The sequence below is a fragment of the Acartia tonsa genome, chromosome 15 (genome assembly GCF_053477335.1).
Source record: "Acartia tonsa isolate MP-2025a chromosome 15, ASM5347733v1, whole genome shotgun sequence".
Classification (NCBI taxonomy): Eukaryota; Metazoa; Arthropoda; class Copepoda; order Calanoida; family Acartiidae; genus Acartia; species Acartia tonsa.
The window spans coordinates 11,903,548-12,011,266 of NC_137274.1; the positions used below are offsets into that span (position 1 = coordinate 11,903,548).

The 107,719-nt window shown below is 34.6% G+C and overlaps 2 protein-coding genes and 1 long non-coding RNA gene across 8 annotated transcripts; all 3 read left to right on the forward strand.

The window, feature by feature from the left end:
• The first annotated feature begins 41,095 nt into the window (after positions 1-41,095).
• On the forward strand, positions 41,096-41,476 carry LOC145306898 (uncharacterized). The gene has a single exon (XM_080149239.1). It carries the CDS (start codon positions 41,096-41,098, stop codon positions 41,474-41,476), a length of 381 nt encoding a protein of 126 aa, XP_080005365.1.
• Positions 41,477-41,654: 178 nt separating this feature from the next.
• On the forward strand, positions 41,655-76,828 carry LOC145307633 (uncharacterized). 6 transcript variants are annotated; one of them, XM_080150112.1, is made up of 22 exons: positions 41,655-41,793; positions 42,568-42,701; positions 43,449-43,563; positions 44,360-44,484; positions 48,096-48,232; positions 49,136-49,214; positions 49,873-49,915; positions 50,708-50,798; positions 51,571-51,692; positions 57,079-57,196; positions 58,619-58,680; positions 58,841-58,885; positions 59,045-59,130; positions 60,585-60,659; positions 60,963-61,057; positions 64,125-64,217; positions 69,772-69,830; positions 70,823-70,973; positions 71,924-72,065; positions 74,367-74,436; positions 74,997-75,055; positions 76,353-76,828. In XM_080150112.1, exons 2-22 carry the CDS (start codon positions 42,579-42,581, stop codon positions 76,461-76,463), a joined length of 2,001 nt encoding a protein of 666 aa, XP_080006238.1. In that variant the 5' UTR covers positions 41,655-41,793; positions 42,568-42,578; the 3' UTR covers positions 76,464-76,828. The 6 variants fall into 6 exon arrangements, with proteins under 6 accessions (XP_080006238.1, XP_080006236.1, XP_080006237.1 ...); XM_080150110.1 differs by having other exon boundaries at positions 41,656-41,793; positions 43,446-43,563; XM_080150111.1 differs by lacking the exon at positions 64,125-64,217 and adding an exon at positions 65,622-65,712 and having other exon boundaries at positions 41,656-41,793; positions 43,446-43,563; positions 69,770-69,830.
• Positions 76,829-77,409: 581 nt separating this feature from the next.
• Positions 77,410-80,648, forward strand: LOC145307635 (uncharacterized). The gene is made up of 2 exons (XR_013875537.1): positions 77,410-80,246; positions 80,592-80,648. It is a non-coding gene; the product is annotated as an uncharacterized LOC145307635 (long non-coding RNA).
• Positions 80,649-107,719: the final 27,071 nt, after the last annotated feature.

The window sequence follows — 107,719 nt, forward strand, 5'->3', positions numbered from 1 at the left end:
AAAAATTTTATATTCACTGTTAATGTCAAGCATCGAACTTAGCAGCAGTAAAAATTGTTTTGTTAATTATGAAGGAGGAATGATCAGAGAGAGAGGGGACAATGGGCTGTTTATTACACTAGTCCCCAAAGTTTTATAATAAAGTTTTCTTATTCGTTGGCTATATAACTTTGTGGACTTTAAACGGATTTTGATTGATTGGTTTATTATGTAGTGTGTTTATTCGTGTAAAACACTACAGAAGGGGTAATTTTGTGTTTTAACATTGAGGATGTACATTAATCTATCGGCCATTGTCTTAACCCTTTAAATCCCTGGGAATTATGATGAAGTTAAAGAGAAAAGGGATTTTTTGTGTTTTATTCGCAAAAATTGGAATTTTCCGAATTATGAATTATTAATGTTTCAATTTATGTTTTTTTCATAAAATAAATTTTTAACAGCAATATTCCTCACTAAGGTACAAGCCCCCTAGAAAAAAAATCTATTAAATTCTTTGTCAAATACGTAAGAAAACATGTATATTGAGATTATGTGTCAGCTGAGACCACTTTTAATTATTGCCTTACTAACGGCTACGCCACTAGAAGCCTTTAGGGGCACTCAAGGTTGTGAGGGGGGGGGGGTGTCTTCCCCTTCCAAATTTTCAGGTTGATTTTTAAAAATAAAAAGCCTTAAATGTGAAGTAGAACCAATTGGTTCACCCAAAAGACAAACAACCCTTTGATTGCACGACCATTCTTTATGAGAGTTCTAACTGTGTATGTTAATAAGTTACGCCTGTTTTGGGCCAAGACATTCCCCCTACTAATTATGTCAAGCATCTAACCTAGCAGCAGTAGGAACCATTTTTAATATCTTTAGTTATTTCGCAGTGCTGAACCAGACATTATCCTGACAACGAGCGGATGTGCTACATGTTGAGCTCAGGGATCTAAAGGGATAAGACAATAGCCAATAAATTGATCTACATCTCCAATGATGATGCACAAAATTACCCCTTCTGTAGATGAAACGTTTGAACACTCTACATAGTGAATCAACCAACTAAAATTCACCGAAGTCTCCAAAGTTGTTAAGGCAACGAATAAGAAAACGGTATTATAAAACTTTGAGGACTAGTGTAATAAACAGCCAATTGTCTCTTCCTTTCTGCAGACTAACCAACTGAAAGTGGGGGGGGGGGATGTATCTCCGTTTAAAGTTTGCAAGGAAAATGTCTGGTCTTTTAACTTTGGTCATATTTTCCATTTCACATTTTTTATTTGGTAGAATACCTAGCTGGGAGGGATATGACATTGGACTGTTTATTACACTGGTCCCCAAAGTTTCATCAATGGTTGGCGTAACAATTTTGGAGACTTTAATGGAATTTTGATTGGTTGATTAATTAAGGTGAGTGTCTTAACTTTTTAACCACTAATTGTTGTCTACAGAAGTCGTATTTTTGTGTATAATTATTGGGAATTTACATCAATTTATCGGCCAATATAGTCTTATCCCTCTAGATCCCTGGATAAAAATAGATCAATTATATCCATAAGTAGCGAAGCATATTGTTGGGATCTTAAGGGATAAGACAATGGCACAAAACTTAACCCAATGATGGTTGACAAAATTACCACATTAATAACTTTAAATTATTAGCGAAAGAGCTTGGATATTGTAGCATTTTTAAAAGCAAAGCTTTTCTGTAATTAGGGTTGGTCCGTCCAAACGTCTGCGTATGTCCGAAAAGATAGCTCTTATTGTTAGTTTAGTCCTGTTAGAATTGTCCTATTGTTTTTAAAAAATAGCCTAAAACTATATTGGGACCTATGTAAATCTAACAATAAAACCATCACGGGACCTAAATACAGCTTCCCTTAAAGGGAGAATTCAATTGGTTCATTACTTAAGGAAATATTAAGCTTCAGACCAAAACAAAACTTACTACTTTATGTACTAACTAGCGGCTTCGCCCCTAGCCTGTAGGGGCTTTGCCCCAAGAGGTTTGATTAAACCAATTTTTCGTATTTTAGATTTAAAAGAGAAATCTTTAAAAAATTCTTGAGGGGAGGGGGGGGAATTTTCATTTATTTTTATTTTTTTGGGGGAGGGGGTAGTCGATCCCACTATTTTAATATTAGTTTTAAAAGAATTTTTTTTTTTTTTGGGGGGGGGATATTTTTCAACTTTAGAGGGGGTTGGGGGTGTCCCACCCTCCAAGAAAATAGTTATAAACCTTCCCGGGACCTATGAGAAGCTGTAAAGGAGAACACGTTCGGTTCAGCGGTTAGCGAGATCCTTCGCTACAAACAAACAAGCAGACAAACAAACAGACAGACAGACATCATTCTACTTTGTATTATAGATACTAGGATCTAGGGCATTGTATTTATAGGGGTAAAAAGAGGGCAGAAAATAGCCTAAAACCTTTCTTGGACCTATGTGAAGCTTCCCTATAAAGAAGAGTTCAATCAGTTCAGTATCTATATAAATCTTAAGCGCTTCAGGCAACATATATTTATTACTTTATAATTCAGTCTTAGCTATACCGAAAAATCATGTATAGCATCGTATTACAGACTATTTTTCATGAATATTGAAATAAAAATTGTAAAATTAATACCTATCCTCGGGACTAACAAATTTTTAAAAAGCTTTTTGATTTCCGCGGAAAGCTGTCTATAATACGATACGTTAAATAACCATTCTAACCAGGAAAGGAGGGGACATTGGGCTGTTTATTACACTAGTCTCAAAAGTTTCTTAACAAATTTGGGGACTTTTATTGAAATTTGATTGGTTACTTAATCAAGTTGAGTGTTTAAATGTTTCAACCACTAATTAAAATCTACAGAAGGCATAATTTTGTTTATATTTATTGTACATCAATTTATCGACTATTGTCTTTCTCTTTAGATTCCTGATTTTTAAACCTTGTCTTAATAAAAATCTAAGAGAAAAGTCTTTTGTTTAAAAATTCTTTTATAACAGTAAAACAAAAATAATGATATCCATAGGAGTGCAGGGATCTTAAGGGATAAGACAATGGATGTTAAATTGATTACACATCCCCAATGATGATAAATAAAATTACCCTTTCTGTAGTTTGAACACTACTAATTTGTAACCAACCAATATAAATTCAATAAAAGTTTTGAGTAAATATGATAACGTCGTTTTAAAACTTTGGGTACCAGTGAAATTTACAGTCCAATTATCTTATCCGTTAGCTTTAAAACTTTGGGTACTTTGGTATTTTATTTTGATTGATTTCTAACGTTTAAGCTTTTCAACCAATACTTTTCATTTTACAGAAGGGGTGATTTTATTCATTATAACTGGGTATATATATTAATTTGTCATGAATTTTTTTTTTAAACCTTAAGACTGTTATAGTATGAACAAAAACCAGAAAGAGAGAGGGGACAATGGGCTGTTTATTACACTATAGTCCCCAAAGTTTTATACTAAGGTTTTCTTATGCGTTGGCTTAACAACTTTGGAGACTTTTGATATATTGGTTAATTAAATTAAGTGTTCAAACGTTTTAACCACTAAAATTACGCTACAGAAGGGGTATTTTTTGTGTATCATCATTGAGAATGTACATTAATTTATCGGCTATTGTCTTATCCCTTTAGATCCCTGACAAAAACAGTAATCAAAAATTGACGGAACAGACAGACGGACAGACATTTATTATAAAATATTTGAGCTTCAAAATATTCTATTGTTTAAAAATTTATAATATAACAATGAAAAAATATTATAAAATTTAATTAATGATTAATAAAATAATAGGGTATAGTCCCTTTCGTGGCAACGCACCTTAAGGGGCGATTCTTCGTATTTTTCACAGTAGGTATTCTCCTATTTCTAGACCCTGCGGGGGGCTCTAAACCTGCGAGGCCAATTGCCTAAACCTGTAGGGCAATCACCTAACCCAATATAACATAAATTAACCTAAAATAACCTATAAAAAGCCATTTTAAAAATACGACGAATCGCCCCTTAAGGGGCGTTGCCACGAAAGGGACAGTTCCCAAATAATGTTTAATTAAAAACAACATCCAACAGACAACCAACTCCTAGCTGTTAGGTGTAATAAGTTGCCCCTTTTTAAATAAAATGACTATACCTAAAAGTTACAGGAATCACCTTCAAAGATTGAAATCGATTTGAGGATACAAATTACCAGGGAGGGAGTTGACAATGGGCTGTTAATTACACTTGTTCCCAAAGTTTTATAATAACGTTTTCTTATTCGTTGGTTTAACAACTTTGGGGATTTCTTTACAATTTTGATTGGTTGGTTGATTAAGTTGAGTGTCCGAACGTTCCAACAATACACAGAAGAAGTAGTTTTGTGCATCATCATTGGGGATGTACATCAATTTAACGGCCATTGTCTTATCCCTTTAGATCCCTACAAATACCCCGATCAAAGCCTTAAATTACGGACGTCCAATTCGCTTCGCTTTTTGATAATTAAGTTAAAAGAAAATTATTTTTAATTTTTAAGAAAATCTAAAAATCCTAGTTATCTTATTTTTTATAAACTTTACAGAGAGAGAAAGATAAAAATAGGGCGAGTGTGTTCATAGAAGCGAAGTTTGGATTTAGAGAGAGAGAGAGAAAGAGATAGGGTTGATAAAGAGAGAAATAGATCGTAAAGGAGAGAGAGAGAGAGAGTGTGAGAGAGAGAGAGAGAGAGAGGGGGAGGGAGAGAGAGAGAGATAGAAAGAAAGAGAGAAAGAAAGAAAGAAAGAGAGAGAGAGAGAGAGAAAGAAAAAGAGAGAGAGAGAGAGAAAGAGAGAAAGAAAAAGAGAGAGAGAGAGAGAGAGAGAAAGAGAGAGAGAAAGAGAGAAAGAGAAAGAGAGAGAGAGAGAGAGAGAGAGAGAGAGAGTGTAAAGACAGAGAGAGAGAGAGAGAGAGAGAGAGAGAGAGAGAGAGAGAGCGTGAATGGGAGAGAGTGGGAGAAAAAGGAAGAAAGAGTAAAAAAGACAGAGAGAGAGAGAAATACAAAGGGGGAGAGAGAAAAGAAGAGAGAAAGAGAGAGAGAGAGAGATAGATAAAAAGAAAGAGTGAGAGAAAGAGAGAAAGAAACTTAATGAACCAACCAATCAAAATTAACTAAAAGTCCCCAAGGTTGTTAAGACAACGAATAAGAAAACGTTGTTATAATACTTTGTGGGCTTGTGTAATAAACAGCCCAATGTCCCCTCCCTTCCTGGAATATTATAATTGCCTGGATGGACAGACAGACATTATGTTTTTTATAGAGTAGACTTGCTATTAAAGAAATAGATTTAATAGGATGTTTTTTAAAATCGAAGCTTTTCTATAATTAGGGTGTGTCCATCCGTCTGTCCGTCCGTAACGGATAGCTTTTTCCCTTAATTTAGGTATGTTATAATTATCCTACCGATTGCAAACTTTGCATGATGATTTCTGTATTAGTTAGATACGAATTAGAAAGCGTAGCAACTCTTTAATCTTTACCAGAAAGTCCGTACGTCCAATGAAAACATGCTGATTTTTTTTTACTTTTTTGACAACAAATCTCTGAGTTTATCACTCCGTATCATAGACAGCTTTACGCGGATATTATGCGGATAGTATGGCTGAGAACCGGTTGTAATCCAGCGGATATTAATCGGTTTCATGTGAAGATTCCTCGTTAAGTAGATTAGCATCCAGGGATTTTATTACAATGGACGATAAATTGGTATTCATCTCCAATGAATAATATTAACAAAATTGCCTCTTTTGTAGATTAAGAGTATTATAGGAGAAGTTTATACAGCCTAATGAAAAGACGAAGAAAGTCCCTCAAAATATCAGCTTGTGACGTCATAAAAATGATTATCCATCTCTTTTTTAGGGGTATTCTTTCCCACTCCTCCTCTCCGTATCTCTCATTTTTATGACGTCATTATTTTTTTGAGTGACTTTCTTTGTCTTCCAAAATGGAATAAAAATCCTAAAGGTTTAAAAGCCAACGAATTTAATTTTTAATGTTTTTTTTAAATTGTTTGCAGTACAATATCCCTCCCTCTATGCCATAAACCCATTTTGTCAGTCCGTCTTTTATTGATGAATTATTTCATTTATGAGCTTCGCTACTTATTGATGTTGCCATCCTTGTTTTTTTACTTAGCTTATTAATTATATTTTTCTGGTAATTGATAATTTAATAAATTTAACGATAATAAATTATAATCCCTCTGTCTTAATGATAGAATAATAATTCTATAAACATTTACAACATATTAAACCTTACAGTAGGGGAGGGGAGGTCATATTGACCCCCCCCCCCCTCTGGTTTTTTTAATGTCATTTTTTTGTAGGTAAGATAAAGAGTTGTGACTTCATGACTTTTTGAGTTTAGTAATTATACGTCGGCATCTGATGATGTTGATCTTATAAGGATATCTGGTCTGTGTCGGTCGTGGCGTCCGGTCAAAGTCGGTAAGGTGGCAACAAATTTAGAAAAAATTATAAATAAATCTTAATTTCTTCATTATGACTTTTGTGTATAAGATAGAGACCTTAAATTTTTTTTGGTGAATACTGGGATATCAATGAACATCTGAGAATAGTGGTGTTATGACCGTTTGACCGTTTGACCGCTTCCTGACCGATTTTATGACCGATTTTATGTCCTGCTTTAATATGTACTTATATCATGTATATCGTGGCTTCTATTACAGCTAGAGACCTAAAAAATTTTGTGGTAAATCCTTGAGCAATAATAAACTTCCGTGAGTAGAAAGGTAATGACCGTTTGACCACTCCTTGACCGATTTTTGACCGATTTTCTATTTCCTACCTGTAATTTTGCCGTTTGTAAGCTGCCAGCCGCCGAATTTCAAAACAGCTGTAGACCAACCAAATATTTTTATGTAGTCTTTTATTGCGATCAGAAACAGATAAAAATTTTAATTGGCGCCGCCAACCGCCGTTTTACCGCCTTAACCGCCGAAAATGGCGGTTTCCGTTATTTGCCGTTTTTCGGCGATGGTCAGAAAAAGTAATTTTTTTGTTATAAAAAAAAGTTCCACCTACAATTTGGTGAACCTAGCTTTAAAATTGACCGCTCTACAGCTGTTTTAATATTTATCGGCTGGCCGCTAAAAAGCGGCTAAGGAGCGGTCTGACCGCTATGACTACAAAAAGTAATTTTCTCTAAATATGCACATGAACCACCAGAAAAAAAATTTATGTCTCTAACTGTCAAAGGAACCGAGATAGAGGGGGGTCAAATAAGCCCCCCCCCCTCCAATCTATTAAGATGGGAATTGGGGCCCAATCTGTAAGGGTTAAGATTAGAAAAGATGTCGAAAAGTTATGACAACCCAATGTTTAATTTTACTCTTTAAGGTTGAAAGCTAACGAATGCCAAATATTTATCGCATCGTATTATAAACAGCTTTCCGCGGATCTAAAATTAAATAAAAACAGTTTTGGTCAACAGAGGTACCCTGGGCTAACAAAACTGGTATTAATCTTATGATTTGTATTCTAATATTTGTGGAAAATTGTCTGTAATTTGATGTTATACATGATTTTTTAGCATGACTGAGAACTAGTTCTAATCCAGCGGATATTAAATAAGCGGAATTATAAAATATCATGGATCTAAAGGGATAAGACAATGAACGATAAATTGATGCACAGCCCTAATGATGACACACTAATCTACCCCTTCTGTAGATTAAAATTAGTGGTTTAAACGTTTGAACACTAAATACCCACCAAATAAAAAAAGTTATATAAAACTTTGGAGACTAGTGTAATAAATAAGTAATATACACCTTTCTCTCCAACCACTGAACCAATATGATTCTCCTTTACAGGGTAGTTTCTCACAGGTCCTGGGAAGTTTAATAACTTTTTTTAGGGAGGGTGTCACCACCCTCTCAAGAGAAATCGCCCCACTAAAAATTTGTTTAATTTTTCTTTTTAAAAATACAATTAAAAACTTTCTTCCCCCTCTTCAAATGTACCTAGAGGCCTCTAGAGGCGTAGCCGCCAGTTTATAATGATTACCCATATGAACTGTACAAGGCCAAAATTAAATATGCCTTAAATTAAATTACCCCAGTAGAAGCCCCCTTCCCTCTTTTTTTACACTTTTCTAGCAGGGAGGGAGAGAACATTTGGCTGTTTATTGTGTGGTATTCGGCAACCCTGGGCCATGCTGCATGGCAACCCTGACCTCGACTCGTAGGAGGGCTGAGAGCCCTCCCCCGAGTAACGGGGGAATGGGTACACCTGACCCCTCCCCCATGCTTTAAAATTGATTATAGTTTTGACAGCCGCATTATGGTTAATCTGAATTGTTTGGTTCCCCACCCCTTCCCAGGGATGGGGGATAATTGTTGTCCATTTTGTTTAGTGCATGTATATCTATATTGAACTTTTGATTTAGTATTAATTATTCCAATCTGTGTATTTATTATTTGTTGTATTATAAATCAGTAACCTTTAGACTCTGAATAAAGTAACATCTTAGTAAATTCTGTTTGTTATTTGGTGATATCTAGAGAAGCCCAGCTTCTCTATAATTATACGTGTCCACGTCTGTTCGCACTGCCGTAATCCTGAACTTGGGAAGCGGCCGCTAAACCGAGGCCGCTACTACAACTTGGTGACAGCTGTGTGAGATTACAGCAACCACAAGTGTAGAGCAGATGCGCAGCTGAGACTAAGGTACTCCCAGCAGTAAACTGGCAAAACTGACACAAGCAACCTAAATTACCCACCCTGGATAGCAAGGTCTAACTCTGTATCCGGCAGTTGTGGAAGCGAGAACCTTAGTAACTTGCCTGGGTAATAGTATCCAGCCAGCAGGAGACGAGCAGAAGGAGACCAAGTGGGCCTCCAGAGCTGCGGAGAGCAGCGAAAGCTAACGGAAGACCGCGGAGAGCGGCGGAATCAGAGCTGCGGAGAGCAGCGAAACCTGACGGAAAACCGCGGAGAGCGGCAAAATTGGACAAAGAACCGCTGAAACAGGCCAAGTAACTGTAGACGGCTGAAATAGGCCCATTACCACCTGCGACGGATAGCAGGATTTGAACCCACGGCGCTGCAGGACGGGACATTCCCTGCCGCCACCACTCTAGGCTCGGGCCCACGGCGCTGCAGGACGGGACATTCCCTGCCGCCGACTGGCGGAAACAAGCAAAATAGCCGCGAGCTGTGAATTAAGTTACAAGTGTAGTGTATAAGTAGGAGAAAAACTACGCTAACCCTAAGTATCCCGGGAGGCTACAGCGCAGCCGCCCACCGAGGAAAGCAGATATTGTATCAGATTTTATGTATTGTCACCCTGGTGTGAGGGACAAACAAAAGATTTATGGGCAGGGACTGGTAAACAATTGCCGGGACTTTTGATAAGCCAAAAATAGAACCCAGGTGCGAGATAACAATGCATTGTTAAACTTGGAGCCACAACCCTGCAGCACGGCAAATACACCGCCCCTACCCCAACAGAAGGGGAGGGTCCCTCATAAATTAAAGTGGATATAATCCAAGGTGACATTTTGATAAGCCAAGGATTAAGAAGAAGCCCACCTACTTTTCATAACTCAGTCACCTGAGGCCCGCGGCACCCCCCTCCCCCTCTGGGGAAGGGCGGCCTTACCCCTTCCCCTCACGCGGTCCCCCTTCTCCCCGCACTCAGATAAGTCCGTCTACCATGCAGAGACAGAGACCGGGAGAACGGAGCGCATCACACGGGTTGCGCAGAGAAGCTCGGAACACAACAAAATCCGTCGGACAAAAGGGAGAAAACGGACCAATGGGAGAGCAGATTGAGGGATAGGCGAGAGTTTTCACCTGTGTGCGCGCGCCCTGACAGTGCATAGGCGCGTTGTGAAGGGGTATTGCACACACACACACACACCAAGGAGGGGAGCTACTCTATAGCACACAAAGGATAGATCCCAAGGAATTGCAAAGCTCCACCTCCTGTCTACCGTGTGATAAGGAAAACTAAATCAGTTCCTGACAGCAGTTCAGACCCTCAACAACTTCCTAGATCTGCCAGCCTACCTCAAAGCTGAGTGACTAGCAATAAATTATCACAGTGTATACATATTTATATTCGTGTTCTCAACTATCAACCAAGTGAAAAAAGGTAGTGATTGTTGGTATAGTGACCGGGGCTGAAATTTTGACCATATGGAGCAACCACAAGTTCCGGGAGGCGATCAGCTCCAGGGATGGCTTCAGGATGACCCCCAGCCGGCCCCAGCTGAGTACCGCAAGCTGATGCTAAGTAACCTGCCGGAGTACAGGGGGCCGCCCAAGCAGTCCTGGAACTCCCATATAAGGCGTCTCGAGATGGCATGGGCGGCTTACAGAGTGCCCGCCCATGACACGCTGAATCACCACAACGCCCTCCTACTATCCCTGGCGGGACAGGCGGCGGAGATGGCCTCCCACCTGTTTGGGGAGGCAGGCCAGGCCTTGACCTACGACCAGGTCAAGGCCGAGTGCGAGATGTTGTTCCGGCCAGCCTATGAATCACAGACCTTGAAACAGGCCTACATCTCCACCAAGTGCGCCCTCTACAGGGAGGCATACAGCCATGAGGACCTTGAACTCCTCATAGATGAATTGAACCGAGGGATCCGCAACGCCAACGTGAAGCGCATTATGATGGGGCACGAGATCGCCTCGGTCCCCGAGTACACGCGCCGTGCCATGTTCACCATGACCATGATAACCAAGCAGCTGAAGGAGGGCGTGTGCCTGGTGGACGCAACCGACGGACTTACAGGCTTGGCTAGCATCCAGTTGCCCAACTATGACGACTCGGAGCCCATGGAGATTGGCGCCTTGGCTCCGGGTCTCCACCAGATGGGGAAGGTCGCACCGGATGACGCTTCCAAGATCCCTGGCCGCTGCTACCGGTGCCATGGGAAAGGCCACCAGGTCAGAGATTGTCCTACCCCCCAGGAGGTCAGCCAAGACGAGCGCCGCCCTCAGCCCCGCCGTGACCGGCCTACCCGGTGTGAACATTGCCACTACGCAGGCCATACGGCGGCCGATTGCAAGGCCGATTGGGACCAGGTGGCCGGGAGGAGGCGTCTAGCAGGCAAGGGCGCTAACTCGGGCAAGTCCAGCTCCCAGGTAGCCAACATGGAGGGAGGTGCACCACCCCAGCAAGCCGCCGCCCCCAGCGCTGCGGGCCACCAGGAAGGCATGCCGCAGTTTGGAACCATACCAGCGAGAATCAACGTGCTGGGAGGAGCGGCTGAACCCAACCAGGTCGGCCTGGGATTCAGCCTAAACCAAATGAGGCCAGAATATGTGCAGCCAACCAACATTGCAGAGCCAGAAGTCCTGCGGCCGCTGCCACTGGGCCTCAACATGATGGTACCTGCCAAGCCGAGCCCCCCGAAGGAGGAGGTGACCCCCGTCACCCCCAACGAGAGACGAGAGGCACTACCCAGCCGAGACAATGTACGGGGCGAAAACCGTCGCCGCCACCTGTGGAGGCCGAGAGGTGCTACCCAGCACCCCCAAGCCGATGTATGGGGCGACAACCGTCGCCGCCACCTGTGAGGAACGAGGGGTGCTGCCCAGCACCCCCACGCCGGTGCATGGGGCGACAACCGTCGCCGCCACCGAGAGACCTGACCCCCGGGACGAGTCCGCAGCCGCGGAGGAAGGGGTGACAACCGTCACCCCCAGTCAGCTCGAGCCCCCAGCCAGCCAAGAGTGTCTGCCCCTTGGCCGTCCAGCTGCCCCTCACCCTCAACTGAGTCAGGATAATTTAGAATTAGTAAATGCATCAAACATTTTGTGCCCCCTTAGCTTTGCCTGTGCCCCCTGCACCAGAAGCTGGGGAAATTGAGATTTGTGGGTATCAGGACTTGTCTGTGCCACATGCACCTGAGTTCCTAGGGCTGGGGAGGGATGTAAAACAGGGCGAGCCTGTGCCACACGCACTAGAGCCCCATGCCACTAGGCATGCACTTGAGGAGGGAATGGCCACTTTGAAGCTAGGGGAGCCAACGCCCCACCAGGCGCCGGTTGCCTGTCAGTCCATCATTGGGGAGGGTATAGGGAAGCCCCGGGCATCTAAGGATAACACTCAATGGAAATTTGTATCTAGCCAGGAACAGACAACCAGGCCCCCTTCCCAAGGCACTGCTGTGGCCAGAGACGAGAACCAGGCAGCCGAGAACCCGCAGATGCAAGCGATGGGATGGTGGCCGTCCGGCCGGTGCTCCCACTAGTGGATGGTCCTGTGGGGCCTGCTGCTAGCAGCCGTATGGCCCACCACCAGCTACGTCCTGATATGGTGGGACTGTGCCAACCCCACTCATGTTACAGCCTTCAATAAGGAGTGGATGTGTAGCCAGGAGCCGCTGCACCAGGAGGTGCCCCTAGGCCATGAAGTACACATCCTGCAACAAGTCAAGATCCGGGAGACTACTGGGTACAGCTGCCAGCTCACGGTGTCCCAGTGGACCTTCAGGTGTGGCGTCTGGGGCCACCTGAAGGTGACATCGGTCCCCACCCTCATGCGGCCAACCAAAATTGACCCAGAAACTTGCCGAGACCTGGCCCGGAACCGAGTCTACACCCTGCCAGGCAAGACAAAGCCATTGACGATCCAGCTAAACCACCCCCTGTTTTTCACCCTTGATATGGTGGGGGCGCTGGTAAACAGCCCTGAGGGGGTGGGTTGCAAAGGAGAGGACGTACACTTTGAAGGCCAGCTGTATCGCAATGAGCTGGTGCTCCAGGAGAGAAGACTGCTAGTCAAGGAGGAGACCTACGTAGTAGAAGACGGACGGGTGGAGTCCCAGTCCGACCACCTGACCCTGGCGTGCCCCCAGTCAGAGCTGTCCTGCCTCACCGGAGAGGCCACGTACGTGTGGGACCACCTGGGAAGGGATTGCCCCTTGAGAATGATCCGCAGCCTCCAGCCCAGCCTGGTGATGGATGCATTCTTGGTGGACCATCAGGCACAATTCTTCATTAACATGACTACCCCCACCTCTATAGTGAACTGCGACTTCGAGGCCCATGCCACCAACCACCCAGCATTGTTCGTGGCGGCTGATCCGGCCGCGGCAGAGCTGCCCAGAGTGTCGGCCAGGGACGTGGATGTCCCCCTCCAGGCCCAGATACACGCGGCCTACATTGGATTCACCCTTGAGACTCGGATGCTGAGCGCAGCCGCAGAAGAGGTGGCGGCAAATTGTTGGAAGCTCCAGCAGCTGGATCCGGCGCACCCGGTGCGTGTCCAGGGGAGCACGTTCTCCATCTTGAGGGGAGATGTGTTGCTCCAGCTTACCTGCCAACGGAATAAGTACGTGGTACGGGAGAGCAACCAGTGCTGGGACAAGGTGCCGGTGGAGCCCACCAGATTTGTAGATGCCGTGACAAAAGTGTACAGCAGCCACGCCACCAAGATTCCCTGTTCCTCCACCTACCCCTTAACTGTGCACGCCAAGGAGGGGTGGATAGAGCTAACTCCAGCCCCTAAGAAGAGGCCGCCCCCGCTGGAGACACCCAAGCAGCTGTTGACCGAGCCCCTGGATGACTTTAGCTCGGGAGGGTTGTATTCCCAGGCCGAACTGAATGATTGGCAGCAGCTACTGTCGTTCCCGGCGTACAAGGCCGCCATGCTGACCGGCCTATCGTACGGCTCCTGCGTCCAGCAGGGGAGCTGCTCAGCCACAGGAGACCATGGCATTGTATCCTATAACATTGACAGGCTGGCGGAGGAAGGAAAGGAAACACTGGACCTCTGGGCTGGCTTCAGACAGGCCATCCACGAATGGGGAGATGGCGCAGACATACTGTGTTTGTTGCTGTTGATCCTCAAGCTACTGGGGGACTTGACCATTATCTCCCTGGCGGCAGCACAAGGAGGTGTGCTTGCTGCCCTGAATGCAATGTCAAAAGTATTCCTGTACCATCCAACCCTGTACCGCAAGGCCTTGGCCAGGGCCAGGGCCAACCACACCAAATCTCGAGATTTCTCGGTGAATTGGGATGCCATTCCTATTGGCCGGGAAATGGCCGAGGAGATGGTGTCCATGAAATCCTCCGATAGCGGAAATGACCGCCCAGGCAAGCCTGGGCCTAACTCTGGAAATGTAAGTGGAAACCCCCATGGCCCCTCGGGAGGCCAGGCTGCCGCCCAGACGGTAAACCTTGTAGCCAGTGCCCCAGCCGCTGCCACAGCCAACCAGACTGCCCCATTGCTGACCGGCCCCGCAGCGGCCGCGCCCCATGGTGGCCTGGCAACTGCTGGCACCGAGCTACGGACCCAACAGAAGCCGGCCTCTACCTTCTACCCCACGTTGGGAGCTCATCAACTTTGAGAGCCTGCAGACCACTACTAGGATTCCATTGAATTGTTAACCCCTGTAAATAACAGTCCCTACACCCCTGAGGCTGATAAGGCCAACCGTCCATGAACACCTCCCCCCCCCCCCCTTTTACCGCTAGGGTGTGGGAACCGTTCCACAAGGAAAAAACTGAAGGCCTCAACCACTGTCGGAAGTCTGGCGGTGCAGACAAACCTCCCAGCCTTCCGAGGGGAGAGTTGTGGTATTCGGCAACCCTGGGCCATGCTGCATGGCAACCCTGACCTCGACTCGTAGGAGGGCTGAGAGCCCTCCCCCGAGTAACGTGGGAATGGGTACACCTGACCCCTCCCCCATGCTTTAAAATTGATTATAGTTTTGACAGCCGCATTATGGTTAATCTGAATTGTTTGGTTCCCCACCCCTTCCCAGGGATGGGAGATAATTGTTGTCCATTTTGTTTAGTGCATGTATATCTATATTGAACTTTTGATTTAGTATTAATTATTCCAATCTGTGTATTTATTATTTGTTGTATTATAAATCAGTAACCTTTAGACTCTGAATAAAGTAACATCTTAGTAAATTCTGTTTGTTATTTGGTGATATCTAGAGAAGCCCAGCTTCTCTATAATTATACGTGTCCACGTCTGTTCGCACTGCCGTAATCCAGAACTTGGGAAGCGGCCGCTAAACCGAGGCCGCTACTACAATTGCACTAGTCCCCAAAGTTGTGACATAATGTTTTCTTATTTGATGGCTCATCAACTTTGAGGACTTTCATTGAATTTTGATTGACTAATTCCTTGAGTTGAGTGTCAAAACTTTTCAACCACTAATTGTAATTTACAAAAGGGCTAATTTTGTTATTCTTCAATGGGGATGTATTGTACATCAAATTATTGGCCATTGTCTTATCCCTGAAGATTCCTGCACTTGTAAGCAATAACTTGTGGGCCAAGTTCAGTTTGGGGTTCAATCCAGAGATCTAGAGGGATAAGACAATGGCAGATAAATTTATGTTTATCGATGAAAGACCAAAGTACCCCTTCTTTAGATTATGGGTTGAAATAAGAAACACTATTCACAAAAATGAAAAATTGAAGAAGAAAAAATTCTAAAAGGATAACACTGAAGATCCAATATAAGGACAAGTAAATCATATGGCCATTTTAACCTGGATAATTTTAAGGTAAGGTTAGCAACTAGGTCATAACAGGGTGTAAGTTAATTGGATTATCCTTTCATTTAAATGGTCAAAAAACACTTTTCGCAAAATTAATATCTCAGCATACCTGAACCTTGATAAAGTATGGGGAGAAAGTCGCTCAAAAAATCAGCATGCGTTGTCATAAAAATGAGGGAGATGAGAGGAGAAGTGGGAAAGAAAACCCCTAAAAAAGATATGGATAATTCCTCAAATTTATGACATTAGATGCTGATTTTTTAGCGACTTTCTCCTTGTACCTTGATAACTAAAAGATGACAGGTACACATTAAGATACATTACAATATTTGGATCATGGAAAGAAAACAAAATAGCAACTTTGTTGTATTTCATAGTATCTGTTGATAGGTTGTTTTAGGTTAGATTAGGTAAATGTTAATAATTGTCCCTTAGGGTTAAGAAATAGGCCATGCATGGTTAAAACCTCCTACAGGGGCTAGAAACAGGAAAAAAGCTACTGTAAAAATACAACAAAACCTGCTTCTTCATTTTCTTTCCATGATACCAATATTTTTCTGAAACTGGATAATCTCTAAGGTATAGGCACGTACAACATTTTGCATAACAAAATAATTGAATAATTTCATGAAAGTTAAAAGTTATAATTAGATTTGGAATTAATTTAATATTTTCATTCGAAATCTTATAAATTTTTCAAAGGATTTTTTAAGGATTCATATAAAATATAATTCTTATTAAAAAAAGAAATATAAAAAATAAGGTTTAATTTGATAAAAAAATATAATTCTGGTTCTTTTAATCCATAATATATAAGTAAACAGCTCAAATGATATATGTAAAGAATGTATCTATTGTTTCCTGAATCTTAAAACAAGCGTAACTCACTACCATGCACAGTTAGGACTTCTCAGAAAAAGTACGTGTAATCAAAGGGTTGGTTGTCTGATGGATGTTACTTGAGTGTGAGAGTATCATATCCTATTACATGCAGATGATGCTCTGGATGATCACCTAAAAATCTAAGGAGAATCCCGCCCTAACGATTAGGTCCCTGGACTTTATAAAGCTACAACTGCACTTGATCCACTTTTTTGAATAATTGGTGGAAGTCTTAACAATAAATAGTGTGCTATGCGTTTCACCAAAATATTCAGGGATCTAAAGGGATAAGACAATGGCCGATAAATTGATGTACATCCCCAGTAACGATTCACAAAATTAATACTTCTGTAAATTACAATTAGTGGTTAAAAGTGGTTTGAACACTCATCTTAATGAATCAAACAATCTAAATTCGATGAAAGTCCCCAAATAATATATTTAATAAAACTTGGACGACAGTTATCGCCCACCAGCCTACAATGATACTACTTGGAGTTATTTCTAAGGTTGTTTCGTAGTATAGAATAACAGTTAGATATATCCTTTTAATAAAGTAACAAGATGTCTCTCTGTATGTCTGTACCGTAGGATCTCGCTAACTGAAATGGTTCTTCTTTACAGGGTAGCTTCTCATAGGTCCTGTAAAGGTTTATAACAATTTAGGGGAGGTTACCACCACCCTACCAAGAGAAGGACCTGTGAGAAGCTACTCTGTAAAGAAGAACCCGATCAGTTCAGCAAGATCCTTCAGTACAGACAGGCAAACAGATATCCTGTTACTTTATTATTTTTATTTTATTTTTAGCGATTTCTCTGGGGAGGGTGGTTGTACCCTCCCCCAAAATAGCTATAAACTTTTCCATGACCTATGAGAAGCTACCCTGTAAAGGAGAACCTGATCAGTTAAATGGTTACCGAGATCTTTTGGTACAGACAGACAAACAGATATCCTGTAACTGTATTATAAGGACTGGCGTCCCTAGCCTCTAATAGGTAATTTAAAAAGAAAAAAAGAAAAAATAGCCTAAAACCACCACAGGACCAGTAGGTATATTCCCTGAAGAGTAGAATCCGATCGGTTCAATGGTTACCGAGATCTTAAGAGACAGACGAACAGGCGGACAGACGGACGGACGGACAGACGGACAGACGGACAGACGGACGGACAGACAGACGGACATTCTACTTTGTATTATAGATTGACAGAATTCTGATGGTAATTATATAAAAATAATATCCAAGAAACCCACCAGACAGACCTGTAAAACTATATTAGGGGGAATATCGAGTTTGGGCCTTAAAAAGTAGGAATAATCCAGGGAACTAAAGGGATAAGACAATGGCCGATAAATTGATGTATATCCCAAATGATGATACAAAAAATTTCCTCTTCAGTAGATAAAAATTAGTGGTAAAAAATGTTTAAACACTCAACTTATTGAGTCAACCAATCAAATTCATCAAACCTTTTTAGTAGATAAAATTAGTGATTGAAACGTTTGAACACTGAACTTATTGAGTCAACCAACCAAAATCACTGAAGTCCTTATAGTTGTCAAGCCAACAAATAAGAAAACGCTATTTTAAGACTTTGGTAACTAATGTAATAAACAGCCAAATGTCCCTTCTCGCTCTGAAAATAACCGGTTTCAGCAACATTTTCTGGAGCAAAGCTACTTTATTATTATTTTTGTCCACCTGTCTGTCTGTTTGTTGTGCTTAGTTTGTTGGGAGAGGTGGGGAGAAAGTGGTAATTGCGCAACTTTAACCATTTACAATTAGGACTTCAGAACAAAGGTTGTGCACTAAAAAGATTGTTTTTCAGACGTTTCAACTAGTAGTCTTGCATTTTAATAAAAAAATATTTGACCTAGAGACATGTCACCTCAAAGCTATAAATAATTACATCACACAATACAAATGACAGGCCAATACACAGACTAAATGACCAATGATAGGCCAGTATGATATTATTTTTTAAAGGAACTATATAGTAACAGATTTCACCACATCTGGATGTTATCTAGGTTATCTTTTATTATTAAAAAAACAGCTAAACTTATATCAAAGTAAAAGGATCTGTGTGTATCGAAGGATCTCGCTAACCACCAAACTGATATGTTTCTCCTTTACAGTGAAGCTTCTTATATGTACTTGGATGAATCATACCAATTTTTGGAATGGGTACCAACCCTCTCCCCCTCTCATGAGAAATCCACCCAGAAAAAATAATGAATGGAACACCAATAATTTTTGTTTTACCTTTTTAAAAATCCTTTCTTTAGAGGCCTCTAGGGGCGAAGTCGATTGCAGAGAGAAAGGGGGCAATGATCTGTTTATGATGCTAATCCCCAAAGTTTTTAAATAATGTTTTCTTATTCGTTGGCTTAACAACTTTTGGGACTTTTATTGAAAATTAATTTGTTGGTTGATTATGTGTTAAAACGTTTCAACCGCTTATTGTAATTTCCAGAAGGGGTAATTTTGTGTATCACCATTGAAATATACATCAATTTATCAGCCATTGTCTTATCCCTTTAGATCCCTAAGACACTAGTCACAAAATATATTGATCTTTTTTAAGGTTTGAACTCCAAGTTTGAAAATAAATCACGGCATTTTTTTCATACTATCAATAGTTGAATAAGGATGACAAAATTTATTATAAATTTTTAAATTTTAAGTTTTATATTAATGTTTTCTTATTTGTAAGCTTATTAACTTTGGGGACTTTTAATGAATTTTAATTGGTTGGTTTATTAAGTTGAAAGTTTTAAATGTTTTAACCACTAATTGTAATCTACAGAAGGGGAAATTAGTGGATGTACATCATTTTATTGGCCATTGTCTTATCCTCCTGATTTTTAAACCTTGCAAAACTATTCTTGCGACAATAAGGTAGATAGCAAAGCAACTCTATAATCATTTCCGGGAAGTGTAAAGTCGATTGATTGGCTATTTTGACAACTATATACATTTATAAATTTGGTTTTTGGAAGGATAATTTCTAGGAAATTTAGGCATAAAATCTATAAACTTGCAACTCTTAAATGCTCGATTAGTAATTTTTTTTAGTTTTTTTGTTAGATTTTTGTTTATATTGATTGGTCTTTTTCTATAAGTGCTTAATCCTTCCGCCACCTCTCCCTTTATTTTTTAATTTGAAATTTTTAGGTACGACTAAGAAAGCGAAGCAACCTTATAATCGTAACCAGAATGTCCGTACGTCCATTTTAAATTTGTTGATTTTTTATTTTTTTTAACAACAATTTTTATCTAATATAATCATCCGATTAATATGATTTTTGAAGTACTGATTCCTATTACAATAAGGAACAATATTATAAGCGAAGTATCTCTATAATAAAATCCTAAAAAATGTCAGTATGTCTTTAAACAGTATTCTGTATTTAGGAAGTTTTGAAACAAATTTACATATAATTTTATCAAAACTTATATATTTATTATATTTTGTATATTCCGTTCTGACACTCTACAAAGTTTAATGATCGTCTGTCAGATCCGTTTAAGAGCTTCGCTTTTATGGATGTTGTCATCCTTGCTAAGTGCTCGACAAGACATTTTGAGGGAAATCGTCGCTATAATTCAGAGAGGGAGGGAGGGGACATTGGGACTGTAAATTACACTGGTACCCATGCTACTACATAAACATGCTCTCTTATTCGTTGGCCTAAAAACTTTGTGTACTTTGAATAAATCTAGATTGGATGGTTCATTAGACTAAAACATTAGAGGGAGAAAGGGTTAAACAACTGTATCTCCCAATCGCAACTGCCTTGTGCAACCTTTCTATTGGGTCATTGAAAATCAACCAATGTTGTCGCTTATATTAATTAACACAGCGAAGTAGCAGAAAATAATTTAGAAGCAGACGAAAGAGGTCTTTGAAAATGAAGGGAGGTAGTTGTCTGTATATACATCTATACTATAGATCTGTTGTTGGTTCAAACTATGAGTGTTAATTTTCTTTATGTTATTTATAATCTTTAGAAAAAGTGATTTTGATTGTCATCATTGGGGATATACATCGATTTATCGTCCATTGTCTTATCCCTGGGTTTTCAAAGACCATGTTAATTGTTTTGAGAAGGGCCAATACGATACATGATTTTTCAGTATGGCTCAGAACTGGTTTTAATTGGATGCAAAGCTATACTAGAAAATTGTTTATAGAGAAAGTATGTTTATAAAACTTTGGGTACCAGTATAATTTCCAGTCCAATGTCTCCTCCCTCCTTTGATTAAATGTGGTTTGGTTAATTATTTTGTTCACGGCTTGAGAGACTAATTTTAACTGAATCAGAATAACTGTTGATTTTTTTTCTCTCACTCTCTCTCTCTCTCTCTCTATTTCTCTCAATGCCCTCCCCTAACTCTCTCTCTGTCTCTCCCCACTCTCTCTGTCTCTCTCTCTGACTCTCTCTCTCTGTCTCTCTCTCTCTCTCTCTCTCTCTCTCTCTCTCTCTCTCTCTCTCTCCCCATCTCTTTATCTCTCTATCTCTCTCTCTCTCTCAATCTCTTTCTCTCTCTGCTACTCCTTCCCCCTTCCTTCTTTTTCTTCCTGGCACTTTTTTATCTCTCTTTCTCTTTCTCTCGCGCTCTCTCTCTCTCTCTCTCTCCTTCTCTCTCTCTCTCTCTCTATCTCTCTCTTTCTCTCTCTCTAGAAAATAAAGTCTACTTTGAAACCTTCTCTCTGTTTCTCCTTCCCCCCATCCCATTTTTTCTCTCTGTCTCCACCACTCTTTCTCTTTCTTTCTTCCCCCACTCTTTCTCTTTCTAGCTCTCTCTCTCTCTCTCTCTCTTTCTCTCTTTCTATCCCTCTCTCTCAATGTGCTCCCCACATTTTCTCTCCGTCTCTCCCCCCTTTCTTCTTTCTCTCTCGCTCTCTCTCTCTCTCTCTCTCTCTCTCTTTGTCTCCCCTCCCCCTTTTTCCTTCTCTCTCTCTCTCTCTCTTTGATATCAACCCTCGAATTTATCGGAGGAGAGCAAAAAAAAACTATTTTAACGGCAAATAGTAAATTAAACCGCGGGTAAAGTATTAAGTTTCAAAAACACAGACAGAGAGGGAGAGAGAGGGGACAATGGGCTGTTTATTACATTAGTCCCCAAAGTTTTATAATAATGTTTTCTTATTTGTTGGCTTACCAACTTTTGGGATTATTTAATTTATTCAGTTGAGTGTTAAAACGTTTCAACCACTAATTATAATCTACAAAAGGGGTAATATTATGTATCATCATTGTGGATGTACATCGATTTATCTGCCATTGTCTTATCCCTTTAGATCCCTGCAAATTAAACTTTATTAGCGCATCAATATATGTATAATTATTTCATAAAAATTTATCTGACTTTTGCTAACCACTGAACCTATAGGGTTCACCTTTACAATGTAACTTCCCATAGGTCCTGGGAAGGTTTATAACTATTTTTGGGGAAGGGTACCACCACCCTACCAAGAGAAATCGCCGCTGGTATACAATATGGAAATAATGTAAGAGGAGAAAGTCACTCAAGTGCAGTGGGAAAGAAAGCCCCTAAAAAGATATGGATAATCCCTCATTTTTATGACGTCACATGCTGATTTTTGAGCGATATTCTCCCTTCGCGAAATTATCTGCAAAAAAGAATCAAAACATCTAAAAGTAGCAAAGCACAAAAAATATATATTAGTCTTTTGTAGCATGACCGAAGAACTGACAGTTCAAATAAATTGTATACTAGATATTCATTGAATTGAAATGAAATATTCATTCCATTGCAAAAAACGCGATCTTTGGTTTAAATGTCCATTTATTTAGCATTTTTCAAGAATGTCACAAATTTTTATGACACAAAGTAAAAATAGACATACAAATATACATGACACATAAATAATCACAAACAAGCAGTAAAATTGATCATGATTAATTAATAACAAGGTTAATGATATCCACTTAAGACAAAAAATAAATATTATTGTCAAAGGAATAATTAATCTCTCTCGGGGTGACATTAAATAGCCTTTGTCAATAACATAGAAAAGTAAAATATTATTTATTAAGGAATCTTTAACAGCAGCCGAGATATTCACATTTGAAGACAGACGAACGGATATTTAGATTTATAAGGATGACAACATCCATAAAAGCAAAACTCTGAAACGGTAGGACAAACGAACATTAACACTTGTAAAGTGTCAGAACTTATAAACTAATTATAATATAAATGTATAAAAGTCGAAAAAATTGTAAGTAAATTTGTTAAAAAAAACTGCTTAAATAAAGGATAATAATTAAGGACATACTTACATTTAATTGATTACAGAGATGCTTTGCATATAACATTGTACTTTGTTGTCCTAGGAATCAATACTCCAAAAGAACCCAGTAAAAGTGTCGAACTATGACGTCAGAAAAAATTAACAATTAACCAATGAGAGACCGCTATATATTTTACCATTGGTCAATTACAGTGAATACTGGCTTCTCATTGGTTAATTGTTATTTTTTTCTGACGTCATAGTTCGACACTTTTACGAGGTTCCTCCAAAAATCAGATTGATCGGATTATTATATCACATAAAAATTTGTTGTTAAAATAGTTCAAAATCAACATATTTAGAATGGATGTACGGACATTCTGGTAACGATTATAGAATCGTCAAAACAATTCGGACGAACGGTCGTACGAAATGGTCGTAATAATAGATAGCTTCGCTTATTTCAAATGTGATAATTTATGTTAGTTTGACTTTACAAACGCGTTTGATATTTATTCAATTACTAAAAGAATGCAAGGGTCTAAAGGGATAAGACAATGGCCGTTCATTAATGTACATCCTCAAAATTACCCCTTCTGTAGAATACAATTAGTGGTCAAAACTCAACTTAATGAACTAACGAATCAAAATTCAATTAAAGTCCCCACAGTTGTTAAGACAATGAATAAGAAAACGTTATCATAAAACTTTGGGAACTGATGAAAAAAAAAATACCAATTGAAATATTCTAAAGATTATAAATATATTTATTAAAAAATTATAACTAGTTTAAGACAAACGTCGGAGTGGACGAACGCAGGAGTGGGACAAACTTCGTAGTGGAAAATCCTTTTAATAAAGTAACAGGATGTTTGTATGTTTGTACCGAAGGATCTCGCTAACCGCTGAACCGATCGGGTTCTCCTTCTCATAGCTTCTCGGGAAGGTCTATAACTATTTTGGAGGAGGACTTAGACAATAGACAATTATTTCTCAATTAGAAAAATGTTCCAAATATTTGATAAAAATCTTCAAAAATAAGAAGCCAGCCATGATGTATTAAAGTAGACTATTGTAGCATATTAAATTAGGGGACATTGGGCTTTTTATTACACTAGTCCCCAAAGTTTTATAATAATGTTTTCTTCGTTTTTGTTAGCTTACCATCTTTTGGGACTTTTATTGAATTTTAAACCAATAAGCAAGTCTTAATGAAACTTGATGTAATTATGTAGAGTGTTAACTTATTTGATCACTGAAAATTTCAGCTGTCTATCTTGAATAAGGGCCGAGAAAATCAAGTTTCGTTAAAGACTGACAGACGGACAGACAAAGTGAATTATGGAGTAGCGTCGCTAATTAACAGATTATCACACCAAACTATTAATCTATTTTTAGTAGCGTAGCTACTCTATAATTCACTTTTTTCTGGCCGTACGTCCATCATATATAAATTTCTTGGTCCGTCGGTCTGTAGGCCATGCTTCAAAAACATACATTAATTTATTTTTTTTAAAGTTTTAGGTAGGGGAGAAAGTCGCTCAAAAAATCAGCATGTGACGTCAAAAAATGAGAGTGATGATAGGAGAGAAGTGGGAAAGAAAACCCCTAAATAAGAGGTGGATGATTCCACATATTTATGACGTCACGTGGCTGATTTTTTTTCTCCCCGTACAAGTTTTTGTGGTTTTCTATTAATTATCTCTTTTTATGACAACTAGCGGCTACGCCCCTAGAGGCTTCTAGGGAAACATGAGGGGGGGGGCGCAGGTAAAAAAATAGTTAAAAACCTTCCCTGGACCAACATAAAGCTTCACTTTTAGGCATAACCATATCGGTTCAGTGGTTAACGAGATCCTTCGCTACAGACAAAAAAAGCTTACTACTTTATATATCAGGATTAAACACCTGCTTTATACCTCACTTTGTACGTTTGTCCATTTTTTCATTTTCTTTTAGCTACTTATGGATGTTGTCATCCTAGTTAAATCTTTTGTGTATATTCCCTTTTGTAACATCGCACCTTATGGGGCGATTCTTCGTATTTTTCACAGTAGCTTTTCTCCTATTTCAAGCCCCTGCGGGGCGCTCTTACCCTGCGGGGCCAATTACCTAACCCAATATAACCTAATATAACAGATCTATAGTATAGATGTATATACAGACAACTACCTCCCTTTCTTTTTCAAAGACCTCTTTCGTCTGCTTCTAAATTATATTCTGCTACTGAGCTGTGTTATATAACCATTGGTTGATTTTCAATGACCCAATTGAAGGGTTGCACAAGGTGGTTGCGATGGGGGGATACAATTATTTAACCCTTTCTCCCTCTAGTGTTTTACTCTAATCCTAAAATAACCAATAAAAAGCCGTTTTAAAAATACGACGAATCGCTTCTTACGGGGCGATGTTACGAAAGGGACTATCCCCGATCTTTATTGTGGCAGAGAGAGAGGGGACATTGGGTTGTATATGTATAGTACACTAGTCCCCAAAGTTTTAAATTAACGTTCTCTTATTCGTTTGCACGCCATTTTGGGGACTTTTATTGTATTTTTATTAGTTGTGTCCAAACATTTCAACTACTAATATTAATCTAAGAAGGGGAAATTTTGTGTATCATCAGTGGAGATGTACATCAATTTATCGGCCATTGTCTTATACCTTTAGATCCCTGGCATGTGGTCACTGTTTAGATGAGATTATAGTAATTGTTTTTTTAGTAGCGAAGCTACATCATAACTACTGGGGTATGTCCGTCTTTCTATATGCTGTCGTTATGGATCTAAAGGGATAAGACAATGGCCGATAAATTGATGTGCATCCCTAATGATGAAACTCAAAATTACCACTTAAGTAGATTAAAATTGTTGGTTGCAACGTTTAAACACTCAGCTTAATGAGCGAACAAATCAAAATTTACCAAAGTCCCCAAAGTTCTAAAGCCAACAAATAAGAAAACGCTATTTTATAACTTTGGGGACTAGTGTAATAAATAGCTCTATGATATGTCGTGCTGTCCGTTTGTAAGTACCTCTTTTAGCTGTTTGTTCATCTGTTTGTCTGTTTGTCAATCTGTCTTTCCGTTCTTATTTCAATCCATATGTTTGTCCATCCGTTCGTTTGTCCATCTGTCAGTTTTTTCGCTAGAAATCTTTTAAAAATAAGTATCATTTTCAAATAGTACTAAATTTAGTTACTCTAGGAACATCCCCCCTCCCAATTTTTTTTTTTTAGAGGGGGATAGTTTCTCTTGGGTGGGTGGTGGTACCCTCCCCTAAAAAGATTATAAATCTTCCCAGGACCTATAAGAATCTACCCTGTAAAAGTGAACCTTATTGGTTTAGCGGTTAGCGAGATCCTTTGATACAAACAAATAGACAGAAAGACATCCTGTTACTTTATTATGAGGATTCCAAACATGAGGGACAACCAGAAATTAAACTCTAAATTACGCTGGTACCCAAAGTTTTATAATCATTTTATCATATTTCTTGGGTCAGAAACTTTTTTTATTGAATTACTGTAAAAAAAATTCAACCAAACTTTTAATCTACTAAAGGGATAAATTATGTTTTGTTTATTGTTATTGGGGATGTAGAAACGAAAAATAAACAAACATCATGTTACTGATTTTATTGTGCTTTGCTCCTTTTGAATGTTGTCATTCTTGTTTATAGAATCAAAACCCAGAGATCTAAAGGGATAAGACAATGACTGATAAATTAATATACATTCTCAATGATGATATACAAAATTACTCCTTCTGTAGATTACAATTAGTGGTTGAAACGTTTGGACACTCAAAGTTCAATAAAAGTCCCCAAAGTTGTTAAGACAACGAATACGACAACGTTATTATAAAACTTTTGGGACTAGTGTAACAAATAAACAGGCCAATATCCCCTCCCTCCCGGATCAAAACCCAACATAATAGATAAAGCGGATTTGCTTTTTTATCGGAATAAGGTCATAATACCCTCCCCCCCCCCATCCCCTATTTTTTTAAAGATAAGTTCTATTCTCGTATTCATTCGGTATCCCTCGGCTAAAAAAACTTGATTTAATCTTATAATTGTACATTTTATATCCGAGAAAAGCTGTTTATAATACGATGCGAGAAATAACTATTATTACGTTCGATCTGTCCTTACGCTCGTCCGTCTGTCCGAAACAATAACAATAACGTATTTTAGTTATTTTAGCAATTTTGCAACAAATTTTTGTACAGTCTTGTTTAGACTTACAAATCAATGTACTGCTTATTAAATTCTGACACACTACAAGTGTAATTGTTCGTTTGGCCTCCCATGTGATTTTAGAGCTTTACTTTTATGGATGTTGTCATCCTTGTTAAATTGAAACATTAAAAGATTAAAACCAGTTTTGTTAAACCCGAATGGACGAAGGACCGGCCTAACAAAACTGGTATTAATTTGTATACTAATATTATTAAAAATTGTCAGTATTAAGATGCTATACATGATTTTTCAGTATGGCAGAGAACCGGTTATAATCCAGCGGATATTATTCGGTTTCCATACCATACTGGAAATAATCTTCCCATATCGCTTCGAAACTGATTAATATCCGGTGGATTAGAACCGATTCTCGGCCATACTGAAAAATTATGCCTAACATCGTATTATATCCAGTTTTCTATGAATATAATAATGTACAATCATAAGATTAAAACCAGGTTTTTAGCCCTTGCTGGTTTTAATCTTATAATTATCCATTTTATATCCGCGGAAAGCTGTTTATAAGACGCTGCGAGAAATAACTATTCCTCATCTCATTATACAAACAATATATAACTACTGTAATAAATCTAAAACGAGGAAAACACAGGGATCTAAAGGGATAAGACAATGACCGATAAATTAATGTACATTGTCAATGATTGTAGATTAAAGTGTATTCGTTGGAAAGTTTTGAACTAATTAATTAATGTTCAATAAAAGTACCCAAAGTTTTATAGCACATACGATTGAGATAATGGGTTATGAAACTTTCCCCTCCCTCCTGGACAATTTTACCACCATCCTTATACAATATCTGTCTGTTTGTACCGACTATTTTGTAGATGGTATTATTACACCCCACCCCCTCCCCAAGAGAAATCGCCCCTAGAAAAAAAGAAGATATTACATTTTTAATAGTAGCGAAGCTACTCTATAATTAGGGTCGATCCGTCCGTCTGGAACGGATAGCCCTTTTCGTTAATTTATACAGGTTAGAATTGTCCTATTGATTTCAAACTTTGCATGATGATTTCTATAACAGTTAGGTATGACTTAGAAAGAGTAGCAACTCTATAATCGTTAACAGAAAGTCCGTAAGTCCATTTGAAATATGATGATTTTTTACTTTTGTGACAACAAATTTTTGTATGTTAAAATTATCCGATTCCTCTGATTTTTTGAATACTGATTCCTATTACAACAAGGTACAATCTTATAAGCGAAGCATCTCTATAATCAAGTCTTAAATATATAAGAATGTCCTTAAACAGTATATATTATGTATTTAGCTACTTTTTCAACAAATTACTTACAATTTTGTCTTAAGCAATAATATTCTGCTTATTCAGTTCTGACACTCTACAAGTGTTAATGTTCGTTTGTCCTGCCGTTTCAAAGCTTCGATTTTATGGATGTTGTCATCTTTGTTCATCCTTGTCTAAACTAAAAATGAAAGTAAGGAAAGGGTCGAATTTCCGTAAATTTGTAAAATTATATTTTTATTTAGATTTTTCTGTTTTTGTTTAGACGGTTAAGTTGAAATGTTTGGCCGTAATTTGGAAGTCTTGTTTGGAAGTTTTCAAAAAAATATAACTTCTCTTTGAACAATTTCGTCGGAATAAACTATAAATTTATTTTATATACTCCAATGAAAATAAACAAAATTATTTATTTACATTCCAATGTGCTCCCCTGCCTTTCTAATATTTATAAAACTTTGGGTACTAGTGTAATTTGCAGTCTTATGTCCCTTCCCCTTCTAATATTTATAAAACTTTGGGTACCAGTTTAATTTACAGTTCTATGTCCCCTTCTTTCTAATATTTATAAAACGTTGGGTACCAGTGTAATTTACAGTCCAATATCCCCTCCCTTTCTAATATTATAAAACTTTGGGTACCAGCATAATTTACATTTCCATTCCCTTTACCTTCTAATATTTATAAAACTTTGGGTACCAGTGTAATTTACAGTCCAATGTCCCTTTCCTTCCTAATATTTATAAAACTTTGGGTACTAATGTAATTTACAGTTCCATGTTCTATACCTTCCTAATATTTATAAAATTTTGGGTACCAGTGTAATTTGCAGTCTTATGTCCCTTCCCCTTCTAATATTTATAAAACTTTGGGTACTAGTGTAATTCAGAGTCCAATGTCCCCTTCTTTTCTAATTATAAAACTTTGATTACCAGTGTAATTTACATTTCTATTCCCTTTATCTTCCAAATATTTATAAAACTTTGGGTACTAGTGTAATTAACATTCCAATGCCCCCCCCCCCCTTTATACTATTTATAAAACTTTGGGTACCATTATAATTTACAGTCCAATGTCCCCTCCCTTTCTACTATTTTTTTAAAACTTTGGGTACTAATGTATTTTACATTTCCATGTCCCCTCCCTTTCTACTATTTATAAAACTTTGGGTACTAATGTAATTTACATTTCAATGTCCCCTCCCTTTCTAACATTTATAAAACTTTGGGTACTAGTGTAATTCAGAGTCTTATGTCCCCCCCCCCTTCCTATATTTATAAAACTTTGGGTACCAGTGTAATTTACAGTTTAATATTCTTTCCCTTTCTAATGTTTATTAAACTTTGGGTACTAGTGTAATTTCAATGTCCCCTCCCTCCCTGGTAAAAAAAGTACTTGTTTCTGGGTAAAAAGGTTTCCAAACTTTAAATACTTCTTTAAAACTTCTCACAAACTGAAAAGCGTTTTTGCTTGCAATGTACCATCTCAGGGATCTTAAGGGATAAGACAATGGATAATAATATTATTTGTACACTAACGGCTTCGCCCCTAGCCTCTAGGGGCTTTGCTTTGCTTTACTTTAAAAAAAAGGACTTCTGGTTCTGCTCATAGTCTAATGTGTTCCCAAGAAATTTTTTTTTTGGGGGGGGGGTGTCCCACCCCCCAAGAAAATAGCTTAAAACCACCACAGGACCAATAGGTATATACCCTGAAGAATAGAATCCAATCGGTTCAATGGTTACCGAGATCTTAAGGGACGGACGGACAGACAGACGGACGGACGGACAGACAGACGGACGGACGGACAGACAGACAGACAGACAGACAGACGGACGGACAGACAGACAGACGGACGGACAGACAGACAGACAGACGGACGGACGGACAGACAGACAGACGGACGGACAGACAGACAGACAGACAGACAGACGGACATACATCATTCTACTTTGTATTATTGATATTAAAACTGAACAAAAGTACCCAAAGTTTTTTCAGTAAACAAACTAGATAAAAGTCTTTATAGAACTTTGGGTACCAGTTATCAGGGAGTAAGGGAGGGGACAATGGATCGAATATTCAATTTTTAGGAGTCTTAGACTTTGGGGACTGGCTTAAAGGGAATGTGCACGAATACAGCAGATTCTTACTGATTTTGGGGACTTGCGCATCAATGCCCCGCTAACTAGCTGAGCTAGTTTTGAATATGCAGACAGAAAAGTTTGTTATTTATCGCTGGTTTTAACAAATATTTTTTCCCAAGAAAATGTCTTTTCACGATAGAAACTCTACTGTGATATTTATGTATTAAATAATCTAAGAACCGCTTGAATTTTGGGGTCAGTTATAATATATCAGAAGGGTTGAGGTAGTTCTAAACAAGATTTTTCTAGTGATTAATTACAGAATGCTTACTACATTGTGATGTGTTGATAATTTAATTTTCAAGTAAATGATTTTTTTCTTAGAACTAATTTTGTTCTAAATTAGGTTACCATGATCCCTTTACAATTTTGGTAAAATTTTCTTGATAAATCTGGTTTTCATTGCTTTTCAGCGAACACTCTTAAATTGAATTAATTGCCCATTGTCCCCTCCCTTACTCCCTGACCAGTTATAAATTACAAACCTTCCCAGGACCTATGAGAAGCTTCATTGTAAAGGAGAACCATATCAGTTCAGCTTTTAGCGATTTGCTTTGGTACACACAAATAGAGATTTAATTAGAGATTTTTATGAATTATATCTAGAATTGAAAATATCCATAAAAGCTTAGCTCTGAAATCATATGGTAGATCAAACGAACATGAACACTTGTAAAGTTTTAAACTTAACAAGGATGACAACATCCATAAGAGTATAGCTCTAAAACGGCAGGACAAACGAACATTAACACTTGTAGAGTGTCAGATCTGAATAAGCAGGATATAAATGTATAAGTATAAACAAAATTTTAAATAAACTTGTTGCAAAATTGCGTAAATACAGGATTCTGTTTAAGGAAATACGTACATTTTTTAGGACTTGATTATATCGAGATACTTTACTTCAAATATTGTACCTTGTTGTCCTAGGAATCATTGTTCCAAAATTCAATTGAATAGGATAATTATATCATACACAAATTTCCAAATAAGTTAAAATTCATCAAATGTTTTTTAATGGACGTACGGACTTTCTGGTAACGATTATAGAGTTGCTACGCTTTCTAAATCGTACCTATATCTGTAACATAAATCATTATCCAAAGTTTTAAATCAATATGACAATTCATATGTATCAGTTAACGAAAACTGCCTAACGTTACATACGTACGGACCATAATTATAGAAAAGCTTCGCTTTAACATGGATGACAACATCCATAAGCAGCGTAATTCGAAGACGTTAACAAAATATAAAGTCAAATGTGACAAAAAAACGGGTATAGTCCCTTTCGTGGCAACGCCTCTTAAGGGGTGTTTCATTGTATTTTCACAGTAGCTTTTACTCTATTTCTAGCCCCTGCAGGGGGCTATAACCCTGCGGGGTAATTACCTAACCCAACTTAACCTAGCCTAAAATAAAATAACCTATGAAAACTAATGTGAAAATACGACGAAACGCCCCTTAAGAGGCGTTGCCACGAAAGGGACTATACCCCAAAAAACTTATACAAGTGAAGATTTCATGAATTTTTAAACATTTTTTCGTTCAGATAATCTGTTCAAAAAAAAATCTGTACGTTTTCCATTTTTTCTGCTTCAAACTAAATTACCCGGTTTTCTGTAGATTAAAATCATTGGTTGAAAAGTTTGGAACCAACCAATCAAAAGTGAACAAACGTACCCAAAGTTTTTTCAGTAATGTCTTTATGAAACTTTGGGTACCAGTATAATTTCTTGAATAAGATAATGTGTATGTTATAAATCTTTGGGTACCTATATAATTTACAGTCTAATATCCCCTCCCTCTCATATTATATTCTCTAAAATTGTCAATTAAAAAAACTAAATTTTTCTGGTTAAATATCCAGGGATCTAAAGGGATAAGACAAAGGCCGATAAATTGATGTACATGATGATACATAAAATTGCCTTTTCTGTAGATTACAATTAGTGGTTGAAACATTTGAACACTCAACTTGTTAAATCATTAATTAAATGATCAAAATTTACTAATGTTCCTAAAGTTGATAAGCCAACGAATAAGAAAACATCTCTCTCTCTCTCTCTCTATCTCTCTCTCTCTCTCTTTCTCTCTCTCTCTCTCTCTCTCTTCTCTCTCAGAGTGTTAATTATCCTATTAGATGACGTCTTTCAACCCAGTTAAAAAATGGCTTAAAGGGCGAATATAGGTTCGATATGATATGAGCTTATATGAAAGGTGCCATTTCATACTTTTAGAATATCTATGCCAAATTTAAAAATTCAAAAAAATCCTTAAGTAGATTTTGCAATTTTCTGTTTCAATTGAACATATGATAAATGAGATTGACGACAAACGGTTTATTTTAGCCCTTTACAAGACTTTTTTTTGACTATTTTGCTTAAGTTTGATTGACTATTACAATGGCACGCATCTTAAATGATAATTTAAATGTTTATTATTTTAGATTATATACTCTTTAATTCAATTTTTAAAAAGCGTAGAAATAATTTGCGTAAAAGTTTTGACTAGGGTAAATAATACGTCTTAAAGTTTATTTTCTGTACAAAGATCATTGGTTAATTCTGGAAAATATAAAAACCCTGATGTACGCAATTTTAACACACACACACACAAACCTTAAAAAAACAGGGATTTGAAATCATTCTTCCTCCAAGAAAATTTTATCAATTATTTTTTTTTTACTTTTTACATTATTTGATGTTTTTTTAACTTTTAAATATTTTACTTTATATAATTTGTATTAAGGTAGAAGATGGGTATATTTACCCCTGATTAATTGGTTTCCACATTATTACGACTATCCTTTAACGAAAGCTTTTTAATTCAACCTTGCTACGAAGCCTTGTGTGATGCTAGGGTAATTGAGTTCTTAGGGAACCACACTTATTACATAATATTATCTTGAGTTGGAAAGGTTTTAAGCTATAAACAGACTTATACAATTAGATATGTCAATATCCTTAAGTTATTTATAATCTATATAATGGCACCTTTGAAATAAGCTCATATTATATCAAACCTATATTCGCCCTTTAAAACCAAGTATTTTCCATGAAAATGAGTCCTCATTGATCCAGCGGTTAATATAGAAAGATACAGCATTCGATCAAGACAGATGAAAAGACATTATATATCCACAAATGTATATAGAATATATACGTGGATATTATGACAGGGTAAAAATTGTCGTCAATTTATAATGCTAACATAGAACTTATTATTTGGCCAGTTCGTTCATCCAGTAGAAAGGGATGGGGCATAGGTGGTTGATTAAGGGATATTTTAGCCCGCTGCGAGTATCACTCTTTTAAAAAACATGAAAATCGGATGTAACATCCAAGTAATAATAAATAATTATCCACAAAAATATATAAGTTTTTCCCATAATCGTTTTATGATATTTTATCTTTTGATACGAGTCTTGGGTTGGTTTTAGTCTATTTTTCTGTCCTATATCTGATCGAATAAAAAGCCCCTAGATACTAGAGGCACAGCCACTAGTTAAAAATAATTTGACTTTAATTTTGAAATAATATTTTTTAAATGACGACATTTAAAGTCAGGAAATTAATATTGAGCATGCGCAGTTGTGGTTTTATGGACAATTAATTCTCTTAGCATATTTTCCCTATCCAGGAAGGAACGTGTGCAAACTTTTCAACCAATTATTTTTATCTACAATAAGTGAATAAATCATCTATTTTAGTTAAACAGATGCATAAATATATCATTCATTATCCTATCCCTTAATATCCGTGTAATTTAATAGTAAAATGTCGTAAATTATTTGAGGGGAGAAATTAAAAAAAAGTTTTTGTCCAACATTTGTGTTTGGCCGGTGTAGTGAGGGGGAAATGGGGAAAGAAAGGGGTGGCTACCTGCCTTTTCATTTCATCGTACCATAGACAACTTTCCGCGGATATCATAATGGAAAATCATAAGATTTACACCAGTTTTGTTGGCCCCGAGGGGCCCACGGCCCGTGAGAATAAATATTATGTAAATTACATATTTTTTGATTCCATATTTATGGGAAATAACAAGCTGTAAGTGATTAGTAAGTACGGCTTAGAACCGGTTTTAATCCAGCGGATATTAACCGGTTTGAAAGCCAGATTGGAAATAAGGTTCACCTCCCATCTTCCCAAACTTTTACCAGTTTTTAGCATATATACATACACAACTATTTCATTTCGGATCAAAAGAAGGTTTTATGCTATTTTTATATATTTTTACAACAAATATTGAATTTTTATTTATTTTATTTTGTTTATATATTTTTTTAATTGTTATATAATGTAAACTTTTCCCATTTTTCGGTGGGTGAAAACCTGTTTAACAGCCGCTAAAATGGCTTAAAACCATGCCTATAGTTGGGATCTGGCCGTTTTTATTATTCTTTTAAAATCCTTAAACCCTGTTTTATATGTTTAATTAATTTTCTTGGTATTAATTTTTTTTGAAAATTGTTTATTTTTATAGTTTCCACCTTACTATATAAACACCAGTTGTTGTTTTGAAAATTATTTTTATTTATATTTGTTATTATACTCAAAAGCATTGTTGACATCTTTCCGCGGATATTAAAATGAAAAAAATATAATTAAAATCTGTTTTTTAGCCACGGGCGGCCAAAGGCTTTCAAAACTTGTTATTAATTTTATTTTAATATTCGTGGAAAGTTGCCTGTAATACGATGTGTTACATGGCAGCATCCATAAAGGCGAAGCTTAGAATTCTTAAAGATTGACTAATAAACATAAGGTAATAATTATGTTCATACAACCGTTTACGCCCCTAGAGGCTTTTTTCTTGGGAGGAGGGTGGTGGTATCCTTCCCCAAAATAGTTCCTGGGACCTGAGAAGATACCTTGTAAAGCCATACTGGAAAAAAAATTCTCTGATTTGGAAAGATTTATTCACGAAAAAATCCTCTAATTTTTAGAGGAGAAATCTTCGTTTTTTGAAAGAAAAAATCTTCCAACTAAAACTTTACTCTTTAAAATGAAATATCTTAATTGGGATAATACAAAGGACAATAAACTAAATGGTTACCTAACCGCAATTATAATAAGCAAAATAACCCTCCCTTTAAAATGATTGGATGGATTTTAATGGGCTGTTTATTACACTAGTCCCCAAAGTGTTATTATAACGTTTTCTTATCAATGGCTTAATTTTGGTGTCGATTATCTTTAGTGAACTTTGATTAGTTGACTCATATATTTGAGTGTCTAAACGTTTCAATCACTAGTTTTAATCTACTTAAGGGGTTATTTTGTGTGTAATTATTTGGGCAATGGGGAAGTGCATAAATTTATAGGCCATTGTCTTATCCCTTTAGATCCTTGGGATTTAAATCATTTGCGTTTTTTTCAGAGTTTTATTTATGCCAATTTATAATGATAAATGAATTTCCGTTTAAGATTATTAGGTGGAATTAAATGTTTTGGGTGAAACGTGATTTTCTCGGCTCCTTTTCAAGATACCTAGACAATTGTAATTTTTAGGGATTAAATAAGTTTACATGCTTAGCATTTTCACCAAGTTTCATTAAGATTTGTCAAGGGGGGGGGGGGAAGTTCTGACACTTTTGCGTAAACAGTGATTATAGGCCTTGTCTTTGGACTGAGAGGATAGGTTAATAGGGATAAAATCATTCTTATATGATGAATTTCCCCCAGATTTAGGATTTTTGGATAGGCCTCCAGGTTCCGGAGCTCCAGGCCTCCAGGTTGTCTCTCTACAGGTAAAAATGAAAAAAAAAAAAAAATTTCTTAAGAGTTAGATGTCAGCTTATGAGACAAAATTTGTATGTTTTTTCTTCAAATATGTGAATAACAATCAAAAAGAAGTGTATTATGTTTTATAAGTTAACTTCTAACTCTTCAAAAAAAAATCTTATTTTTAATTTTTACCTGTACAGAGACCACCTGGAGGCCTGGAGCTCCGGAACCTGGAGGCCTATCCAAAAAAATCTTAAATCTGGGGGAAATTCATCATATAAGAATGATTTTATCCCTAATAACCTATCCTCTCAGTCCAAAGACAAGGCCTATAATCACTGTTTACGCAAAAGTGTCAGAACTTCCCCCCCCCCTATTTCAAAAATCTTACAACACTGGAGAAACACCCTCTGATTGGAAGAATGCCAATGTTACTCCTATTTTTAAAAAAGGGAAAAAATGCAAAGCATCTAAGGGGGGGGGGAAGTTTTGCCACTTTCGCTTACTCCGTGATTATTGGGCTAGGTATTAAAGTTAGACTATAGGTTATTTGGGATAAAAGTTTACTTTTGGGTAGTAGCTCACGTATTTTTAATCATTTTTTGGATAACCCCACCCCCTAGCCCCCCGGGGCTCAAAAACCCCCTAAAAATGAACCTAACCTTAATTTTCTCAGGAACAATTTGACCAATTGAGATGATTTTTTAAACTTAAGCTTTTATGCTTATAAACTAACTTCTAGTTTAGAAGTCACCCCCCTGACGCCAACCCCTAGCCCTCCGGGGCTCCAAAAAACCCTAAAAATGAACCTAACCTTAATTTTCTCAGGAACCATTCGACCAATAGAGATGATTTTTTAAACTTAAGCTTTTATGCTTATAAACTAACTTCTAGTTTAGAAGTCACCCCCCTGCCGCCAACCCCCAGCCCTCCGGGGCTCCAAAAAACCCTAAAAATGAACCTAACCTTAATTTTCTCAGGAACCATTTGACCAATAGAGATGATTTTTTAAACTTAAGCTTTTATGCTTATAAACTAACTTCTAGTTTAGAAGTCACCCCCCTGCCGCCAACCCCCAGCCCTCCGGGGCCCCAAAAAACCCTAAAAATGAACCTAACCTTAATTTTCTCAGGAACCATTCGACCAATAGAGATGATTTTTTAAACTTAAGCTTTTATGCTTATACTAACTTCTAGTTTAGAAGTCACCCCCCTGCCGCCAACTCCTAGGACTCCGGGGCTCCAAAAAACCCTAAATATGAACCTAACCTTAATTTTCTCAGGAACCATTTGACCAATAGAGATGAATTTTAAAACTTAAGCCTTTATGCTTATAAACTAACTTCTAGTTTAGAAGTCATCCCCCTGCCGCCAACCCCTGGCCCTCCGGGGCTCCAAAAAACCCTAAAAATGAACCTAACCTTAATTTTCTCAGGAACCACTTGACTAATAGAGATGATTTCTTAAACTTAAGCTTTTATGGTTATAAACTAACCTTAAGTTAGAAGTCGCTGCCAACCTCTAGCCCCCCGGGGCTCAAAAAAACCCTAAAAATGAACCTAACCTTAATTAAAATTTCTTATTTGAAGAGTTAGAGGTACATTTATTAAACCAAATATGCTTATTTTTGGATGTTATAGACACATTTGCTGAAAAAATTAGAATCGGCCTCCAGGTTCAGGTGCTGCAGGCCTCCAGGTCCACTCTGGAGACAGGTAAAATTAAAATTTCTTATTTGAAGAGTTAGAGGTACACTTATTAAAACAAATATGCATCTTTTTGGATGTTATTGACATATCTGATGAAAAAATTAGAATCGGCCTTCAGGTTCAGGTGCTGCAGGCCTCCAGGTCCACTCTCGACCGGTGAAAATTAAAATTTCTTATTTGAAGAGTTAGAGGTACACTTATTTAACCAAACATGCTTCTTTTGGATGTTATTGACATTTCTGCTGAAAAAGTTTTAAATCGGCCTCCTGGTTCGGGTCCTACAGGCCTCCAGGTGGACACTGGATAGGTAAAAATAAATTTTCTTATTTGGAGAGTTAGAGGACAACTTATAAAACAGAATATGGATCTTTTGGCTGTTATTACTATTTCTGGAGAAAAATATTAATTTGGCTCCAAGTTCAGATATTCACCTGGCCAGCTGCAACCAGCGGTCACCAAGACGCAGGTAAAAGTGTCCATATTAAAAAGTATCAATGAATATGATACCTAACATGTTTTTAAAAACTGAGAAAAAAACAGCGAAAATATCTGAAAATACCCCCAAAAAGCCATCTAGAAGCCTGCAGTACCTGGAGACCGATTTTATTTTTTCTTTAAATATGGTAATATTATCCAACAAGATGCTTATTTTCTTGGGAATTGACCTCTAACTATTAAATTAATAATCTAAATTTTTTCATGTCTAGAGTTGAACTGGAGGCCTGCAGCACCTGAACTTGGAGGCCGATTTAAATTTTATCTTCAAGTATGTTATTAACATCAAAAACAATGCATAGTTTGTTTTATAAGTTAACCTCCAAATAAGAAAATTTATTTTTACCTATCCATTGTCCACCTGGAGGCCTGTAGGACACGAACCAGGAGGCCGATTTTAATTTTTTCAGCAGATATGTCAATAACATCCAAAAAGAAGAATATTTGGTTAAATAAGTGTACCTCTAACTCTTCAAATCAGAAATTTTAATTTTCACCTGTCGAGAGTGGACCTGGAGGCCTGCAGCACCTGAACCTGGAGGCCGATTCTAATTTTTTCATCAGATATGTCAATAAAATCCAAAAAGTAGCATATTTGTTTAAATAAGTGTACCTCTAACTCTTCAAATAAGAAATTTTAATTTTTACCTTTCTCCAGAGGGGACCTGGAGGCCTGCAGCACCTGAACCTGTAGGCCGATTCTAATTTTTTCAGCAGATATGTCAATAACATCCAAAAAGATGCATATTTGGTTTAATAAGTGTACCTCTAACTCTTCAAATAAGAAATTTTAATTTTACCTGTCTCCAGAGTGGACCTAGAGGCCTGCAGCACCTGAACCTGGAAGCCGATTCTAATTTTTTTCAGCAAACATGTCAACAACATCCAAAAATAAGCATATTTGGTTTAATAAATGTACCTCTAACTCTTCAAATAAGAAATTTCAATTAAGGTTAGGTTTATTTTTAGGTTTTTTTGAGCCCCGGAGGGCTAGATGTTGGTGGCAGGGGGCTTCTTCTAAACTTAAAGTTAGTTTATAACCATAAAAGCTTAAGTTTAAGAAATCATCTCTATTAGTCAAGTGGTTTCTGAGAAAATTAAGGTTAGGTTAATTTTTAGGGTTTTTTTGGAGCCCCAGAGGGCTAGGGGTTGGCGGCAGGGGGATGACTTCTAAACTAGAAGTTAGTTTATAAGCATAAAAGCTTAAGTTTTAAAAATCATCTCTATTGGTTAAATGGTTCCTGAGAAAATTAAGGTTAGGTTCATATTTAGGTTTTTTGGAGCCCCGGAGGACTAAGGGTTGGTGGCAGGGGGGTGACTTCTTAACTAGAAGTTAGTTTATAAGCATAAAAGCTTAAGTTTAAAAAATCATCTCTATTGGTCAAATTGTTCCTGAGAAAATTAAGGTTAGGTTCATTTTTAGGGTTTTTTGGAGCCCCGGAGGGCTGGGGGTTGGCGGCAGGGGGTTGACTTCTAAACTAGAAGTTAGTTTATAAGCATAAAAGCTTAAGTTTAAAAAATCATCTCTATTGGTCAAATGGTTCCTGAGAAAATTAGGGTTAGGTTCATTTTTAGGGTTTTTTGGAGCCCCGGAGGGCTAGGGGTTGGCGGCAGGGGGGTGACTTCTAAACTAGAAGGTAGTTTAAAAGCATAAAAGCTTAAGTTTAAAAAATCATCTCAATTGGTCAAATTGTTCCTGAGAAAATTAAGGTTAGGTTCATTTTAAGGGGGTTTTTGAGCCCCGGGGGGCTAGGGGGTGGGGTTATCCAAAAAATGATTAAAAATACGTGAGCTACTACCCAAAAGTAAACTTTTATCCCAAATAACCTATAGTCTAACTTTAATACCTAGCCCAATAATCACGGAGTAAGCGAAAGTGGCAAAACTTCCCCCCCCCCTTATCGTCCAGTTTCCCTAACTTCTATTGTATGCAAGCTGATGGAATCAATTATTAAAGATGACATGACAGAATATTTGGAAAGCAACAAAATAATAAAAAATTCTCAACATGGCTTCAGAAAGAAAAGATCCTGCTTGACAAATCTACTTGAATATCTCGAGAATCTAACAAAAGCTGTTGACTCTGGGCAAAATATAGATATGGTGTACCTTGACTTTTCTAAAGCGTTTGATAAGGTACCAATAAAACGACTTTTGTTGAAGATTAAAGCTGCAGGAATAAATGAAAAAACTGTTAACTGGATAAAAAATTTGCTGAATAAACGTATGCAAAGAGTTGTACTAAATGGTGAAATGTCAGAATGGATCCTGGTGATCTCTGGAGTTCCACAGGGCTCGGTACTTGGCCCTCTCCTATTCATTATTTTTATTAATGATCTTGATCAGTCATTAGATGAAACCAATTCCATTTTGTACAAGTTTGCAGATGATACAAAGTGTGGAAAAATAATTGTGAATGAAGAATCAACTGCTCAACTTCAAAAAGATCTAAACAATTTACTAATTTGGGCTGATACATGGCAAATGCAGTTTAATCCTGACAAGTGTAAAGTTCTTCATTTTGGTAGAAGTAACAATAAAACACATTATACCATGAATGGCTATGCACCCTCTGGTACTGTCCTTGAAAATGTCAACGAAGAAAAAGATGTTGGTGTTTGGATTTCAAACTCTCTGAAACCATCAGTTCAGTGTCAAAAAGCTGCCAACAAAGCCAGTTCAGTTTTAGGACAGATGTCTAGAGCAGTTTCATATAGAGACAGAGTTACCTGGATCAAGCTTTACAAGTAATATGTGCGTCCTCACCTTGAATACTGTGTTCAAGCATGGTCACCCTGGCTTGAACAAGACAAAAAAATACTAGAAAAAGTACAAGAAAAAGCCGTTAAAATGGTCTCTGGACTTCAAGGTAACTCTTATGAAGCTAGGCTTAAAGAACTAAAGTTACAGTCACTAGAAGACAGACGTGAGCGTGGAGACATGATCCAAGTGTGGAAAATATTATCAAACTATGACAATGTCAATGCAGAAATGTTTTTCCACAAGTTTCAACAACCTGCCCACCAAACAAGACTTGGAGCTGACAATTTGAATCTGAAGAAGCCCAGATTTAATTCAGATTTTCGCAAAAACTTTTTTTCAATTAGAGTTATTGACAAATGGAACTCTCTTCCCCACAATATAAAGTCTGCTAGTAACCTGAATCTGTTTAAAAATCTGTATGACCGTTGGATATGGCGAGAAATACAACCCGAACCAGAAAGAAGATGAAAATGCTGACATGTTCAAAATTCTACCACAGTGGAGCTGAACATTATCCTGATTAAATTAAATTAAATTAATTAGGCAGTGTGCTAGATTGATTCCTAGGTTTGAACTTATCACGTTATTAACTTTATAAGGTTTCTTGATATATTTATGTTTATCTTTAATGACACTACTCTATAGTTCATTTGTCCATTCATGATTTTTGAGCTTCACTACTTATGGATGTTGTCATCCTTGTTTTTTTTTCAGAGTTTTATTATGCTATAATCTTGGTGGAAGCGGACACAAGATACAGAAATTGTTCAACAGTATTATTTAAGGTAGGTAACATTTTACGTCATCTATCTACCTACCTACCCACCTATCTACCTATTTATCTATTATCTATCTTATCAGTATGACAGGGGTGTATTTTTTTCATGTTCTTAAAATTAAGAAAGTGCTGTATTTTCTATAGGTATACATTGGGGGGAAAGAAATTAAATTTGAATTTTGAAATGGTCTAAGTTTATGTTTCAATTAAAAGCGTGCTCAAAGATGCTACAAAGACATCCTATTTTTACACCCTATTTTTACCCCACCTGGACTTCACACCCTCCTGTTAAAACCCTGTTGACGCCACTGGTTTCAATCCACGAACTTTGGCTTGAGGCCTTAATTGGAAGTAATGTCATTTTCGAGGCCATTGCATGGCCCTAACCTTTAATTTAGACTAAAATAGTTATTTTTCGTATTATGTTATAGACAGCTTTCAGCAGAAAATAAATTAAAATATTACAAGATTAAAAACCAGTTTTGTTAGACCCAAGGGGCCGAAGGTGCGGATTAATAAAGCTGGTATTATTCTTATGATTTTTATTTTAATATTAGTGAAAAATTGTCTGTAATTCGATGATATACACGAGATTTTAGTATAGCTGAGAACCGAAGGATATAAGAAAATACATATGAAGAACCTATTAAATCCCTGAAAAATCAGTCGACTATCTATCTATCTAATCACCTATCTACCTATCTTTCTGTATCTATTTATCTATCTATCTATATTTATATTTATCTACCTACCTATCTATTTATATCTATCTATCTTGCAGATAGCCACAGGATGGATGGAATGGAGATGGAGGAGACTAAATACAACATCGAGCTGATGAAGAATGTTGATGTGGTGCAGCAACAACAACAACAACAACAACTTCATGACCAACAGCAACAGCAGATGCATCAGGCAAGCATGAATAAAAGATGAGGCCCCCCCTCCCCCTGTTGTATAAAACTTTGGGTACCAATGCAGCAGTTAACTACCTATCCAATGTCCCTTCCCTTCCATAAAAGTCCCCAAGGTTGTCAAGCCAACGAATAAGAAAACGTTATTATAAAACTTTAGGGACTAGTGTAATAAACAGCCCAATGTCCACTCCCTCCCTGAGAATAAATAAAGGTCAGCAGGAACTTTAATCTCAAATAATTCCCTGATATGGCAGGTGTCCTACATTAACCTATTTAAGTAAGGTTGTGGGATACAGTTTATTCGTTGGCTTGAAAACTTTTGATACCCTTATCAAATCATTATTGGTTTGTTTCAAACTTTGCAACCCAAATCTATAGAAATTTGATTAGTAGCGAAGCTACTTTATAATTCGCTTTGTCTGTCCGTCAATCTGTAATGCCATGGGGGAAATGGGATTTACCCAGTTCCTATAAACTGGGAACTAAAGGGATAAGACAATGGCCGATATATTGATGTACATCCCTAATTATGATACACAAAAACATTCCTTTTGTAGATTAAAATATGTGGATGAAAAGTTTGAACACTCAACTTAATGAATCAACCAAACAAAATTCTTAAAAGTCCCCAAAATTTTTTAAGAAAACGTTATTATAAAACTTTTGGGACTAGTGTAATAAACACTGGTTTTTGGCTATTTTATCTCTTAAACACCCTGATAATTTGTGGTCTTACCTACAGCAGGAGGAGGCCCATGAGATGATAGAACAGAAAAGTATCCCAGTGCTGGCTGAAGCCATGCAGACAGACAACCAGCTGTTGGGCGGCCATGGCATGCCAGATATGACGAATATACTAGGTTCATATGGATACATAATAGAGGGAGGGAGAAAGAATTAAAAAAGTGTATTTCCACTTGAAAATATGAATATTATCCCTAAGAATATACTAGTTTCTTAAGGATACATGATTAGGTTTTGAAGATATCAATTTATAAAACTTTGGGTACTAGACTAGTGTAATTTACAGTCCAATGTTTTTTACATTCATAATAATCTTTAAAACTTTGGGTACCAGTGTAATTTACAGTTCCATGTCCCCTTTCTTCCTAACATTTATTTTTATGGTTGTTATGGTTGTTGAATATACGTGGATATTATGACAGGAGAAAAATTATCGTCAATTTAGGATGCAATATCCCCTCGCATTTATTGGTTGGGCCGTTTATCCAGTACCCTTTCAACTTTGGGTACCTACTTTTTCATCTTTGCGTACTTTTTCAACCTTGGGTACTTTTTCAACTTTGGGTACTTTTTTAACCTTGGGTACTTTTTCAACTTTGGGTACTTTTTCAACCTTGGGTACTTTTTCAAGTTTGGGTACTTTTTAAATTTTGGGTACTATTTCACCCGTAATAAAATGCTTTGTGTATCCAGAACACAAAAGTTTTTTCGTCCGACTTTGAGACCTAATAAGTACCCTTAAAATTCATTTCACAAAAAAATCCTTTTATACTTTATTGTAGCCAAGGTAATAACGAGCAACTTTACTTTTACGTTTTTTCTGTCATTCGATAGGAACATGGAGATAAAGGTCATTTAATGAAGGTAGGTCGAAAATGTATTGTGTATCCATAACACCCTGACTGTGCATAGATCTGACAGACGCCAAGTATGATCCTACCCAGGGGGTGGCGGCATATTATGACAAGATCAAGAATATTGTTCTCAATAATCTCAGGAAAAGGGGACATAAAATTGGTGATGATGAGTTGATTCAGGTGGGTTGATTGATGTATTGATTGATTGATAAGTAGATTGATGGGTAAATTGATGGGTAAATTGATAGATAGATTGATACATTATTAGATAGATGGATAGATAGATAGGCAGCCTTTTATGAAAAGATCAATAATATTGTTCTCAATAATCTCAGGAAAAGGGGACATAAAATTGGTGATGATGAGTTGATTCAGGTAGATTGATTGATGTATGGATTGATTGATAGATTGATTGATAGATTGATTGATAGATTGATTGATAGATTGATTGATAGATTGATTGATAGATTGATTGATAGATTGATAGATTGATTGATAGATTGATTGATAGATTGATTGATTGATTGATTGATAGATTGATAGATTGATTGATAGATTGATTGATAGATTGATTGATAGATTGATTGATTGATAGATTGATTGATAGATTGATAGATTGATTGATAGATAAATTGATAGATAGATAGATTGATTGATAGATTGATTGATAGATAAATTGATAGATTGATTGATAGATTGATTGATAGATGAATTGATAAATAGATTGATTGATAGATTGATTGCTTGATTGATAGATATATTGATTGTTTGATTTGTATTTATATATTGATGGATGGATAGATAGAAGAATAAATAGATTAATAGACGAATGGATAGATAGATAGTTGAATAGATAGATTGATAGATGATAAGATTGATAGATGAATGGGGGTGGCAGCCTATTATGACAAGATCAAGAATATTGTTCTCAATAATCTCAGGAAAAGGGGACACAAAATTGGTGATGATGAGTTGATTCAGGTGGGTTGATTGATGTATTGATTGATTGATAAGTAGATTGATGGGTAAATTGATGGGTAAATTGATAGATAGATTGATACATTATTAGATAGATGGATAGATAGATACATAGATGAATAGATAGATGATAAGATTGATAGATGAATGGGGGTGGCTGGCAGCCTTTTATGAAAAGATCAAGAATATTGTTCTCAATAATCTCAGGAAAAGGGGACATAAAATTGGTGATGATGAGTTGATTCAGGTAGATTGATTGATGTATGGATTGATTGATAGATTGATTGATAGATTGATTGATAGATTGATTGATAGATTGATTGATAGATTGATTGATAGATTGATTGATAGATTGATTGATAGATTGATTGATTGATTGATTGATAGATTGATAGATTGATTGATAGATTGATTGATAGATTGATTGATTGATAGATTGATTGATAGATTGATAGATTGATTGATAGATAAATTGATAGATAGATAGATTGATTGATAGATTGATTGATAGATAAATTGATAGATTGATTGATAGATTGATTGATAGATGAATTGATAAATAGATTGACTGATAGATTGATTGCTTGATTGATAGATATATTGATTGTTTGATTTGTATTTATATATTGATGGATGGATAGATAGAAGAATAAATAGATTAATAGACGAATGGATAGATTAATAGTTGAATAGATAGATTGATAGATGATAAGATTGATAGATGAATGGGGGTGGCAGCCTATTATGACAAGATCAAGAATATTGTTCTCAATAATCTCAGGAAAAGGGGACATAAAATTGGTGATGATGAGTTGATTCAGGTCGGTTGATTGATTGATAGATTGATTGATAGATTGATTGATAGATTGATTGATAGATTGATTGATAGATTGATTGATAGATTGATTGATAGATTGATTGATAGATTGATTGATAGATTGATTGATAGATTGATTGATAGATTGATTGATAGATTGATTGATAGATTGATTGATAGATTGATTGATGGATAGATTGATAGTTGAACAAATAGATTAATAGATAGATTGAAAGATTGTTTTATTAAAGGATGGAATTATAAAGGGGGGGGGGGAAATGTGGTGACTCGTGCCACGACATACCAGCAATTTTATTTTGGGTGCTACTCCCTTAGTTTTAGAGATAATTGGATGAAATCTTTTGGGCTGGGTCAGTAATGACCCCAACTATTGGTATCTTTCAAAAAAAACGGCGGCGGGACCGCCGCCTGCCGCCGTTTTCCGCCGCCACCAAAATTTTTTTTTTTTGAATTTCTCGCCGAATTAGGCAATTTGGAATCATTTGAGACCATGTTATTTTTTTCAAAAAATTTTCCCCTTACAAGCAACCCTGCGGGGGGACTTTTTTCAAAATTCTCGTATATCAAGGTATATCTTAAATACAGTACTTCTCCTGTGATTTTGAAGATATTGAAACAAAATCTTTTTAGGTTGGTAAGTAAAAAATATTTGAATTAAGAAAACGGCGGCGGGACCGCCGCTCCCGCCGTCCGTCGCCGTTTTCCGCCGCCACAAAAAAAATTTTTTTTTTGCATTTCTCGCCGAATTAGGCAATTTGGAATCATTTGAGACCATGTTATTTTTTTCAAAAATTTTTCCCCTTACAAGCAGCCCTGCGACTTTTCAAAAATTTTTCCCCCTACAAGTCATATTTTTCAAATTCTCGTATATCAAGGTATATCTTAAATTCAGTACTTCTCCTGTGCTTTTGAAGATATTGGAACAAAATCTTATTTGATGGGTCAGTAATAAATATTTGAATAAAAAACGGCGGCGGTACCACCGCTCCTGCCGTTTTCCGCCGCCAATTTTTTTTTGCATTTCCCGCCGCCGTTTTCCGCAGCCGTACCTCTGCCATTAGTTACTGACCTACCTAAAAATATTTTGTTTCAATATCTTTTAAATCACAGGAGTACCTACCACTGAATTTAAGATATACCTTAATGTACAAAAATTGTACATTTTTTGTAAGGGGAAAAATTTTTGAAAAAAATAACATGGTCTCAAATGATTCCAAATTGCCTAATTCGGCGAGAAATGCAAAAAAAATTTTTTTTTGGTGGCGGCGGAAAACGGCGTCGGGCGGCGGGAGCGGTGGTCCCGCCGCCGTTTTTTTGAAAGATACCAATAGTTGGGGTAATTACTGACCCAGCCCAAAAGATTTCATCCAATTATCTCTAAAACTAAGGGAGTAGCACCCAAAATAAAATTGCTGGTATGTCGTGGCACGAGTCACCACATTTCCCCCCCCCCCCCCTTTACTGATTGTTTGATTAGGTTTTATAGATAGATGAATGGAAAAATTGATGGATAGATTGATTAAATAATGAATAGGTAGATTAATAGACGTATGGATAGATTGATAGATAGATGAGTAGATTGATGGATATATTGATGGATAGATAGAATAATAGATCTTAACAAATGTCTATCTCTCTTTTAGGTATCTTAACATACCTATATCTAACTATCTCTCGATATCTTATCATATATCTATCAATGTCTAGATATCTTAACATGTATCTATCACTACTCTAGGCATCTTAACATCTATCTATCTATCTCTATATATACATATCTAATTATCTATCTATATATCTATCTATCTATTTAATTATCTATCTATTTAATTATCTATCTATATATCTATCTATCTATTTAATTATCTATCTATATATCTATCTATCTATTTTATTATCTATCTATATACCTATCCATCTATTTAATTATCTATCTATATAACTATCTATCTATCTAACTATCTATCTATCCTAGGACGAGATATTATCTCCAACATTTGAAGAAGTTTTAATTGTGTTATGCCTTGACAAAATTCAACCTCATCTGTCCCAGAAACTGAAGCCCGCATATAATGATAGAATTAATAAGGGCAGCTGTCTTATAGAACTCAAAGGAAATCTCTTAATTATGAATTTTATATATCCTATTTTATAAGGGATCTTAAGGAAAAGGACAATGGCCGATAAATTAATGTTTATCCCCAATGATGATACACAAAATTATCTCTTCTGTATATTAAACTAGCAAAGTTTTGGCTTTTACCGAAGGTTCTCACTAACTGCTGAACCGCTAAATGGATGTACAATGTACATCTCCAAATATTATACGCCGAATTGCCACTTCTGTAGATTAAAGTACCCATAGAAAAACAATCAGTCTGTCTGTAAGTCATGCTCAAAAAGACAAAACCTTATTGTTGGAGAAATGTGATTTTCTCAACTGCTATTTTAGATAGACAGCTGCAATTTTTATTCAAGATTCCTTATATTTATACATATCTTCTCTATACATTTATTGTCCGTCTGTCTGTCGGTCATGCTTAAAAATTCAAAAACCTTATTATTTCACTTCAAAAATTACTTAGTTTTCATGGAAACCATTCTTGTTTAATTTTATTTTACTCAAAATAGTCTTTTTTTTATATCCGCGGAAAGCAGTTTATATTATGATGCGATTAATAACTCCTCTAGTTCGATTTTGATATCTGCTGGATTAGAACCGGTTCCTTCTGCAGCAAGCCTTACTGAAAAATCATGTAAAGCATCATATACCAGGAGATTATTTTCCACGAATAGTAAAATAAAAATCATAGAAAAAGAGTATTTCTACACGTCTTACTAAAAAATCATGTATAGCATCGTATTACAGATTATTTTCCACGAATATTTAAATAAAAATAATAGAATAAGAGTATTTCTACACGTCTTACTGAAAAATCATGTGTAGCATCGTATTACAGATTATTTTCCACGAATAGTAAAATAAAAATCATAAAATAAGAGTATTTTTGTCTCAGATGAAATATTCCAGTTCATTTCGAAGGAGAATTTATCTGACGAAACTGGTAAATGTAAGAACTGCAAGTGTCACAAGGTGCAATGGATATATTAATAACGTGGATACCGGATATCAAAATATCCGACCGGATATCCGGAATGGAAATTAGCCGGATATTCAGTATCCGGCCAAAAAATTTTATTGGCAATACCCTAAGAGAGTTTTGCATACCCTGATAAAATGTTTCTCTCAGCTGGCTAATACAACGCTACCCCTATCCTCTCATCCCTATATATATCATATATATCCCCTCCCCTGACCATGGAGGGACTTATAATAAAGGGGTAGGTGCACGAAGTGCATTTAAACTTGACTTTACTGAAATGAATATTTTTTTCCTGTTCAATAGGTTAAACTACTTCTATTGGACACAAATTTAAAAGAATTTCAATTTTCTATCACGTAGGTAGTTTTGAAAATATGAAGACTTGAAAATCATACCTATTTTTGGATATATGCAAATTATATGGCTGTCATGTTTTCACAAAAACAGCATGTTGACTATTTTAGTGGTGCATAATTGATTGCTATTTATTGTAATGCAAAATTATATACCTATGTTTGATGATATTCTTGTAACTTATGCTTGCAATCAAACTTGTTAAATGCAATTTATGCAAATATCCCTTTGATGACAAAAGTTCTGTTCCCATGTCGCAATATTCACATATTATATATCCATTCAAATTTGAAGGTGCAGACAAAACTGGAGGAAGTTGTCAAGGCTGAACCTGAACAGGAAACTTTAATACTTTAATCCGCTTGTTATCCGCCGGATTAGAACCGGTTCCTAGTAATACTATCCGCATCATATCCGCGGAAAGCTATCTATAATACGGGGCGATTAATATAGGGATCTAATAGGATAAGACAATGACTGAAAAATTGATGTACATTCCCAATTATGATACACAAAATTACACCCATTCTGTAGATTAAAATTAGTGGTTGAAACGTTTAACACGCAACTTAAGTAACCAACCAATCAAAATTTATTTTAGTCCCAAAGTTGTTAAGGCAACAAATAAGTTATTATAGGACTTCTCTGCAAAAAGAGAACAATTTAGTTACCAAAAAAAACTTTAAATTATGAGGTTCACCGAAACAAGGATGACATCATCCATAAAGCGAAGCTCTAGAAGGAATCATCATGCAATGTTTGAAATCAATAGCACAATTCTAACCTGTTTAAATGAACAAATACAGCCGGACGGACAGACCGAATTATAGAATATTTTCGCTTTTTATTATTTTTTTTTATAGAAGATAGTATATAAGCCTCTTACTTAACGCAAAATCGTATTTTCACATTAGTTTTTATAGGTTATTTTAGATTAGACTAGGTTAAGTTGGGTTTCCGTGATTGCACCGCAGGGTTAGAGCCCCCCGCAGGGGCTAGAAATTATGGAAAAGCTACTGTGAAAATACGACGCAACGGACCTTAAGAGGCGATGCCACGAAAGGGACTATACCCAAACATTTTAATTAAGTTGAGGGGTATAAAAATGAGTATTATTGTTATAATCTCTAGTATGACGAAGGTGCGGGTCAGCTGGATAATCTCAACATCAATGGAATGATGAACATACCAGCTGAGATGCTCATGTCACTTCTGGATCAAGGAACGCTATTCTAATAATGAATTTAGCCACGCAGCTCCGCCGGAATAAGCAGGGTTCTTAAGGGATAAGACAATAGATGATAATAGTTATTTCTCGCATCGTATTATAAACAGCTTTGCGCAGATATAGAGTGTACAATTATAAGATTAAAACCAGTTTTTTAGCTCCGAGGTGCCAAAGGATCAGACGAACTAAACTGGTATCAATCTTATGATTTTTATTTTAATATTCATGGAAAACTGTCTGCAATACGATGCTATACCTAATTTTTCAGTATGGCTGAGAATTGAACCGGTTCTAATCCAGTGGATATCAATCGGTTTCGAAGCCATACTGGAAAGAATCTTCCAAAAATATAAATAAAATCACCCAAATTGAAAATAAAATTGTAGAGCATTCTACTTAATTGATGTCCTCTAATAGGTTTGTCCCTACCAAATTACCTCTTATCTCTTTCTCTCCTTTTTTTTATCCCTTTTCTCCTTCTTTCTCTTCTTCTTTCTTTATATCTCTCTCACTCTCTATCTATCTCTTATCGCTTTTAAAAATGCGCAAAAATTAAAATGGCACAATGCAATGTCAGAGCAAGCCGAGAATGGGGAGGGCTATCTCTTTTCCTTTTCGCTCTTTGCTTCTTTCCTTTTTTTCTTTGTCTCTCTCTCAGGATTCATTGGCAAAAATCTAGGTTTTTCTAGAAAAGTCTGGTTTTAACCGGTTTAAATCGTGGAAAAACCTGAATTTTCAAAATTAAAATGGCGCACTGCAATGTCAGAGCAAGCTGAGAATGGGGAGGACTACGGCGACTATGATGACGATTACGAGGATGAAGATTATGATCCTAACTACATGGAGGGAGCTGATGATGGGGATGAAGATATGGATTTCAAACCACGTAAGTTTGATGAATCTTCTTTACAATTTCAGATCTCTATCTGTTATCATAAAGAGATAGGGGGCAACCCTTATACTAAAGTAACAGGATGTTTGTCTGTTTGATTGTCTGTACCGAAGGATCTCGCTAACAGCTGAACCGACCGGGTTCTCATTAACAGGGTAGCTTCTCATAGGTCCCGGGAAGGTTTATAACTATTTTTGGGGAGGGTACTACCAAAATCACAAAAAAATCGCGCTGCTTAGAGACATTAATTTAAAAGCTGAAAACATTATTTATCAAATTAGATATTTAAAATAAAAATAAAAAACATTTAAATGCCACTAGAGGCCTCTAGGGGCGTAGCCGCTAGTGGTAGAGATCTAAAGGAATAAGACAATGGCCGATAAATTGAAGTACATGTCTATTGATGATACACAAAATTTACTAAAGTCCCCAAAGTTGTTAAGCCAAAGAATAAGAAAACTAAACTTTATTTTACAACTTTGGGTACTAGTGTAATAGTGATGATGAAGATATAGATTTCAAGCCATGTAAGTTTGATGAATCTTCACAAGAAGTTAGGGGTGTATATTCTGCATGGGATCTCCTGCGGGGGGGAATGAAGAAATAGACAGTCATGAAAATATTTTTGTGAAAAAACAAGAGAAAAGGAAGGGAAAAGTAAAGAGTACTGAAAACATTTTTCATTTTAAACCCTCCTTTGAGGAAAAAATTAGGGGGGGGGGGGTCAAACATTTTGCAGCCGGGGAAATAAAAAATCTTATGCAGGATGTACACCCCTGCAAGAAGTTTCAGACATCTATAAAGGGGGGGGTTTTTAATGCAACCATCTCGTAATCAGTGAGCAAATGGCACTTACAATTCGAATTTTGATCTGAAATTTTGCATGAGTAATCCTTGATAGGTCTATTTTCCCTAAATCGAACAAAAAGTTGGAAAAGTAACGGCTGGCGGCTGGCAGCTCAGCCGTTTAGCCGTTTTTTGCCTATTTTTAGGGCAAATTCATCATTAATTACGTAGGAATCAACTTTTTAAAACATATTTCTGGTTTAATTCATGTTAAATGATAGGGTCAAGCGGGGCATTAACCGGTAAGGGGCATTACCGGTAATTTTTTACCCACCTTCAGAAAATGACATTTTTCTCCATGTTCTAATCGACTGACAGAAAAAAACACAAAACCAAATTTGTTCCTTATTAAATTGCCTACAAAAAAGTATAAAATGAAATTTTTGTGAGATGAATTTTAAGGGTACTTTTTGGGTCTCAAAGTCGGACTAAATTTTTTTTTTCAAAAATTTTTTCACCTAGGTGTTTAAAGATCGACCTACACAAAAATTGGTAAGACCTAGAACTGATCCGTAAAAACCTTTTGAACTAAGAATTGCCCACTCTTTCTAAATCCGTTGAGAGCTTAAATGTAGAGTTAATATTTTTTTCAAAAATGACCAAAGTTCGCGCGGGGTATTTTTCGGTAACGTCGAAAAAAAAATTCAAATTCGATTTTTAAGATCAATTTTCAGGTTTTCTTTGGTAAAATCTAAAATTCAATATGGGCTTTTTAAGAATTAGGCCAAAAAGTGAATAGAGCAGGTTTTTTTTATATAAAAAAAATTAAATTTTATTTTTTAAGAAAATTTTTGTGAAAAAAAAATCGAAATTTCTCGTCTTTTAAAAAAAATGATTTTTGACACAGAAGGAATAGTCCGATCTTTATGAAAATTTTTGTGGATAATCCCTATAACCTATACTAATTATGATTATTTATGTTTGACTGGCCGTTTGGCCGTTTTTCATCGATTTTTTTTAGGTTGAAAAGACGTTACCCACAATGCCCCACCGTGGGGCATTTATCGGTAATTTCTTTGAGTCCAATTATGACAAACTTCTAAAAGTCTTAGGATAACGTCCTATTAGGACCTGATAGTCCTTTCCGTAAGCTTTCTAATGGTCTTGGTCCCATTTTAAAATATTAATATTTACCCCATTTTTTTTTCAAAAAACCGAAAAAATTACCGGTAATGCCCCGCCTCACCCTAATAAAACCATTTTTTAAAATTTTTAGTACCAGCTGCTAAACGGCTAGAACTGGCTGAAAACGGCTGGGAGCCGCCAAGAGTATAAAGGGTAGATAGGGCTTGTGACATGTCTAGGGGTAGGTTTCTATGGGTGCTGAGCTCAAAAATGCTACTAAAAATAGTGATGGCCAATCCATATGGCAGCTGGGTAACAGCTGCAGCTTAGCTGCGAGCGGCCAAGAGTAGAATGAGTAGATAGGGCTTGTGACGTGTCTAGGGGTAGGTTTTTATAGGTGCTGAGCTCAAAAATGCTAACAAAAATAGTGGAGGTCCATCCACATGGCAGCTGGGTGATGGACGCAGCTCAGCTGGGTAACGGCCGCAGCTCAGACGAGATAGGCCAAGAGTAGAATGAGTACATGAGGCATGTGACGTGTCCAGGATTAGGTTTTTATGGGTGCTGAACTCAAAAAAGCTTCTAAAAATAGTTTTGGCCAATCCCTATGGCAGTTAAGTTATAGCTGCTGCTCATTTGCAAGCGGCTAAGAGTAGAATGATTAGATAGGGCTTGTGACGTGTCTAGAGGTAGGTTTTTATGGGTGCTGAGCTCAAAAATGGTACCAAAAATAGTGGCAGCCCATCCATATGGCAGCTGGGTAACGGCCGAAGCTCAGCTGGTAGAGGCCAAGAATAGAATTAATACATAGGGCATGTGACATGTCTAGGGGTAGGATTTCATGGGTGCTGAGCTCAAAAATGCTACCAAAAATAGTGGCGACCCATCCATATGGCAGCTGAGTAACAGCTGCAGCTCAGCTGCGAGTGGCCAAGAGTAGAATGAGTAGATAAGGCTTGTGATGTGTCTAGGGGTAGGTTTTCATGGGTGCCGAGCTCAAAAATGGTACCAAAAATAGTGGCGACCCATCCACATTGCAGCTGGGTAACAGCTGCAGCTCAGCTGCGCACCACCAAGAGTATAATGAGTAGATAGAGCTTGTGACGTGTCTCAGGGTAGGTTTTTATGGGTGTTGAGCTCAAATATGCTACTAAAAATAGTGGCGACCAATCCATATATGGCAGCTGAGTAACAGCTACAGCTCAGCTAGGAGCTGCCGAAAGTAGAATGAGTACATAGGGCTTTGGACGTGTCCAGGGGTAGGTATTTATGAGTGCTGAGCTCAAAATACTACCAATAATAGTGGTGGCTCATCCATATGGCAGCTGGGTAACAGCTACAGCCTACAAGCCCTATCTACTCATTCTACTCTTAGCCTCCCCCAGCGGAGCTGCAGCCGTTACCCAGCTGCCATATGGATGGGTCGCCACTATTTTTGGGAGCATTTTTGAGCTCATTCCCCATAAAAACTTACCCCAAGAAACGTCACAAGCCCTATGTACTCATTTTACTCTTGGCCGCTCCCATCTGAGCTGCAGCTGTTACCCAGCTGCCATATGGATGGACCGCCCCTAAGCCCTATCTACTCATTCTACTCTTGGCCTCTCACAGCTGAGCTGCGGCAGTTACCCAGCTGCCATATGGATGGACCGCCACTATTTTTGGTAGCATTTTTTAGCTCAGCACCCATAAAAACCTAACCCTGGACATGTCACATGCCCTATGTACTCATTCTACTCTTGGTCTCTCCCAGCTGAGCTGCCGCCGTTACCCAGCTGCCACATTGATGGGCCCCCACTATTTTTGGTAGCATTTTTGAGCTCAGCACCTATAAAAACCTACCCCTAGACACGTCACAAGCCCTATCTACTCATTCTACTCTTGGCCGCTCGCAGCTGAGCTGCAGCTGTTACCCAGCTGCCATATGGATTGGTTGTCACTATTTTAAGTAGTATTTTTGAGCTCAGCACCCATAAAAACCTACCCCTAGACATGTCACAAGCCCTATCTACTCTTCATACTCTTGGCCGCTCCCAGCCGTTTTCAGCCGGTTCTAGCCGTTTAGCAGCTGGTACTAGAAATTTAAAAAATGGTTATTGCTATCATTTAATATGAATTAAACCAAAACTATGTTTTAAAAAGTTGATTCCTACGTAAATAATGATGAATTTGCCCTAAAAATAGGCCAAAAACGGCTAAACGGCTGAGCTGCAGCCGCCAGCCGTTACTTTTCCAACTTTTTGTTCGATTTAGGGAAAATAGACCTACCAAGGATTACCCATGCAAAATTTCAACTCGAAATTCGAATTCTAAGTGCCATTTGCTCACTGATTACGAGATGGTTGCATTAAAACCCCCCCCTTATATTCGCTTACACACACCTTTCTTTGTTGTGCAATTTACTTTTTTATTAGGGCCGGTCTGAGTAAGTCAACAAAAAATATAATTTCTCTATTGCTATTAAAGAAAAGAGTTTTAATTTTTATAGGGTATAATAGGGGATTGTTTGACCATTCAATATTATTATTAATATTATTGGCAGTTTGTCTTAATTTAATATTATTGGCAGCCAGACAGCTCATTGACAGCTTTTTTAGCCGCTTTCACATTTTGTATTTATTTTTCTCTATCTCAGTTGTTAGTAGCGAAGCTACTCTATAATTCGAAAAGCCTGTCCGTCTGTCTGTCAAAGACAAAGTGGGGGAAACGTGATTTTCTCGGCTCCTAATCAACAAGTTTACATTTCTCTTACTTAAACCAAGTTTCATCAAGATTTACCCAATGATTGGGGAGCTAGATCGATTACTAGATTGATTACTAGATTTTTAGGTTTTCATTATTTTCTCAATTCCTACCTACCTATTCAAGATTGAAATAAGAATTTTCAAAATTGAAAAAATATTTCTAAGAGGATAATACCTACAGATTATTTTGTTTTTGGGTTGATAATCCTATTTCACTGGAACGTTTTATAAACGCACCTATACTACAATTAAAGTGTTTTTTTATTATCTAGTTATGTTATTTTTTTCTTATATGTCTCTCTTTATTTTCTTTCTCATTATTTTTTATGTTCATCCGTCCATCTGTTAAAAACGTGAATTTCTCAGCTGCTATTTGATATAGATAGCTAAATTTTTGTTGTATCAATTTTTACTGAAAAAATGGAATGTCATAATTGACTTTCAGCTGATTTTTGAAACTGTGAAAGGTTAATTTCCCTTAAGTTTTTTTTTTAGCAGAGAGATAGGGAGGTCAATGAGCTGTTTATTACACTAGTCCCCAAAGTCCTGTAATAACGTTTTCTTATTCGTTGGCTTAACAACTTTGGGGACAACTTTGAGGAGTAAGGAAAGTACAGAAAAATTGTCTAAAACAAAACTTAGATAAAAGAATTTAATTGCCTAAATCCAAAATCTTAAGCTAAAGACAAAAAACTACTTTAAATAATTGTTCTTCTTGTTTATAGTGAAAGAGCCTAAGAAGATGCGTAAACCGCGAGCCAAGGAGACGAAACAGCGGGTGAAGAAAGAGCCGGAACTCGATGCCGACGGTCTGCCCATCAAGCAGCGGCGGGCCAAACGATACAGGAAAGTTGCTCAATTAAAGTAAGACTTTTTTAGGGCCAATATTATTAGGGCATTCCGAATCCGAAATCTGGAATTCGTTATTTTAATAGCATATTCCGATTTTTAATTATTAGGCTTTAATTATGTCTCGAGTTTTTTAGTCCGAATTTGAATTTTAATTTTGAACAAAGTCATGTTGGCCGCTGTAGGGTCTAGAAATAGGAGAAAAGCCACTGTGAAAATATGAAAAAACCCGCAGTTTTAGTTTCTTTTCAGTACTCGGTAAAATTTAATCCTTTAATTTATTCGGAATATGGCCTTTAAAAATATTGATAGAATCCGAAAATTCGGAAACCACGGATTAATCCGTTTCATTTTTTGGCGGATTTTTGTAAAGATCCGTATCCGGTCCAAAAATTAGACGGATTGCCAACCCTACCAATAACATATTAAGAATGAGAACACTATAGTTAACACCAACAATACTAAAGGGCGAAAAAAACAAACAATAAAACCAATCGCTTTACTTTTTTTCCCATAGGTATAAACCTTACAGTTTTAGTCAAAAAATAATATAAAAAAAGCCAATTTATGAGAAAACTATTGAAATTTAAATCTACTTACCTCTCCAGAGTACTACAGCTTTAGACCTAGCCCTTGTAGAGAATTTTCTCTACATTGAGATTAAATGAAGAACAAACCGTCTTAAGTACTTGAAATCTTGTAGATAGACCCCATAATGTTATTAGTTTTTATGGTGCATGTAAAGACCTTTCTATAGACACCTTAACCTAACACAATCCTAGCCAATTTGGCATCAAAAAGAGAAACCTGTCAAACATCTAGAAATAAAGTAAAAGGATGTTTATCTATTTGTTTGTTTGTACCAAAGGATCTCGCTAACCGCTGAACCGATCGGGTTCTCCTTAACAGGGTAGCTTCTCATAGGTCGTCCCGGGAAGGTTTATAACTATTTTGGGGGAGGGTACCACCACCTTCCCAAGAGAAATTGCCCATAGAAAACACTTCACCCCCTCCAAAAAATGGATTTTGGGATTCAACTCCCCTCTTAAATGCCCCTAGAGGCCTCGAGGGGGCGTATCCGCTAGTCTAGAATAAGACAGAGCTATCTAAATCTTGGACATAACCGCCTCATTATTAAAGATCTTTTGACAAAAATCGGGGAGTGGGAGTTTGCAAGTCATTACTATGCACAGTTAGAACTTCCAGACAAAGGATTTGCATTTGTACATTTGTAAAAATGTTGTACATCCCAATGATGGTTAACAAAATTCACCCTTGAGATAAAAATAATATTGGTTGAAAATAGTTTTTATTTTTATTGTCGCCAAAGTTTTTTATTCAACTTATGAGTACACGTGTTTATAAAACTTTGGGTACCAGTTAAAATTCTGAATTTGAGCAAATTGGAAATTTTTTCAGTAATATAAACAAGTACAACACTCCCACACCCTGCGACATCTGCGGCAAGACTTGTGCAGGTAATATTATTTTTCTCACGCCTCCAATGAATTTTCCCATGCTCCTATGAATTTTCTAATGCTCCAATGAACTTCCCCACACTCCAGTGTATTTTCTCACAAATATATGAATTATTCTCACTCTTCAATAATTTTTCTCACGCTCTTTCTGAATTTGCAGGTCCTAGAAGATTAGCAGAGCACATGGCTAGGAAGCATGACCCTAGTAACTATGAATTTTCTCACAAATCTCTAAATTTTCTCATGCTCCTTGAAATTTTCTCACGCCTATATGAATTTTCCTACGCTCCTATGAATTTTCCCACGCCCCTATGAATTTTCCCACGCACCTATGAATTTTCTCACGCTCTTTTTGAATTCTTAGGTCCTAGAAGATTGGCAGAGCACATGGCTAGGAAGCATGACCCAACTAACCCCAAGAAGGACAAGCCAAAGACTAACAAACCACCCAGGAAAAAACACATACTTTTTAATTTGGTAGTTCATTAAGTTGACTGTCGTCCAAACGTTTCAATTCAACCACTAATTGTAGTCTACAGAAGGGGTAATTTTTTGAAACATCATTGTGGATTTACGTCAATTATATCGGCCACTAGCTTGTCACTTTAGATTCCTACAGTTTTAATTATCACTGCCAACATAGTAACATAAAAAAATCTATCAAATAGTTTCAAATAAAAATGCAACAACTATTTCCATGTCGAAGATGATCCATTAAGAGAATACTGTCCGACTGACGGACAGAAGGACAGATATACTGCTAAACTTTCTAACCACTAATCTCAAAAAAAGGCAGAATGTAATTGCAGAAGTCTATACAAAATTGGTAAGTAAATTTGGTTGCAAGACTGCTTAAATACAGCCTACGATTTTAGGACATAATTACATTTTTAGGTTTTGATTATAGAGATGTTTCGCTTGTAACATTGTACCTTATTGTAATAGGAATCAGTATTCCAAAAGTTAGATGAATTTGATTGGTTTATTAATAATTTTTTTTTTGCTACACTTCCTAAATCGTACCTAACTGTAATAGGAATCATCATTAAGAGATATAAGTTTTCCGGAATTTTAATGTAGGGAGTAGATTTGAAATCTGCATCAAATTTTAAGGATTTTTTATAAAATTCAATTTTTGTAAAATTCTTTATCTAAAAGCGAAAATACATTTTAAGTTAATTAATTTTGACCAATAGGATAGGTGGATTTTAAACTACCTGCGCTCTAATTGGTTGAATGATGTACGACATCCAATCAGAGCGCAGATTTTTTAAATCCACCAATCACAGATGCCAAAATTAATTAACTTAATTTGTATTTCCGCTTTTAGATAAAGAATTATACAAAAAACGAATTTTATAAAAAATCCTTAAAATTTGATGCAGATTTCAAATCTACTCCCTACATTACAATTCCGGAAAACTTATATCTCTTAATCATCATATAAAGGTTTAAATCTCTAGGACAATTCAAACATGTTAAAATTAACGAAAAGAGCTAACCAATTATGTGTCAGGGAGAGAGAGGGGACAATGGGCTGTTTATTACACTAGTCCCCAAAGTTTTACAACAAAGTTTTCTAATTTTTTGTGGCCTAAAAACTTTGGGGACTTTAGTGATTTTTGATTGGTTGATTTATTAAGCTGAGTGGTTAAAGTTTTTAAATACTAAAATTATGCTACAAAAGGGATAATTTTGTGTATCATCATTGGGATGTACATTAATATATCGGCCATTGTCTTATCCCTTTAGATTCCTTGTAAATTTAGTTAAAATAATTGTTTAGGCACAGTATACCTACAAATCTCTTTAATATTGAAAAATAAAAAATCTTCCAATTAAAAAAAAAATCTACGTAATAATTTAAATTCGAAGATTAAAGAAATATGTGTTGTGTCCCCTGTAGGACCAAGTGGACTTGCAAGCATTGTGACGCTGTATTCTCTACCCATGAGGATATTAAGAAACATCGTGCAGAGGTATTCATTTTTCTCACACTTCGATAAATTTTCCCACCTTCCAATGAATTTTCCCACGCTCTATTGTGACGCAGTATTTTCAGCTCATGAGGAAATAAAGAAAAATCGTGCTGAGGTAATGCATAGTAGACTGACAGACGGGTCGGGGAGGGAGGGGATATTTGGCTGTTTATTACACTATTAACTACCTAACCAATTTAATTTACAGAAGGGATAACTTTGTGTATCATCATTGTGGATGTACATCAATTTATCAGCCTTTGTCTTATCTCTTAATAATAATAATCCTTTTTATTTGTTTAGAATCACGCGCCTCACATGATGATGGAACTGTGCCTGTTCTGTGGTAAAAATATCAACAAATATTCCATGAAGAGACACATGCTAACACATACTTCAGGAACTAATACTTAAAAAATAACATGTTTATTAAACTCTTCCTCAATCATGAAACCTAGTTAAAATAACCTAGACTTATCGTAGTAAAGTACCTAACATGTTTCTTATAATTTCAGCATCACGAAACCTAGTTAAAAAAACATGTTTTCATAACTCTTCCTATATCACGAAACCTAGCTTAAACTAACATGTTTTCAAAATCTCTATCACGAAACCTGGTAGGTATATTAAGGTAACATGTTTCTTATAATTTCAGCATTAAAACCTAGTTGAAAATAACATGTTTTTGAAATCTCTATCACGAAACCTGGTAGGTATTAATGTAACATGTTTCTAATATTTTCAGCATCAAGAAACCTAGTTGATAATAACATGTTTAAAAAATCTTTGTCTATCACGAAACCTAGTATTCAAATAACATGTTTTCAAAGCTCCACCTCTATCACGAAACCTTATGTGTAAAGTTAACATGTTTTCTAAAATCTTACTCAATCATTCTAATAATTTCAGCATCATGATACCTAGTATTATCAATAATATTAAATGTTTCTTACCTAGTCAATTTTGTGTTGTAAAATTCCTATGGGAAATTTCAAAACTAACCATAAAACACAAAAACCATAGAATTTAATTAAGACAGCGTTTAAAGAAAATAAGGAGTCTTTTTCTTTTTTTTTAACTGACTCTAAATATGGAAAAGGCATTTAAACTTTGGACACACTGTGTGTGACTTATTATTGCTGTTGCCGTTAATTCAATGAGTTGTAGAATTGTAAATAATATTTGCTGACTGCAACAATTATACTCATTAAGGAAGCTAAATTTGAGTGTGATAAATTGGCTAAATTCAAGGTTCAAAACATGAAGTTGCTTTTGACTAAACCTTTCTTAACCATTCTGTACCTTTTAAGTTTGCTTTGAATATTAAAATCTCAGTTTTTAAGCCTTTCAACTGTACTTTTAAAACTAATAATAACAGACAAAGATCTTAAGGATAAAACAATGGGCAAAGGATTAAATCTCAATTAAAAAAATTTACCCCATCTGTATATCAATATAGTTGATCATTGAAAGTCTAAACTAACTGATCAAGATTTTTAGACAACTAAAAAAAATATTTTAAAATTTTTGGGTGCCAATATGAGTTAAATGTTTTGGGTACCAATGGCAATATGAGTTTAAATGTTTGGGTACTGGCCAATGTCCCCTTATTGCCTGATCACAGCATAAAAAAAGCTTAGACTATCATGATTATCTAGGTATACATTTAAAAAAAAAAGGAAATAAATCTACAAAATTTTAAAATAATGTTCTCTTAATCGTTGTCTTAACAACTTTGGAGACTTTTAATGGATTTTCATTAGTTGTTTTATTAAGTTAAGTGTCCTAGCGTTTTAACAACTAATTTTAATCTACAGAAGGGGTAATTTTCTTTTTTTTCATTGGAGATGTACATTGTACATTAATTTATCGGCTATTGTCTTATCCCTTTAGATCCCTGCTAACGTACAGACCCTAATTCTAGGGTATCTGTGACCTGCTGTAGTGTCCTCTCATTATCCAGGTTCCAGGTTAGTTCATAGGATACTTAAATTTTATAAGAATCATTTTTTGCATTATATTTTAAACTAGCTTCATTGGTCTAGGGCATATTCTTAAAAAAAAACTGTTCCACAATTTATTTTACAAATTATGCCCTAAAAATCAGTTTTTGGAAGGGCCTTATTTTAAAAGATTAATAACTAGACAATGGCAAATTTAAAGAGTGTGCAAAAATGCATACTATTTCAAGATAAATCAATACTTTTATTAGTTTAATGAAAACAGCTGTATTATTTCTTTTTAAAATTTTTGTATCCTGTGTCTCTTGGTTGTTTTACTAGAAAGATGGGGGGGGGGGGAGGGGGGGAAGCATTTTCTTACCAAATATGCTGATTTTCTATATGTGATTAATCTCACCTGAAAATGAAGAAAAAAAGTTATCTGGTGTTTTGCTACATTGCAGTGGTGTGACCCAAATTGACATGGTTATTACTTAAGTATTTACGGGGAGGGAGGGGACATTGGGTTGTTTAATTACAGTATTCCAAAAGTTTTCTTAACATTATGAAAATCTTACCTAACTTTCTCAGGGGTTATATAATCACATCTTATTATTTTTTGTATGAAATGTGGTTTTTCCCCTTCTTATTTATGTCTCTAAAAGTAGGTAACTATGTACTTTCATATGTATTTCCTTTAAAAAAAAACCTCTTTAAAAACAAGCTTCAAACATATCTAGACATTTTTTTTGTGCCACTTTTGACATTTTGGGGCGGCCTTAGTTTGCCCTTTCAAAAACATTTTTGGCTTGGAAAAAGCATTGAGCTCTGTTTAACATTTTTGATAGTACAAGATTATTTGTTGATGTCAATATATTTTTGTTACACTCTCCTTGACTTTCTTAGTGGACCATGTTAAACCTCCTCGCCCACAATTACTTTACATAGAAAAACTTATCTCTAATCTAAATTAGGATTCTGACAAAACAATTTTTGGTGAACTTCTATTAATTTTCTCCCTTCATACACATCACCCTTTTGTTTGCATCCCAAAACCAGTTTTACAAGTTGAATTAAATTGCTCAATCATGTCCCCACAACAAGTTTTGTTGATGGTCCACTAACCATAGTAGGGAAATTACATTTTTTTTTTGATTTTAAGATCTTAAGGTAGATGAGATAGATAAAGAAGAATAAATTCAGGATAAAGGTCGCTTCTGTGGGGGTGAGAATCAGGTTTAATCTCACCCCCTTAAAGGTCTTTGGGTAAATTGTACCATTAGGTGCATGTGTTAAAAGCATAAAACAAAACTGCAAAGTTACGGTGAGAATCAGGTTTAATCTCACCCCCTTAAAGGTCTTTGGGTAAATTGTATCATTAGGTGCATGTGTTAAAAGCCTAAAAACAGGAAACTCTAAAGGTATTATACAAACCTGTTTTATTTTCGAAGGAACCCTATGTAGTATGACAGGATCATAGAATCCCTATTCCCCTAATCCTGTTATTATTTTTAAGTATTCTTTTAGACATCAGTTGTAATATTTGTTATGAAAAGTTTGTAACAACTAATGAGCTAGATATGCATATGAAGAAACATGAAGAGAATCCAAACTTTAGGCACGCTACAATTTTGGTTGCTTGCTTGCATAGACCCATTACTTTGGTTTGGATATTTTTGGTGATTAAAAAAGGTTTTAATATGTCAGATATTGTGTAGTTTTGTTTTTAAGAGGTTTATAAGATTATGATACTGATAAATTAGGGATAAGGAAAAGATTTACAACCCCAATGTTGTTGATAAACAAAACTATTCCGTCTATTAGTATTGATAAACAAAACTATTCCGTCTATTGATTACAATTATAGGCTAAAGGTTGAATACTATTTTTTGGAAAAATAAAATTAGACATGTTGTTTAAAATAAGTTACCTAACACTTCATAAAAACTGGAATTAATCCTTATACTTTTATATTTTACTATCCTAATTAATTACCTATATTTTCATAACCACATTAAAACCTAATGTATGAAATATTGAAAAGCTTGGTTTTGCTAAGCCAAAAGTTGACCTTGCTTTAAATTTAAAAAAAAAATTAATACCTACAGTTGAAAGGCTTCTAAACTATCAAATACAATTGAAACTTTTTTAGTTTAAAGACTCATTAAATATTATCATTATGACCTCACCTCTGGCATTTTAGGGCAGTTGATATGAGAAGTTGGTTTTTGATAAACCTGTAATAGAATAGAATCTTCTATCTTATACCCCAAATCTTTTATATATTGTTTAAAAGTGTGTCTTAAATTAATAGGTGATATAAACCCTACAGTTTTGGTCAAAAATAAATAAAAACTGATCCAATTCATGCTCAAGCAATGACAATAAATATTGAACTTTGAATCTACTCACCTTTTGACAGCACTACAGCTTGATTCCTTGCAGTTTTTTTTACAAGATTATGAATATTTTAATAATTCGGGGCACCTCGGGGCAAAAAAAAACTAGTTTTAATCTTATAATTGTACATTCTATATCCACGGAAAGCTGTTTATAATACGATGTGAGAAATAACTAATAACATTATCCTCACAGAATTTTTTTTTTCAATTTTGAAAATTTTGCTACCTCTTTTCTTTAAATGACCATATAGTTTCATATTTTTAACATTAACACCTTTGGATGTAAATATCATTCAATTGTAAAAAAGCGCTATATTTGGTTTAAGTAATATTCATTTATACAGCTTTTTTTTCAAAATTGTAATTTAAATGATACCATATGGGAAAAATTTTCGAGCATGAGAACCATTTATTATGAAATATGTGATACATATGATTTTCATTTATTTTCATATTTTTGACACTTTGGTTTTTGACCATGAGAAACATTTTTTAGAAATTTAATTTTATTAACGTTTGATCATTTATTACCTAAGGAAAAAAAAATTCATTTATTCTAAATTTTGTTTTATTAAACAACTCAGGCCCATAGTTTGAATTTTAAGTATTTTAATTTATAAAGATATCAAATGTGATATATGTTATGAAAAGTTTACAACTCAAAATGAACATGATATGCACATGAAGAAACACGAAGAAAATCCAAACTTTAGGGACACTCAAATTTTGGTTTACGGTTTATTATGGTAACTGACTTGATATCACTTTAAGCAGAGTTAAAATTTTATTAGAATAAGGATTATCATCAAGCTAGTGATCAAAAATGTTTTGTGCCAAAACTGATCTACCTATTTTTTTTTCAGCTTTTTTTGTTAACGTGGCTTGTTTGCTTAAGATATGCTATCTTATACAATTTTGTTATGGTATTAAGGTTAACCAGAATAAAAACATTTTGTTTACGATCAAGTGAAAATTATATTCTTATATTTTACACTAATTTAGGTATTATAATGAAACATTCTAATTCCTGTGCCTGATCTCTCTGTTGAAGAACTGAAAAGCTGAAAGAATGTTGATGGTTTCTTTTTCTTGTTCTCCAGAATTGCCTGTCTTGGCACACTCTGTGTTCCTGAATACTTCAAACACGTTGTCTTTTCATTCTAAATTACATTTAAACCACACACACAACAAATCCAATTTCAAGACCTTTCAGCAGGTTATAAATACTCTAATTTCATATTTATTAATTTAAGTATTGAATCTAGATATTAAATGTGATATTTGTTATGAAAAATTCACTACACAAAACGAGCATGAAATGCATATGAAGAAGCACGCAGAGAATCCTAATTTCAGGGACGCTACAATTTTGCTAATATTGATGAGATTCTTTCAGGATCCAAGAAAATTCAACATTTCAGGATTTCGGCTCCAATTTTTTTAAAGTTAAAGGAGGAGGTGAATAAGAATGGTTTCAAATTTTTTTTTTGCAGCAGAAAACAGCGGGAGTGGCGGTCACTGATAATTTAAAAAGTAACTTTGGCCCTGTAATAGCTTAAATCCCAAGTTTGCTCAATTTTGGTCAGTGTCTCAAGTACCCCCAACCCCCCACCCCCTCTCTGCCCAGATCATTCTTATTCACATCCTCAATATTAAAATAAAGGTTAATTTAGTGGAGCAAAACTATTCTATAATTATCCTGTGTCTGTTACTCAAACTGGAAATGTTTAGATATTTCCTAATCTATCTTATCAACCAATCTAATGGAAGTTTTATGAAATTCATCTAATAATAACAATTAACTATTTCATCTACTTTAGTACTGCCTAAAATAATATGATTTTTTTTATTTCTATTTACTATTTAAAATATCAATACTTTAATTTTTTTAAATAAAAAATTTTGTTGGGGTTTTTTTTCTAGGGGAAATTGTTTTTGGGAGGGAGGTGGTTCCCTTCCCCCAAAATAGTTATAAACCTTCCAGGAGATATGATAAGCTAAATTTGAAAGGAGAACCATATTGGTTCAGTGGTTAGCAAGATCCTGATGCACACAGATCCTGTTACTGAATATTATAGGAAATCTCACTTAATATCTGGATGTTTGATGAAAATCTTTGTTTCAAATTTGTACCCAGAAATAGGCAGATTACAGGATTTTTGCAGGATGTCCACAGATTAACAGGCTATTGTTTATTTCAATGTGGATCCATAATGCTCAAATCCAGGCGGGTTGTGGAGATCTAGAATGTTTTTGTGCTATTGAATAAATAGATAACTATTTTATTTACAGAGAGTAAAACATGGTTTACTTACAGATGTTTAATGTCTTTGAAAAAAAATACATTAAGGAGGGGGTGGGTTTAATGCAACCATCTCGTAATCAATGATTAAATGGCACTTAGAATCCGAATTTCGTTTTAAAATTTGGCATGAGTAATCCTTGATAGGTCTAATTTCCCTAAATTGAACAAAATAGTTGGAAAAGTAACCGTTGGCTGCTCAGCTGTTTGGCCATTTTTTTCCTATTTTCATGTTAAATCCGTTACGAAACCTATCTCCACATAATATATTTTGCTTCTCCAAAACGTTGTCAAATGGTTCTAGCTGGTAGTTGCTGGTACTAGAAATTTAAAAATAGTTTTTGGTATCATCTCACATGATTTAAGGCTTAAATGTTACAAAAAGTTGAAACCTACGTAAGTTATGACTAATTTGCCCTAATAATAGCCAAAAAGGCTAAACATTACTTTTCAACTTTTTGTTCAATTTAGGGAAAATAGGCCTATCCAGGATTTCTCATGCCAAGTTTCATGATGAAATTTGAATTCTTATTGCCATTTTATCATTGATTACAAGATGGTTGCATTAACCCCCCCTCTATAATTAAGGTGTATTTAAATATTTCTCTAAATATGATACTGATCACTGATAGGTGATAGATGACCCATGTTAAATCTGAACTAGCAAATAACTTCAAATATTTTGTCTTTGTTTTAACAATTAACCAACACAAGAATCTAGAGATACTCAGTTGTTATTGGAAATGTAAGTTTTTATGAATATAAGCATATAATTTGTTTTCTATGTGGGGTATTAGGTCTCATTGTGGCAGTCTTATAGCAGTTAGATCAATGTATTTCTTGCAGGTTTCCTTAAATGGAGTAAGGTTGAAGAGAAATTCTAATTTGACATAATTTCTTTCTTGTCTCTTTGAAAAAAATGTCTGATATCTATACAAATTTCAACATTTATTTTTCTTGTGTAAACAAAATATTCTTTTTAGCTATTGTAGATTATATTAACACTTTCCCAATTGAGGTAGTGAACCAACAAACCTAACTTTTAAATTTGTCAGTTGGGTGGATACAGCCCCCTTTAGCTCCCCCTTCTGCATGCCTATGCTCCAGTCTTTATCAAAAATGATCATTATTATATATTTATTTTCAGACCTTTTTTCCCAACTAATCACCTATCACTTCAACATTATTTTTAGAAATATTTATAAAGATCAACTTAAAGAAATTTAATGTTTTTTAAATAGGTAAAATGGTCTAAAGATTTAATTAGCATTTTTGCACCTGGTTGACTCTTAAACTAAATGAAGTTTTTTAGTTAAAAAATACCTGTTGATGAATTAAAGTAGTCAAGGTAAAGATTTAATGTAATCATTTTTGGCAAGACAAGAGCATTGCAAAATAAATTATGGGTTGTATAAGAATCTTTATGTTTGTTATATAGACCATTAAAAATTTTATTCAACATAATTAATGCAATAATGCATATTAGAACATTGTTATCATATAGGCTTTACTTAAATAATAGAGTAGGATACCTTAGGTTTTAGTTTTATTTGTTGAATCAGTTTGGGATTTTTGTTTAAAGTAAACTGTGTATAAATATTCCTTTCAAAATATTAGGATTCTATGCATAAATGCATTTTAGAACAATGTTTTCATACAGACTTTATAAATTTTATAAATATAAAGAAGTAAGTTATTTACATCTATGCAATACTTAGGTATATTTGTTAAATCAGTTTGGGAGTTTTATTTTAAGTAAATGGTGTGGAAATATTCTTTACAAAACATTAGAATTTTGTGCAAAAATGTATTTTAGAACATTGTTTTCATACAGGCTTTGTAAACTTTATAAATATGAAGATGTAAGTTGATTATATCTGCCGGCTTCTCAAAAATAATAGAGAAAAATAATAGAGTAGAATACCTTAGGTATATTTGTCGAATCAGTTTGGGAGTTTTATGTTAGGTAAACAGAGTAGAAATATCCTTAACAAAATAATATAATTTTATGCAAAAATGCATATTAGAACATTGTTTTCATACATGCTATATATAGAACTAAGTTAATTATATCTACAGGCTTCACAAAAATAATAGAGTAGAATACCTTAGGTATATATGTTGAATCAGTTTGGGAGTTTTGTTGAAAGTAAACAGTGTAGAAATTCTATGCAAAAATGCATTTTAGAACATTGTTTTCATACAGGCTTTGTAAACTTTATAAATATAAAGAAGTAAGTTATTTACATCTATGCATCACTTAGGTATATTTGTTAAATCAGTTTGGGAGTTTTATTTTAAGTAAACGGTGAGGAAATATTCTTTACAAAATATTAGAATTTTGTGCAAAAATGCATTTTAGACCATTGTTTTCATACAGGCTTTATAAAACTCTATAATTATAAAGAAGTAAGTTAATTACACATATGCGTCGCAACCAAAATTGTAGAACATTGACATTTATACAGACCAACGCGTAAGAAGAACATAAAGTGTGACATTTGTGGACGATGCTTCCTCAATCCCCAGGAATAGATTTATCCAATCTGATTAGTGTTGTTGTCTATAATACAAAGTAGATTGATGTCTGTCTGTCTGTTCGTCTCTCCCTTAAGATCTTGGTAACCACAGAACCGATAGGATTCTACTAGTCCTGTGGTGGTTTTAGGCTATTTTCTTGGGGGGTGGGACAACCCCGAAAAACAAAAATTCCCTCATCCCATTTTTTTAGGTAGGCTGTATCAGTACCTATTTATTAAAAACAAATTCTGCAGTAGGTAGCCTGTAGCAGTGACTATTATTTTAACAAATTCAACAGGAGGGTTGACTTAGGCCCACAAACAGGCGCAACTCATTACCATTACAACTTTGGGGACTTTTATTGAATTCTGATTGCTTGGCTCATTAAGTGCAGTTCAAACCTCTAATCTAAATCTACAGAAGGTGTAATTTTCAGTCTCATCATTGGGGATGTATTTGCATTTATTGGCCATTGTCTTATCCCTTTAGATCCCTTGGTAATGGTATTGCCTTGTGTGTTCCGGGGAGGGGGGACATTAGACTGTAAATTACACTAGTCTTTTCCTAATCGTTGGCCTAACAACTTAGATGGATTTTGATTGGTTGGTTTATTGGGTTCAGTGTCTTCAAACGTTTCAACCAATGGATAAATAAATCTGCTTTGTGTGTGTAGGACATTTTTGTTATTCATCTTATTATAGACAGCTTTCCGCTGATATTAAAATGAAAAAGAGAGGGGTAGGTTATGTGTTAAAAGATAAAAACAGTAGTAAAACGATAAAAATTTATGTTAACTTTAAAAAAAATTGTCTATAGTTCTTTTCAATAAGGAATGCACATATTTAGTGAATATTATCGTTCTACTACTATTTTTAACCCTTAAAACACACACCTTTACGGATTCTACCAGAAACATACCCCTCTCTTATTGGATAAAAAACAAGTTGTGTAAGCCCTGAGACCTTTAGATCACTGGATAAATCTATAATGTGTGCGTGTAGGACTATGGTGTTCATATTTGTAAACACTTCTCCTGTGACACATGTGACGCCAGCTTCTTGAAGAGACGTAACCTGGAGGTGCACAAGCGAGCCCACGCGGGAGAGCAGATCTACTCTTGCGACATATGCGAGGCTCTCTTCACTAAAAGGTAACATTTTACTAGGGCTTGACCGGATATCTGGCCAATGCCCGATATCCGGCAAATACCGGATATCCGGCTGGATAACATATCCGGCTGATTTCTATTGCCTGATGTCTGCTATCCGGCCGGATATTATGCAAATTGCCGGATATCCGGCCGAATAACCGTAAACCCGGCATTAGAAATCAGCCTGATATCCGGTATCCGGATAGTTTCAATATCCGGCACTGTATGCGAGGCTCTCTTCATTAAAAGGTGACATTTTACTTGTCATTTAATACTACATGAAGGGAGGGGACATTGGAATTGAAATTCAACTGGTTCCAAAAGTTTTTATATTTTCATAAGTCTAGTATCTTGAAAGTCCGTCCGTACGTCTGTCAGTCCCTAAATAAACGAATTCTGCTTTAGGAAAGCGCTGTACTGTCACAAGAGGGCTACCCACGAGATGGATAAGAGAATATCTAGCTGTCCGTCCGTCTTTTAGTAACTTAAAAGTCCGTCCGTACGTGCGTCCGTCAGTCACTAAATAAACGAATTTTGCTTTAGGAAAGCGCCTTACTGTCGTAAGAGATGGACAAGAGAAAATTCAGTTGTCCGTCTGTTTACCTTTTTGTATCTTAAAAGTCCGTCCGTACGTACGTCTGTCAGTCTCTAAAAAACGAGTACACGTATATTATTTTAGGAAAGCGCTTTATTGTCACAAGAGGGTTACCCACGAGATGGACAAGAGAATGAGCATCTGTTTGTCTTTTAGTACCCTAAAAGTCCGTCCGTCCGTACGTCTGTCAGTCCCTAAATAAACGAAATCTGCTTTAGGAAAGCGCTGTACTGTCACAAAAGGGCTACCCATGAAATGGACAAGAGAAAATCTATATATCCGTCTGCCTTAAGTATCTTGAAAGTCCGTCCGTCCGTATGTCTGTCAGTCCCTAAATAAACGAATTCTGCTTTAGGAAAGCGCTGTACTGTCACAAGAGGGCTACCCACGAGATGGACAAGAGGAAGTACAAGTGTGACGTCTGTGGCCTCATGTTCTTGAACCCCTGTAAAGTTGAGAAGCACAAGCTCATCCATACCAATGAGAAGCCCGTTAAGGTAGGTTGAAGGGGTAATTTTGTGTATCATCAATGGGGATGTACAGTAAGACCCACGAAAAAGTATTTTTAAGGTTTACAGCCTTTTTTTTCTTTATGTATCATCAAATGTAGCATATGTCCTTGTTCTCTATACAATTTTACACAAGATAAAGAAATAAAATAATTTCACGTAAGTATTTCATCCATACTGTAAGTAGCCCGTTAAGGTAGAGGGTTAATTTTGTGCATCATCAATGAGGATGTATATAATGTTAATTTATCTGCCATTGTGTGATCATTGGACTGCAAATTAGTCCCCAAAGTCTTTTCGTATTTGTTGGCTTAACAACCTTGGGGACCTTTATTGAATTTTGATTGGTTAGGTCATTAAGTTGAGTGTTCATACATTTCAACCACTAATTGTAATATATAGAAGGGGTTATTTTGTGTAGCATCATTGGGGGATGTACATCAATTTATTATCTTATCCCTTTAGATCCTGGGTAGGAGTAGGGTAAGGGGGGGGAAATTTCGGTTTTTTTCGGTTTTTTTGAAAAAAAAATGGGGTAAATATTAATATTTTCAAATGAAACCAAGACCAGTAGAAAGCTTACGGAAAGGACTATCAGGTCCTAAAAGGACATTATCCTAGGACTTTTAGAAGTTGGCCGAAATTGACTGCAAAAAAGTTACCGATATTTCCCCACCACCGGGGGAAATATCGGTAATTTTTTTCAACCTAAAAAAAATCGATGAAAAACGGCCAAACGGCCAGTCAAACATATATAATCATAATTAGTATAGGTTATAGGGATTATCCACAAAAAGTTTCATAATGATCGGACTATTCCTTCTATGTTAAAAATGAATTTTTTTGAAAGACGCGAATTTTTTATTTTTTTTCGAAAAATTTTTTTAAAAAAACTTAAAATTAATATAAGAAAAAAACGTATTTTATTACTTTTTAGGCCTGATCCTAAAAAAGCTCACATTGAACTATAGATTTAGCCCAAAAAACATGAAAATTGATTAAAAATTGACCTCAAAAATTGAATTTGAAGCAAAAGTGTCATCTTTGCAAAAATTCTTGACTACATTTTAACCTTAAAAAAATCGATGAAAAAAGGCCAAACGATTAAACAAGCGTAATAAATCATAATTAGTATAGGTGATTGGGATTAACCACAAAAAAATTCATAAAGATTGGACTATTCCTCCTATGTCAAAAATATTTTTTTTTCAAAGGACCAGAAATTTAGATTTTTTCCTCGCAAAATTTTGATTCAAAAAATAAAATTAATTTTTTTTTTGTTTTTTATCTGTTCTATTCATTTTTAGGCCTAATTCTTAAAAAGTCCATATGGAATAATAGATTTGACAAAAGAAAACATGAAAACATGACCTTAAAAGTTGAATTTTAATTTCTTTTGAAATTACCGATTTTTCCCCCGGCGCCAACTTTGGTCATTTTTGGAAAAAATATTAACCCGATTTTAAAGCTCTCAACGGATTTGGAAAAAGCGGGCAATTTCTAGTTCAAAAAGTTTTTCAGATCAGCTCTAGGTCTTACCAATTTTTGTGTATGTCGATCTTTACACACCTACTAAAAAATTTTTGGAAAAAAAAAATTTTCGTCCGACTTTGAGACCCAATAAGTACCCTTAATATTCATCCCACAAAAAATTCATTTTATACTTTTTTGTAGGCAATTTAATAAGGAACAAATTTGCTTCTATGTTTTTTTCTGTCATTTGAAAGGAACATGGAGAAAAAGGTCATTTAATGAAGGTAGGTCGAAATTACCGAGAATAGCCCCTTACCGAAACTTCCCCCCCCCCCTTACCCTATAATATATTGCCTTGATCAGGTAGGGGACATTAGACTGTAAATTACACTAGTACCCAAAGTCTTTTCGTATTCGTTGGGGACTGTTATTGAATTTTGATTGGTTAGGTCATTCAGTATAGTATTCATACATTTCAACCATTAATTATAATATACAGAAGGGGTAATTTTTTGTAGCATCATTGGGGGATGTACATCAATTTATTGGCCATTGTCTTATCCCTTTAGATCCCTGGGTAGGAGCAGATATTGACTTGGTTCAAGGGAGGGGTCATTAGACTAAATTACACTAGTACCCAAAGTCTTTACTTATTTGTTGGCTTTACAACCTTGAAGACCTTTTATTTAATTTTGATTGGTTAGTTCAATTTAAATTAACTACTAATTGTAATATAAAGAAGGGGTAGTTTTGTGTAGCATCATTGGAAATTACGTTCGTTTGTCGTACCATCTGATAATATATATTTTGTTTCAGTGCGCCCAGTGCCCGAAATCCTTCAAAGACAAGGAGAGGTTGAAACATCATATTGCCTACCATCACACAAAGGAACACAACACTTATAAAAATAGCATAAAACCATCCTTTTTGTCTGACGTTTACTTCCATCCTATAAATAGCACTTATACCTAACAGAAAATCAACCCTTTGATTGCACAACTTTAATGTATTTAATGATTGCTTTTGACTGTTTATTGAACAAGGCATTCCTCGTACTCAAAAAAATAAAAATCCGGTATCCACGGATTAATCCGTTTCATTTTTGGGCGTTTTTTTGTAAGAATCCTAATCCGGTCAAAAATTGGACGGATTTCCAACCTTAATTCTAACATGTTTTATTTTATTTCTTAAGTTAAGTAGCAAAGATTAATCCTTTGGTTTAGAACAACATGTTCAAATCTAAGAGGTTTATCATTGATGGGATGATTTTAAAATTGAGGTTTAACATTGATGGGATGATTTTAACATTGATAGGATGATTTCAACATTGTGGTTTAACATTGCTGGGATGATTTTAACATTGAGGTTTATTTTGATGAGAAGATTTTAACATAAAGGACTAATATTGCTGGGATGATTTTAACAAGTGTTGTCATGTCTGTCTCTAGGAGGCGCCCCACATACCCTGTATCAGTTGTGACAGGATGTTCAGAGATTCTTCTCAGGTAACTATTCCGGGACATATCCGCTGGATTAGAACCGGTTCTTAGTAATACTATCCGCATAATATCCGCGGAAAGCTGTCTATAATACAGAGCGATAAATATAGATTCAAGGTGCTAGTTATGTTTTTAGCTAATTGCAAAAATGTCCCCATGGCGGCGTTTTTTTTATTTTTATTTTATTTTTGTCTATTTCTCTGGGGAGGGTGGTCGCACCCTCCCCCAAAATAGTTATAAACCTTAAGAAAAGCTACCCTGTTAAGGAGAACCCAATCGGTTCAGCGGTTAGCGAGATCCTTCGGTACAAACATACAAACACATCCTGTTACTTTATTATAAGGATTTTCCATTTTCCAAGAATACAACTTATTTTGTCTGATATGTGTCCATAGGTATCGATTGAGGGAGGGGACATTGGAGTGTTAATTAACACTTGAACTCAAGGTTTTAAAACCATGTTGGTTGGTTCTACTGTCCATACAACCAATAATGTTATTTTAATTTTATTTCTTTATAATCATTGGTGTGTATTCTGCCAAAGATTCATTTTTTTGCCCCGGCTGCAAATTATTTCACCCCCCCCCCCTCATCCCCTTAGTTTTTTTTCCAAGGTTGGGGAAAAAATTAAAAAAATATATCAGTAGGTACTCATTATTTTGTTCACCCCCCACCCCTTAGCAGGGGATTCTTTGCAGAATATACATCAATGTCTTATCCCTTAATAATACTAGTCCCCAAAGTCTTATAAAACCCTTTTCTTATTTATTGAATTTTGATTGGTTGATTCATTTAGTTGAGTGCCCAAACGTTTCAACCACTAATTGTAATCTATGTACCGAGTATTTTTGTTTATCATCATTGGAGATGTACAATGAACATCGTCTAATCCATTTAGAAACCTTATTTTTTTAGTAGCGAAGCTACTCTATATTTCACTTTGTGTGTCCGTCAGTACGTCTGTAACGCTATGGGGGACATTAAATTTACTCAGCTGCAACTAAACAGATGAAGATCTTTTAATAACCTTTGGGGACTTTTATTAAATTTTGATTGGTTGGTTTATTTAGTTGTGTTCAAACGTTTCAACTACTAATTGTATTATATACAGAAGGGGTAATTTTGTATATCACCATTGGGGATGTACATATATTTAACGGCCAATGTCTTATCCCTTTAGATCCCTGGATGTAATGAGTATTTTCTTAGGGTTGGAAGGGGGGGGGGTGGACAAACAATGATTAATTAAAATATATGCCCGATTATAATAAACAAAATCTCATCCCCATTATTATTATTACAGATGAAGATCCACAGAGAATCTGGTGAATGCGACATGAAGAAAGAATTGCACGCGTCGGGTATCTCCCACCCCCTCCCACTACCCCTAGTACCCACCAAAGTTGAAAGCTAATCGGCCACACGCCGCCACACCGGTTGAGCACGCCGCAACACCGGCTGTACATACCGCCACATCGGCTGAGCGTGCCGCCACACTGGCTGTGCTTGCTGCCACACTGGTTAAGCATGCCGCCACACAAGCTGAGCATACCGCCACACAAGCTGAGCATACCGCCACACTGGCTGAGCATGCCGCCACTCCGGTTGAGCATGCCGCGACACTGGCGTAAGACCCCGCCACTCTCAGCTACATACTAAGTGTGTCCAAAAACACTGTGTAAAATGTAAATAGAATGAAATGTAAAAATTATTGTACAAAAATCATTTGTATTATCTACCTAAGTAGGATGTTAAACATAAAATAGACTTAAAATTTAACTTTTAGCATTTTACCTATTATTGATTTGAAGCCATGAAAAGTATCACATGTCTAGTTTTAGGTCCAAAACAGGTTTTAGGCCATTTGGCATAATACTTAAATTTAATTTTAATGTGGATTATTGCTTGCTGGTTCTAGGCTATATATTTTGGGTGAGAAATATGAAATTGTTTGTTGAATGTAGTTCTATAAAAGTATTCGGATCATGGAAAGAAAACGAAGTTGGGGGTTTCGTCGTATTTCTACAGTAGCTTTTCTTCTATTTTTAGCCCCTGCGGGGGGCTCTAGCCCAGCGGGGCATATTTTCTAACCCTGCGGGACAATCATCAACATTTACCTAGCCTAACCTAAAATAACCTATTAAAAGCTACTGTGGTGAAAATACGTTGAAACCCACAACTTCGTTTTCTTTCCATGATCCAATTATTCTAATGATCTGTGTACACATACGAGCTTAGAGGGGGGAGGGGGGGGGGGGGAGGTAACCCTTTAAGTGTAAAAAAAACATTTTTTTTGTCTCATAAGGGGTTACATCTCCCCCCCCCCTTTTTTCTGTGCGTGTATATGTGCTTTATTATTATATCAAGTATGTAAATATAAAAATTTCTTCCTCCCACTCCCCCCCCCCCAAAAAAAAAGGAAGGGGGGTTATAATTCTATTTTCTATTACTTTCAACATTAACATTAATAATGTTTTTGTTAATTCATGTAGACATCCCGTAAAACTTTTAGAATCTTCATAAGGAGTCTTAAGTGTTAAGACAATGGAATATATGGGATTAGGGTTGGGCCGGATACTTTTTTGGCCGGATACCGGATATCCGGCTGATTTATAATGCCGGATATCCGGTTACGGCCGGATATCTGGCCAACGTTCGATATCCGGCAAATTACCGGATATTCGCCCGGATATCCGGCGTCAAAAATTAGCCGGATATCTTGTAACCGGATAGTTTTAATATCTAGTATCCGGTCGGATATTGAAAATGGCCGGATAACCGGCCAAACCAGATATACGGCCCAACCCTAAGACAATGGAATATATGGGATGTACGTACCCAATGAAGATAATCAAAATTATCTCAAAGTTTTTAATATATTTGTTATGTATTATTTGTAAATTGTCACATTGCCGTAATATTCAAAAACTTTTTATACTAATAATTTCAAAAGGTATACACAAAGGGTAATTTTGTTGGTCATCATTTGGGATATACAATAATTTATCGTCCATTGTCTTATCCCTTAAGATTCCTTGTAAACATATAAGCAAGATTACAAAAATACAAAAATTTCAACCTTTCTTTTAAGAATAACCCAAAGAATATGTACATAAAAAGAGAGGGGTATGTTTCTGGTAGAATCTGTAAAGGTATGTGTTTTAAGGCTTATAAATAGTAGTAAAACGATAATATTCACTAAATATGTGTATTTCTTATTGAAAAGAACTATAGACAAAAAAATCTTAAAAAGTTAACTTAAATTTTTATCGTTCTACTAATGTTTTTAACTCATAACATATAACCTTTCAGGATTTTACCAGAAATCTACCCCTCTCTTAATTATAAAATGTTTTATTAGGAATATCTACTTTTTATAAAAATAAACTAACGCATTTTAAATTATAAATTAAGTTTATTAATATCTGCAGAAAGCTGTATATAATACAATGCGATAAATAAGTATTATCGCATTGTATTATAGACAGCTTTCCACTGATAGTAAAATAAAAATTTGGTATTAATTTTATGATATACATGTTATTCATAAGTAATTGTCTACAATACGAGATTTTTCAGTATGGCTAAGAGCCGGTTCTAATCCAGCGGTTTCGAAGTCATACTGAAATATTCATCTTAAAAAAATACTCTTTTTATTTATTTTTTATTGAAAATAAAAGCATTTTATTAATAATTTAATTGTTAAAAATATACATATAATGTTTTTATTATGTGGAATTAGACTGGTTTGTTCTGTTTTATCATACTAAATTTTTTTAAACCCAAAAATAGACTTTTTTCCCCCTTCTTAAATCTAAAAATGCTCATAAATCAACTGTTAAATGAATTTTAATATAATATTTAATGTATTTTTAAAGGGAAGTTAATTTTTATTTTATCGTATTTTAAACGATAATGTTTCAATTACAGAGGTGGATACTTTAAAAAGAATCTTATGTTAATACTTAATAGCCCTTTTATGATTTTATTTAATTTTTGAAGTTTTTTTATGTGATTTTCGAGGGTTTTTAACACAAAAAAATGCCTCAACAGTTATCCTAATATTTTTTAAGAATCTACCTTGGTATAAAAAATCATTCTTTTTTGCTTTAAATACGACAAAGGGGTGGTTGCAAGAAATGCATTTTAACTGAATTTAGTGAACCGCATATTTTTTCCTAGTTAATGGGTTAAACTACATTTATATGGCATATATTTGAAAGAATTTCAATTTTCTACCACGTAGTTTTTAAAATATCGAGACTTGAAAATCGTTTTTTTTGTGATATATGCATATGCAATTTTCAAGTCTTGTTATTTTAAAAACTACGTGGTAGAAAATTGAAATTCTTTCAAATATATGCCATATAAATGTAGTTTAACAAATTAACTAGGAAAAAATATGCGGTTCACTAAATTAAGTTAAAATGCATTTCGTGCAACTACCCCTTTAAGTATCATGTTTTCATAATATTGCACAAACGGGAATAGGTTTTTTAATTATTCTGTCAAAATAAAGATCACATGGAAAAATTGGGGTATAGTCTTTAATGGCAACGCCTCTTAAGGGGCGTTCCGTCGTATTTTCACAGTAGCTTTTCCCTTATTTCTAGACCCTGCAGGGGACTCTAATCCTGCGGGGCAATAACTTAACCTAAAGGAACCTAACAAAAGCTACTGTGAAAATATGATATAACGTCCCTCAAGAGGCGTTGCCACGAAAGGAACCCAAAAATTGTGATTTAAATACCTTCTTCAATTATTGTTTATTATAATAGTTCCCAAAGTTTTATAATAACGTTTTCGTATTCATTGTCTTGACAACTTTCGGGACTTTAATCAATTTAGATCTGTTGGTTCATTAAGTTGAGTGTCCTGACCTGACGTTCCATTCCATTCCATGATCTATTCCAGCATAATTAATATTATGAAAATACGATGATAAGTATTTCTCGCATCGTGCTATAAACAGCTTTCCGCGGATATAAAATTTACAATTATGCCGAAGGCACGGGCTAAAAAAACTGGTTTTAATCTCATGACTACATTTTATATTCGTAGAAAACTGGATATAATACGATGCTCTACATAATTGTTTCGTATGGATGAGAACCGGTTCTAATCCACCGGAAATTAATCGGTTTCGAATGAATACGAGAAATAAGTATTAGGTGCCTCATATTATATGTAAAATTTTGTAAATCTTACTTACAATTTAATTATATAGCACTGACCCCACCTCCATAATTTTGAACAAAGATTAAAATCTTATGTTAATAACCCTTCTGTAATTTTATTTATTTTTTGTAGACTTTTAATGTTATTTTGGAGGATTTTTCACAAAAACAATTTTGCCTCGCCAGCGACCCTATTTTTTAAGAATCAACCTCTTAAATTTTCGTTACCCTTCCAATATTGCGTATAACGGCGTACAATTTTAAGAAACAGCATTTTCTAAAGCATCATCCGTTATATCATTTATGGTGGGGGGTTATAAATGCTCCATAATTAAGTTCTTTTTTTCGTTCTATGCAATTATTAGATTTTTAGTTATGCTATTACTCGTGTTGTATATAAATATAATATATTTAATCCTTAATTTTTTAAAAAGTGAATCTTTTCTATAATTAGGGTCAGTCCGTCCGTAACGGATAGCTTTATTTGTTAATTTAGGCATGTTAGAATTGTCCTATCGATTTCAAACTTTGCATGGTGATTCCTGTTGTAGTATAGGTACAATTTAGAAAGCGTAGCAACTCTAGGTAATCGTTACCAGAATGTCTGTACGTCCAGTTTAAATATGTATTAATATAAAATCCGAGAGCCGGCTCATTGGAGAATTTTAAAGAGCCATTGTTGAATCTTATATGTAAAAGATTTTAGCTAAGATAAGCACCAAGTCATAAATACCTTGATCTAGAGATAAACATTGGAATCTAATATGTAGTGGCTCTCAATATTTTTTTTAGAGCCAGTTTAAGAGTTTTCACATATGAAAACCAAAAATGTCTTGTTTAAATCACACAACCTTTCCAAAGATTTTGATAAAATTGATTAAAAGGATGAAATTATTCAAAATTAGCACAGCATGATAAGTAATAATAATATTTTTTTTCTTTTTCAGTATTCAGAATGAAATATGAAATAATTTTCATTTTAGTATTTTTTTTATAAAACTACAATTAAGGTCGTCCGTTCGTAACGGTTAGCTCTTTTTGTTAATTTAAAAATTGAGGTGATAGGTTCGAATGTAAGACTGACACTAGATCATAACTAAAGTTATTAAAAATCCTCTCTACTTTGGATTTGTCATGTGATCGTCATAAACAGTTAGAGAAGGGATAATGCCTTGGCCTTTAAAAAGGCGCAACTCGTTAACAATTACAGTTAGAACTTTTCAGAAAAAAATTCGTGCAATCAAAGGGTTAATTGTTTGTTGGACAGTATTTTACGTAAATGATAACGAAATTTTCAATAACAGAGTAGCTTCATTATGAATTTAATAATTTTATGTAATTTGATAATTTATTCATCACCACATAAATGTTAGATTAAAAGCATATTCAAATCTCCCCTACTGCAAAGTATTTCTGTTTCTTTAATCATATAAAATGATGTGCTATCTCGTCCGCACAGCTAAATGTGTTGACGGGTTCCCATAAAAAAAAAACTTTATTTATCGGTTCAGCGGTTAGCAAGATCCTTCACTACAGACAAAAAAAGCTTACTACTTTATAGAATAGGATGGAGTGGAAGAGGAGGGGGGGGGGGAGAAGGAAATATGGGCTGTTTATTACACTAGTACCCAAAGTTTTATAATAATGTTTTCTTATTTGTTGGCTTAACAACTTGGGTGACCAAAGTGAATTTGATTGGTTGGTTAATTCAGTGTTCAACTACTAATTTTCATCTACAGAAGGGGTAATTTTGTGCATTATCATTTGTTTTTTTAAGCATATCTTACAAAGGTTGGAAGAGTTTTCAAGTTCACTTAGTAATAAAAGTGAACTTGTAAAAGAAAAAGTAAATAACACATTAGGACAGAAATATGTAATCAAAAATTGTTATTAGATGTTTAGTTTATGTGCTTGATATGATTTTTTTCTAAACATAATGACAAAAATTACTTTTTTTGCAAACCATCTAGTAAATCTTCCCAAATCCCTCCTACCTAACCCTTCCTATCAGTTTCTTTTCTAAGATTTAAAGATTTCAATACAAAAAGAGTTCTTGAAATACTTGAAGCATATTTTTCCCTATCCCTTGTCAACCCCCCACTTAAAACGACATTTCCGTGGATATAGAGAAAAGTAAATAGGCTAGGAATAATTACATAATGATATTTAGTAACTTGAATACATTTATTATGTTCATAATTTAAACTAATTGGCATCTCATTTAACCCTTAACTTTCGGGACCCTTGCCTAACCTTAATCGGTCAGGGGGGTGGGGTGTTGAATGCCCCCCCCCCCCTATTATCACAGTTCAGTTTAAAGCTAAGGGGCTAAAAAGTTTTGTGCATGTTCCCTGTTTTATAATGAATTTCCGACCCAAAGTAGGTCAATGTCAAATTTCACTTCCTTCACCATTTTATATAATGTTTAACAACCTTTGTTTTAAATTTTAAAATTACTTACCTATATATCTCCCCTTTTCCCTTTGTATTATTTATAATTTTTTCCTTAAAAAAGGACCACTAAAAATCCTCAAATAAATCTGTTAAAAAATACAAATTACCTCTGGGCAACATACAAATATGTAGGAGCAAAGCTTACTAATGATTTATCTTTTGATTGATATAAACAAAATAAAAATCTAGTAGGACTTGTTAATGGGCTGGCCATTTTTTATAGAATTTTAGATAAGCCTTGCTGATATATGAGAGGCTATTGTTTTATTTTTCATTAAATATTATTGTGTTGGGATTCATATATCCCAATCCAATAGATTCAAATAAATTCGTCAAAATTAGTAAAACCAACTTTGATGTTAAATAAAATATCTTAAAAGCTTTGATAATATATTTCTTATTTTTAACATTATGTGTAAATGATTTATATTTTCTTCTCTCTTATGTTTCTAAAGAGATAATATTTCAATATGTTTGTTCTTGTTATTTATTTATTTATGTTATTTTTACAACTTAAATATCTTTTCACCAAATTTTTCCCCTGTTTCTATCTTTTAAACAAGGATGACAACATCCATAAAAGCAAAGCTCTGAAACGATAGGACAAATGGACATTAAAACTTGTATAGTGTTAGAACTGAATAATCAGAATATAATTTATAGGAGTCAAAGCAAAGTTGGAAGTAAATTTGTTGTAAAACTTCTTTACACAGTATAATGTTTTTTAGACATTTTTGACATACTTACATTTTAAGGACTTGATTATAGAGTTGCTTCGCTTATAATAATGTATATTGTTGTCACAGGAATCAGTATACCAAAAATCAGATCAATCGGATAATTAGATCACATAAAAAGTTGTTGTTAAAGAAGTAAAAAAATCAATATGTTTAAAATGGACTTACGGACATTCATGTATGATTATAGTGTTACTACGCTTTCTAAATCGTACCTAACTAATACAGGAATCACCATGCAAAGTTTGAAATTGATAGGACAATTCTGACATGCCTAAATTAATGAAAAAAGCTATCTGTGACGGACGGACAGAGGGATGTAAGGACCAACCCTAATATTAGAAAAGCTTCGCTTTTAAAATTAAATAATAGTATATTAATAACAAAGGTAGTCTTAACAAGTTAACAAGGCACTTTTTAAATCTTTCAAATATTTAAAATTTTTGTCAATGATGCATATTGCATATAATTATATTTTAGAATTCGCCTATTGATTTAAACTTAGCATGATGATTTCTGTGATATTTAAGTACAATTTACAGAGCTTAGCAACTCTATCATTGTTAGAGAATATAGGTTGACCTATGATTTGAAAAATATTGATTTTTAAATTAAGTTAAGGCATGTTAGAATTGTTATATCGATCTCAAACTTTATATGATGATTCCTGTAACAGTTGAATAAATTTTTTTTATAGCGAAGCAACTCCATAATTGTTATCAGAAATTAAATATGTCCATTTAAAACATATTGATATTTTAAAAACTTTTTATTCAACAATTTTCATATGTATTTAAAACAGGATAAGATAAACAAGGAGGAGAAAATAGAATGGGTTAGTCTAAAACTAAAGGAAGGTAGATGTCCCCTCCCTTCTTGCAAAGTATCAGATTTTATTTTTAAGCTAATAAATAAGAAATTATTTTGTGAATTATCATTAGGAATGTGCATTAATAATTGGCCATTGTCTTATCCCTTTATATCTCTGTGGGTTTTACATATGAGTAGCTTGAGTACATATGTTTATGTAATTAGGGATCTTAAGGGATAAGACAATGGACGATAAATTAATGTTTGCACCCAATGATGATAATCAAAATTACTTTTGTTTAAATCTTATCCAACCAATCAAGGTTTATTGTTTTAGTAAAACTATACAACCAGGTATTTTGGAATTATTAACATTTTGTTATTAAAAAAACTTTAGTATAATTGTTAAGCTACCTCTAGCTAAGCTTATATTAATCCTTGTCCTGCCCCCCCCCCCCCCCTGTGAAAGTTGCTAATTTGTAAGTGCAGCTACTCTATGATTAAAGTATGTCCATCCATACTTTTTGTTCCTTCAATTATTTTTAAATTGATATTTCTCTCTTTCTCTTTATATTAAGACTAGCAGTTTTGCCCCCTTGCAGTCTCTATAAGAAGCTTCTCTGTAAAGGAGAACCATATCGGTTCATCCATTAGTGAGATCATCTGTTTTATTTATTAGGGTTAACAAACTTTTAATGCTGCGCTACCTGTCAACATTATTGTCCTTAATTTTAAATATTCTTTTAACACACATTAAGATTTATTGAAGCCATCAAAGCATTAAATATCTTTTAACACCCAAAAAGGTCTGAACTCAACGACTTTTTTCACAAATAAACTAATTAAAGGACATATCAGTATGTCCATCTTTCTATTCTTCTTTCTGTCTCTATCTTTTTTTTCATTTCTTTCACCTTTTCATCCTAAAATGTGTAAATTTTAAATGCTGCGCTACATATCAACATAAACTAGATTGTCCTTGTTATTTTAAACATTGTCCTTGTTTTTCGAAAAATTAGTAGAATGAATAGACAGAAATTCTACTAATTTTTAACATACTATTTGCTTCGTCCCTAACCTCTATGGCAGGACAGGGGAAGTTTGGAAAAATAGTCTAAAACAACCCAAAGACATTAATAAAGATTTCCTGAAAATTAAACCCTTAGGACCAGTAATTTCTGAGAATTTTAGCTTCAGACAAAAAATCGTATTTATTAAAATTAGTACTGGTCATTGTATTTTATTATGAAAAAGTAAAAAATTTTAGAGGAGACGGTTACACACACACCTTCCCCCCCCCCCCCCCTCTCAGATATAGTACTTCTTTACAATGCAGGGAGGGAGGGGACAATGGGCTGTTTATTACACTAGTCCCCAAAGTTTCATAACCACGATATCTTATTCGTTACTTTAAAACTTTGGGGAATTTTACTAAATTTTGATTGGTTAGTTCAAAACTAGTCCAAACATTTCAACCAATAACTTCAATCTACAGAAGGGGTAAGCTTGTCTATCCTCATTAGAGATGTACATATATCAATTTATCACTCATTGTCTTATCCCTTAATATCCATGTTTACAATGTTTTTTTCTCACATATCTTGGTCCATATATCCTTCTTATATGTCAACTGTTGAAAAGAGAAACAAGGATGAAAACATCCATAATTAGAAAAGCACAAAAAATTGTATCTACGAAAACATTTGAAAATTGAACCCTAAACACCAAAAGTCTGATGAAAAATATAAAAATAGCCTAAAATCTACTAAAAATCAGCCCGACCACCATGAATGTTTAATAGTTGGTTGTTTATAGGATCCGAAAATGATGTTTCCCCTATTTTGTGTCTAAAGGACAAACATTGTAAATTATAGAGTAGCTTTGCTACTAAAATATCTACAATAATGTCTAACGAAGGAGTCTATCTTTTTCACACACACACACACACACATATATCCCCCCCCCCCTCCCTTTTTCCCCTTCACTCTATAATATGAGTGAAAGTTTACGGAGTAGGGGAAGACAGTGGCTCCGAGAGTTGGCGCATATCCTCCTGTTTATTGTAAGCTCGTTTTAGTACTTATTCCCCTTTCTTCTTTACCCCCCCCCCCCCCACCCCCCTTAATTACTTTTAGGGCTCATAAAACAAAACAAATGTTATCTATCTATCCATGATATTTTTCAACTGTTTAAAAGATGTTTAAAATAAGGGAAAGTCAATTAGAAAAACTGAAGGTTAAACTTTGTTTTTTAACAATGACAATGATAGATGGATAGATAGATGGAAATATGGATGGATAGATAGATAGATAGATGGAAATATGGATGGAAAGATAGATAGATAGATGGAAAGATGGATGGATAGATAGATAGATAGATGGAAATATGGATGAATAGATAGATAGTTAGATGGAAAGATGGATGGATAGATAGATAGATAGATAGAAAGATAGATAGATAGATAGATAGATAGATAGATAGATAGATAGATAGATAGATAGATAGATAGATAGATAGATAGATTTATAGATAGATAGATAGAAAGATAGATAGATAGATAGATAGATAGAAAGATAGATAGAAAGAAAGAAAGATAGATAGATAGATAGATAGATAGATAGTTAGATAGATAGATAGATAGATAGATAGATAGATAGATAGATAGATAGATAGATAGATAGATAGATAGATAGATAGATAGATAGATAGATAGATAGATAGATAGATAGATAGATAGATATATAGATAGATAGATAGATAGATAGATAGATAGATAGATTTAAAGATAGATAGATAGATAGATAGATAGATAGATTTATAGATAGATAGATAGAAAGATAGATAGATAGATAGATAGATAGATAGATAGATAGATAGAAAGATAGATAGAAAGAAAGAAAGATAGATAGATAGATAGATAGTTAGATAGTTAGTTAGTTAGTTAGATAGATAGATAGATAGATAGATAGATAGATAGATAGATAGATAGATAGACAGACAGATAGACAGACAGATAGACAGACAGACAGACAACCAGATATATAGATAGATTAAAAGATAGATGGTTAGATATATAGATATACAGATAGATAGATCGAATCAAATAAAAAGAAATAACCTGAAACCTGTCCATATAACAAAGCTAAGCTTTTATGACAATTTAACATTGAATAGTTAAGCCGTTTATAGGACTTACACTCAATCACACATCCAGATACTTTACAATTTATAGAATAAATCACTATGACTTTATCCACTTAAAAAGTAATATAAAGTAAAATTCTCGAAAATTGGTGATCCCAATTGGTTGTTCTTTTCAGGTAAGCTTTATAGATATCTTAAGGGTTGATTTAAGCTATTTTCCAGACATCCCACGTCTTCCTCCAGAGGCTAGAGACAAACTGTTCATCAATAGAAAAAACCTAAAAGGATAGGACAATGGACGCTAAATTGATGTACATATCCAATGATGAAGCACATAATTACCCCTTATGTTGATTGAAATTAGTGGTTGAAACATTTAAACAGTGAACTTGATAAACCAATCAATCAAAATTGATTAAAAGTCCCCAAAGTTGTTAATCCAATGAGTAAGAAAATGTAATCATAAAACTTTGAGGTTTAATGTAATAAAAAGCCCATTATACCCTCTCTCTATTATAAATATCTTAGAGGGCGGATTTAAGCTATTTTCCTAGCATCCCTAATATATTTGGAAAAAAAAAACAATCTTAAATTCACATTTCTTTCATGGTGTTACCTCAGGGATCTAAAGGGATAAGACAATAGTCAAATCTTGTACATTCCCGATGATGATAAACAAGATTAGCCCTTCTGTAGATTCAGGGAGGAAGGGGACATTGGACTGTTTAATGCACTAGTCCCCATAGTCATAACAATGTTTTCTTCTTAGTCATTGGCTTAACAACTTTGAGGATTTTTCTTGGCTTTTTATTAGTTGGTTCATTAAGTTGAGTGTCTAAATGTTGCAACCACTAATTGTAATCTACGGAAGGGGCAATTTTCTTATCATCTTTTGGGTTGTACATCAATATATCGGCCATTATCTTATCCCTTTAGATCCCTCGTTATATTATAACAATTTGTTATACAGAAATATTTAAATATCATTTATGTTATATTTTTTTAGCAAAGCTACTCTAGAAATAACTTGGTGCGTCTGTCCATCTGTATGGCTAAGGGGAAACATGAATTTCTTGACTACTATTAATGTAGAAAGCTGAAATTTTTGGTGAAAACTTGTAAGACCTATGCACATCAAGGCTACATACATTTTCACTTATTACATTATACCAGGGAGGAAGATGACATTGGGCTGTTTATTACACTTGTACACAAAGTTCTTTTTGTCTAACAACTTTGGGGACTTTTGAAGAATAATGATTGGTTAGTCTAATAAGTGTTTTAACGTTTCAACCACTAATTGTAATCTACAGAAGGGGTAATTTTGTGTATCATCTTTTGAGTTTTACATCAATATATCTGCCATTGTCACATCCCTTTAGATCTATGTCATCCAGACTATATATGTTCCATTATTACATTATACTGTTCAAATTTCTTGAAAACCTTTTTTCAAACAAAACTTTTTTCTAATTCTGTCTGCATGGTAATTTGGATGGGTTAGAATTGTTCTATTGTTTTCAAATTTTGCATGATGATTCCAATAACAGTTAGGTACGAATTAGAAAGCATAGCAACTCTATGAAAATCCAAATGTCCATTTAAAATAGGGTGATTTTTAATGTTTTTTTTACAACATCTTTTTGTATGACATTCATCTGATTTCAATGTATTAGGAAAAGCATCTCTATTAAAATAATTATTTATTATATAAATCCTGGGCAGGCTTTTAACCTCTCCTTGTTTGGTTGTAGAGGTGGGGATGGGGGGGAGGGTAGTTTAACCCCAATTTTGTAAAATCAAGTACAGATTAACTCATGACCGTCAAATAAAAATAAATGGGCAGACAATAGTCTATAGTCTAATAGAGATTAATACGTGACCGTTTTGTTTTTTTGGAAATAATTGGGCAGGGATCTAAAGGGATAAGACAATGGCTGTTAAATTCATGTACATCCCAAATGATGACACAAAAAATTAACCATTCTGTAGATTGATATTAGTGGTTGACACGTTTGAACACTCAACTTACTAAACCAACCAATTAAAATTCATGAAAAGTCCCCAAAGTTGTTAAGCCAACAAATAAGAAAATGCTTTTTATAAAACTTTGGGGACATGTGATATAAACAGCCCATTGTTCCCTCTCTCTAATATATACTTTCAATTTTAGGATTTGATTATAGAGTTGCCTTGCTTATAATACTTTACCTTGTTGTCCTAAGAATCATTATTTAAAAAATCAGATGAATAAGATAACTATGTAATACAAAATTATTTTGTCAAAGTGTCAAGAAAATCAGCATGTTTAATTGGATATACGGAATTTCTGGTAACGATTATAGAGTTGCTACGCTTTCTAAATTGTACTTAACTGTGATTATTAGAGTTTACGAAAATATCAGACAATAAATTATTTAATTCTAGCATTTCACCTTTAAAACATCTATTTTCTGCAGGGTTTCTAAGGAATAACACAAAAGAAGATAAATGTTTATGCGTCTTCAATGATGATTATCAAATTTATTCATTCTTTAGATTAAAATTATTGGTTAAAAGGTTGGGACATCTTAAAATCTAAGAAGTCAGTATACTAATAAATTTAAATATAAGTACCCAAAGTTTTTACGCTCTACATGTGTTAATGTTCTATGGTCCTTCGTTTTTAGAGATTTATTTTTATGGATGTTATCATCCTTGTTGTCTTTAACAGATAAAGATAAATTTACACTTATTCTCACTGATATAGAATCTTCGCTGTCTATCTTCAATGGCAGCTGAGAAAATTGCATGTCCCCCATAGCGTTACAGACTGGCGGACTGACGAATAGAAAAAGTAAATTAAAGAGAAGCTTCGCTACTTATAAATGAATTGAATTAATTGAACTTTATTATTTAACTTCTAAGATTGTTCTATGTTTCTTAACTCCTTAAACATGAAAAAAGTTTTCATGTACGAGTTAACATAGAATGAAAATCAAAAAGTTATAGGTATTGTAACAGAGGGTGGTGGTACCCTCCCCCAAAATAGTTATGAACCTTACAAGGACCTATAAAAAGCTACATTGTAAAAGAACACCATCTCGGTTCGGTGGTTAGCGAAATCCTTCGACACACACAGACAGACACACACACACACACACACACACACACACACACACACTGTTACTTTAATAGAAGGATTATTTGGATAATGATTTTTTAAAAATGAACACAGCACATAAATTTACCAAAACAAGGATGACAACATCAGACAACATAAATTTGTTGCAAAATAAATTAAATATGGGACATACTTTCATTTTTAGGATGGCTCTGTATCTAAAAGGGCTTCAAAAATAGCTTAAAACCAAGGCTTAAATCTAAAATTGAAATAGCCTAGAACCATCACAGGACCTATGGCATTGCATATACTCAATTATTTTTCGTATTTTTAAAAATAAATTAAGCTTTCTTGGTCTGAAAATTATACTGTTGCTCAAAGTTTTGAAAACACATTCTCTCGGATGTTCGCACAAAATTTTGGGCACTTATATATATAAAGGATTTATTAGAAATAAGATGATTATATTTTTTATGTGGTCTTTTTTCTCTCGATGTTAGTTTTTTGAAGCCACGCTACTTATGAAAATAAAATTACATATTTTTTCAATAACATAAATCACTTGAATCCGACTTATTTACAAAAATTTATTTGATTTGTTATTTCTTTATATAAAAAATTTGCAAATATTCATGTAATGCAAAAATGATGGTTCATTTGAGATTCAATACATTTGGGATTCTTTTTTAATGTAATTCTGCAATTTATGAATAATATTTTAAGATAAAATATAAACTTTTAAAAGAGCAGCTTTTCTAACTTTAGATTTGGTAGACCTGTTCGTCTGTCTGTCTGTATGTAACTGTAAAGCATCACTATAAGATCGTCTAAAATATGTATATTTTGGAATGACATTTTTATTTTTTATTTGTTGCACATTGTCCATAATACTTTATGATAAACTAGCGGCTTCGCCCCTAGCCTCTAGGGGCTTTATTTTTGAAGGTTCAGGGGAGAATTTAAAAAATTTTGTTTACATATTTTTAGATATTTTTTGTATTTTATAACATTTTATTACTCTTTATATCATTTTATAACTCTTTATAACATTTTATAACTCTTTATAACTTTTTATATTGATTTATAATATTTAAAACCTTTGAAATTTTTCTTTTTTTATTGTTTTTTTTAATCTCTTTGCCATTAGTCTTTTTGGGGCTTTGCCCCCACAGGAGAAGGATGTTTTCACAATCTTTTTGAATGTAATAAAACAAAGTTTAAAAGAAGAAAAGAAATTTAAAAAGAAGAAAAATAATTGAAGATATAAAGAAAATATAAAAAAGTATAAAAAGTATAAAAAAATATAAAAATAATAAAAATTAATAAAAACATATAAAAATATATAAAAACATAAAAAACATTAAAGTTAGAAAAAAATATGAAATTTTTTTTTTTTTGGGGGGGAAATTTTCATTTTTAGGGGGGGTTGGGGATGTCCCACCCCCCAAGAAAATAGCTTAAAACCACCACAGGACCAATAGGTATATACCCTGAAGAGTAGAATCCAATCGGTTCAGTGGTTACTGAGATCTTAAGCTTCAGACGGACGGACAGACGGACGGACAGACGGACGGACAGACGGACAGACAGACATCAAGCTACTTTGTATTATAGATGATTTTTCAGAATTCTAATTCAGCTGATATTTAATTGTTTGATTAAAGGAATCGTTTACATTTGTTAAAGTTCGTTTGAATGACAGTCTGATCGATACATCTTTGCTTCTAGTAATTGTTGTCATCCTTGTTTTCTCTAAAGTTATTTAAAGTTATAAATGACGAATTACATTTTTTTTAAAGCAATGTAAACTTTTAAAAACTTCATAAAAAACGTATTTACCTACAGATTTTCCTTATTCTATACATTTTTTAATGAAAGAATTATAAATCAGTGTATTTTAAGAACAGCATTTAGAAGCATTTCGGTCTTTTCGTGTTTTTAGCAAAAAAATAAGGCCTAATCTCTGGCATCAAACCTGCCCATAGAGGCTCAACGACAGTTGGAAAAATACTCAAATGAAATTTTTTTACAGTAAAAGTGTTTTCAGATTGACCAAATTCGGCCTCGGAGGCCAGAGATTAAGTGGCCAAAAAATGAACTTATTTTAGGTTCAGCAAACCAATAATCTGGGTACACTTTTACAATTTTGCAGACATTTTCATTTCAGAGGCTCAGGAGGGCTAAAGTCCGCTTCGACTACCCCCTCATAAATGGGCCAAAATAATAAATCTTCAAAAATTTTATTAGAGCAGGTTTAAGGCTACTTTTGATGACCGGGAAGAAAACATAATCCAATTTTGAAAATTTAGAGGTAACTTCAGTTTTTAACCTTAATGGATTGAATCAAATCAGATTAAGTTTAAGTGTCTAATGATATCAGCTTGACGAGCTGGTAATTTTTGCTCCTTCTTAAGCAAGTGATTGGTGGCCTCTGGCGGCCTCGAGCCTCAAAAAAACAATCCAAAATGACAATTTTGATGTTTAAAAAATCGTAGCTCAGCTCCTAATTGACCAAAATTTTTGGTTTTTATACTTTTAGAATTGTCTGACCTGTAGTTATAACATACTGAAAGGTCAAAGCTCTAGCTAAAGGTTAAAGGTTCGAAACCCTGCATTGAAAGTGGAAAATGGCTGTATTTTGGAAATAAGCTCATAAAAAATTCAATTTCTTGTTTGTCTTTTATTGAAACCATTTATTGTGCATATACATTTCTCATAACTATCAACAACCTCCAGTTGATTTTTGAAAATCAGTCAACTACAACCTAACCTAACCTTGATTTACTTTTTATTAAAAAATACACAAAAAATCAATTTGACTAATGTCCAGTAAATTAAATAAAAAAGTTCTAAAAACAAAAAAAAAAACATAAAAAGAATTGTAGTTTTAAAATACATAAAAAAAAACCAAGTATTAGTATATTTTGAGTTTCCCACAGAAAGTGCAGTTTTTGCTACAATTTTACAAGAGCAAAAACTAGGATTGCACAACGATTCAAAGTTATATAATTGTGTTTTATATCTAGAATATTCTAGACTTTTTGTAGGAAACAAGAGTATAGTTATTTACTGTGATTCAATAATTTCATCATTATTTTGTATTATGTAATTGTATATAGATACTAGAATGTTCTTAGAAACACTTTAATTATACAAGCAAAAACCAATGAATAAGTTTTATTATGATATAAACAGCTAATATTGCATCATGTGCAAGTTTCCAGAATCTTCTTTATTATATGACAAAAACTGATATAGAAGTTTTATTATGACATAAATAGCTGATATTGCATCATGTGTAAGTTTCCAGAATCTTCTTTATTATATGACAAAAACTGATGTAGAAGTTTTTGTTATACTTTTATTGCACAACAAACTAGGATTGCATCAGATTATGCCATTAACTAAATTCTAGAACATTCTAAGATCTCAGTATAAATAGAGCAGCAAAGTATTTGGTTCTCAATGAGCCTTGCACACTCATTCACTCGTAATCTTTTATTTAACCTCTGTATCTCTTAATGTTTAACCTATCTAATGTGTTTATCTGTATACTATCTCTTTTCTTAACCATTCTGTTAGTTTTTATAAGGATGGTGTTTATTTTTATGTGTATCAATTTTTCATTTATCTTAATTTCTGTTTTACTCTTATTGAGATTTATAGAAATTTTACAAGTTCCCTGTTGGGACTTGTAAAAATCAAATGAAGCTCAAAACTAGAAAAATAGTCTAAGTTCTGAAAAATCATATACTTATGCTGCTTAAAAAAAACTATCTTTAGCAAATTTATCTAAGTTTAACTATTATATCTTTGGACTTGTAAATTTACAAGACATAATGAAGTTTGATGATTATTTTTCAAAGTATTTGGATAACAAACAATTACATGTCAAGTGTAAAGAAAATCTTAAAGAATCAAATATTATAAGTTTAAAGTTTACTTTCTTATTAAGAACTTATGGTTTACACTTTGCAGATCCAAAGATATGTTTTAACTGTCATAAAACATATTTAACCTTATATAAAATAATTGAAAATAACTTAAAAAACATTATTATACTTATGTTAGAATACAATACTAAACTATGATACTCACATTTAATCAACAATAAAGTATAAACAATAAACACTTAGTACATTTTTCACTTTGGTATATATTGAATAATTTGAACTTGAAGTTGTGAGACAACAATTCTTTATTGCACAAAAGTTAATAAATAATAGGAGATCTTCGCGTGGAAGTGTTTACAACACTTAGGTCTTTGTATTAATTTTGCCATTACTTAAGCAGTTTAAGAGTAAAAGTAAAACTAATTTAAAAACTTAACTTATAAGCATATCATAACTTACTAAAGGACCTTTGCCTCTATATTATCTTGGTAAATGTTTATTATTTAAATATTCTTTATCTAATAGACTTTTTCTTAGAAAGCAAAATAATTACTAATTTAAAGCTTGTTAGAAAGCCCTAGTACCTTTGGAAGCGGTTAGTAAAGAGCGGAGTTATTCCTGCGGAGGGAATAGCGTGATTAGTGGTTATGTATATAGTTGATATTCATTAGGTTATGATAGTCTACATGTACAACTTATTAAAGGACCTTTGCTACTATATTGTCTAAATATAAAGTAACTTCAAAAATACTTTGATGATTCTTTTTATTTAGAAATTCAAAGTAGTTGCTAATATCAAAACTTGTTAGAAAGCCCTAGTACCTTTGGAAAACGTTAGTAAAGAGTGGAGTTCTTTCCTCCAACTTGATTAGGAATTATTCAAGTGCAAAAATAGAATCATTCTTAGTTGAGGGTTAGGAATCAACGTGGTTAGCAATTACATATATAGTAGATACAAATATTTTAAGTCTTGTAAAATTACTAGAGATTAAAGGACAGCTATCTGTAGGCGTTTGGAGCTTTAGGGACTGAAACGCACGACACAAATGCAATTGAGAACCTTGTGTACAAGCAATTGCAACTAGATGACACTCTAGAGGCCCTAGAGAATGCTAGTATATTTGTGGCCATTGGTCGCGGCCCTAGGGGGACACTCGCACCGGTTGACACTCCAGAGGCCCTGGAGCATACCGGAACATGGGAACCTCTATAGTTGTACCTCTCTTTAAGGATGCTTGATAAGAAATATTAAGTTGTATAATACATGCTGAATTAGATTTTGGGACACTGATTAGTACAGCTCTGTAGCTTAATAGCTTGGATTCTAGGAGTAAGGGTACGGTAGCGCATCAAGTTGTACTTGTATAAGCCGGCTATGCAGTTTACTCTGAGTTTCTATTGTTATAAGAAAAGCTAAATACACCTGGTAGCTTGCTAAAGTTTAATAAAGCATTGGATAAATCTTTATTTCTTTATTCTTGGAAAATCTAGCTTTATTTAATATTCTCACAAATTATAGCTTATAAGTACTTCACAACATAATTTTAATTTAAGTTAAAGTATTGAATTAAACTGTTTTTCTTTGGCAAAGTTGAATTGTTTATCACATCTATCACTTGAATCAATTTAGCCTAACCAGCTAAATGTTGTAAACTTTGACAATATTGCGTTTAACTTATTCGGTTTGGTAGCTAAGTTTATGCTTTGTCATATGAGTTGGAGATTGGCTTCAACTTGGTTGGTATTCTCTTCTTGTTCTGAGACTTGGCACGTTTTATTAGAATTGGGAGAAAACATATCAACCTAACATTGCTGATTTAACCTAAATAGCATTCTAGTTCCGAGTTTTTTTAGGATTTTAACAAAATTTCAAAACTTGATAATAGACTTATTTATTTGCCATTATTGCACAACATATGAATGCCATATCTCATAGGTGGCAGGTGTGAGGCCATTTTAAAGTTTTGATATTTTTGAGTGTTTTTTTTAGGTTACAACAATGTAATTCTTGTTTGTCTATTGAGTTATTGAAACCATTTATTGTGTATATACATTTCTTATAACTATGTACCACTTCCAAGTGATTTTTTGGAAATCAGTCAACTCTAATCTAATCTAACTTATCTTTTCTGGTTTTTCCATAACCAGCACTCTAGCTTCGAGGTCTTTTAACATTTTAACAAAATTTCAAAACTAGCTAATAGACTTATCTATTTACAATTTTTGCACAAGAAATTAAGTTCATATCACAAAGGTTGCAGGTTTCAGGCCCTTTCAAAGTTTGATTATTTATTAAATTAATTTTTATTCATTTTTACCTTCTACAAATGGCAATATGTGTCACAAAAATTTGGTCTTTACATTTTTAGAAATGTCTGACCTTCAGTTATAACATACTAACAGGTCACAGTTCTAGATGAATGTTTAAGGTTCGAATCCCTGCATTGAAAGTAGAAAATGGCTTAATTTATTGTTTGTCTATTGAGATATTGAAACCATTTATTGTGCATATACAGTAACCCTTGTCAAGCGGGAGAAGGTTACACTACTCTACCCCTAACCCTCGCCCAGTTATAGGCTCCCTTTCCCTACTTAAGCGCAATTAGACTACCGTAATCCAGCCTCAAGACACTCTTCCTTAGGCCAGGACACCAATACCCAGGTTATCTACTACCCAGCTAAGCCAGGGTATCCCCAAAGTAGCCCTCTGGAAGCTAGAACTAAAGATCTTTAACTAACTGTTGTTAAGATATCTCCAACCGTAGTCTATTTATAAGCCTTCTATACTAAGCTAAGAGGGCTCTATCTACCCACTAAAGGACAGTTTTACATCGTAGACTAGCTTAGTAGACACTTTTGTTTTGCCATTTAACGCTAAAACCTCCATCAAGTCCATAAAGGGTCACCAAGATAGACGCACATCATAGTTCCCCAAGAAAATACACTAGATTTCAAAATTACACTTATTAAATATGTTTAAAAACATTAAATACCAAATTGACAAAATCCATGTTTCTTCGATAACTAGCGAACGGATTGAGCTAGAATCAATGTTAAGGTGTCTAAATGACCGTCTCGACATCACGGACCCACACAAAAAATTTGGTTAATTTTGGACAACTTTTAGGGGGGTAGACCAAACGATGTTTGATTTTTTTATGCAAGTTTTGGCTCATTAAAATCCAAAAAATCAGTTTTTCCTAGGAAAACTTTTTTGTTTCTCAACCGATTTTGGACTTCAAGGTAACAAAATGTCCGTCTCAATATGCTACACACATGTACAAAATTTGGGGTCAAGACTCCAACTCTAAGGGGGCTGGACCACGACTTGTAACTTCAATTTTAGTGAGCCAAAACTTGTATCGATGGACTTACATCTTGTGGTCCGCCTATCTAAAAATTGTCCTAGGATCTTCATCTTTGGAGGGTGAATTCTACTCGGTGAGACGCTCATTTAGACACCTTAACATCGATGGTAGCTCGATCCTAGCCCAAATGGTGGAGAAAACTTAGATTTTTCAATACGTGAGAGGCAGAAATTAGTGAGAGTGAGCCAAAACTTGTATCGATGGAAGTTACATTGTTTGGTCCAGCCCCCTTAAAATTGTCCTAGGTTCACCAAAATTTGTGTGCTTATTCTACTCATTGAGACGAACATTTTGCCGTGTTTAAATCTTATGTAGCTCAATCCTAGCCCAGATAGTGGCCAAAACTTGAATTTTTCAGCGGCACCTGTTTAGGTTTGAAAATTACTTATTTCTTTGATAACTAGCGAACGAATTGAGCTAGAATGGTGTCCTAACTTTTAAAATCTTTTAAACTATTATTTTAATTAACAGAAAGAGTGCAATTTATTTAACATCACTGAAGATCAAAATAAATTTATCATCCATTGTCTTATCCCTTTAGTACAAAGTTTTTTTTGTGCGAAGCTTAAGATCTTGACAATTGTTGGAATTTTAAGTGTCTTGTTGTGGTTTTGGGCTATTTATTTGATAAATGCAAGAAAACAGATAAAATGCTATCTAAATTCTAAATATTACAGTTGGAAAGGTTGAATTTTTTTCCTCTCTTAAAAATGATTTTTTTCTTCCCTCTAAACTTCTATTGCCAACTTGGCATCTACTGTTAAAAGCAGGGCAAGGATTATGAATTAAAGTACTATAAATCAATGGATGTATTATTACTTGGATCCTACACCAGAATTTCATGTTCTATAATAATCAAGTAAACTCTGAAGCGGGCTAAAATAACAATTTCCCCCATCCTCTTTCCTCCAACTGGATAAACGGCTCAACCAAAAAATGTAGGGGAAAATTGCAACCTAAATTGACGACAATTTTTCTCCTTTGATTTCATCCACGTATATTCTATATCCATTTATAAATCAGGGATAAGACTATGGCCCATAAATTGATGTACATCGCCAATGATGATACACAAAATTATCCCTTCTGTTAATTAAATTAGTGGTTGAAACATTTTATCACTCAACCTAATAAACCAACAGAACAAAATTCAATAAAAGTCCCCAAAGTTGTTGAGCCAACGAATAAAAAACGTACTTATAAAACTTTGGGGACTAGCATAAAAACACCATAATGTCCCCTCAGCTCTTTCTCTGACTACAAATGCACAGGAAGTTGACAAACTCTAAACCACAGAAAACTGAGAAGACAACTTGTTTTCTCATTATTTCACAAATCATTTATTTTGATAAAGAAGTTTTGAAGCTTAATTATTGAAAACTGATAATTCTTGTTTCTGATAAAAAAAGGTATTAAAGATAAGTGGGTTATACTGAGCAATACTTTTAATTTAATAATTGATAATCGAGTTGGATATATTCACCCACCCAACTTTATTGCCTGTATATAAAACATAATAGGTGACGTATTGTGGTGTAGCTCCTTTTTATTTGTAGAATAGCTACTCTATAACTTTAGTATTCCAGTACGTCCATACGTTTATGTACAGAAAAACAGAAAACTCTATCAGTAAGTTCATGTAAAATAAAAGAATTGTCCTATTGGTTATAAATCTTAAACAAAATTGTTTTTGATTCTGATAACAAAAAAGCTATCATTTTGGAAGAAAAACAACTCTATTGTTATAATCTTTATCTACAACGGTAAGTACGTCCATTTTGAATTATAATAGCGATTCTTCTATAAGGTAAGCAACTCTGTAATTTGACCAAAAATTTAACAACCAAAACATTTTACCTTGCTTAGAACTATAATTAAAAATTTGATTTTTTTAAAGATCTGATTTTAAGGATGTTTTTAACTTTTTATCCTTGTAAATCTCCATAACAGAAGTTTATTATGAATTTGATTGAAGCCTTTTTATGGAAATATGCTAGGGATCTAAAGGAATAAGACTATGGCTGATGTATATCCCCATGTTAATACACAAAATAACCCCTTAGATTACAATTAGTGTTTAAAACGTATGGACACTTTCCAATCAAAATTTATCAAAAGTCCCCAAAGTTGTGAAGCCAATAAATAAGAAAACGTTATCATAAAACTTTGGGTACTTGTGTAAAAAAAGCGCATTGTCCCTCTCTCTCTGTAGAATTCATTATTCAGTGGCGTGAACAGGGTTTTGCCAGGGGGGTGCGCTAATCATATACCTATCAATATATATGACATTCAATATACAATATATCTATCTATCTATCCATCTGAAAAAACAAATGGGAAATTCACATTTCTATAATTATACATTTATACCTTTGGTCACCTGACTAACAGACTCTGAGACAAATATTTACAGAATTGACACAGAAAAAAAGAGTCCTTTATCTTAATTAGTGGCCGAGAAAATTGCGTTATGACCTAAACCTGACATACGGAAGGACAGCCATAGTAGTTAGTGAGAAGATTCAGCCAAAGTAAGATGAAGAGTAGCTGCAAAAAAATGTGTCTTATTTTGTAAATTTCCGTTAAAATTAAACATTGTCTCTAACTTTGAAATAAAAAAAAATTCACAGGGATCTAAAGGGATAAGATTATGGCTGACTAATTGATGTACATCCCCAATGTTGATACACAAAATAACCCCTTATGTAGGTGCTTGAAACGTATGGACACTCAATTTAATAAACCAACCATACAAAATTCATTAAGAGTACCTAAAGTTTTTAAGCTAACGAATAAGAAAATGTTATTATAAAACTTTGGGCAAATCCATGTCTTTATTAGCATGACTGACAGGGACAAAAAGAATAAATAAATGCTTATTTATGAGAGGAATCTAAACAGATGCACCAAGTGTACATTGAAAACAACAAAAAACTATCAAATTTCATTTTTCTGGTAATGTTTGTTGTACCTCCTCGCTGTTCTGCAATAGTCTAGCGTCCATATATTTCATTGGTAACAAACTTTCCCGTTTTCTTGTTTATATGAATAAATAATAAGGCTTACAAAATTATTGATTGTGAAGCTTAGGATACAATTAACAGCAATATTTGCTAAAGGTTTGTCCCTGAAAGTTTGAATTTAATATGGCAATTGTAACCAGCCTAAATTAACTACTGACGGACGGACGTACTAACCCTAATCATAGAAAAACTATTTTTTTTGCTGTTTTAAAAGAACACTTATTTTGAAGTTTTGGAAAATTTGGCAATAGACATAATAGGTTTAGATCTACAATTTCAAAATTATACCAATAAGGAAAATAGTATAGGAAGTTTTCGACCAAATCATTAATTTTGAAGGTATTTATTACTCAATGTAACACATATGTCAATTATAAAAAATATCTTCTTCTGCCAAAAATTTTTTTTAATATGTGTTTCTGAATAACCATCTAAAGCAATAAATCTATTGATTTTAGCAAACGGAAACTTTTATAATGGGTATATTAGCCATAAACTCAGAGACTTAAAGGGATAAGCTATATAAAATTCTAAAAAATCCCCAAAGTTATTACACCTACAAATAAAAAAACGTTATTATAAAACTTTGAGGACTAGAGTAATGAGCAACCTAATGTTCCCTCCCTGTATGATGAAGAATGAAGAAAATCCTTCCTCCATGGGAACTGTTTAAAAAATGTATTGCCTTTCAATGAAATTGGTTACTTTGACATCCCATGCGATTAAAAACTGCAGCATCTTTTATTTACTTTTTTTATTCGGGAAATGTTTAGGTATTAATTAAAATTTTCAACAACGAGGCAGTATCAAAAGGCTACTTTTTCTAATAAAATGAAATATACTTTTTCAGATTACAACAGGGAGTGATTAGTCAATGCCGAAAAAATATCCCATCTTATCATAAGAAAGTACCAACTACGTAAAGACAAATTAGACGATTTTTTGGGGGGGGAAGAATTTACATTCCATTGTCTCCTCCCTGAAGCAATAAGCAAAAAAAAACGACAAATTTTAAGTTTTCTTTATTTAAAGTAAAGAGGGCTAATTTGCAGCTACTCTCTATTTCAATATTCGTCTGTTTTTTTTTTAAATTTACTTTACTGAATGTTGTCATTTTAGTTTAGTTATGTAAGGTTAAGTAATGGTTAAGCAGTTTCCTACAGGGTTGGAAATAAAGACCTGTAGGATTGGAGATCCCCGCAGGGTCCAGAAAAGGGAGGTTAGGGTGTGTTAAGTTAAGGTTAGGTTTGCCCGCAGTGTTAGGAGGTTTGGATTAAGGAATGCAGGGACTTACTCTCCCCCCCTCCTCCCTTGAGGTTTGGTGATTACGTGTGTGAAAGAATTTTTGAAATAAGTTAAGAAACAAGAAAGTTAAAAAAAATGTGGGGAGAGGGGGAAATACCTCCCACCCCCCTCCCTCTTTCTCCGGGGGTTGGTGATGTCATGTGTGAAAGAATTTTTTTAATTGGTTAAGAAACAAAAAATGAAAAAATTTAGGGGGGTGAGGTCGCCCCCCTCTTCCCCCATCAACCCCACTCGATACCTCCCCACCCTGGGTTTAGTGAAAGAATTTTTGAAATCCGTTCATAAACAAAGAAGTTAGGTTTTGCTAACTGGTTTTGCTCCAGTTGAATTTAAATTTCATATTAATATAAGTAAGAGATTGGGTGAATTTTTGCATTCAATAAAACTTAAACTTTACTAAGTTTATGATTATTTATAAACAATACTTTCTTATCTTTAACATCTTTATTACCGTTACATATCAGATTTGTAAAATGGCTCCTAAACACCAAAAATCTTTGAAAAAAATCGCCTTTGAAGAAATTATTTAGCTCCCAAAATTCTGGGATTATATATGTAAATTTGCTTATAATCTTTACTATAATACATATGAGATTCGATATTGGGAGCCAGAAAAAAATAGGAGCCGACTCGCGGATTTTGTATGTTTATTTTTAAACTTTTTAACAACAAATTTGTATGTAATACAATTATCCGATTGATCTGATTTTTGGAATACTGATTCCTAGGACAATAAAGTACAATGTTACAATCGAAGCAACTCTAAATCAAGTCCTAAAAATGTAATTATGTTTCTAAACATTATCCTGTATTTAAGCATTTTTTTCAACAAATTTACTTACAATTTTGCTTCGATCCTTATACATTTATATTCTGATTTTTCAGTTCTGACACTATACAAATTGTTAATGTCCGTTTGTCCTACCGTTTCAGTGCTCCGCTTTTATGGATGTTGTCATCCTTGTTTAAAGTAATGCTTTTCTATAATTGAGGTCGTTCGTCAGTATGTCCTTAAAAGATAGCCCTTATCATTCATTTATTAATGTAAAAATTATACTATCGATTTCAAACTTTACATGATGATTATTTTTTAAAGTGAAGCTCTTCTATAGTTGAGGTCAGTATGTCCGTATGTCCTTAAAAAATAGCTTTGATCAATAATTTTAAAATCTAAATATTAGAATTGTACTATGATTTTAAACTTGACATGCTAATTATTTTTTAAAGTTATTTTTTCTAGTTATTTTTTCTATAGTTAAGGTCAGTCTGTCCGTATGTCCTTAAAGGATAGCTCTTATAAATTATTTAGGAATATTAGAATTGTCCTATAATTTCAAAATTTACATGATGATTATTTTTTAAAGTGAAGCTTTTCTATAGTTAAGTTCAGTTCGTCCGTATGTCCTTAAAGGATAGCTCTTATAAATTATTTAGGAATGTTAGAATTGTACTATAATTTAAAACTTTACATGCTGATTATTTTTTAAAGTTATGTTTTTATAATAATCAAGGACGTTTGTCCGTATGTCCTTAAAGGATAACTCTTATCATTCATTTAGGAATGTTTGAATTGTCCTATCTATTTCAAACTTTACATGCTGATTTTTTAAAAGTTATGTACTATGATTTCAAAGTTAGAATTGTACTATGATTTCAAAATTTACTGATTATTTTTTTCTAAAGTTAAGGTCAGCCCGTCCGTATGTCCTTAAAATTTAGCTCTTATCATTGATTTAGAAATGTTAAAATTGCACTATGGTTTCAACTTACACAAAAATAAAACGAAAAAATGAATGTTTCGTACCAAAATACTCAATGATATGGACGAATTGTTCCTATACTGTTTTCTATTCAGATAGAGAGGAGACAATGGGCTGTTTATTACGCTAGTCCCCAAAGTTTATAATAACATTTTCTTATTCGTTGGCTTTAGACCTTAAGGACTTTTACTCAATTTTGATTGGTTCGTCTATTCAGTTGAGGATTAAAACGTTTCAACTATTAATTGTAATCTACTGAAGGGGTATTTATGTGTATCATAATTGGGGATGTATATATATTAATTTATCAGCCATTGTCTTATCCCTTCAGATCCCTCGTTTATTTTACTCGTCCCCAAAGTTTTATTGTAACGATTTCATATTCTTTGGCTTAATAATTTTGTGGACTTTTATATTGAATCTTAATTGGTTGATTCATTAAGGGGAGTTTTTAAACGTTTCAACCAACAATTTTAATCTATAGAAGGGATAATTATGTGTATCATAATATGGGATGTATATCAATTTATCTGCCATTGTCTTATCCCTTTAGATCCCTCGTTTATTTTACTTGTCCCCAAAGTTTCATTTTTTAGATTTCTTATTCTTTGGCAACTATGGAGACTTTGGTGAATTTTGATTTATTGGTTCATTAAGTTAAGTGTTTAAACGTTTCAACCAACAATTTTAATCTATAGAAGGGATAATTATGTGTATCATAATATGGGATGTACATCAATTTATCGGCCATTATCTTATCCCTTTAGATCCCTGGCAGCGCACAAGTCCAGATTAGGATATAGTTTCATTTAATCCAATACAACAGCCGTAGCATATATAGAATAGTGCCTCTCAGGGATGTCAATGGATAAGACAATGGACGATAAATTGATATATACTAGCGGCTTCGCCACCTTAGAGGCCTCTATTGGCACTGTAAATGTGTTTTTTATTTCATGTGTATGCTGCGTTCAAGTCTCTTGGGAGTGTTGTGGTACCCTCCCCCAAAAATAGTTATAAACCTTCCCGGGACCTATGAGAAGCTACTCTGTTAAGGAGAACCATATCGGTTCCGCGGTTAACGAGATCTTTTAGTACAAACAAACAAACAGAAAGACATCCTGTTACTTTATTATAATGAGTAGCGGCTACGCCCCTAGAGGCATCTAGTGGCATTTAAATGTTTTTTTTTTATTTCAAATATCTAATTTGAGAAATAATTTGTCCATGGTCAATCAGCTGTTAAATTCATGTCCCTACGCAGCTCCACTACGCTAGCGACACTATGCGGCGGGAAAATTTAAATTATTTTCAATTTTTTTGTGATTTATCTTGGGAAGGTCGGGGTACCCTCCCCCCAAAATTGCTATAAACCTTCCTGGGACCTATGAGAAGCTACCCTGTTACTGAGAACCCGATCGGTTTAGCGATTAACGAGATCCTTTGTTACAAACAGAAAGACATCATGTTACTTTATTATAAGGATGTATGTATACCCCCAATGATAATAAACAAAAATAACCCTTCTGTGAATTATATGTTTTTACACAAATTGTCCCAGAGAGAGATAGAGGGGACAATGGACTGTTTATTACACTTGTCCTCAAAGTTTTATAATAACATTTTCTTATTCGTTGGCTCAACAACTATGGAGACTTTTAATGAATTTTGATTAGTTTGTTTTTTGTGTTGAGTGTTCAAACATTTCAACTACTAATTGTAATCTACAGAAAAGATTAATTTAGTGTGTCATCATTGGGGATGTACATCAATTTAACGGCCATTGTCTTATCCCTTTAGATCCCTGTAATGTCCCTACCTGTTTTTACTCTTCTAGGGGATTAATCAGGACTAAACGGACATACAAACGTTTTTTCCCTCAAAACTGCCTGTTGATCCAGGGATCTAAAGGGATAAGACAATGACCTACAAATTTTTGTACATCCCCTGTGATAATACACAAAAAAAACTTTTTTAGATTAGAATTAGTAGTTGAAACGTTTGAAAACTCAACTTAAGTCCCCAAAATTGTGAAGCAAACCAATAAGAAAGAGTAATTTTTGGGGACTAGCGTAATAAAGAGCCCATTATCCCCCCCCTCTCTCTCTCAGCTATTGAGTACTGAATCCCCTCTCAGGGCTAACAAAACTGGTTTTAATCTTAATATTGTGTTATTTTAAAATCCGGGGAAAGGTGTCCTTAATACGATGCGATATATAACTATTATTTATTTAAACTTATCTATGTCTATATGCCTGGTTTAAAGCTAGGAAGAAGCTACAAAGATCCTCTCGATAATACTTTTTTTTCATATTCATTCGAATCCGGTGGATAGGAACCAGTTCTCATCCATACGAAAAAACTATGTCTAGCTTTCTACGAATATAAAAATGTACAATTATAAGATTAAAACCAGTTTTTTAGCCCCAAGGTGCCGAAGGCGGAAAAGCTGTTTATAATACGATGCGGAAAAAAAACTATTATATGTTTTACCTTGCTATGCTTTGATTTAAAAGTGATCATCTAGAGAATCCAGAGCATCATCCGCTTGTAATGGAATGCGACACAAAACTCAAACACTAAGTAACATCCAATAGACAACCATTCCTTCGATTGTACGTCTTTTGTCTAAGAAGTCCTAACTGTGCTTGGTACTGAGTTGCGCCTGTTTTTGGGCCAAGGCATTCCCTCCAAATGTTATGTCGCGCACCCGATATAGCATTTTAACATCTTTAGTTATGACGCGGTGTCGGATCGAGATTCGAAGCTATGACCTCCCCGACGATGAGCGGACGGGCTACCTGAGCTGGATCTTTAAATCATTTTAGTGGTGAGCCAGATCGGGGTGAGCCAACTTTCCACCAATGAGAGCACAGCATTTTATGAAATTTTTAAACCAATAAACCTTGAGAAAGGGTAATTTTATTTATCATTATTTGGAATGTACATCAGTCTATTGTCTTATCCCTTAAGATCCATTAAAATTTTTTAAAAATATGATTTAAACGAAACTAACGTAGTGTACCTTTAAGCAGGGAGGGAGGAGACATTGGGCTTATTTTTAAACTAGTCCCCAAAGTTTCATAATAATGTTTTCTTATTTATTGGCTTAACACCTTTGGGGACTTTTATTGAATTTTGATTGGTTGGTTCATTAAGTTGAGTGTCCAAATGTTTCAACTAATAATTTAATTCTACTTAAAGGGGGTAATTTTGTGTATCAACATTGGGGATGTACATCACTTTGTCGGCAACTGTCCTATCCCTTTAAATCCCTGGAAGCCATATATTAATTTTGTATTCATTTCTCAGCGATAAAGCAACAGGTTTTCTCATATTCATTCGAATCCGTTGGATAGGAATCGGTTCTCATCCATACGAAAAAACTATGTCTAGCATCGTATAATATCCAGTTTTCTACGAATATAGAAATGTACAATTATAAGATTAAAACCAGTTTTTTTAACTGGTGCCTTCGGCACCTCGGGGCTAAAAAACTGGTTTTGATATTATAATAGTACATTCTATATCCGCAGAAAGCTGTTTATAATACGATGCGAGAAATAACTATTCCAGTATGGCTTCGAAACCAATTAACATCCGCTGGATTAGAACCGATTATCAGCCGAACTAAAAAAACATATACAACATCGTATTACAGACAATTTTCCACAAATATTAAAGTAAAAATTATTAAATAAATATTAGTTTTGTTAGCCCGGGCCTTCAGCCCCTGGGGGCTAAAAAAACTGGTGTTAATCTTATAATTTTTCATTAAAATATCCGCTTATAGCTGTTTATAATACAATGCGATAAATAACTATTATAATACAGATTACGTAAGTGGGGTTATTTTTTTTCGAAAGCCGGTTTCTTTGGGTTGTGGTACCCTCCCA

Coding starts and splice junctions, on each gene's coding strand:
- LOC145306898 (XM_080149239.1), top strand. CDS start 41,096: ATGGTCTCTGGACTTCAAGGTAACTCTTATGAAGCTAGGCTTAAAGAA.
- LOC145307633 (XM_080150110.1), top strand. CDS start 42,579: ATGGATGGAATGGAGATGGAGGAGACTAAATACAACATCGAGCTGATG. Junction 49,916..50,707: donor TGTCAAGGCTGAACCTGAAC/AGGAAACTTTAA, acceptor GTTATAATCTCT/AGTATGACGAAGGTGCGGGT. Junction 59,131..60,584: donor CAAAGACTAACAAACCACCC/AGGAAAAAACAC, acceptor TGTGTCCCCTGT/AGGACCAAGTGGACTTGCAA.